The 122059-nt window shown below is 41.7% G+C and overlaps 1 protein-coding gene and 1 non-coding gene across 2 annotated transcripts; both read right to left on the bottom strand.

Moving 5' to 3' along the window:
* Window positions 1-3509: 3509 nt before the first annotated feature.
* Window positions 3510-120468, bottom strand: Fsip1 (fibrous sheath interacting protein 1). The gene is made up of 12 exons (XM_051183711.1): window positions 120305-120468; window positions 116654-116786; window positions 115149-115329; window positions 113145-113299; window positions 111908-112001; window positions 103978-104079; window positions 102715-102839; window positions 100661-100771; window positions 96584-96742; window positions 89625-89759; window positions 5504-6014; window positions 3510-3626 (listed from the first exon to the last, which is right to left on the bottom strand). The coding sequence occupies exons 2-12, from the start codon at window positions 116783-116785 to the stop codon at window positions 3571-3573; spliced, it is 1761 nt and encodes a 586-aa protein (XP_051039668.1). The 5' UTR covers window position 116786; window positions 120305-120468; the 3' UTR covers window positions 3510-3570.
* Window positions 53172-53244, bottom strand: Trnaa-agc (transfer RNA alanine (anticodon AGC)). Its single transcript has one exon. It is a non-coding gene; the product is annotated as a tRNA-Ala (tRNA).
* Window positions 120469-122059: the final 1591 nt, after the last annotated feature.

Below are 122059 nucleotides of genomic sequence, written 5' to 3'. Positions count from 1 at the left end.
ACCCTTGAGTCACAAGTTCCCAAAGAAAACATTTCATATTTTACTAATATTAGGTGTTTTGTGTTGAATCCCCAAAGTTCAGTTGTTTCTAAAAGGAACAGTAGTGACAAAGGAAAGGACAGCTGTGAGAACATGTGATTCTCCCTGACCCTGAGTGATGCAGCAGGATCACAGGATAGCAGCTCTCAGAGAAGTGAGAGGGAGGAACTGTCCTAGGCCTTAGCCTAGTGCTCAAGACAATAGTTTGCAGAATACATACTTTGGGTCAGAAACAGGAAAGTAAAGAAATGCAAAACTGGAGCTAAAGAGATGGCTCAGGAATTGAAAAGATTAAAGTGTCTGCTGCTCTTGCAGAGGACCCTAATCACAGCATCCCATGTGGGCAGCTCACCATCACCTGTAACACTGCTTCCAGAGGATCTGATGCCCTGGCCTCTATAGGCACCTGCACTCAACATTCACAAACCTACACATACACACACACACACACACACACACACACACACACACACACACCATTTTGATCATTTTCTTACAGCAATGCAAATTTTGGAAGGTATGTACATGAGGGTGAAATTATTTAGTGAAGAGAAAACACTATTCAGTTCAAATTCTAAGCAGACTTTGAATCTTGGATGGATTAACCATGGATGTGGAGACCCAGCTAATTCCTAGTAAACAGATCAATGAAGAAATCCTAGTAGGTGAAGGATGGCTTTGAGGTCTGGGAAACACTGGAATCTGCCTCCCTGGCTGATGGTCTCTATTGCTGTAAACCACTGACCTGGGTGGCACAATGACAGATACAAAGTGTCCCATCACCCTACAGACCCAGTGAAGCAGCGAGAGAAAATGATCTGACACTAATGACAATCTGAGATGTGGCGTCAGTCCCTCCCAGGTCGCTCCATATGTGGATCCCTGGAGGAGAATTCTACTTCATTTTTAGCAAAATGCTGCAGCAGCAAAGCTGGTGGAGAATGCCAAGGTGGGGCAGAAAAGGCAGCCAGGCCAGAGCTTTTAGGCCAGGCTCATTCCATTTCACTGTAAGAACGGCCTTCAGATTAGAGATTTGTTAAACTCTAGAATTACATCATCAAGAGGGCAGAATTTTGACTCATATGGGAGTTTATTGCCATGTGCTCTGGGACTGTTTGGCTGAAAGGCCATAAACTAGGTCCTGGAGAATTTACAACCAAGGTGGTGTTGGTGGCTTACTAAAGAGTCCTGTCTAGAAAAACTATACTACAGCCCCTGAATTCTTTCATAACGCACTCTCTCTGTCTCTCTCTCCCTCTCTCCCTCTATCTCTCTCTCTGTTTCTCTCTCTTTTTCTCTCTCTCTCCCTCTGTCTCTCTCCCTCTGTCTCTCTGTCTCTGTTTCTCTCTGTCTCCTCTCTCTCTCTCTCTCTCCTATAATTTTTATTCTTGTTCTGGAGAAAACACCCCAGCTTGCCAGAAAGCAGAGAGTGGCGCGGTGCGGTACAGTGTGGTGCGGTGTGGCTTGTTTGGTTTGGTTTTGAATCAGAAGACTGCCTGTTAAATTATACTGTATTTCTTGCTTTTCCACCCTTTCAGCTGGCACACTGTGGAATGATGTTATTCCCTTTAATTAAAAAGTTCATCATCAAATGGCATTATCTCCTTCCCCCTACCTAACTCTGGCAGAAGCCGGGCTTCTTGTGCCTCAAACACCATCTGCCGAAGCCTCTGTAAATCATAAGCCTGTGACATTCCCACAGAAATGGTCTCTTTCCTGTTTCTCTCTTAGCTCACATTTTCTCTCTCTTCTCTTTCTGTGTCTCTGTCTCTCCATTCCTCCCTGTCAGAAACATAGCTCAAATGCAAGAAATGCATGAATTCTTCTGAAAGGCTGGCAGGCAATAATGGCTTCTGTATATCTACCCCAAGTGCCCACCATGCCACCCCTGTCCTCTGATTGTTCCCACCAAACTCTTCAGTACCTGGGAGTGCTGGAAATCATTCTGAGAGAACCTAAAATCGTGATTTGTTCAACTTTGGTAGACATCACAGCAAAGCTCAGGAATTAAGATAAATCCCACTGTAGAACATGGACATCAGTGTGTGCCATTGCTATTTTAAATGGATAAATAGTAGGCTGAGGGTGTGGTTTGGTGGTAGAGGGCTTGACTGGCATGTACAAGGTCCTGGGTTCAATCCTCTACTTCAGAAACAAAATCAACAGAAATGAACAAACAGCAAACTGAAACAGGAAGACAGGACAAAGACATCCATGGGATATGACTGCCCTTGAAAACAATAGCTATAGAATTATTCATTTCAACAAATCAGGAAAATATGTAAGCAATCATTAATGTCAAGCAGGGTCAGCAAGCAAAGGTGTGTTGACAAAAATGAACAATGCTGTACATGTAGTGATCCCAACTGTATTAAAGTCAGGACCACAGGCAGCTTATTATGAATTAGGAATGAACTATTCTCCCAACTAGGAGGCCAACTCAATGTACATGTGTGGCTGTAAAAGCTTCTCATGAGATCAGATCCCTGATTCAGAACCGGACAAACATTCTCTCTTGAAAAAGTGCTACAGACTTTCTTTTAATAAGGTTCACCTTTATTCCCTGAATGTTAAAAGACCCACACTCCAGAAGAACACAACAGACTGGGAATAATAAATAACTTATCACACTGCAACTTCAGAAAGGTGTCATCTGGCTCAGCGGTTCCAAGCACTGGTCACTCTACCAGAGGACCCGGGTCCAATTCCCAGCACCCACATGGCAGCTCACACCTGTCTGTAACCCACCCCAGTTCCAAGGGGATCCAACTCCCATGCAGGCAAAATAACAATGTGTATCAAATAAAAATAAGTAAGTTATTTTTAAAATGTACTTATTTAAAAAGGAAAGGAAGGGCATCACCACTAACAAGAGACTGGGCCCTGCTGACTTTCCTTTGCTGTGGGAACTCATTTCTTCCCAAGGTGAGCTGGACTTATTGGCAAGCATAAAATGGGCACAGAGAAGGGAGAAATGGGGCAGAACAGCAACCCATGGTGGCCACAACCCACCTGAATAACAGAAAGTTGAAACATGTAAAGCCCAATACAGTGAGCTAGAGATACAACTTAGTGACAGAGTATTTGCTTCTGATACATGAAACCCTAAATTCAATCCCCAGCACTGCCCCCAAAAGGATCAAATTGAAAGCAATAAGCTCCTGTCCACTAGACTCACAGTGTGTGTGTGTGTGTGTGTGTGTATGTGTGTGTGTGTATGTGTGTGTATATGTGTGTGTATATGTGTGTGTGTGTTACAATATTGACTTTTATAAAGTATCCTTGAGATTGAAACATTATCGACACATTTCTGAACAATTTTCCCAGGAATTTCAATGAATAAAAACAGCAAACATTCACACCCAAATTTCAAAAATATCAAAGGAATGTAATCAGCAAAGAAGGAATTCAAATGTTGAAATCTTTGAGGAATAGTCTATGATGCATTCATTGAACACAAAGAATTCAGGGGAAAAAAAAGTATATAATGCAACTTGATTTTCAACTTTCTTAAGCTTAAACCCCAAAGAGTCATGCTTCACATTCCTCTGGTTCATCCACAGCATCTCCAGTCTCCTGTTCATCTGCTAATAAAATAACCACAGTGATTATACAATCAAAAACACATGCATAATTAAGAAAAATCATTCTCTCTCTTAAACATTTGGTCATTTATTCTGATGTACAATATAATGACCAGAGTCCATTTGCTATTATAGAATAGAGTCACTACAAACTGCAGACGAAGCCCACGGGAAAATAAGGTGTCTGTCTTCACTGGGGTTGTAGTTCAGAAAACAAATGAGGGTTGGAAGATTGATGATTTAGGGGAGGATATCAAAATCACTTTTTTTTGTTTGTTTGTTTGTTTTTGTTTTCTACTAAGTTTCTGAGGAGTAGGCTGGAGCCAAAAGTAAATGCTATATGTAGGGTAGATGAGGGCCAATTGCCTTTTTTCTCTTAAAAGAGAGGAGGAAAGTTAGCACAGAAAAAGGTAGGACCACAATGAAATCAAATAAAAGAAGACAATAAAAGAGGAATTGGGAGAAAGATGTAAAAAAAAATAAAACTTTCTGCCAATTCCTCAAAAGATTACCATTGGCCGGGTAATTCCACTCCTAGGTTTATGCCCAAGCTGGGGGGAAAAAAACATTAAAAATGTCCAATAAAAACTCATATGTGAATATTTATAGCAGCATTATATGTAATAGCTGAAAAGTGGCTAGGGCCCAAGGGCTCATCAACTAATGAACAGATAAATAAAATGGGCTATATCCATACAAGGGAATATTAATCAGAGTAAACAGAGCAGAGCAGGGACACATGCTGTCAGATGGGTAAATCTGGAAAACACTGCTGAATAAGAAGCAATCATAGAAAGTGTGTGTTATAACTCCACCTACAGGAAATACTCAGAGTATGCAAATTTACAGGGGCTCAAAATAGAGAAATGTAATGACATTATAGTGACAAAGAAGTATTAAACAAAATGTAGAGTTGGGACAAATAAGGAAGGGACTATATATAACATCACATGCATGCCCTGTGCTTTGTGAGTTTGAGTTCTTCTCTGTGAGTAGTCAAATCCCACCCAGTGAAGAGCTATTCATCCTAGGGGACTGACCTTTAACTCTACCTCCCATCTCCCCAGCATTCATTGTTCCTTCTGTAATGTCAACCAACTCAATACTTAACTTCAATTTTGAGTCTATGTGACTAAAGAAACAGGAATCGGGAGAGAAATGTGAAGTAAAAGGGAAAGATGAAAATGAATGTGGGGTTGTCAAGTTGCCAGGCAGGCAGTTAGGAACATGTGATTGGGGTGATAACTCAAAATCAACCAATCATAGACCTCAAAGAGAATAGACTGACAAAAAGACAGACATACGATAGATAGATGATAGATAGATAGATAGATAATGTGTTTTAGAGTAGATTGAATTAGAGATTAAAGTTTAAGATGTTTAAATAGGCCCATAAATTATGACATCAATTTCTGACATGGATAAGTAATTGATTATTTATTTATGTTAAAAACTACCCATAGTGATTGATTCATGCTATTTGTACTGTTATAAAATGCAAGAGTGAACCATGGCATCATGTCTGGAAATATAAGAGTGGTTTCTGGGCAGATATTTTACATCTGAGCCTAATATTTTACAAACCCATTCCCTGAAAGAAAATTTTATCACTAAAGTTTAGAAGTTGAAATCTTTTAAAATTACTTATCACCATTCAAAATACTTTTTTTCCCTCTAAAATCAACAGTTTTCTGGATGCCAGAATTATAATGAAGGATAATACATTCATAAGAGTGTTAGCCTCTCCTTGGCCTCTTAAGGACATTGACAAATCCACGCCTATGTTTGCAGGCTCCTAACAGCAGCATCTGGGGCTCACAATATCCTTATGTTAAGATGATTATGAGAAATGTTCACAAAACACATGCCCTCCAGCCTACCTACTGCTGGTTCCTCCGGATGGTTGAGTTTCAGCTGTTGGTCATCTGAGGAGGCGTTCACAATGATGTCATCCAGGGGATCATCCAAGAAAGGGGGCTTTTTCAGTCTCCCAATACCAACAGTCTTTGACATAAAATAGTCTGCTGCATCGTTGAAAGTCTCCTCCTTGGAGAACTGGAGGCCTTTCATGGCCTCCACTTCAACGACGAGAGCTTCTGCTTTGTAATGCCCAGCCAAGGCTTTGGTGAGATACGAGCCTATGGCAGGTCCACATCCCTCGTTCTCAGGCCTGTTTGCATCATCTAGCTGGGTTTTCTGGACCTGGGCTTCTGACTCATCTAGTAACCCACAGACAGTGGATGGGCAAAGCTGTGGGGGCCCAAGTGATGCATCAATACCTTCGTCTTCTCTGTCAGAAGGAAGGCCAAGAGGGATGCATTTCTGTTGGGATACACACTCCTCCAGAAGACACTTCAGCTGTTCCTCAGAGAGATGTAATGTGGAGTTTAACTGATGAAGCAAAACAAAAGTTTCCATAGTCAGTTGGCTGAATAACATGTTTATTCTGGGTAACCATCCAGGAAATACAGTAGAACTTCAAGTGTCAGGAAAGCCCACACCCAACACATGAAAACAGAAAACTAAGTTGTTTTGAAGTGTCCAAAGTTGTGGGATGCTAAATAGTAACCTACAGAATAAATTCAGAATTGATTGACACAGGAGTCTGGAGGATGGAACCCTACAGCACTGATACAAATGAAGCACTGCACCAAACACTGGCACTCTCCTCACACAGAAACAACTGGGACTGAAGATGAAGTAGCTTTCATTGGGTCACAGGAAAGGGATCTCACCATAACCCCCAGTCTGAATCCCTCTGTCTCCACCCAGTCCTCCATGGGTGGCTACATGGCACTCAGTTCTGAAACCGGGGGAAACCAGGACCAATGGCACTATTCATGTGTCTGTCTACAGTTTTCAGGAGACAATACTGCCGAGGACAGAAAAGGAAGGCTTAAGGTGTGGCCCATCCTGAGATGTGGGGTTGTTTCAAAGGCACAGGCTGAGGAAGGTACCAGGGGCATTTCCAGAGCAGTGCATTCAGGTAGAAAGGTTTGATCACACATACTCAACCTCTGCTTGCAAAGATCATCCAGGGCTGAGTATTTTAAACAAGACATGAATTTAAAAACACACATTTCCTTACAGTCATGTGTCACCACACCTGGTTTATACAACACAGACTTGAACCCAGGACACTGTATGTGCTAGGCAAGCATCCTACCCTCAGAGTGATTGGTGTGCACTGACTGTATGTGTGAAACTATCTAAAAACAAAAGTAATTAACTTTAAAAACCCACAGTTTTCTTCCAGGGATGTTGTGAGGAAACACAAAAATGAAATGGTTCAGAAAGGAATAGTTTTCCTTCAATAAAACACACTGAAAAAATGCCCTCCTCCAATAAGTCAGCATTTAAAAACATGGAGGAAAACACTAGCTAATTCTCATATCTGACAACAAGAAGGCCCCATAGGAAAGCTTTCAGTTGCAAAGGCTATAACTTCTGCCTCAGCAATGTTCTCTGCCTACTGTGAAAATGCACAAAGGGATGAGAGATGTAGCTCAGTGGGAAATTACCTGACCAGCATGTACACACACGCATACACACACACACACACACACACACACACACACACACACACACACACACCAAACCAAACCAAAAGAAGCAGCTGTATATGTGTATGTTGTATATATAAATGTACAGTACTGGTTGTTCTATGTATTATTAGAACAAGCATAATTAACTCCCTACTCTTTCACACTCCTCAGGCAGCTAACAAACAGTATATAGTAAGGTAAGTTTTACATCGTGCTTTTAAAATGATCATATATTTCAAATGATATTGAGCTAATCTGTAAAACTCAGTGATTTCAGGCATGGTTATGTATGTCTTTAATCCCAGCACTAAGGAGGATAGAGCAAGTGGATCTCTGTGAGTCCAAGGCCAGCTTAGTCTACATAGTGAGCTCCAGGCTAGCCAGAGTTATATGGTACAACTCTGTCTCGAACAAAAATAAAAAGTTTTAATAAAATAAAAACTCAGTAGCAATCACCACTGTAAGTTTGACAATAATCAAAAATTGTCTAGAAATTTTTTCTAGTGATAATCTGGGATACAATTCAGATAGCTTAAACTGAAGTTAAAATACATGTGAAGAAGTGGGAGTTGAATTGTATAACAGCAAGTCCTATTTTTAATATATAACTTCCAGAATCCAGATGTGGTGCTGTTGCCATTTTCAGGGCACCTACCTTCACCCTCGATATAAATCTAATCAACTGGACAGCGAAGGCAGCCCTAGTGCAGCAGTGGGTGCATAAATCTACCTTCCAACATCACCGATATAAAACGGTTTACAATAAGGGGATGCCCGGCTGAATTCAGAAAGAAGACACTACATAAACATCCTCACCAAACACTTGCCATTGTGAAATTTTCAGACAACAGGACAATTGGCTCCCATTGGAGCAAGAGAAGAAAGGACTGTGGAAGTCGGATCTCTGGGTAACAGGTGGGAGGGGGAATTAGTAAGTCATCTGCTCTGTTTGGCCGCTTCCAAGAGTAACACTGATAGGCTAGAAGCTTGGAAATTCTGACAATGAACTTGGCTAGATACCCAGCAGAGCAAAGCAATTATGAACTCTGAGGGGAAAGTAAAACATTTTATAAGCAAATGAAAACAAACATGGAGGAGGGGGAATAGTGAGAACTAAGCAAAGGGAAAATAATTTCCATCTGTAGGACAAAGAAAGACCTTGGAAATGGGGAACTGAAGATGTGCTCTCAACTAACTTCTCTAAAGTGTTGTTTTGTAAACAGCTAGTGTTTAAAAAAAAAAAAGAGAGAGAGAGAGAGATACAGGGCAGAGGTGTTGCTCAGAGGCAGGGAGGATACTTCATGTGCAAGGCTCTGGGTTCAAGCCTCGGTGCCACCAAAATATAAAGAAAAACATACAAAGGCAAATGAAGAAACACTTCCCTGTTGACACAGGAGAGCAGCCTAGCTATGAGTAGAAAAACAGTTTTAAAACTAGAGTTAGCATTATTTAGCCTTTCCACATGTTACAATACTTCCTCTCAAAACATTACTAGCAAAACTTAAGTTAGAAAATACCATGTGATCTCCTTTTCTCATCTTCTGGTTCCCAGCAGAGCCTTGCCCGTGGAAAAATAAAATAAAAACTCAGTAGCAATCACCAGTGTAAGTTTGACAATTATCAAAAATTGTCTAGAAATTTTTTCTAGTGATAATCTGGGATACAATTCAGATAGCTTAAACTGAAGTTAATATACATGTGAAGAAGTAGGAGTTGAATTGTATAACAGCAAGTCCTATTTTTAATATATAACTTCCAGAATCCAGATGTGGTGCTGTTGCCATTTTCAGGGCTATGGTGGGAATCATACAAGTGAGGGAGGCCCAGAATGTTTGGAATGTGCTTTATTGCGTAAGTTACTTAAAATCTACCTTCCAATCACACATGTTAGCCTGGACCACACTCGGGCTCTGTACAGCCATCCCTGATCATGATGGTCAAGGTTTGGTCCAAATTGTTCATGACACTCCTGAGCTAGTGAGCTCCATGACTGAGCCACTTGGTATGAGCAGTCAAGGAACCTGCTCAGGCATTCACCTCCAAGAATCCACCATCCATGTCAACTGATCTCCACACTTTCATAAACTGGCCACGCTTGCCATTCCTGCCCATCCAGTGCACCCAGGCTGAGAACAAAATCCCCTCTTCCCATCTTCATTTCAGTTGGCCTTTCATGAATCTTCATTCATATATATATATATATACATATATATATATATATATATATATATATACCCATGCAAGTCCTCTGTCCTTCCTATTAGTCCCCTTGTTCCCCTAAGCTGTTAGATTTCTGCTTTCATATCATAGCTCTCTGTATGTGTGCCTGCACCTGTGCATGCATGCATGCATGTGTGCATGCGTGTGGGCATGCCTGTGTGTGAGAGCCACAAAGAAGTCAACCAATATTTGTGTGTCTGAGTCTGGTTAAACTCACCCCACATGGTTATCTCCAGTTGCATCCATTTTCCTGCAAACAACACAACTTTGTTCTTTACAGGTTAAAAAAAAAAAAAAAAAAAAAAAAAAAAAAAAGCCCCACTGAACATGCATACATTTTCTTTACCCACTCCCCTGTTTTTGGACACCTAGTTTGGCTCCATAAATTAGCTACTCTGAACACTACTATAATAAACACTGCTGTATGAGTATCTCTGTAGTACATTAAATTGGATGCCTGTGAATTCCTCAGCCACCCAGGAATGATGCAGCTGTGTCATATGGGGTATCTATTTCGAGAAACCTCCATGCTGACCCAGTGGCCACACCAATTCAGATCTCCACTGGCAGTGCACAAGGCTCTCTTATGTCCATATCCATCAGCATTTGCTGCTGCTTATTTTCTTAATGCCTGCCACTCAGGTGGGGTGAGATGGAATCTCAGTGTAGTTTTGATTTGTATTCCTCGGAAATTGCACTGCTAGTGAGGTAGAGCATGGGTTCATGTTTATTGTATTTTATCTTCTGAGAACTGTCTGTCCATTTCCTTAGCCCATCTATTGCCTGGGTTGTTTGATTGTCTTGTTGTTCAGCTTCTGGAGTTCCTTTTGTATACTAGTTGTTAATGCTCTGTCAAGTGTGTAGCTGCTGAAGAATCCTTCCCATTCTATGGGCTGCCTCTTTACTCAACATTTTCCTTTGTTATACACCTTTTCATTTCACGGGGTCCCACTTTTGAATGTTGAGCACCAGAGTCTTGGTGAGAAAGCACTTGCCTGTGCCAATATCCTGAACTATTTTCTCTAACCCTTTCAGAGTTTGGGGACTTAAATTAAGGCATTAGATTCTTTTAGAGTTGAATTTTGTGCAGGGCAGGAGATAGGAATGTAGTTTTATTCTTCTGCACGGGCTATCCAGTCTTGTATTGTTCTCCAGTTAGAATATAAAGTTGGCTACAGATTTGTCACGGGCAGCCTTTATTTTGAGATGCATCTCAATGGTCATGTGATTTACTTCAGATTGTTTCTATGACATATTACATTTATTGATTCACATACATTGACCTACCCTTGCATCTCTGGGATGAATTACTGTGGTGAAAGGCATTTTCAATATGTTCTTGAATTCCATCTGCTGGCATTTTACTGGTGAATTTTGCATCTGTGTGCTCCGTGAAATAATGAGAGATGAAGTGCCATCAAACTCTGCTTGCAAAGTCAGATTCATCCTGATACCATTAGTCTACACTTTTGCTTATTGTTGTGTCTGACTGCTCTTGGTATCAGGATGATGCTGACTTTGTAAGCAGAATTTGGCAGCACTCCATCTTTCATTATTTCATAGAATAGTTTGAGAATGGTTGGTGCAAGTTCATCTTTAACATTCTGGTGAAATGCAGCAGCAGGTCTCTCTGACCTTTGTCTAGGTAGGAAATTTTACATCTCACTGCTTGTTATAGGGCTGAAACTATTTATCCCAATTTTTAGATTTAACAACTTAGTACATTATAAGTTTTTAAGTTATAGCCTGATAGTTTTCTGAATTTTACTGATATGTGTTATACTGTCTGCCCTTTTATTGGTTTGGCTCTCTCTTTAATTGTTTTTTGATGGTCTTGGTCATCTTTCCAAGAAACAATTATTCATCTCATTGATTCAGGAAATCTCTTTTTCCATTCCTAGTCCATTAACTTCTGCCCTGATCTTATTTCTCTCACTGCCTGGGGTTTGCCTTGTTCTTCTTTTCCCAGGCCCATAATGTGCAATGCTATTTCCTTTAGACCTGATTTCTTTATGTGTCACTTGGAAATATAAAATACTCTGGAAGGACTGCTTTCATGGTATCTCACATGTTTTTGGTGTGTGTGCTTTCATTTTCATTCAGCTCTAGGAATAATTTTGTTGCCTTCTTGATTCATTCAAGAACCCATTTATCACCCAGTAGTACAATGTTTAATTTCCATGAGTTTCTGCATGTTCTGTAACTTCCTTGCTATTGAGTTCCAGATTTGTTCCACTGCAGTCAGAGAGAAGACAAGGAGCTATCAGAGTTTCCCTGTGCTTCCCAACCTGTTTGTATGATATGTGTGTCCTGTTGTATGACTTATTTTCGATAAGTTTTATGGACTGCTAGAAGAATGTGCATTCTCTAGCTGTCTCATTTAACTGAGAGATGTTCTTTTCTTTTGAATATTCCTTATTAGTCAATGTGCACACAGAAAATAATCAATAAATGTATTGGATTTTGTTTCATCAGAAAAATCAAACATGACATGTTAGTTTCCAGGCATATTACCAACACCATCTGATGTCTTGGGAGAATAGTAAATAATTAGCATTTACTAAGTACTTACTCTAGGCCAGATATTGTTCTATGCATGCTATATGCATCGATTCCATTGATCTTTGCAGTGAACCTAAGAGATAGATATCATTCTTATTATTATTCTCACTTTATATATGTACAGAAAATGAGGTACCAATACATTAAATAATGTCCAATGTCTACAAATGCCCAGTAGTAGAATTAGTTTGTTGAACACAGGTGACTTGGGTCCAGAGTCTGATTGGGAGTCACTGTAAATAATGTCCGTCTCTTTCATTCTCCAACTGTCTTCTTCCATGCTGATACTCCTTTTCTATCCAACTTCACAAGGAAAAACAAAAGCTCTTCCAGAGTATGTCACTTGATCACTTGACTTTTAATCTTTGGCTCAGACTAGATTTATGTTTCAGATAAACAATGTCCTTTCTTTGAACTCATTAAAAGAAGAAAACGCCACCACATTCAAACCTTCATTCTCAGGGTGCCCACTGTTTACACTTTTCCACCCAGGCAGTGCCAGTTTGGGTGGAGGAATTAAATCTGGTTCAGGGGAAACTTTGGATTGCTATGTTTGAAGCAGATGTGATTGCCTCAATCCTGTCCCTACCTCTCCTCATGTGCTCAACATCTAGTTTCCCCAACCCAAAAAAATCTCTTTTGGACATTGGATTTGTTGACTGAGCCCATTGAGATTTGGTGTGTAGTGCAAACAACCATAAAATCCACATTTCAAGTTTGCAGAAGCAACCCAGGGCTTTGATGTGAGCTTAAATTGTCAGGCGTCTTTTCCCCAACAGTTTCTAGAAAACATCATCTAAAAGCCAATTCCATATCACAGGGGAGGATGGGTGGGCAGACAGAATGTCCTAAATATCAACCACAAGAGCAAAGATAAAAAGATTTTCATTGAAAACTACTTCTACTTCAAAACAAGCAACTAGAAAACACTCCACCCTTGGCTCAGTTACCAAGATCTAAGTTTACAACTCTCTGAAATCACGCCTGGCAACACATGGGTAGCAGTTTATTTTAGCCAAGGTTTGAGGAGTATGATCAATAGAAATATTTTTTTAAAAAAGTCTTGGGGTGGCTAGAGAGATGGCTCAGCAGATAAAGAGAAGGTACTAACCTAGAGAACTTGAGTTTGATCCTAGTACCAACATTGATCGGCTCACAACCACCTGTAACTCCAGCTCCAAGGTCTCCAAAGCCTTCTTCTGGCCTCTGTACCTATGAGCGCATACACACACACACCAAGCATCCAGACACACACAGAGAGAGAGAGAGAAGGAGGGAGGGAGGGAGAGAGTGAGTTCACTCATACACACCTACACATAAAAAATAAAATTGAAAACTAAGGGTGATAGCAAGAGCCGGAAATAAAGTTCAACAGGCTTTCTGAAGTCTAGAGCTGAGCTGCTGGGAGCTCCATCAAGGGTTCATCCCTCTCTTTCTGGTCTATGTCTCTTAATGTACTCCTTCCAGATGCATCCTCCTCTCCTCTCTACACTTACTCTGATTTTTCCTCTCTCCAATTCCGCTTGCCTGAGCAACTAGCACCCACCAGTGACTATGGACACTTTGACCTTTTAGATCAAATTTTCAACCAGGTATCTTCATGATCATTGTCTAGTTGATGGACCTGCTGTACCAGGTTCAAGCGTCCACCACTAGTCTAATCTCCTATAGCGAGGCTCACATAGTATAAACATGGCCATCCACGTCAACACCTCTGGCAGAACTGTGGGTAGGAATGATTTCCTGGGAGTAGGCATAAGAAGGGCAGGAGATACAGCCCAAATCTATCATATTGACAACTATAAAACATATAGTTATGAAACATATAAACCATGAGAAAAGACTTGCTACTTAGTGAAGTTTCTCTAGTCAATTAAAGGGTTATCTGTCAAGGTGTTTCCCAACATCACCAACCACATTAAATTTGAGTGCACAGTGAACTTATATATAAAAATCTAGATCTAGTTATGGTTGAGTGTGGTGATGCCTACCTGTAATCCTAGCACTCAGAAAGCTGATACGAAGAGACTCAAAGTTGAAGGACCACATAGCAAGACAGAGAAATAGAAGAAAGAAAAGCATGCCCTTTTTGCCAAAATTATAAAGGCATTTCAGGTGGGACAGAGAGCAGAAATCTGAAGCCAAATGGGATCACACACTTAACAAGCTTGCATCACATCTTTTAACCTTGTTAGTTAAGTTAAACAGATCTTAAGAGCATGTATACAAAATAATTAGCGTTCATTTTAACATATGCACCAGTCAAACTTAGGATTCAAGAAGGGATGGGCTGTTCTTCCCCTGGGTCCTTCCCTCCATATCTCCATATTGTATTCACTCTTCTCTCCTACCTTCCTCTTACACTAGGGCTTTCCCAGTCACTTAAAGATGGATCTGACAAATACACTGATGCTAGGAGTTGTTATCTGGAACAGAGATCTGTGTGTTTTTAATCAAAAATAGAAGCTGTCTGGACAGAAGAGAACCTGAAATGTAGTCAAAAGGAAAGCAAGGGTCACTGTCAGAGAAACTGAAGAGCATGATGTGTAAGGGATGAGGAGGATAAACAGCAAAGTGAGTCCTGGGTTCGAAACTGGGAGGATTGGAGGAAGAAAGCCACTGGGTGTGACAAAGGGCAAGGCAGAGGGCCCTGAAAAGAGGCATTGCCAGGTTGCAGTGTTCACATAGTTAGAAAGGTGTGGATATGCATGGGGAGAGAGAGCCTTCACTGCTCTGATTTCTAGTAGGGTGACTGGTAAATAGGGGTCCTGAGTTCTCCATTTTGTGGGACAATTACCATCAAAGGATTTCAGGGAATTGCTGCTTCCAAATAATAGAGACAGTAGCTTAGCTTGGATCAGGTCCCCTTTGTTCTGGGTAAGTCACTGGAATAGTTTTTATCACACATCTATCACTTCCCCTTCCTGAAACCAGGCAGGGCTCTAGTTCTACAGAAAAGGGCATCTCGCCCCACCCCATTTTCCCAGAAAAATAAGATTGGCTGGGACATAAGGTATGCAAATTTTCAAAAAGAAGCTAAAAGGGGTTCCAGGTTGAGTAGATGTTCTGATCATAAAGGACTGGATAACTTCTCCCTATCTTACCCCAGGATGCCACTCCCACAATTCACTGGGATTGTTGACTCCCTGCCTATGAGAATCATTTGCATGATTGAAGGCCTTCGATGCTGAGAGTGTATGCTTAGTTTTACTGCCTAAAGATGAGTTGGGTTAAGAGAAGCCATGATGGGAGCAGAAGTCAAGAAGCCCATTAGCCAACTGTCTTAACCTTGGGCAGAGCCAAATCTTGCCTCACGCCATCTAGAAGTCAGCTGGGTAGTAAGTCAAATTGGAAATATTATGTGTCACTGACCCCTCAGCTACTTCTTTAGCTCACAGAGGCTGGCTCTCTACAGTCTGTTACCTTGTCCTTATCACTCAAGCTTTGAGCCAAAGCCATAGTACCATTAAAATACTGTCCCTAAGATCTTCAACAATGTTTTCTTGGTCGAAGTGAGATGGCTGCTAAGCACAGTTCACCTTGCAGAAGAACTCATCTAAGACCAACTCAGGTCAACAAGGGTTAAGTGATAATATATAATAATAAATGATGTCCATTCACATCTAGCCAAGAATGGCACTGAGGAGGCTGTTTATTGGTACAAAGTCAAGGTAAAGAAAAAGTAGTGGTACCTGGTCTCACACAACCTGTCAAGAGCTTGGATGAGGATCTGACTCAGGACCATAAGTATTTCTGCTTTCCGGAGAAGGAGCAACAGTATGTGATCGAATCACATTCATTGCTACCCCAAGGATGATTCCTCTAGCTTGTGAGAATATTTATAGTTGTCCCTTCCCCATGAGAGAGAACACTCACCTGGACACCACCCACACAATGTTCAGCCTTAGGAACTAGAAAGAGGAGCTGAGCATTCCTTTGAATGGATAAGAAATTTCCTCACAACACTCACAAAAACATGCCCAGGTATAGTGAGATATCCACTTTGTCCACACCTATTGCACTGATCATGCCCATTGGGGGTGGGGACAGGTGTAGACATGACCTGGGGGAATTAGGCTGAGGTAGGGACCTCGGAGGAGCACTCTCTTGCTTGCGGACAGAGACAGAAGCATCCAGAGGCATCCTTGGGACAGGAACCTGCTGGCGTTCGTCTGTCTCTGTTGTAAGTTATTTCTCCCTGAATAAACATCTATTCAGCCTATCTGTTTTTCCCAATCCCAATCCTGCGATACCCAGGAGTTAAACTGTCCTGCCACTGAAACACTCCAGCGTGAGGAGATTCAGTTTATCCATCACCTAGATCTGCACGTGTGTGATAGCTAATGGCAGGGGAATATATACTAGGCAGTGATTCTCAACCTTCCTAATGCCTCACAATGTGGTGACCCCAGACCATAAAATTATTTCATTGCTACTTCATAATTGTAATTTTGTTACTGTCACGAATAGTGTTGTAAACATTTTTTGGAGACAGATGTTTGCCAAAGGGGTCACAACCCACAAGTTGAGAACCACTGCACTCGAAACCAAGCTCAACCAGCAGAGGGGAAGCAAGTGAGTCAAGTCCTCCCCTCAGGAGGTAGTCACTCCTATGACACATCTAGAGATGTCTCACAACATCAAACCCTCAGTCACACTTGCCTGATAGCACTGACCAGATCAGTAATACCTGCTTCTATTTCTTAGCTGTTTCCTTGAATAATTAAGTGGTAACAGCCCAAGCATTTCCCTAAGTTCTGCTATTCTCAACTGAGACAAGAAGCAACAGCTTCCTAGTCCTGGCAAGACTCTGAGGGCAACAGCTTGATCCTTTTGGCAGGACTGGAGACACAGCACCAGTGTACTCCACCCAGACTCTGAAAAATCGGTCCACAAGGCTCACAAAGCTGTGCTCATTACATACAGGGACCACAGGGCTATGGCCAGCAGCATCAACACTGTTGAAAGCAAAGTGGTACTTGAGGGCCCCTGGGGTTTGGCTCTTAACAGCTGATTCCTTCTTTCATTGCTAAGACCTGTGCAGCAGAGCTTGATCCAAAGGGCAGGATGGAGGGAGAAATTTCTCTGGAAACTTGGGAGGACATTTACCCAGAGCAGCCAGAAGAAGCACAGAAGGAGGATATGAACTGAGCCGGAGGGAGAAAGCCAAAATCATAGCTAGACAGAGACTGGCATGAGGTGGAGGAAAGACCACACAGTGCTGCTCAGCTGCTAAGACAGGAGGGCTGCTTGGCTTCTGCAGGCAGAGCAAGACTGCGTCTGACAGGAGTTAAGCAGAAGCAGACCCTGACAGTGAAAACGAGAGCAGGCGAGCCATGGGAATGTGTGACATTCCTCTGCATCTCAGACATGTCCCCAGCACCTTTTCTCCATGGGGTCTTCTGTGCTATGTGCATTCCCACGGCCTGTGTGGGGAAAGACCTAGGGTGAAATGTTCCTCGGGCTTGCATATTATCTTTCTATTGTTTTCTCCCCAGGGGGACAGGAAATGCATTGAGCAGCAGCATAGAGTAGCAGGGGGAGGCTGGTATTTCTAAGTTGAAATCTGGCCTCTTTTTCCTCTGCTATTTTACAACCGGACAAAGCACAGAACCTCCCACTCAGACTTCCAACTGGTAAAAATGCTAACATCTAGCTGGCTCCAAAGTAGCGGTTGAAGAAACACTAACAAGTAAGCATTTGTACTGAGCACGGCAGGCATGAGTGAAGCTGCTCCTGGTTTAAACCGGGCGCTGAAGAGGTGCAATGTCAGCCACCACCAGGACTTGAGCATGCAGCCTCCTCTGCAGCTGGCAGCAGCAACTACTAGATGGGAAGCTATGGGCTGAAGTGTGTACTATCCAAGTTTGACTGGCCCTTAGCTTTGAGGGTCTCTCTGTGGTACTAAGAATGAAGCTTTATAGATGATCTCACAACACTTTGCAATGAGTAGATTGCCTTGTATCCTGGTGGATTTGACAGGCCAGGGGCGACAGAGACCACCGGATGCTGGGAGAGAGCTAACACAGAACAAATGTAGAAAGGGACTCTACTAGCTTACTAAGACGCCAACTATATCTCCAGTACCAGAAAGTGCCAAAGTAAGTGCCCAGAAAGCGACTAGTTTCAAGACACTTTTACATTCTTTCAAAATGAAGAGATTTCTGAATGAGTATGTGAGGCATTGGGTGTAGGTAATGGGATGTCTTTTACTTCACCCATACAGGCATCCACTGTCCCTTTCCCCCCGCCCAGATCTAAGGCAGTGGTTCTCAACCTGCAGATTGCAATCCTTTTGGGGGTTGAATATCAGATACCCTGCACATCAGATATTTACATTATGATTCATAGCAGTAGCAAAATTACAGTTATGAGGCAGCAGTGAAATAAATTTATGGTTGGGGGTCACAACATGAGGGACTGTTTTAAGAGGTCGCAGCATTAGGGAGGTTGAGAACCACTGCACTAAGGCATCAGAAGACCTCCCATTGCACACTGTGCCCTCTCAACCTAAGCACGCCCTCCCCATGAGATATGCTCTGTTCAAAACCTCAAAACATTTCCTACCGCCTCACCTCAGAGCCTACCTGTCCTAAAATGTGCTTCCCCGCTACTCTCCTGAGACCATGCTTTGTAACTCTTTCAAGGAATAACTCACATTCAGAGGAGCCCTTTTGAATCAGAATGACGTAACCAAAAGCCCTGATTCTAGGAAGTTGGGAATCCAGGCCCTCAGCCAGATGGCAGAAAACTATTTGGAAGGCATCCATCCCTTTCAGCACTTCAAATCAGGCCACATCAGGCAGTTAGTCCTAGCCCAGTTGGACAAACCTTCAGTCCTGTCAAACTGCATCAGCTTTGATTTTCCTGCTGGTTATAAACCTTGCACCATAGGTCTAACCTCACACTGAATTTGTTGATGAAGGAGAACCATTCCTGGTCACAAACAAGTGACCTGTAGCATTTCCCAGGGCTGAAGTGCTCCCGCGGCCCTGCCCTGTCTAGACATGTATCTGAAGCATCTAATTACCCCATGCCTTCCGTACAGCACACAAAGCCCGACATAAACACAGCACTCCCATTAATAGCGCTGCTCAGTGAACTGTCCTTTTACATTTCCAGTCTCAAAGTGAGATCGCGCTGCCACCAGGAATGATATACTGTGGGTAGCACGCTCCAAGCTATGCTCTCATCCAAATCCTGGAAGCTAGACTCTCTAGCCAGCAAACCAGAAGTGCCACCTCGTGAACCGGGCACAAATGCAGAAGGATCTGCATACCGTGCTTTGTTGTTTCATAAATGATTTGATGTTCCCTTTCACATAGCAGAGTCTGCTTCCCTTCATATTGTCAGCGCCTTTATTAGGCAAGTGTCCAGACAAGCCCATGTCATCGGCCAGTTGTACTGGAGTCAGGTAAAGTAAGGCTGAGGTAAACAGGGTTGGTAGCACCACACTGAAGTGATAAGAAAATCAAGGTGTGGAGAAATTAAATATCTTCATCCAAGACCCAGAACTAATAAACAATACAGCCAGGGGGGAAAAAAAAAAAAAAAACACCAATACAGCCAGGGCCTTTTCCTCTTCACAACTGCCTTCACATGGATGCTCAAAAGTTTAAATTCTATTCCCAGGTGAGCACCTTCACAACAGCATGGCACCTCGGCAAACGTCTCCTCTTTTACTTGACATCTAACAGTGGCCTGTAGCAAAAGCCCCTGTCATCTCACAAGCTAGAGGCCAGTGTGTGAACAAGAGGAGAGGTCCAGGGAATGGCGGCCACCCTGTGTCCCCCAGACATGGAACTCCAGGTTTCACCATGGCAGTAAACTCTGTGTCCACCTCCCTGGTACATGCTAAGTTCTTCAAGAAGGGAACCAGGTCCTCTTCAGTCCTATGTCCCCATATCTTCCCAGGGCATGGCCAGCAATGGACACTTGATGAAGATTTGTAGATTTCATGACGTCTCCTTTTCATACGTGTGGGGGGGGGGTGTGCTATTATTTGGGGGTATCCTCTTCTTTCTCCATGTGGGTCCCAGGACTTGAACTCAGGTCAGCAGGTTTGACAGTAAGCACCTTTATCTGCTGATCCACCTTTACCTTCGTTGGGAGATCTTCCACCTGCTACAATGACTCCTCCCATACTCATAGGTCTTGTCTGTTTATTGATCAATGGTCTCTGGCCATGGCCCAGCTTAACCCCAGCGCCCTTCCTCCTTCCTGACACCTCTTCCCTCTGGAGCCTGCTTTGGGAGCTAACAATTCAATTAAAACTTTGCTAAAAATTTGGTCAGATCAGACAATAATGCTTTAACTTCCGAAGAATTCCCCAACATGGGGAATTTCAGGTTCCACTGAGGACCAACAGACAGACAATATTGTTGAAGGCACAGGTATGTCTCGTTTCCCCATGTCACAGGTGTTCCACAAGCAGTGGCTCACCCCACCAAGGTACAGGTGATAATAACTGAGGGAAAATGCATTCCTCAAACTGTGGTTGGTGCTCAGTCCCCATCATCCACCCCTGGCCTTGCAGCAGTGTGTGATGTAACTGATCCCTCTTCCCTTGGCCTCCAGACCATTGCTACCTCTGACTTCCCACCCTTCCTCCTTTGTGGCTCCTCCTCCATCCCCTTGGCCAGTGTATCCCAACCTCTTTACCTTAAGAAAAGCCCCAGGGCTCGGTCTTTGGATCTCTCCCTTTTTTCTCTTCATCCTCACTCTCTTAGTGACTCCTGGCCTTCACACGGAGATGACTCCCATATGCAAAGTCTTGCTTACAGTTCTCCCTTACTTCAGACACATCTCCAACCACCTAATTAGTATCTCTTCTCAGGCTTACAAGGTACACCTGAAACTTACCAATGTTCTACTGTTACCCTTAATCTTTGCAGCCTCCCCCAACTCAGTGAATAACAACTTCTGCCTTCCATTGCTCCACTAAGAAACTGTAGCAATCCCTGGGATGGTCCTTTCTCTCATAGCACGGGTACAACCCATACAGATATCTTTTTGTTTCTGTTCTGAACCTATTCCCAGACTCTACCTCACTGTCACTTCCTCTACACTGCACTCCATCATCTCCATCATCCCTTCTTGTCATGTCTCTACATTAGCCTGTAATTTTTTTTTTTTTTTTTTTTTTTTTTTTTTTTTTTTTTTCTTGCTGTCCTACTAGCCAAGTCTCAATCCAAAGGGATTATAGTGAAACATAAGTAGAACACTTATGTGTGCTCCTGTTCGGAATCATCAAATCCAACCCCAGCTCCCTCAGAAACGAAGTCCTTGAGAATTAGGTTCTTCATCACTCCCAGCCCTTTTCTCCTTTATCTCCCTGTCTTCCTCACTCCATCCAGCTTCGCTCACTGGCTTGCTAGTCCTTGAATACAGCATCCATGTTCCTGCTTAGTACCTTTGTCCTTACTGTCTATCTTTTGAAAATGCTTCCTGTCAAGAATCAGTGCATGTTCCCTCATCCCTACCAGCCGTCCATCCAAATGTCATCTCCCTGAGCCCTTCCCTGAATATCCCCTTAAAACACCCAAGCTTCTACTGCCCTGTCTCTTCTTGTGCCCTTTCTCCACTTCCTGCTTCTCCACAGGTAGCACACACCCCTTTGGGAAACTACAGTAGTTCCCTCTTATCCTTGGTTTCATATGGGTGGCTTTGTCTACCTATAGTAAAACTCGGTCTGAAAATATGAAGAAGAAAATTCCAGAAATGAGCAATTGATAAGTCTTGAACTGTGCACTGTTCATCCCTGCAGTCTGTGATCCCCACCCCAACCCCCATCAAGCAGCCACCTTGGTAATGATCAACTCTATGGTAACCATAATCCCTCCAAGTAAGCGGGCTTTAGCCTTGTGCTGTGGGAAATGACTTGTCACACAAGCACTGGGTCCTCTCGCCTCATCACATGGAGAAGGGTGAGCACAATACAGTAAGACACTCTGAGCAATAGCAATATGACACACATAACTTTCAGGGGAGAAACTGTTGTGTTTACCCTATTTTATTATTGGCCCTTGCTATCAACTCTCATTGTAGCTAATTTATCGGTTAAACTTTATCATAAGTCTGTATATATAGAAAAGAACATGGGACATGTTGTGTTTAGTACTGGCCATTAATCCAGGCAGCCACTGGGATCATGGAAAGGTTGTCTCACAGATAACGACAACCATATATGACTCACATATTCATTTACACTCCCGGCTCCTGGCACATAAGTCCCAAGTGTGGAGAGGCTTGGATCGATTCAGTGCTCTATTCTCAGAGCCTAGAAAACTATTTTGATATTTTAAGAATATGGTAAATATTTAATTTAAAAAAGATGCTGCTTCTAGAAGAGGTATATGTAGCATACAGATACATTATTATAATTAATCCATATTTTGACTAGTCTCTAATGGCTGAGCCATTTCTTCAACCCCACCCCACCCCTTACTTTTACATTATGTTTGCACTTCTTAAATCTGTGTTTCAAATAATACATACATTAATTTCTTTACAACTTTTTCATACTAGTATCACAACCCAATTCCTTTGGGACATTATAGAGTTCTTAATTTAAATGTCCTTGAGAAGTCCATCCTCCAGTCAGAGAGCAATTCTCTTCCCTGTCTCTACACCATCCATTTTATCTCCCTGTCATATTATGGAAAACTTTCAGTGGTGATGACAACTGGCTATAGCGTTGAATGAGCAGTGTAACTCAGTTTCCCAGCAATTCCACTTTCTAAGAGTTTCTTTGTTGTATTTATCACCAGTGGGGGTGAGTGTGGAGCAGTACACGTGTGGAATTCAGAGGACAGTGCTGTGCAGTCTGCTCTCTCCTTCCACTTCCTGTAGGTTGCCAGGCTTGGGAAAGAAGCACCTTTCCCTGCCAATCCACATCACCAGCCTTCTACCTTTTGACCCATACTTTCTTAAATCACTTTTCCCTTTCTTCATCATCACCAAGACACCAGCATATGGCCTTTTCTTGTAGACCAGGCTGGTCTCGAACTTACAGAGATCCACCAGCCTCTGCCTCCCAAAGTGCTGGGATCAAGGCATGTGCCACCACTGCTCAGCAACACACATGTATCTTATATCAAGGCATCATCAGCACCTGCTATACCTTACTCTCAAAGTCCTATTAGCATGTTGTCCTATCAAATGAACAAGGTAAGGTGTCCTGTGATGGCCAACAGCCTTGAAGACAGGATAGTGATAGTCATAAAGGAGATGTGACCTTATTAGGCAAGGCTATAAAGTTACTGTGTTGCTTATATCTGGTAAAGGGGGACTGTTTGAAATATGTACTCATTTGCCTTTAAGAAAGAAGTCTTTCCTAGTTAAGCAAATACACTGCAAGGATCAAAGCATGGGCTGAGTTGCTGCAGCCAAGAGACTATATCTTGAATGAAGCACGCATCCAGGACTCTCTGAAGGGCCTCGGAGTTTTCTTTTCTCATTGTTGTAAGAAATGTATTCAAGGCTCTTTTATAATTCCCTGCTTACGGATGAGGAACTTAGGAACTGAACTCTGTCTGGGAACTGAGCAAAGGGAACAATTTCTTGTTGTGATAGCTTAAATCAATCCCAGAGGTTTCTGTTATTAAAACCAGATGACATAGTTAATTCCATGACTATTTCAGTCACTGTGTTCCTGGTATCGATGGCCATTTCCAAGGACCCTTATTAGTTAGTCCTGTTTAGGTGTTCGTCTTGATGCACATTATAGCAGCCGTTATGCCTATCTTGTCTTCTGATGTTAAAGTGCTGGAATTTCTGACTCATTACTACATGTGCCTAATATCCCTAGCAACAGCTGTAGCCTTATCCATCAGTTTGGCTGGCTAGTGCAGAATGGTCCTCTTGTTCCTAGAGATGCTAGTGGTCCCTCATCATCTAATCTTTCAGGCTCTTGTCCAAGAGTCTCCATCAAGACCCTCTTAAGGAATCCAATTGGCACACAGGTCTTCCTACTCATGGAACACCCCCACCTCTGCAGCAATCTTAGTCTTGGAGGTGGGTATTTGTGTTTCCCTAACATGTAAAAAAAAATTATCATCTCATTTGGGGTTAAGGTTCAAGTTTTGGACAACAGATCAAAGGAACTATTAGAATCAATGCCATCTATTCATGTTAGCATATTGAATCCAGAGTCCCTGGCTCAGTGCTTCTCTGGCAACAAATTCAATCCATCTAAAACTGTATTTTTCTTTACTTGACCTAGAACCTTCAAATGTGATTGTCATGCATGTTTTGTCAATGATAGTTGGCAAGGTCTGACAATTTTTTACCTCCATAAACTGTCTCCTCCTAGCTTTGCCTTTGCCAATGGTGTTTTAAGGTATGCTGGGATCTAAGCGTGATTACAGCTCCACAAAATGAGTAAGAAGAACTGATCTGCCTTAATAACACAGTTGGAGTCAGGAGACAGACATTTCCATCAGGACAGGAAGAGCCCTAGCGAAGTTGGGTACAGGGCTTCTTCATTTGGAAGACTGATGGCACTCTGAATTCACCAAATTCTACTATGTCTCTGCCTATTCTTTGGTCCAACTCTTTGAATGTGCCAAAACTTTACTCTAAGAGACCTGGCTGTGGATTTAACCAACGCTATAATTTGCCATCCCACATTTGACTTTTCACCTTTACAAAACAAATTACAAAACAGAATTCTTTACAAGTGTTGATAGGAATGTTTTACATTTTGATCCATAGTAAAAGAGGGAATTTAGGGATTTTACCTTGTGTTCTCTCTTTCTTTAAAGCACCTGTCCTGGTAAGAAGCAATAGCCACATCACCTCACTGCTCCTGGTCCACATCCCTTTAGAGCTGTCTGATGGGAGTCCCATGTGTACCTACGAGCCTTTCCTCCCTGTGCACTTCAGTCTAGTAGCTCGTGGAGTCTCCCCTTGTGGAATTTCCTGTGTGTGTGATAGTGTGCCTACATCCCACCCCTGTTACAGCTGCAGTCTTTACTACCATCAGCTCCAACTAACCCAGACAGCAACCCCAGTTGTCACCTGTGTCCCGGCAGCTCTGCTTCCTGTAGCCATTCCCTATGTCAAATTCCACATCCATCAGGGTTCATAGACGCAAATAATGAAAACAGCCAAACTGATATTATTGGCTTTTGTAAGCAGAAATAGATTCAAAATAATGTCAGATATTCTCACATCATTGTTGAGAAGGGTGTTGAAAAAAAACAAAAACAAAAACAAACAAACCAGAAGCAAGGAGGAGTCTGCCTGAACAAAATCATGCACAGGAATCTGTGGGCTGTTCTTCTACTGAATCGAATACTCCAACTCTGGAGCCACAATGCCACTGCCTAGACCACTATCCTCACTGGATGGATTGCCCATCCTTCAGTTCTGGGTATAGATACCAGATAGCCTACATCCAGAGAGTGCCCTTAGCAGAGTCAGCTAGGAACAGCAAAAGGGGGTCCCATTGAGAGGCAAGCTGGGTGTTCTGCTAAGAGTGGGGGATGTCCAATTCCATGTTCTGTAAACAGGGGGTTCAAAGACAACACTTACAAGCATCTCCTTGTATCATTAGGTGCAGCAGGCTTTCTTGGTCCACCAGCCCCAGATCATGACACTGAGACCTATTTATTAATTATGAATGCTCAGCTTTAGCTTAGGCTTATTTCTGGTTCGCTCTTTTTAACTTAAATTAACCATTTCTATTCATCTATGTGCTGCTCTGAGGCTCGTTTACCTCATCTACATAGTGTCCATGCTGCTTTCCTGCTTCCTGCATGTCTGGCTGGCTGCCATCCTCCTGCTCCGCCCCCCACACTGGCTGGCTCCCCTTTTATCTCTGCCTAGCAACCATACCCATTCCTCCTCTGTCTAGCTATTAGCCATTCAGCTTTTTATCAGGTGCCTTAGGCATGCAAGGTGGAAAAGCAACACAACTTCACATAGTTAGACAAATGTAGCATGAACAAAAGCAACACACCTTTACATAGTTAAAGAAATACTCTATTCTACAACAATTAGGAAGTATCATTACATCAAACTCTATTCCACAACAATTAGGAGGTATCATTACATCAAACTCTATTCCACAACAATTAGGAAGTATCATTACATCAAACTCTATTCCACAACAATTAGGAAGTATCATTACATCAAAAAATGATAGTGTTGTATGAGAACCAAAGTTGGAAAAATTTCATACTAAGTTGAAAATTATTACAAAACTTCCCTTCATTTGCAGGCATTTTGCACCGATGGTGCAGAAGAATGTTTTATAGCAAATAGAAAACCTGTGAACTTCTCCCTTGACCATGCAAACTACAGAACCTGGAAATAATATTCTCAAGCCTTCATTTATTCCCCTTAGTCCTCAATAAGGCTGATTCATGAGAATTATTTTAAAATATCTGCTAATATTTTCCCAAGGAAATTTTAAAATTCCACAATTTGGGAGCATTTGCTACCAATTTGGACAGATACGTGCATCAAAAAAGAGAAATTTCTCAGAATAGCTTGACCCCAGATTTCCCTGTAATCAGGTTAAGCACAATGCAATGCAGAGCATTTGAAAGGGCTAAGAGGAGGGATGATGGAAGAACAATGGCATCAGAAATCTACCGGGAGGAAGATAAAAGGAACCATGTGGCTAGGCAGGGAAAGTGGTAAGTCCTTGGTGATTTCAGACATTTCATCATTGCAGAACACTTTTGGTTTTTGTTTTTTCACAACATTAAAAAGGGGGGGGATTTTTATCCCCCTTCCTCCCTTCTTTCAAGGCAAGCATCACCCCACTCTGTTATCCCCACCCTGCATTTCCCATCATCCTTGTCTGACTTTCCCAGGCCCTTTCGCCATCCCCCATGGTTCCTTTCTACTTTCCTGGTATCTGCTGGTACTTCAGGTGATTGACATACATCTGAAGATCTGAAGCCAGGAGCCACAAATAGGACAGAACCAAGCCACATTTGTCTTCCTGGGTCGCGGTTACAGTCTTAGGGTTTCTATTGTGAGAAAACACCATGACCAAAAGCAACCTGGGGGAGGAAATGGCTTGTTTTAGATTACAACTCTCAGATTACACCGAAGGAAGCCAGTGCAGGAGCCGCTGCAGAGGAACACTGCTTACCGGCTTGCACTTCATGGCTTGCTTGGATACCATCCAGGCCACCTGCTCAGGAGTGGTACCCACCACAATGGGCTGGACCCTCCCATTAAATACTGAGGAAAAAGCCCCATCAGCTTGCCTACAGGCTAATGTTATGGAGGCATTCTCTCAACTGTGGATCCCTCTTCTCTGACAACTCTAGACTGTACCAAGTTCACCCTCTCCTCAACAGACACACAAAAATGACAGTTACCTTATTTGATAGAATACTTCCTACTTCTGCAGATTTTATGATTTCATTTTTACTTTACAAATGTGTAATATTCCACATGGACCACATTTTTACTATCCATTCATCTGTTAAGGAGCATTTGTTTCCATTTCCTAGCTATTGTGAGTAATTCAGCAATGAACATGGCTGAGCAAGTGTGTGTGGAGTGAGTAGGATGTCAAATCGTTGGCATAGGACAAACAGTGGTATAGCTGGGTCATCATGCATAGTACATACAGTCCTTATATATTAAATTGAGGAAAAAAGCAAACAGAGGGTACAGTTACTGCAGGAAGAAACAATAATTCCCTATGTTGGACAGATTTTACTCTTTCCTCTTACTGTAAGCAACCAGAAAACTGTGAGTACTATGATCAGTCCACACACTGGTGTTGAGCACTTACATCCATTTCACTCTGTGTGTTTTGGTCACATGTAAACATCTCAGCGAGAAAGCACTGGAGACCACTGTAACTTAATGGTCTACAAGGAGGACTGAGAGGGGAAGGGAGGGGAGTTAGCGAGAAATAACAACCTGCAGAAACGAAAAGATTGTACTATTTATTCTGCATGCATGCATGTGGCTTTGACTAACAAATTTACTCCATTTTGACAGAAGTCTTAAACCCCAGCAGTCTTTTTTCTTCCTTTCTAAATTATAAGAAACTAATGCCCAATGCCTGGTTACTTAAGATTCAGCGTTACCCATTGAAAATGGGTAACCAGTGAAATTGTAGGAGTATTGTGAAATGTGATGGCTCTTCTAATAGAAAAGGAAAGAGAGATGACTTCAAGACAGAGGCTGAACGTTTACCGACTCTCTTGGCAAAGACCAATGCACATTATTCTGCTTTTTGCTGAGGCTGCACCCAGAAGGCCTGCGGGAGGAATTCAGGGGGCATGCGCTGGAGGTGATGAACCAGGACAGGCACTTTTCTTATTCTTCTGACTCACTTTTCTTAAATATAGCTCTGCCAAGTCTGAGAAAAGGGAAAACTCATAAACCGCAAGCCTGGTCTGTCATCGAGCAAACAATTTCAGCTATATATAATTTAGGATTTAAAAGGGAGGGGATTAGAAGCTGGCGTGCAGAACTCTACAGTTGCAGCTTCTCAAAGCTGTACTTGGGGAAGAGAGATGCTGTGTTTTCTATTGGGCATCTGTAATAGGTGTGACTATGCCAGGGTTCACACCAGTCCTATCATTTGCAGGGCTTTGCCCTTTGGGTTCTTCCCTATAGTACACAGTGAATTATGAAGAAGTCACAGATATAAAGAAGGAATGATGTAAAATGCTGGATATTCAACAGAGGAGAGAGAGAGAGAGAGAGAGAGAGAGAGAGAGAGCAAGTGTTCATACCCGGTACTAAGAAGGTGGATAGAGGGGGAATCTCTGGAGACTAATTGGGAAGCCCCAGACCCCAGTTACTCTGTCTCATAAAGGCAAGATGGATGGCTCTTAAGAACAACATTCAAGGTTGACATCTAGCAGGCACATTGGATATAGTTTTTATATTGTTTGGTTTTGGTTACTGGCTTTTTGAAACAAGGTCTCACTATACAACCTAGCTGTCCTGGAATTCACTCTGTAGATCAAGCTGCCCTCAAACTCACAGAGATCCTCCTGCCTCTGCCTCCTCTTGGTGCTGAAATTAAAGGCATGTCCACTACACATGGTTTTGCAATAATTTTAATAACTCATTAAGAATACAATATTTCTCAAACCACTCCTTATTTGGACTGCCCTCTGCTTCTGCTCTAACAGTAGCACTATCCAACCATTCACCAAATGTTCACCAACAAAGATCCACTGTGCCAATAGTTCACCTGTGGGATGGGTGGAATGGATTTTGGCAAGTGCACAGGACTCATGAGTTGGTCCTTGCCCTCCCACATTTCATTCTTTCTACCAATGATAGGTAAAATTTAACAGTGAAATTTTTAAACTACATTAGTGCTACATCAGGTCCCTAACTCTCCAGCTGGTGTCTTGTACTGGCATTTTGCAACAAAAAATAACAAAAACTAAATGCTAAGGGAAAGGATAGCATCCACAGCTGCTCAATGCTCACAAGGGAAGCCTCAAAACTGGTAACAATGAAGGGAACCCCTTCCACCAGGACACCAGGAAGAACACTAACTTATATTTGCTCACAGTAGAGCACCATCTGGAAATGGTTAGAGACAAGTGTGCTTCAAACAACCACAAAAGGGAATGTGGAAGGATTATAACTCATTGCACGTACAAAATTGACCTCTTCCTAAGTCAAACAAAGAATTTTTAAATTCCCATCATTCTCCAGAATGCAAGAAGCAGGACTGGCTCCCCACAGCACAACAGGCTGAGCTGTGGTGTCCACTCCTCACCCACCACCAGAACAAAAGGCAAGGGTCGGGTCTTCTTACAAGGTACCATGCATAGCTGGTGATTGTTGGGTCATCAGTGGTGAGGAGATGCAATTTCCCTGGATGTCTGCTATGTCCCTCTCATCATACCTGGTACCCAGCTGTATTAAACTGACAGAGATTAAATAAAAAAGGAATCATGAAAACTGGCCATAATTAACAAAACTTTTAATAAAGCAATCAGTCAGTATGACAGATAAAGTATGATATATAAAATGATAAGAAAGGGTGAGGCAAGAGGATCATGATGAGGCCAGCCTGAGCCTCATAGAGATGAAACCCTGCCTCAAACAGCAACTAGATTTTCTTCTTGGCTTTCCAGTTAAAGTGCTTTCCTTGGTGTTTACCTGATGAGATGCTGTTCCAGGTGTTGAGTGGATAAACTGAGTCATGGCATCAAGTCTGTCACCATTAACATGAGTTATGGCCAAAATCTGCCCTCTTTACTATGGTATAACAAAATTACACCCACCAGATCAAAATGCCAGTTTGAGGCTGAAGAGATGGATGCTCTTGCAAAGGACCAGAGTTCGGTTTTCAGTACCCAGATCAGGCAGCTCAAACTGGCCTTGACTGCAGCTCCAGGAGATCTGATGCTGCTTTCTTCCCTTTGCACACACACACACACACACACACACACACACACACACACACACACACACACAAATAAAATTAAAATCTCTTTTTAAAAAAATGCATGCTCTACTACTCACATCCTAGGGGCTTTATAATCAACAAATAACACAATAGGAAAATTCTGGAACTCAGAACCCATCACCAGCTGCTCCTGCAGCTGTAAGTCTTCTGATATTGAGAATAGTCACAAAATGTAAGAATTCAAACTGCAATCACAGAACAAAATGTGGGCTGGAAGCCCTGCAATTACTCATTTTTTTTTTTATTTCATTTTTGAGTTTGCTACAAAGCCTCTAATTTTAATACTATACTTCTCACAGTTGCTAAGACTTATATGGGTCATAGACACTATGGATGACTCAGTGTCATCATCTCACTCTGTATTCATGGTGCAAAGATGGCCCCTTAATGACCATCTCTTCATTGTGAACGTAGCACTAAGGATACTTGCAGAATTTCCTGGACACAGATTAATGCACACTTTGCCTCCCCCACGTTATAATTAATTTATTTTTTAAACTTGCTGAGAAAACACTTCTCAACCTGAATGATAGTTAGGCAGGGTTAACTCCTGTGAGTGTCCTGGCTCCAGCTCACTTACAGACTGCAGGTGGCTCTTAAAAGTCTTTTTGTACCTTTGTACCTCAGGGTCTTTGTATTTAGCCAAATTCTTTTGTGACAGGGATCTGGAGGGAGAAAGAATGGGTAGGAATGCACACATGCTTTCTTCTGCTTTATATTCAGCCCTGCTGGGACTCAGTCCTGCAAGTTCAGAGTTACAAAGCCTTTTTGCCTTTCTTGTGGGAAACCATCTCTCTAAAAGAAAGACAATCCAAACCGGTTTTTTTGTTTTTGTTTTGTTTTGTTTTTTTTTTTTTTTTAGTCTATTTTTACATGAATGAGTGCTTTGCCTGCATATAAGTATACCACATGCAAGCAGTGCCTGCAGAAGCTGAAAGAGCATGTTGGATCCCCTGCAACTGGAATTAGAAATGATTGTGATGTGGATGCTAGAAACTAAACCCAAGTCCTCAGCAAAATCGGCAACTGCTGAGACTGATGAACCATCTCTAGGCCCAACCAAACCTGTTTCTCAAGGAGACATGGAACTAGTTTTCAAAAGGATTTGAACTTTTACTAAATATTGAGGAGAGTCACAAAACATCAAAATCCATTACATGAACCGAGGATAAAAACATATCCAAAGCCAGGTGGTGGTGGTGGTTCACACTTTAATCCCAGCACCTGGGAGGCAGAGCCAGGTAGATCTCTGGGAGTTTGAGACCAGCCTGTCTACAAGATCTAGTTCCAGGGCAGGCTCCAAAGCTACACAGAGAAACCCTGTCTTGGAAAAAAAAAAAAGAAAGAAAGAAAGAAAAAAACCTCACATCCAACTTTATTCCTTTGATAAAGTATTAAATTGGTTGTTTGTTGCCACTGAACCTGTCGACTTTCTTTAAGACAATCTCCAATAGAATTTCCTACTGTATTTTTTTTTCCAGGAGTTTTAAACAGAAAATGAAAATTCTTTAAAGGAAAGTGTCGTTATGCAACTGATTTAGTCTTCAAAGAAATTCCTTTTGGGACCAGCAAGATGGCTCAGCAGGTAGAGAGAGACATTTTCTAACAACCTGAGTTCAGGAGTTCAGTCCCTAGAACCCACGTGGTAAAAGGAAAAAGTCAACTCCAGTTTTCCCTCTGACTTCTATAGATATTATCTCTCTCTGTCTCTCTCTCTCTAAAGCAAGCAAGCAATCCACTTTTGTATGGTAACCACAAATTTGAATCGGTAAGTTCATATTTAGACTCTGCCTCCAGAGGAAATCCTACAGCAGTATAATAATAAATCATTTACACCTGAGGTTAAACTGTGGCTGAACCAGCTTAGGCACTAACAGAACAGAACTGCATTCAACATAGAGCGGGAAAGAGAGAGCAATAGAGTGAAGAGTGAGCAACAGATGATGTGACCAACTGCTTCATTTCGGGAGTTAATACCAAAGTTCATATAGATTAAGATATTTAAATATTGAACAATGGCATGATGTGGTTCAAGAACTTTGTTTTCTTCTTACTGGTTTCAAAACCAAAGTCATTAGAGAAATAAAAACTGAGCAGTTCTGGAAAAAATATGTGCATACATAAATCCTGACAAGGCACACTCCAGATGATGCTCCGATGTGAGCGGCCTCTCTAGGTGAACTTGGGTGTTAACAAACCCCCAGGTACTCAAAAGGGAAGACCATGAGCAAACTTTTTGCCAATTTTATGATCATTAAAAAGCCTGGTAGGTCAGGAGTGGTGGTGCCTGCCTTTAATCCCAGCACTCAGGAGGGAGAAGCAGGCGGATCTCTGAGTTTGAGGCCAGCCTGGTCTACAGAGCGAGTTGCAGGACCGCCAGAGCTACACGGGGAACCCCTGTCTCGAAAAATAAAAAAAGTAAAAAATAAAAATGACGATCCTGCCTGTCGACCACCAGAGAGAGGGAGGGGTACATGTTTGATCTTTATTTACCTCAATTTGTTCTGGAGCTCCTTAACACATCCTATGAGAAACAACAGGCATCAGTCAAATCAAGGCGGAACATCAGGACCAGCCCTGCGGGGGTGTATTCCTGTAACCTGCCATACATTTAACAAGGATGCTTTCGCAGTTTGAGCTCCAGCATAAGCGCTCTTTCATGAGCAAGTTACTTAATTGAACCCTGGCTTGGGAACCCAGCATCACATTTTTAAACCGTCCAGCTTACTTTGGTATGGCTGGAAAATTCTGCAAAGCTAAGGATGTGTGCCAACCATAAATTAAAATAACATCTGAAGGACCAAAATGTAGCTGCATGGTTTGTAAGTCTAACGAGGGGCCCGATGCCAGGAGGCCTCTGAGTGGCACACCTTGCCAACAGGAATTTCCCTTAGCTGAAGCTACCAACTAAGAGAGCCTGGGAGACACCTTGTTACACCTTTGGATTTGGGGCTGTGGTACTGAGCTCTTAGGACATATTTCAGAAATATTCCCTGTGCCCTGGCCCCTCCGCACATTCCTCCTTTTAGAATGTCATGCTCATCACAACCCCAAACTACCCTGCCTTGACTGCTTCCTCCCACCACAGGAAAACACATTAACCTCCAGCTGCCCAGATGAGTAAGTCATGTCCATATCATATCAGTTAGACTTCTGGACTTAAAACAGCTGTTCCAGAGATGATGGATGACTGGAAACATCTGGCCATTTTGTTTCCCAGGGACAGGTCACTTCGAAACCTCTGTTACTGCCACCAGTCAAGGCGTCCTGTTGAACTGGCATGCCATGCATCTCCCTCCCAACCCATTTATCAGTCAAATCTGCCTAGATAGGTTTTTCCAGGTGTACATCTAAGACACATGAGAAGGAAGACCTTTGTTTTAATTGCCCAAGGCTTGTTTTATGGCAGTTAGGAATTCTTGAGAATTTTTGCCCCTTGCCTTCAAATTTAGAAGCTGAGAGATAGCATTTTTATGAGGGCTAAAGAGCAGTATCCAAACACACACTAACATTCAAAGTTCTACAAGACACTGATTTCTAGCCAAGCACTGAACTTAACAGAGTCTTTCTGAGTCTGTAACTAAAGGATAAAATGCCCCACAGTTAGTTTCATTTTGTTTAGGGAAACTTGTTTGCAAGGCCTGCTGCCCACTGGAGTTGAAAACACTCTAGCTATTTACTTCTTGTTTTCATATTGTTCTTGTAAAATGCTGTCACTCCATTTCTCACTCAGATGCCAGGGAGCCAAGTCATTACCAGGCAGTTCTAGTCCAAAGAAGCTTCCAGAACAAAGCTGCTGCTAAGAAACTGGAGAGCCAGGATGCCATGACACATGACAGGGGACAGGAAGGGGGGGGGGGTCCCATAAAGAGCATATGGCTTTGTTCTCTGGATGGGAGCATCACGTGTCCATGTCTGGCCCTTCCAGCTCCAGGTACACCAACACTCCCCTGAACTGGGAACATGTGTCAGTGGCAGAATGCTTGCCCAACATGTGCAAAGCCCTAGGTTCAATCCCCAGTACTGACTGCCCCTCCCAAAAGGACTGAAAACACCAGGATGGGGAAAGGCATATAGAAAGACTTCTTCAGGCAAGTTTTCCAGAAGATACAAGAATGCTCTACCAATATCCCCTAAATTGGGACACAGAAATATGGAATTGGCATACTGGATTTTAAAATGTTGAATGACATACAACTTTGGAATCTAACAGTGAGCTTCTTGTGACCACCTTTTACTTTCTGAGTTAATCAAGTCAGTCAAAGAGGGACAAGGACATAACTGGATTTTAGCACGCTCAAGTTCCTAGATCCAGTCCCCAGCACTTGCTGCAGGGAAAGGGAACGCCCCCCCTCCTGGCAGGAGATTATAACATTAAATACTACAAAAATCTGTTACTAAACTGTTACAAAAAAAAAAAAAAAAAAAAAAAAGCAGGGCAATGTTGGCGCTCACCTTTAATCCCAGCACTCGAGAGGCAGAGGCCGGCGAATCTCTGTGAGTTCGAAAACAGCCTGGTCTACAAAGCCACACAGAGAAACCCTGTCTCACAAAAAAACAAAACAAACAAACAAACAAAAAAAAAAACCAATTTGAGAGTGTACTGGCAATTGAAATAATTGAAATATCCCAGACAATTTTCATGTTAGTCCCTAACTTACTAAAACATTTATCATATTGTCATAGAGCTCACGGCTTTGTATGACTCATTATGTACTACATTCAATACTTGAATTTGATATAGGCATCACTCCCACAGAGTGGATCACAGAGCCAAGCATTTCAAGGCAAGCCCTCCAGGAAATCTAAGCACACAAGCTGCCAAGCAATAATGGCTCTAATTACAATGTGTCATCTTTACATCACCATTTTAAACTAAATGTCACATAGGACAGCTGAAATGTATGGTTGTGGAATTTTTCCCCTTTTGATCATATGTGTAGCTGGTCTGGAAAACACTTTGCCCTACAGGAAACAGAAAGCAGAATAAAGAGGAAAACCACCAAACCCTCAACAGCAAAGCAAAGACCAGATCTATGCATTTGATCAAACACTGTTTGATGTCCCCAAACCCATGCCCTATAAAAATAGTAACAAACATATTTTATATAAAGGTAACAATATTTTTTCTACCTATCCTGATAATACTTCACTGTCCCTCTGTTTGTCAAGATGGCACAGACAGCTGAGGTGACACAGTCTAGTTTATTTCTTAATTCTTATATTCAGAAAGGCCCTGTGTTTATGCTTGTCTGAAAATCAGTATGTGACCTACTTTCTAGCCACAGAGGTTAAAGTTGCTTTCCAAGGCTCTTGCTTTTCATCATAATTTTGGTCTTTTCCATCCCACCTGGCCTCACACCACTCTCAGGTTATTTTTCCCAAACACTGTTTCTACTATGTCTCCCTCTGTGCAGAAACCAACAAGAGTTCCTTGTTGGATCAGGTCTTCAACGCCTGCTTGCCCCTCCTCAACCTGACCGCGTCTGCCTCTTCAACTTTATTTTCACCTCTCCCAACATCTTCATTCCAATCAAACCAATAGGCCTACTCCCTTCCACTGAAATAGTTTTTTTGCTCATGTGTCCACTCAGCAAGCATTTACTGAGTGCCAGCTGACTGTCAGGCCTAGCAATAATGCTAGTTCCACACTTCTGCCCATTTTTACTCCTAGGTGCCTGGCTCAGATATTACATCCCCGGCAGAGCTGCCTCGGCCATGCTGTGCTTGTCACTCAACTTTCTTATCCTCACGAACCCTTACCAGCCTTCTCCGTTCTGGTTTCATGTAGCCCTGTTCCAGCAGAGTTAACATTTCAAATAAATCTGGAACTGGTTTGAACTAAGTCAAGTGTGTTTATGAACTCTTAGAGCCTTTAATAGCCTAACATCAATTGTTAAGAATCAGCATTCCACGAACTCACTGTGCATCCCAGTTTCTTTTCTGTTCCAGTGGTAAAACATTCTAACCAAAAGCATTTTAGAGAAGGGAATGGCTTATTTCAACTTATAATGCCAGTTATAGTTTGTCATTGAGGGAAGTTAAGGCAGGCCTGCCTGCTATTTCAATACAGCTTTACTTCCAGCCAAGGAACTTACTTCCCAGCCAAAGAAATACAGCAGGAGCCATGGAGGATGCTGCTCACTAACTAGCTCACACCTGCTCAGGAACAGTACAACCCACAGTGGATTGGGACCACAGAGAGGGACCAGTCTGACCAGGGCGATTCCTCTGTTGAGGTTCTCAGGTGACTCTAGGCTGTGTCTTGTGACTATTAATGCTAACTAGGACATTTAAGCATGAAAATTCCATAGGAACTGAGATCCCAAGGAAATCTTGTTTGGTAAATGCTGTCTTTGATTATTTAAAGTTGGTACTACCTGTTTTATTGCCTAATTATATGGTTCTTGGGTATTATTAAGAGATATTATTTTATTCTTCTTTCCTTCTTTGCATATATTCTAGGTTCCTCTTTTAATTATTTTGTCCCTTAGTCTCCTTTAAATATCCAAAGAGTTACATCCTGCCATCCTTATAACTGAAAACAAAGACTAAAGCAATATGTACTTGTCTTAATCTTTGACGGAATGTTCAAAATGCTTGACCCACTATATTTTACTTTAGGAAGTGGAACTGTCAGTAAGATTTGATGATTGAAGCTGGGTAAAAATCACACAGAAAGAATGGCACCACTTCTAAAAAATGACTTCAAGCAGACTACCTCCCTGTGTCTGTGTCTTTATCCAAGCAGTGAGGGGAGACAGTCAGATATTAAGAGTTACAGTCCTGCACCTCAGTGCTTAATGAGAATAAGAGCATGGAAGACAGTACTGAGGGAAATCTGAACTGTGGGAGCTCAGCTCAAGAAGTTTCAGAGGGGAGGGCTAAGAATATTACTAAGTGGCCTAGCACCTACTCTTGTGGTATTTTGGCAAATAAAGTAGCTGCTGCTTTTTACCTTTGTCCTAAAGTATGCCTGAGGCTAAATTGAAGAGTTTTGGATTAATGGCTTTGGCAGATGAGCTTTTAAGACAGCCTGGTATTGACTGGTTATTGGTGGTCACTCTTATGTAGATCTACAATGAAAAGGAGCAAGCTGGACAAGGAGAAATACAAAACTAGATGAAAAGGAACACCAGGAAATGTTTTGTTGAAGTTAAGTCCTGTGCACAAGAAGATAAAAAGTTTAAAGAATAGTGACCTTAGGGCAAGGCTACACCTAGCAAAGCCTCCTACTTGTGAAAAGGGATTCAAGAAAAGCATAAGCAGTAAAGGCAAGGATCAACAACAGAAAGCTGATGCAAACATAATCAAAGGATGGTACCAAAACCCTGCCCCATCAAGCGATAGAACTTAGTGGCTTCAACCATGTGGTTTTAGCTCTGAAGCCAAATACAAGAAAGGGGTTGTGGAATCGCCCTCTGTGGCCAAGGAAAGCTGCTGGGCCCAGCTGTGTACCTGGGTGTCCCTCCATGGAAGCCATTGTGTCAAGCTGTGGAAGTGAAGCCTGGATTGTGTTGGAGACCCTAAGATGCTGGAGATGTCAGAATCACGGGATACCTACCAAGGAGCACCTTAGACCAGATGTGGAACCAGCCCAAGAGAGAGAAGTGTGTTGCAGGCAACAAAGTTGAAGGGAGTTGAAGATCTGAAGAGCGCTTTGACAACAGACATGGGGAAGCAGAAGCTGGAGTTTGTCCTGCTGATCTTGGTCTTGTTTTCTTCCAGTACTCCCTCATTATGCCACCTTTCCCTCCATTTAGAATAGTTAGTGATATTCTGTGCCATTGTATGCTGGAAGTACATGATCTGCTTTTTTAAAACTTTGATTTCACAGGGGTTTACAATTGAGAGATTGCCTTAAGTCTCAGAAGAGTCTTCGGACTTTAGACTTTTAAATATACTATGGGGACTTTGAAGTTTGACCAAGTGCATTTTTGCCTTATGATGCATATGGCCAGGGAATGAAATGTGGCAGTTTGAATAAGAATGCCTCCATAGGTGCATGTATTAGAATATGTAGTGGCCAAGGAGTGGAACTGTTTGAAAGGGTTAAGAGGATTAGGAGGTGTGGCCTTATTAGAGGAAGCATGTCTCTCTGGGTGGATATTGAGGTTTTAAAAGCTCATTCCAGCCACCCCAGCTTACTGACTGTGAATTGGGTTATATAGAACTCTCAGCTACTTCTCCCGCACCGTGTCTGCCTACATGCTCCATCCCATAATGATAACGGATTAAGCCTCTGGAACCATAAGCAAGGCCACAGTTAAAAGTTTTCTTTTATAAAAGTTGCCTTGGTCATGGTGTCTCTTCACAGCAGTAGAACAGTGGCTAAGTCTCACCTCCTGAAGTTTTCTAAGAAGTCTACAACATCCCCTCCTCCCAAGGTTCAGGGACCACTGCAGAAAATGAAGGAAAAGAATAAAGAGTTGAGGAGATGGATGAATACAAGGAGCTGGACATATGAATTTACATTGACTGTGAAAGCACGCAGAAGCCCTGCGCAAGCTCAAGCCAGACCAAACACCTTCATGGAAAGGGGAGTTAGGCACAAAGTCCCACCCCTAACCAAGGAGCTGCCCGGAGAGGGGAGTCAACTTTCTTTAAGAGTGTAATCCCCAGTAAATTAATCTTGCTCCAAAGGAAGGCTACATATCCAAGAATATATGGGCAGCACAAATTGGCCTTTACAGCTTAGAAGGGGGTCAGACCTGGGAAGAATGGTGCGGGGTGAATAAGAGCAGAATGCAATGTATAAAATTCTCAAAGAATAAATGATTAAAAATGTCTTTGCACTGGCTCTAACTTATTTTGTTATTATTTTCCTTCCTCAAATAAAACAACTATTCATTTAGGCTTCTTGTCATTTGTATTTAAATTAATAGAAGTTTTATGAAATCTGAGGAGATAGCAAGCATGAGGACCTGAGTTTGGACACCCAAGACCCATCTAAAGAGCTTGCAATGGCAGTAAGTCTGAAACCACAGCATTAAGTGGATAGAGACAGGCAGTCACAGGAGCTCACTGGCCAGGAAATATAGCTGAAACAGCAGGTTCTAGGTTCAGTGAAAAACCTCATCTCAAAACAGAAGAAAATGATCGAAGACAACACCTAATATTGAATCTGGTCTCCACATGCACCCATATGCCCCCTCATGTATGCATACACCGTAGACACACATGCACTTACACACATTCTTTCTCTCTCTCTCACACACACACACATTACACTCGCATATTCTCTCTCTCTCTCTCTCTCTCTCTCTCTCTCTCTCTCTCACACACACACACACACACACACACACAAAACCTTAAAACTCACTGCTATTCAAGGGTAAAGAATAACTCATTAACGTCAATGAGTACTTTCCAATGCAGGTTGTAATCACATGTGGTGATGTTTTAATTAAAAGTTAACTCTAAAAATCTGCTACATTTGGAGTTAGGACTTGGTCAGTTAAGTATTTTCAACTTTAATCTGTATCTATAAAAGCAAATTCTATTTATTCAGGGGTGAAGGTGTACAAAACTAAGTGTTGTGGATTTTGTACATGCAGAGTAGATAACCAAAACACTTCGCTTATCTAATCTTTTTCTTTTAAAAACAAATCTTAGATATACTTATCTAAGCAGGATTCCTTTCTACAGGATTTAATTTAAATAACTTCAGAAGCCAAAGGGAAAGAAAGATTATCTGTGAAACTGCTCAAAAATTCAATCCAAAAACACTTCCATTGTAATAGTATTTAATAACTATTAACTAAATGAAGTTCCTTAAGCAAACACAATCCTCTTTTAGACTGGGCCGGACATAACTTATTAGCCATGAAAGCTTACTAAGCATTGCCTTAGGTAGGGTTTGTATTGTTGTGATAAAATACCATGACAAAAATCTACTTGGATTCATCACACAGCTTGTAGTGTATCATCCAGGGAAATTGGGGCAGGAACTCAAGGCATGGACCTGAAGACAAGAACTGAAACAGAGGCATTAGAGGAATGCTGCTTAGTAGCTTGTCCCTTCCAGGCTTTTTTGGTGTGCTGTCTTATAGCACCCAGGTCCACTACCCAAGGGATGGCACCACCCACGGTAAGCTGGACCCTTCCACATCAATCAAAAAATGTCCCACAGGATTGCCCATAAGAGTACATTTTCTTCTTTGAGGTCAGCTCTTCCCAAATGACTCCAACTTATATCAAGCTAACATAATACTAGCCATCACAAGCATCAATTGTATATTGTGCTAAATGTGGGGTTAGAGATAAGCTCCCCCACTCTCAGTGATTTGTAGTAATTTGGATAATCTGAATAATGTAGACAGGAAATGGAATGGAAGTTGGAATACTCCATTCTCAGTAATCAGATCTGAAACAAGCCTCTCAGCTACTGCACAATCAATAGCATAGCTTCTGCCTTTCAGAAGCTTCTGGCCTCTGGTAGAGCATTGTAAATTGCAGACTGTAGCAGTGAGGGTTTGCACCTTTCAGTTCTGTGCTGTTACTCATTTCTCCTCATACAGTGTATGGCAAAGGTGTATGGTACTGGTATATGATATGGATACTGTGCTTTTTAAGATGCTGAGATTTCTACTTTCCTAATTTTCTCATTCCCACTCAAATTGAATTGCACATGTTAAATACTTCAAATTCCTCATAAGACATCCCAGAAAATGAGGTAAGTAGCCATGGCTGTCTTTTAGGCTCTAACCTTGCCTAGAAGACAAGGGCAAATGCAACTAATGCCAACACAAGCCAGACTTTGGCAAGTGTTACAAGACAGGCAGAAACCACATGCATAAAAATAACAGTGGACAACTCAATAGCAGAAAATTAAAAAAAGAAAGAAAGAAACATTTTCAAAATGGACTAGGAATATGAATAGACATTCCTCTAAAGAAGATTATACAAATGGTAACAAGCACATGAAACAATGTTCAATCTCAGTCATTAATCACTGGGGATGTGAAAATTAGGGGGAAAGTAGAAAACAATGACTGTTATTGTAGCTTTGGAGAAATTAGGACCCTTGTAGGTTGCTGGTAGGAATGTAAAATGGTGCAGCTGCTGTGAAAAACAGCACAGCAATTCTTTAAACATTCAAACACAGAGTTACCATAGGATTCAGCAATTCCACTCTGGGAATATGCCCAAAAGAACTTAAAGCAGAGATTCAAACAGAAATTTAGACACCCGTGTTAATAGCAGCATTATTTACAACAGCTAAAACGTGGAAGCTAACCCAAGCACCCACTGACAGATGATGAATGGTAAACAAAATGTAGCAGACCCACAAATTGAAGTGATGAACTCTGGCTCTTCAGCAATGTAAATGAAACTTGAGGACATATATTAAGTGAAGTAAGCAAACAGAATCCAGTAAGCTTCATGAACTTACATGAGATGCTTAGGATGGTCAGATTCACAGGGACAGACAGCAGAGTGGTGGCTGCCAGGGACTGGCAGGAGGGGAGAATGGGGAGTTGGTGTTCGATGACTACAGTTCCATCTGGAAGAGGAAACATACTGTGGATGAATTGTGGGGCTGGCTGCACTGGATTCCATGTCAGCTTAACATCAGGGAGCTGCACATGTGAAAGAACTTACAAAGGCTGTAGGTGCTTTCCCATGATGACTCTTTACAGTTACTTTGAATATTTCCTATCCTCCACCTCTGTCTTCCTTTGTAAGGAGTTTGGATGGAGAAGGGTCTTGGGCAGACTGTAAAGGTGGGCCACAAGGGATACACAGAATTTGGGAGTTGGTGCTGGGGAAGGGCTCCTGGGTTGAGGAGGGTGGGCCTGAGGCTGAACTCTCAGGATGGAATGGGAATTAGAGAGCAGATGGGGCTCACAGGGTAGCTGTGCACACTTCGAACAGCTTTGAATGCCACATGAGAACATCTGAATACATCTGAATGCTAAAAAGATGTCTTTTTAGTAGTAGACCTGTCTGGGGCAGGGATTCACAGTTCACATGAGAACATGATGAAGGGCAAAGCTTTGGGGAAGTGCGCGTGCGCACGCACACATTAATTAAGTATCCTTTGTAGAGTGAGGTTTTCTGGCCCAGCAGGTCCCGTGCCCTTCTCTGCCCCAAAGAAACACACAGACACGAATGCTATATTAATTATGAAACTGTTGGCCAGTTAGGCGTGTTTCTTATTGGCTAGCTTTGTCTTAAATATTAATTGAAGTGTTTCCAAGTGGTCTTATCTTACCAGAGAGAGGGTCCAGACCTCCTCTTATTCCTCTTGCGTCCTACATCTTGACTCCTCTCTACTACGTCTCCCAGAATCCTCCTTGTCTCCTAGTCCTGCCTATCTTGCTTCCCTATAGGCCAACATTTACAGAATGACATCTCCCATCAGTCCTTCTTGGGATCTCTATTGAAGTTACCAAATAGTAACTTCAAACTATTGAGTTAAATGTCCCCTTCTCCCATTATCTTAACAAGCTCTTTCAACAGAGAACAGAGTAGCCCCCCTCCCCCCTTTATCCCTCTAAGTGATGAGCACTGTAGGCCTGGAGAACAGGAGCAGCTACTGAGACTGACTTGCCTAAGCCAAAATTAGCTCATGAAACTTAAGTCAATTGGATTCTTTGCACACATGTCATTTGATCATTTTTTATGCCAGTACTTAATAACACGATCACATTGAGAAAAAAAAAAAAATCTGAGTGAGGTGAAGTTTTAAAATATAATTTCAAAAGGACGTCGTTTGTTCACCTTAACATCAAGGATAGAGTGTTTCTTTCTTTTTTCCAGACAATGTTACTGAAAATTCATTTTTCTCAAACTGCTGAAAGTGTGACAACCTAGAGTCAGAGCACGATGGGTTTGGTTACAGTTGTCAAAACTAATTAACTTTATTACCCCATTCTTTGCCCAGTCACACTCTAGGAGATACGGCTTCCCAACCATATACATAAATTTTCAGGTTATAACTAATAGAGTTCAGCCCAGCTATGAAGCAGTCTTTATTTTACTCAGATTTCCTGGTTTTACCATTAGTGGAGAATATAGGGCTATTATTCAATCATCCACTCAGGGCCCGGCGCTCCTGCATTCCATTAACACCTGATACAGGGTAAGCACTGTAAAGGAATATTCTTACACAGGCTAGGATGTCTTTTAAAACTTATTAGATCACCCCCAAAGGACAATATCATGCAGATGAATGAGCCACTGACTAACCAGAAGCAGCTGCGTATCCAATACATAGCAGAAAAAGATGTCCCATTCAATATCGACTTCTTACCTCTCCTTCTGGCTGGAGTCAGGGAGGTGAGTGAGCTTCCAGGGGCAGTGAGCAAAGATCATTATTCAAATGTATTTGAGCAAAATTGTTTGAGGCAAGTTATTTTTAAATACTGATGATGTTATAGTGGTTAGACAGACTCTAGATAGTGCATGCCAAGAACAAAGCTAATCAAACCCCTCAAATTAAAAAAGATAGCTTATAATAAATAAGAAGCCTTAAAGTTCAGTTCTAATAAAAAATTCAGAAAGGTGAAAGCTGAACGCCTAAGGGGATCATTTAGGAGATCAGTTGCTATGAGGGTTTTAGTATCCACCCCCCAAAAAATGAGGACAATTTGGCAAGAAACGTGAGTACTGGCCATTCTGGATTTACATTCTGATCCAGACACTCTGCAATTCCTCCTCAAGCTATGTTGCACATGAAGAAGATCCAGGCAGACACGTTAGTGCACAGTAAGGTCACTGTAACCAGCCTGCCACATCTAACAGTGCTGGGCAATTCATTTACTTCCTTATGCCTTGGGGGACAGGTAGGATGATCTTCCTACCCAGCACTACGGGAGTGAGGATGAGAAAAAGCCATTATGTCACTGGGAAGAATACAATGAGTACTTATATTAATAGACTTGTAAAGTTTTTAAGATACTAGCCAAAATCTCCAAAGGATAGATAGCTGGTGCTGTGGAATAATCCTTCTGCACACTGTGAAGACATGTTGCTCTCGTTATTAATAAAAAGATGACTGGCTGATGGCTAGACAGGATTTTCAAGGCAGAGAGAATGCTAGGGAGAAGGGCAGAGTGAGGAGGAGATGCCACGAGATGCAGAGTAGCAGGACGGGAAGTATGTACCTGAGGTAAACAAGCCTCAGGGCAGCACATAGATTAATAGAAATGGGATAATTTAAGTTAAAAGAGCTGGCTAAAAACAAGCATAAGCTCTCGGTTAAGCATTTATAATTAATAGTATGCTTCCATGGCATTATTTGGAAACTGGCTGGAAGGACAGAAAAGTCTGCCTACAACCGGGGCTTTTAAAAGTCTTTCTGGAGGCCTTACTCAATGGTTTGATGGTTCCTTTTCTCTATTAGTCTAATAGTCTGTCACCAACTGTGGATCCATTTCTAATGGTGACTAAAAGCTGTTTGAAGCATTAGAGGGTTGTTAAAAGAAACACAGAGAGCAGAAGAGCAGAACACCTCCCAAAATAACAGGCAGGTGTGGGAGGTCTTCACACTAAACAGTACTGGCCAAAACCAAGACTTCCACGTTACCAAAATTACGTCTTCAAAATTCTGAAAGTTCAGCAACATCCATTTTAGCTGGAACAATTTAGTCCGTTGCTGGCTAATGGATCTGCACGCCAATTTAAAATGAGGGTGAGGTGTGTTTTTAATGCCAATGTGCAAAAAAGGCTGTGCTTTAAATAAATTGGAAGAAATTAGACTTAATTTTGGCTGATAAATAGGCACATTTTCAAGATTTTTTTAAACCCACATTGAAGTTCAATCAGGTTCCTAAAAATAGGCCAGGAATCCATTCATTCACCAAAGTTATTTGTTGTGACCAATCAAAACTTTCAGCCCTATAAAATTTCACTAAAACCAAGAAATTTATAGCCAGCTGAACACTAGTGGAGAAAAATCACCCAATGAAGTAAGTTAATTTGAGACTCAATTCTCCGTGCTTCCTCAGTATTTCTAAGTGGACACTCCTTCCCAGACAGTTATTTCAGGGATGCTCTTCTGCTCCTCCACTCCTAGAGACACAACCCAGTCTCAGCCAGTGGCCTCTGACTTCCCTAAGGTATGAACCTCTGGGGGGAGGGGAAGACCGGGGATCTCCTCCTCTTGGACTGCATCAATGCCCATTTGAAAGTGGCTGCTGCTTCTCCTCTGGAATATAAGCTCCATGGAAGCAGGGCCATCTCGTTCACACTTCCTCTCTAACACATGAAAGAGTGCCCATATATAACAGATGTGCTGTTAGATTCCTAGAGAACTACTCGCTGGAAGTCTTCTCTAGCCTTTGCCTTCATCATCACTTCCACTCTCCCACTTGGAGCATCGTTAGCCAAGCACGCAGCATGCAATTGTGTCACAGCATGTACATGGACAACAGGCAGAAGTTCTTACTCGCCTTCTACCATGTGGGCTCCAGGAATGGAACCCTGGTCTGCGACACCTGGTGGCAGGTACTTACACTCACTGGGCTATCTCACTGGACAGTGGGGAGAACACTTTTATGTATAATCTCCCCCACTCTCCCATCCCATATTATGAAACAATAAATAAAAAGACTGGCTTGTTTACTGCTTACTAAATACTAAGTCAACCCTGAGAGAAATCAGCAAGAGAGTCTTCAGCTGAGTTGAGGCAGAGTCCAAACTAATTTGTACATTCACTTCCAACTCAGCCTCTGCTTTTTTATGACAAAAATACCTATTAATAACAAAAATTAATTTTCTTTACCTGTAAAAGTCCACTAGACATTAAGTGGGCAAATGGAATGCCATTTAATCTGGTGAAGGGATACTCCATGTCTACAGAGAAGAAGCTGGAGCCAAACGCCTTTAGAGCTATTTACCCAAGGTCACCAATAGCAACATAGCTTCCTCTCCCCATTCTACATGCTGAGATTTCCAGGCTCTCTTTATGATGGAGATAGCTGATAATTTAGTTTTTTGAGTAATAAAGGCAGAATGAGAAGTCTTTTCTCCTTGAGGGGAGCTGGCGTGGGAGGGCAGTCTTGTTAGGTGCCTTAGTCACTGTTCTATTGCTGGGAAGAGACACTATGACCAAGGCAATTTTTATAAAGAAAGCATTTAATAGGGGTTGGAGCAATAACACTTCCTCCAACAAGGCTGCCCCTACTAATCCTGCAAATCCTTTCAAATAGTGCCACTCTCAAATGTATGAGCCTATAGGCCATCCATATTCAAATAAAAACATCAGGGTTGCCCAGGCCTGCTCCAAACCTCTGGGCTACAGACATCATCCTCAGCACAACCTAGAGGCATGTGTTTTCACTCTGATTTCACTCAGGGTTGACTTAGTATTTAGTAAGCAATAAACAAGCCAGTCTTTTTATTTATTGTTTCATAACATGGGATGGGAGAGTGGGGGAGATTATACATAAAAGCAGACTAGAGGCATGTGCCACCATGCCAGGCAACATTAAACCTATAATTAATTATTATACTAAATAAAATGTGGAACAGAGGCTCTATTAATAATAATTAAATGGCCAGGTTTCTCTTCTGGACAGATTGTACCATCCAGAACCAAACAAAAGTTGTCTAGAAAGTACTTTTCAGTCCATTGACTGTGGCATTTATTACAGAAACTCCTCGGATGGAACCAGTAAGTTCACTAAACTACTAACTGCTTTAGTTTGTTCAGAGTAAATACAAATATTCATGGGAAATATTTATAATATAAATGCTTGCGAATTAAAACACAAAGACGCAATACCCAATTAAATCACACATTCCAAGGGAATGGCACACAGGTTTCCGAGTTTTTTCAACCATTTTGTTTGTATACCACCCCTCCCAGTTTCAGATGCTGAGTATCTGTTCTGGTTTTTTTTTTTTTTTTTTTTTTTTTGCAGCATTTCTGAAGCTCAGAATCAGGCGCATGCAGTTCTGAGAATGCCTGCAGCTTAAAGCCTAAGAGCAGGGCTAAGGAAAAGCAAGTGCTTCGTGTTTCCTGCCTCACAGCAAGGGGCAGATTCCTTTCTCTAAGCAGAATTCCAGACATACCACAGGTTCCCTATGAAAATGGAAGATGTCCATTTTAAAGTAAGAACTCAGAGCAGCTCATTATGGGGCGATTTACATGTGATCCAGGGAGTCTGTCACAGACAGAGCCCTCCCCCCCACCAGCCCCCAATGCCTGCTGCAGCCTAGGGAGCTCTTTTCAGGGAAATCCATTCAGGTAAAGCTGGATCCTTGACTTCACTATCTGAAAGGAATTTCATGGCATGCCAGTAGGAAACAAAGTTAGAATTTATTAAGAGATTTTTTTTTTTTTTTAAATCAGGGGTTTTGAGCACAAGGGTTAACAACACACCCAAGAGCATATGGGTTTCTCCAAGGAAAGTCCTACTTACTGGTCTTTCCCACAGCCATATATATGATTTGCTGGGTGGTTTTGAAGTTACCATCTTTAAGGGGTTACTAAGGAATGTATATGGGATCACGTAGTGCTTCCTGAGATGCACTGAGCAGGATTACAGTAGATAAGGTAAAATCTTACATCACAAGAGCTGCATGACACATTAAGATGTTTTCCATGTAAACAAAACCAATAATGTTGTTTGTGAGGTTGCCAGGAAATGGAAGGAGAAGAAGGGTATATAACAGGGTAAAAAGCAGCACCTGAGGCGCCTTCTGCATGCCCTGCGCCCTACCAAGGTACGCCATGAAGAAAACACTGGCGGGTGCAGCGGAGTTAGTGCAAGGGGGAGAGAGAGGGGATGGAGTCAAAGAGCAAAAGGCTGTCTCCAAGTGGAAATATGAGACAGGTAGGCAGGCAGACAGACAGACAGACCAGGCAAGAGAGGGACAAGAAAAGCAAGAGAGAGGACAGTGGCAGGCACTTTTAAGGGGTGTATGTGTTGCATAGCTGACTGTGGAAAGACACCAGGTGGACGGTAATGATGTGACCACCTTGGTGGCTGGCCACCACAGCAGTAACTAACACTATCTACTTGGGCTTTTAATGTGATTCGTCACTATTTTAATATTCATATTAGAAAATATCTCTGTATAGAGAGAACATTGTCTCTGTGGGCCTTCGCAGCAAGGTTAATTGTATTGGGAGTGTTGGTTTCAGGTGCTGAGAAGCCTCACCCAGGCTCCATCCCCTCCACATCATCTCCAGTTTCCTGCTTGCTGTTCTGCGTCAGGTACCAATCTTTGGTTTCATACTTAAGCCTTTCCTGGCTCTTCCTTCTCTCACAAGACCCTCAAAACTAAAGAGATGAGTTTATGGGCCCAAACGAAAACAAAACAACAAACACACAAGAGATTTGATGAGAAAACATGATAAAGACTAGTGCTTCCTCATCTCAGTCCTATCCCCCAAAACATCGCTCTGAAAAAAAAATGATTTAAGAATACTTAAATGTTATCATTTCTTGTAATAAAATGACTTAAGGAAAAGTTTGTTAACTAAATCAAAATTGCTACTTTATTTTAATATAACATGACAGGATACACAAATTTATAATAAAAAACCATGGAGAGTTAGCTGAGATGGGAATCCCTCCTGAATACAGAAAGATGGCACTGTTCCATGGGCTGGGATCTTGGGATCTTAAAACTACATAAAAAAGAGAGCGCTATGCTGTGGAATATTAGTTTAGCTATGTAAAAATGTGTTGCATTTGTTTACTTTGCCTGCCTAAGGCACCTGATTGGTCTAATAAAAAGCTAATGGCTAATAACTAGCAGGACTTCCAGGCAGAGAGACTAAGTAGGATGAGGAATCTAGGCTCAGGAGAAACAGAGAAACACAGGGAAATGCCAGGGGCCAGACAGATGGTCACAAAGGAAGCAGGAAAGCAAGACATACAAAATAAAAGGGGAAAAGCCCCTAGGCAAAATGTACCAAATGGGATAAGTTAAAGTTAAAAGGTCTGGTGGGACCAGACTAAGCTGAAGCAGAGCATTCATAATTAATAGTAAGTCTCTGTGACTTTGTTTGGGAGCTTGTTGGTGGCCCAAAGAAAATGCCAACTGCAGAGCTAGCTGAGCGAGTCTGAAGCTGGGAAACCAGCATAGGATTGAACCAGGCCCCCTGGCCATTCGTGTCAGTTGGGAGGCCTGGGCAGTCTATGGGGCCTCTGGCAATGGAACCAGTATTTATCCTTAGTGCACAAATGGGCTTTGGGAGCCCATTCCCCATGGAGGGATCCTCTCTCAGCCTAGACACAAGGGGGAGGGCCTAGGTCCTACCCCCCCAAATGATGTGACAGACTTTGATGATTCCCCCATGGGAGGCCTCACCCTCCCTGAGGAGTGGATAGGGGTAGAGGGGTGGGGAGTTAGTGAGGGAAATGAGAGGATGAGAGGGAAAGGGAACTGGGATTGGTATGTAAAATAATTGTTTTTAATTTAAATAAAAAATAATTTTAAAAAACAACTGGGCTAGAGACCATTGGTGTGCTACTTTGGCTGCATTTTATCCATTCCTTGAGAACTTGAGTGAGGCTTAAGTCAGGAATGATGGATTCCTGAATTCACACAGTACTCAAAAGTTGCCCTCATTCAGCTGGCGATTGCTCTCTGCAATATTATTGATTGGGGACTTTATGTTCAGTCTGTGTTTGAGTGAGATCTGTCCCAGTGGTGAGTACCAGGTGAAGGGAGATAGGAAGAGCTCAGAAAATAAACTCTGCCATAATGGAAACCAAAACTATTCTCCCATCTCCTAGGAATAAATGGAAAGAATCATGTGGCAGCCACAGATGGCTATTAATTTGTTAATACTGTCGAAGAAATCTGGGAAAGACAGATGTGGTGGCATACACCTGTGCTCTTGGCATTAGATGATGGAGCCTGGTAAATCTGAGGCCAACCTGAGCTATGCAGCAAGACCTGACTCAAAACAAAACGAAAAACAACAACAATACTGAAGTTAAATTAGCCTGGAATATGGAGCCCAATTTCTCTCCTGGGCAGAACCAGCTGTCAGCCTCTGGTCAACTGCTGTTTTACTGAAGTTGTTTAACTGGAAAGCCTAATCCAGCTGCTGGGAGAAACTTCTTGTAACTCAAACGAACACTACCATTTATTGAAAATTTCAACTCTCAGTAAATACTGTATGTTTGGGGATGGCCCAGAAACTGTAGGGAATAACTTTTGAAGGTGCATTTTCATAAGCCAGGTCTGAAAAATATGATGTTATTTTGTATTTTGGAACTTGATCATATTCTTTACTGAGTTCAAAAACAAACCAAATGTGCTTGCTCTACTCAAGCCAGAGGGAGGCTGAAAAAATAGTGCTTGAAAAACAGTTACCTCCCACAGAGAAAGGGTGTTGAAAAAAACCAGGTTGATGCTTGTTTATTGTTAATGTTTAATCATTTCTAAGACATACTTCATCTGTGATGAAAGTACTTGTTCCTTAGGCTGAAAGACAACTAGTAATTGCTTTCTGAGCATTTCCTCTCAATTGGATAAAGGAAACAAAACAACAAAAATAAAATTTTAAAATTTACTTTAAATTACATTTAAAATTTAAAAAATGAAAATTTTAATAATTTCTGTGTCATATTTGGATGTGCCTGAGAAGAAATTTTATACAGAAATTCTTTTATCCTTCAGTTAAGCATGATGGATTAAATACTAGGTAAAAACAGAAGAGTAACTTATCCTTTTAATTGAATTTGTCTTTCAAAAAAATTTTTTTAAAGACCTAACTGTCTGTGTGGGATGAAGGAATCAGGGGTTGGGTCTATAAAGACTATGTTCCTGTTGAATCTGGTTGAGTTTTAAAACTCCTAAAGGCTCTGTAGACTGTTTTCATTCCACACTGCTACCCCACTCCTGGGCACAACCGCCAAATTTTAGTGCCACCCCCCTAAAGCCAAGAGAGAGAGTTTGTTTTTCCCAAGGTTCAACAGAAGCCTCTTGTACTTACTAGCAGAGCTGTGGATTCCTGCATTAATGCACAGTTTTATTAAGCTCCAACTTTATTTCAACATGCTATGGATATTTTCCAAAGGTTTTCATAAACCTGGTTTTTGGACTTAAAAATCCAAAATGCAGTCACGAATGCCATACATCTAAACATTCTTTATCCAAAGCAAATAGGTGACTAATGCAAAAAAAAAAAAAAAAAAAAAAAAAAAAAAATTATTCAAACCACTGTTACCAGCAGCAAATCACTTAATTTTCAGTGGAAAGTGACTAGATTACTTCTCCAAGTTTCCAGGGCTTCTCTTGTCTCGGTGGGTAGGTTAGCATCCTGAGCAGCTCTAGGAACAGGACTAAGTCACCTTCCTGTTGGGGCCCTCACTGCAGGCACACACATTCTTATAAGGGAACGGGATCTGTGTAGATGATGAGTACCTGTATGAGTTTGAGACTGCACAGCAGCCAGGGTCTCCTGGCTCTACCCATCACTAACTGGATGGTACTGAACTAGCGGCTAGACCTCTCCAAGCCTCAGCTTCCTTCTTTCAAGATGAAGGTCTGCTTTAAGGAACTGGTGATAATCCAGGACCAGGCTGGATTCAAGAACAGTGACTGTCACAGAGAGACTGGTACCACTGTTATTCTCACCATCCTGATACACACTCCAGTCCCTCAGTTAGATACACACTCCAGTCCCTCAGCTAGATACGCACTCCAGTCCCTCAGCTAGATACGCACTCCAGTCCCTCAGCTAGATACACACTCCAGTCCCTCAGTTACATACACACTCCAGTCCCTCAGTTAGATACACACTCCAGTCCCTCAGCTACATACACACTCCAGTCCCTCAGTTAGATACACACTCCAGTCCCTCAGCTGTACTTATAAACAACTTGGCTGTGAGGGCTGCCTGTCTGCCGCCTCTTCCCTTTTCTCCAAGAAACAATCAGGCAGAAGAGAAAAGTTACTGAGATGCCTTGGTACTCATGACCAAGTGCTCATAACCACTGTAGTTCATCTCAGTGCCCTCCCCCTCCCCCATCCAACATCTGACCCGGCTCATACTACTGTATTCATCGTGAGAGGAGACGGTGGGGTGAGGTGGGGTAGAAATCTCTGGCATGTCGAGTATGGAATTGTGTGATCCAAGTAACCAAAAGAAGGTGTCAGACCCTCTGACAGCATGTTTTGTACAAAGTGTCAGCCTTATATGTGGGTCATCCATCAGCTGGTCACTTCAGAGCTGACCTTCTGACAGCATGGGAGGGATGCAGACTGCAGCAATGTGTACATTCTTAGTGTACAGGCAAAGCAAGCCTCAGGACCAAAGTCCGCCCCAGGGGAACTTAGCTGGTCACGATGAAGAAATTAGGGGCTTTCTGGAGGCTCTTTCTATAAACTTAAGAACAAACACAGCTCAGTATTATGACAGTAAATGTGAAATTTCTTTATGTAACCATAGAATTGGTTGATATTTTTAGCTTTTGGCACATCTGCTTATCTCCCCATGTATGCTAAATTCTGTATTTAATCACTTATGTTTTATACATGCCTGTATGTTTCAAATAATATAATAATCCCTCATGGCCTAGCACTTGACATAAGGCCTAGAACACAACCTCCTATCTTGGATCACATATTTATCTTTGTTCAAGGCATATTTTAATATATAGGTGTATATTTTTAATCATATATTTTATAATTATATAAATTTTAATCATTACTATTTTTGCTCTAATCCATTAGGAAGAAAAGAAAACTAAGATATGATGTCCACCACAGCCTGGCTAAGAGCTCCCTCTGAAGCCAGGGATGACCTTGAACTTTTCACCTTCCTGCCTCTACCTCCTAACCCTGAATGCTAGAATTACAGGCTTTTGCTACCATATCCAATTTATGCAACACTGGGGATCAAACCCAGAACCTCATGCATGCTAGGCAAGCACTCTACCAACTGAGCTATATCCCAGACACATTCCCACTAGAAATTTAAAGGAAAAAGAATACCACATCAGATTCAGGAAAGCACTTGATTTAAACTCTCAGTAAATTGGAGCGGAGAGAAACTATTCCCCACCTTACTTTAAGTTTCTGAAACTATATATAGTATGACACTTAGTAGACAAACATTAAAAACATGGAATGCAAAAATTAAAAAGAAACCATGAAAAGTCTTTTATCACCACTTCCCCTCTGTACTGTTCCTAACTAGTACCCCCAAAAAGTCAAAAGGAACTGGAAGAAAATTGACAGATACGTATGCATACGTTTTCCTTAAATCTATGTTAACACTTTATAAAGAAGAGCTCGACACAACAGCTAGATGAATTTGCACAGGCCACTCACCTGCACACCAGCAGTGGAGGATTAGATCACAAACGCACTAAGAGACATGATCTATTAAAGCACCAAAACTGTCAAATAACAGGAGATAAATGTGTTTAAAGATATGCATGAGAATTTTTCTCAAGCCATGAGAGATTGTCAATAGCTTGAGAGGGCTATCTGATCTATGATTAGGAAAGCCCAACCAGTTAGAGATGGCACATTCTCTAACATGGTGTAAAAGTCAACACAATTCTCAAGAAGGCTGATCTGAGAATATGAGAAGCTGATCTGAAAATTCACAAGGAAGCATGGCCAAGACTCTTCCAAGTGATAGAGCTTCCAAGTGAAAGGGGCTGTGAGCAAGTAGACAGGAAGATGAGATGAGCCAATCGGAACAAAGCACACCAGAGTAAGCTGCCACACATGTCACTTTAATCTTTGACAGGTGGGGTGGGCTTCTGCAAAAACACTAAAAACTGAGATTTGGTTCACACCACAGAAAAACTAATTTCAGATGGATCGAGGACTTAAAAGATAAATATGTCTTGAGAAATTATTTCTGGCCTTAATAGAGAAAACTTCAAAAAGGAACAAAAGTGCTTATTATAACATAAAATACTACAATCAACCAGACTTAAAGTCTATAGAACTCAATGAACTTCTATACAGTGAGAATAGGCACTTGGAACAGAAGCTGGGGCATTGCACTTTCAATTTTACATTTTCAGTATCAAGTATATTTAATGCATTTATCCACCACCAAAAACAAAAACAACAACAACAAAAAAAAAATGAATGACAGAATTAGAACTGGAAAAGGAGCTTCACATCCTCTTCCACAACTCAGTTCCACTTGCCTACACACCATGTTTTTATTTATTTGCAATTTTTTAAAATGAAAGTAAAATACCAATGAGCCTGACTTTTAAAGGGACATCTGATAATCCAAAGACATTCTAACAAAAGTAAAGATATAAGTTACAAAGTGAGGAGGATTCCTCTTCTCCACACCAACACCAAATGATCGGTACCAAAAGTATAAAAAGATAGGGCCATACTGCTCACTCTGAGGACCTGAGTTAGTTAGTACTCAGCACCCATGCTGGGCAGCTCACAGCTGGCTCTGATTCACTCCAGGGAATCCAATGCTCTCTTCTGCCCTCTGCAGATATCTTCTCACATGTTAACATATATGTAAGTAAAAATGAAACATACATGTAAAGAGTTCCTAAAGTAAGAAGGAAACGTAACCAAAGAAAACTGAGCATAAAATATGAGTGGGCATTTTCTTTTAATTAAAAATAGTTTTTACTTTTGGTTTTGCTTTTAATTTTTTTATTTAAATTAAAAACAATCTTATTTTACATACCAATCCCAGCTCCCTCTCCCTCCCTTCCTCCCATCAACCCCCATCCTATTCACCTATCCACTTCCCAGGGAGGATAAGGCCTCCCATGGGGGATCATCAAAGTCTGTCACAACATTTGAGGTTGTATTTGTTTTTCATACAGGCTCTTTTTCTTCTCTTTGTTGAGTGGTCATTTCGAAAGAGAAGATTTATATGTAAACAAATTAACTTCCTCAGTGACAAAAGAAATGCAAATTAAGTTCATTAAAAACCCACATATAGTTAGCAAAAATTTAAAATCTGGTAATGCCAGAACACAGGTGAGCAAGAACTCCTAAGCATTGTCAATAAGAATACAAACCAGTCCAAGTTCTTGGAAGGCTGTGTTACAAGAGTTAATAATATGAATTGTTACCCACCAAATCCATCAAAGGTAGAAACTAGGGACAGTTTTATAAATGTAGTACAGAAGATACATTCATATAGATCATAGCAACAATATTCAATAAATTAAAACAAATCCAGTTTCATGCCCACCATGGGTTATTGTACATCCCTTAATGATAATGCATTACTGCTATAAGCAAACACACAGGTACAGGGTTGGCACTGTAGCTTAGTAGTAAGAGTATTTGCCTGACATGCATGAAGCTCTAGGTTCAATCCCCAGGACTGCCAAAAACAGGTAGATAGATAGATAGATAGATAGATAGATAGATAGATAGATAGATAGATGAGAGGTAGGTAAGTAAATGAGAGGATAGATGATTAATAGACAAACAGACAGATGGTTTCAACATAATACAGACCATAAACCAAGTCTCAGGAGATTAATAACATAAAGGTATTCTTTAGCCAAATATAAACTTAAATAAAAAAATAAAGGATCACATTAGATCACCTATCAAAATTTGATTGTTATCAAACTAAAGCCCCTGCCCAACTAAAACTGAACAGCATAAACCTCTGTAGTTTCTGTGACATGATATATGATCCGCTTCTCTTACTTTACTTGATACTAAAACTACATGACTCATTATGATCAAAGGAAATAGAAATGGGTAAAACTAACAGTGACTAATAGTGGACCTTAGACCACCTCTCCTTGTGTATTCATTAGGACAGTTTGCCTGCTCATTGACTTCAAATTTACACACTCAGCCATAAACACAGCCTTGAGACACAGCTTAGGGGACAAGACAAATACTAGGACTAGTGTCCTGAGAAGGCACATTCTGGAAGATACCCACATAATCTATCTTGCCACAGCCAGTACAATGCCCATCTGTGACCATCTCTGAGTGGGGACAGTCACACATTTGCTCAAAGATCACTTTTAAACATAGCAAAGGAAGCGCTTTAGTTACTAAATTAGAAGCCTGGGGAGTTTGGCAGCCTTCACACTCTGGAAACCTACTGAGCAGTGAATAGAATAACTATTCCCAAGGAGTGTGTACCCTGGATGTGGGGATATAGTTCAATCTTCAGACAAAAATAAGAGTGTGGGCTTCACCTCCAAAACACTCCAGAGCTTCCTGTGATGAAGCACTGCTTTAGCCTGTCAGGTATTTAACACGCTGTAGTAGTTAGACACAGCCAATCAACGTGCTGTCCTATACCCTATAACAGCTGACACTTCTACCCTATTAAGGCAGTCAAGCTAGAGAATCCATAGGTTGATTAGAAAAGCATTACCATGCAAGTTCACTGCTTTAGGTGGTTAAGTCCCAGTCCTTCATGGCTGACACACATTTATAAAGAATGCACATCAAATAACTGCCTTCTAGCCTTTGAAAAAGAGAAGTGGGTGAGCTAGGGAGATAGATATTTGCCAAGGGAATAAGGCAAAGAGCCATAGAGAAAGACACCCAGCATCCTCCTCTAACTTGTGCATGCACAGGGAAAAGTGTACCAACTCACACTCTCACATCCATACACACACAGACACACACAGACACATACACACACACACACCACAAAGAAAAAGAAATAAAAATCAATAAGACTGCTTTACACAATAAAGGTCTGCATCCTTCTACCGACCCAAATGTCACAACTGTGCTCCATTTGTCAGTGACAGAAATTAAGACACATATGAACACAAGAAAAGTTTCAAACTATGGAAATGAGAAAGAAGCCAAGTGTGACTGAATGACATATAATGGGACACTAAAACCCATTGGTTCATGATATGCAATAACCAAAATGAAAATGTTTTTATTTCCTAAGATATGCTTGATGATGTACTCACTTCAAAAGAACGCATAGAGGGGCGGGAGTTCAGCTCAATGGTGGAATGTTTGCCTAGTATGTGTGAGGCTCTGGGTTTAATCCCAGTACCACAATCTATATCACTAGATATATTAAGTAATTAGAAATCTCCCATCCTGGGCTCAAGGGTGGGGATTAAAGAAAGAGTTTAAGGGCCTGATCCTTAGCACTTCAGAAACAGCAAATCACAGAAGAGCACACATGCACATTCCAAAGCCACATGCATATGCTGGCAATGTTATAAAGAAGACTGATCCTGTAGTGAGTGTCCTGAAACACACACACACTGCCTTAGTTAAGTTTAATATTGCTGTGACGAGACACCATAACCACAGCAACTCTTATAACTCTTTAATTGTAGTGGCTTGCTTACAGTTCAGGTTCAATCCATCACAGCAAAGAGCATGGCAGCATGCAGGCAGGCATGGTGTTAGAGAAAGAGCCAAGTGTCCTACATCTTGACTCAGAGGTAACAGGAAGTCAAATAACTGTCACACTGAGTGAAGCTTGGGCAAAAGGCCTCAAAGCCCGCCCTCACTGTGACATACTTCCAAAAGAAGGTGTAGCCCAGATTAAAGGTGTGCCCTCCAGCCTCAAGGTCTAGATTAAAGGCGTGTGTCATCCAGTGTCCTCCAACAAGACCACACCTGCTAACAATGCCACTCCCTGTGAGTTTATAGGAGCCAAACACATTCAATCTCTCTCTCTCTCTCTCTCTCTTTCTCTCTCTCTCTCTCTCTCTCTCTCTCTCTCTCTCTCTCTCTCTCACACACACACACACACACACACACACACACAGGCTCCCCTGCATCTGGAATTATAGGAAGTTGTGAGCTGCCTGATATGGGTGCTGGGAACCACACTCGGGTCCTCTGTAAGAGTAACATTTAATCACTGAGCCATCTCTCTAGCCCCTAAAATAATTTTTGACAGTATAAAACCTAAACATTCAATGACATAAAAATGGGAAATGTGAAACACCACACAGTGTGCCAAAGGGTTAGATGGACATTAAAAGCGTGTTCACAAAGAATAATTATTGGCTTATTATATATTGTGCACACATATGTACATGTAGATTGCTCTATCATGTAGATAATATGTGGGTAATGTTTGTATCCACAGATACACAGTACTTACATGAAAATGTAAAAGCAAGAGTTAACACATTTACTAATAAAGATAACCTAGCAGTCATCATATTTAAAAACTTACAAAAATTATACTCAATGAATAAAAACAGATGAATATGGCTGATAGATGTAAATGCTTTTGCTTGTGTGTTCTAACTGTAAACTATCCAACAACTACAAAAAAATAAAGCTTCTGATAGTCTTTTAAGTCTGAAATGAGACTCTCATGGGGGAGGAAAATATGCAAATGTGGTTTAAATCCACAAGAACAACTCCACCAAAATGAGCACAGTATTTAAAAATAGACACAAAATCCAAGTATCCCATCGGAAAGGTAAATACTGGGGGTTGGGGGGGAAGAGGGGTGGCCTGTTTGAAACAGTGCAGCACTCATTCATATTTATAATACTAAGGGACACATTGCAAAACTATTCTTAAGTCATTTTAAAGTAATACAAATCAGAAAATATAACCATTCCTAAGTTTTACTGTGTGAAAATGAAATTCTCCCATCCAATTCTCATCTGAGTTCAGCATTTTTCTTCTCTGGTGTTGATTTATCCCATCACTCTTTTATGTTAAAGTCAATAGCTTCATCAGAATTCCTGGGTCCTCCCTGGAAACAGTCCCTGGATGCAGGGGAGCATCTGAAATCACCTGGCCCAGTCTGCCTTCCTGCAGCCATGAAGCTGCTGAAATTAAATGGTTGAAAAATTATGTGGGATTTTAGCTGGTGTAATTCTGTATGTATCATTTTATAGTATTTTTAAATATAGTAAACATCCCAATCATTCTCAAAAGAGAATTCACAAGCAAGGCTGAGCTTGTCTGGATGTTCAACTGTCCACATTAACACGTCCATCCTTGGCCAAATTCACTAAGTTACCCAGGGTCAACTTTTCTTTTTGTGAATTAAAAGCAGCTAAATCTTCATTAATGTTTTCACGAAGAGAATAGTTCAAGGTCGCTATTGTAGTAGTCAACATGTTCCCAAAGACTACATGTTAGGCCACCAGGAACCCTGAATACCTCAACCCAGCTTTAAAAATCAGATATGGATTAATGAGGTCACTTAGAGGGTAAAGGCACTTGCCACCAAGCATGAGGACCCGAGTTGAGTCCCTAAGACCCACAAAGTATAGGAAGAGGACTGACTCTCACAAGCTGTCCGCTGTCCTCCAACAGTGGTACACATGTACACACACACACACACACACACACACACACACACACACACACACACACACTCACACACAATAAATGGGTAGACAAATAGAAAAAAATCTTGAAAGAAAGAAATTAGCCATATCTGGATAAACTCCAAACAACATTTCTGATCCTGGGAAATGACATGGGAAAGAGGCCAGGTCGCCACCACCACCCAGACTCTGGTCACAGTGGATTCTAACTTACGTTATAATCTAACTTGATTCTGCCAAATGTGAGAAGACCTGACCACTGATCAAGCAAGAGGCTGCCCCCGTGTGCCAGGATGATGCAGGTGCCTGTGGGAGCGCCCACATTCACTATTTCAATGACTATCTACTGCTAAGAAACACCAGCCTGAAGGAGAAGGTGTAAGGAGTACAGTTTTTTCCGCCTGCCGCCACCTGGTCTTGTCCTGCCACTGCGCCAGCCCCAAATAACACACAGAGACTCTGTATTTGATATTATACTGTTGGCCAGGTACTTGTTTCTTATCGGCTAGCTCTGCCTAAATTATTAACCCATTTCCGCTGATCTACATATTTCTCTTACCGGGGAGCCGGCGGCATACTGCTTTCTTCAGACTCTCCATCTTGACTCCTCCTTCCTACTTCCTATTTCCTCCTTGTCTCCTAGTCCCTCCTATCTTCCTTTCCTATTGGCCAACAGTGCTTTATTATTAACCAGTATGAGAAACATACAGAATGACCTCTCCCATCATCTCCTCTTTTCTGTCTAAATAAAAAGAAGGGTTTTAACCTTAACATAGCAAAATATATCACATAACAGTTATCAAATAAGAATCACAGTTAACACTATTTAGTCCATTAACATTTAGCAAGATTTGAAGAAAATATTTCATCATCTATTCTATCTTTGTGTGTCTAAAGTCTAAGTAACTTATCTTTAATCCTAACTAATGAAAACTATAACCATTACTATCTGTCTTCAACTCCTTCAAAGACCACAGAAGGATAGTATATAAACTCTAGAAATGACAGAGACAACTCACTGCCTGGTCACCCAAGGTTCTTTTGTAATCTTCCATCTTCAGCCCATAGGCCATAGTGTGTCTAGCAGACTCTTCAGCAACACAGGAAACTTTAAACTGTCTTCTTGTATTGGCAGTTTATCAGTCACTTTTCTCTGTGTCCTGCATACTGTCTCGCAGACTCTTCCATGAAGCAGGAACTCTGTAGCAATGTCCATCTTGAATCAGCAGTCACTTTTCTGTGGGTCCTGCATGTCCAGTTTATATAGCATAAAGTCAAACAGTCCAGACAAGAGCAGTATCTTGTCCAAATGGCTAGTCTTGCCATATTGGAAGCAAACTTCATAATGCATTTCTTCGATGTCCATCTTCCTTTCTGGTGCAGGTAGTATTGCCAAGAGCAATTATGTCTCACTGTCACGAAAACCCTAAACCACTTTAAATGCCATATTCTGTAGGTCTTTGAAAGGTTTGAAGAATGCCTATTTATCTCAAATACATCTCTGTGTATCTTGAAAACCTAACTAACTTAACTCTAAGCTTTGACTATCATAGGTAATTATCTATAATCTGTACTACATTATACAATATGTTTCTGAATGAACTCTATAAACACAATACCTAAACAAAAGGAGAAATATATACATCACAAAATTGACCTTAAATTGTATCAATAAATGAAAATCCATTCCAAAACAAAGTATTCATATCTATACCATAATCCCCTTTTTACCTTTAAAAAGAACTGGCTGTGATCATTAACCATTTATAACCAAGTCCATTTAAATGAAAACAAACATTTATAAACAATATTTGGGAATTTGGGCGTCGTTCTTTCCAAACTACTTCCTGCTGATAGGGGGCGCTGTTATGGGGGATCCTGAGAAGATGGCAGTAGTCTGCAAGGCTGCCTTGTTCAAGCTGTTTTGAACATTGTATCACCAGCAACTCTGTTTCAGGGGGTCTGGCTTGATCAAACCACATTAGTCTGGAAGGAATCCACAGCTTTTCATTTTCTGTGGAAACAAAAATAGAAATCCTTTTCCCCAGTAACTTGTCCTTGAACTTAAATGTTGGAGTCAAAGCATTTTTAAAATATATAAATTGAATTAATGCAGCAGCATTTCCTTTATCAGTTGTTATTTTCTCAGCAGTCAAACAATGTAGAGACAACACAATAGCATACAGTAACCAGATTCTCTCTGAGCTTTTCATCTTTACGTGGCTTTATTATTACTCCGTTTCTTTTATTTTTTATTTTTTGACATAGGGTTTCACTGTGTAACTCTTATCTGTCCTGGAATTTGCTCTGCATACCAGGTTTACTTTGCAAATCACAGAGATCTGCTTGCCTCTGTCTCCTGAGTGCTGGGATTAAAGGCGTGTGCTACAACACCCAGTTCCTCTTTGTCTATTTAAAACCATTTTATTTTTCTCTCCCAAGCCTATGTATTTTTTTTTTAAACACACTGTAAACTTTTAGCACCTTTTCTTAATGTGAATCTGTCTCTACTGTAAATCTTTATCTTTTTCTGGCCATGAGTCTTTATCTGTTAAACAACAACATTGTTAAGATGAAAGTCTTTGTTTCTGCCGCAGTTTACCAAAGATGGTGGCGGGTACTTTTACCGGCCAGCACGGAAAGCTGTGCTCACCGCCTTGGTCTGCGCTGCCACCCAGAAAGCATGCTGCCGGCTTGGAGATGTGGTCACTGCCATTGCCATCTCTCATACACAACAATAAATTGTTAGCAGAGTTATTTAAAAGCTGTGCGGTTTTTTTGCCGCTTAAGCTGAGTCAGGAATCTTCCCTTAAAGGAGCCGCACAATCTGCGTGTCTCTAGCAAGTCAGAGTCCAACTGAGAAAAATGCTGCTACCAAGAAACCTTGCTTATCTCTGTTCTTTTGTTTCTAAAACCCATCTTTAACCTTTTGTTAAATTTTAAGTGGAAGTTCTTACTGGCCACGTGGGCGCCATCTGTAAGGAGTACGGTTTTTCCGCCTGCCGCCGCTGGTCTTGTCCTGCTGCCGCACCAGCCCCAAATAATGCACAGAGACTCTGTATTTGATACAATGCTGTTGGCCCTGTTACTTGTTTCTTATCGGCTAGCTCTGCCTTAATTATTAACCCATTTCTGATGATCTATGTATTTCTCTTACCGGGGAGCCGGCAGCATACTGCTTTCTTCAGACTCTCCATCTTGACTCCTCCTTACTACTTCCTATTTCCTCCTTGTCTCCTAGTCCCTCCTATCTTCCTTTCCTATTGGCCAACAGTGCTTTATTATTAACCAGTATGAGAAACATACAGAATGACCTCTCCCATCAAGAAGGAGCCAGCTATGCCCGTCACAAGCAACGTTGGCAAATGCACTTCCAAGGCTACATGATTTCCCACTGGTTCCAAAGCTACTACCATCTAGAAGATACTATGCCTTCAGCCTTTTCAGGTCTGAATCTTCAGCAGTTCTATGGGCATTTACAGTCACTGCAATCCATACGGCAGTCACCTGAGGTGTTATAAATTGTGAACACATTTTCACAGTGCTCGACTCATTCCGTGAATAAAGCACACCTCTCCAGATGAGTGGTGAGAGGTCTGGGGGAACTGAAAGACTAGGGCCCCAAATTCCAGACCCCAGGGGGGTCTTAAAGAACTTCAAAGATTGATTTTAGGATAAAAGGTAGATCTTTGTGCAAAATTTCATAAACATCCATTGGTCAGTGTTCTGATGAATTAGCACAAGATGAAGCAGCAACAAGTTTGCCGAGTGCCTTGATGAGGGCGTTGTTAAGGAGAGCCCCATCAGAATACTTCCTGTGCCTGGGACATGGTGCAAGTTGGCCCCCAATGGTGCTCTCTTTTGACATCATATCAGGTTTTAGTTGCGTATACAGCCACTTAGCTAAAAGACACATTCCCCAGCATACCCTTCTTCTAGATAGGATATGAATACACATACTAATGCAACTTCTCAGTTACGACTTCATCCCTGGCTTGAAAAATGATTCACATACTCAGAGCTCCAGCAACCATCTTGTATCATATCGTGGTACACAGACTGACATCAGGGTACAAAGAGACCCAATCCTCGTTAATGTAACTCCAGACAGCCCTGGATCTCCTATATATCCTACACATGGGAGGGGGAGAGACTGTCCAGTTTGTCCCATAATTATTTAGGCTCAGTACCAGGACAAAAGTCTATCCAAACTGATACCACAAGGGCTGTGAGCCCCACTGTTATAGCCCTGGTGCTGGACTAATCTGTTGTATAAAGCCAGCAGACCCCTCCTTCCAAAGCTTTCCAAGAACACTGAGAACTGACCAGCCATCCTGCCCACAGCACAGAAAGCACAAAGCCACACTGTTGAGATTTCCAGGGGGAAATGAAACAATGGGGCCGGGGTAGTGGCTGAATAGGGCAAGTGCCAGCCATGTAGGCATGAGGACCTAAGCTTAGATCTCCAGCACCCAGAAAGCCAGGCAAGGTAGCATAATTCTGTAACATCAGAGGGAGAGGGACAGGGTGATCCCTGAGGGTAACTGACCAGCCAGTCTAGCCAGCTGGCAAGCTTCAGATTTAATGTGCAATATTGTCAGAAAAATGAATACCAACACTCAACACACACACAGGCACACACACACACGCACAGGCACAGATGTGCACTAGAAGTTCAGTGTGGTGAACTTGAAGTCATGCCACATAACACTAAACAGGTTTTTGGGTTTAGGGATTCATGGTAGTTTTTTTGGTTTTCAAAAAAAAAAAAAAAAAAAGAACTGGGGAAGACCTTCATTCCTGTGTTTTACATTTTTATGGTCTTTGCACTTTTTACCCATCCATTACCTTTATCATTTGAGAAGGTCATGAATGAAGATTTTTTTTTGTAAAATTATGTGCATAGAGGTGTGTCTGTGTGTATGTGCACGTGTGTGTGTGAGTGCCCTCAGAGGTTAGAAAAGATCTCCTGGTTGTGAATCAGCTGATACAGGTGCTGGAAATCAAACTGGTTCCCCCAGAAGAGCAGTGCATGCTGGTAACTGTGGAACTGTCTCTCCAGCCCCTACAGATTTAAAGTACATCATAATAGCAATCAGAAATTTCCAGGCTTACAATTTTGTCATTGAAGAGTACATGTACAATTGTGAATTATGAAAAGTGTGAACTTCTTGAAGAAATACAACAAATCTTATTTTTTAAAACTCCATTTCCAACATGGACTTAAAGTAGCTTGTAACAATAAGTATGACATGGAAGGCAGTCAAATGAAAAAAAAAAAAAAAACTAAGGTAACTAAAGAAGTAAAGAAAAGAAAATCCCAGGTGCACAGTCCTATACACACAGGCTAAAGGCCTTGTAGCTGTCTGTGTCAGCTAGAGGATCAATGTCTTTCTCCTGACTTGCTGACAGCTGGGGGTGGCAGTAGTGGGGGAGGGGGCTGCAGAAATGAGTGGTTGAGAAGAAAGCATCCTCTGGCTTGGGCATCAGCACCACACTCTGAGACAGTTCTCCAGGACAGTCCAGAAGGAAAGCACTTCTCACATCTCTAAACACAAATAGGTTGAAAGTTGGAGACCCGGTTCAAGTACCAAAATTAATAACTGTTAGGACAAAGTCTGAGTTTCTGAAAGTCAGAAAACATGCAAGTGATATAGAAACTGGAATAAAATGTTCTCAACATCATTGCCGGATGAGTTTTCAACCACCGTTTCCTGTACAGAGATGATTTATTGTCATTTACTTTCCATGATTTATTTTCTTTACAGATCCTAATATCTTAAATATTAGCATTTTTACACATGCACACTGAAATCATTATGACCTGACATGTATATATGCCTATAAAACATATTTTGTTCCAACTGTTTTCATTTAAAAAAAAAATGTGGCTTGCTGAACACTAACACCTACATATTTTACTTTGAAGGAAAAAAAAAAAGGCAACTAGAGATATAAAACCCATACATTTGTTCTTAACACCAACTGGGAATGAAAAGCTCCAATGTGTCTTGACTTCTACTAAGGCGTTGCTCAAGTAGTCTGTGGCTCTTTGCTGCAGAAAGCTGTGCTGGGAAACTTACTGCTCCTGCAGAAGACGTGAGTTTGGTTCCAGCACCCACACCAGCATCCCACAGTCTCATATTACCTCAGCTCCAAAAGATCCAAAGCTGTCTTCTTCCCTCCACAGGCACGTACACACACACACACACACACACACACACACACACACACACACACACACGCAGAGTTAAAAATAAAAATAAAGCCAGCCATGGTAGTATCCATCTTTAATCCCAGCACTCAGAGGGCAGAGGCAGGAAGATCTCTGTAAGTTTGAGATCAGCCTTATCTACATACAAAGTTCCAAGGTAGCCAGTGTTATAGACTGAGATCGCATCTCAAAATAAATTAAATAAAATTTTTAAAAACTGAAAGGTTAGAAAACAGAACCTTAACCTGTAAGGTTGTCACCTTATACTTGTGCACAGATACAAACCCCAAACAGTCCCTGACTGAAAGGTCAAGGAACGGTGCACACACTTACACATACCAGGAATCATCATGAACTATTTGTTCTCCTTCATGGAAAATCAAATGAGAAAAACTAGCTTAAAATCAACTTGCACTTTGGAATGCTAAAATCCAGATTTAGTTCCCATTTATTTTTTTCCAAATTGTCTCAGCCTACATGCTTTGCTCTTCTACAAGCTCCCTAGCCAGTCACCTTCATTTCTTAATAAAGTAGTGTTTCCCTGTCCTCCTCACTGTGTCCCTAGCTGTGGGTACCCTACCATAACAAGGGTGAAAACTGCTCACATATGAGGAAACCCAACATGCACAGTCCCAAGCATTTACCTTCAACCCCATGGCTTGATTTGGTTTGGTTTCTTAAGTTTGGTTTTTGAATTTTTTTTTTTGGTAGGTTTGGTGGTTTAGTTTGGTTTGGTTTGGGTGGTGGTAAGACTTGGTTGTTTGATTAGTTTGATTTGATTTGGTTTGGTTGGTTTGGTGGTTTGGTTTGTTATTTTTGGTGGTTTAATTTGGTTTGGCTCTTCTCAGCAGCCACTGTCCAGTAAGTTTGGGCAGCTATAAAATCGAATAACTGGGTGGCATCAGGGCTGTCTACAAATTCAGAGTCATCTACAGGAGAGACTTAATTCAAGTCAACATGTTCTGGAGAGACATCCTAAAGCCTCTATAATAGTTCAAGTCAATGTGTTCTGGAGAGACCTCCTAAGGTCTCTATAATAGTTCAACTCAACATGTTCTGGAGAGACCTCCTTAGGTCACTGTAATAGTTCATTTCACTCCTCCTTGGAGAATTTCCATGACAAAAAAAGTTATCATGTGTAATAAAATGTTAGTAATATATATCCCATGTTATGGTTTTTCATGGAAATATTTCCCAAGAGGATACCCACAAAATACCACAATACTAGTCATGAATAATCTTTCTGAAGAAATTATTATATATGTCAATATGGTGGTTTGGATGAAAATGTTCCCCATGGATGCATAGGGTGTGAAATTATTAGAGGTATGGCCTTGTTGGGTGGGCTTTGGTTTTAGATTTGGATGAAAATGTTCCCCATGGATGCATAGGGTGTGAAATTATTAGAGGTATGGCCTTGTTGGGTGGGCTTTGGTTTTAGAGGCTCAAGCCAGGCCCAATGACTCTCTCTCTCTCTCCTCCTTCTGCCTGAGGATCTGGATGTAGGCTGCTTCTCCATCACCATGTCCATCTACACACTGCTGAGCTTACCACCTTGGATGATGCACTAAGCCTCTGAATTGTAAGCCAGCTCCAATTAAACATTTTTCTTTATAAGGTCTACCATGATCATGGTGTCCCTCTACTGCAATAGAAACCCTAACTTAGACATTCAGCAAAAGTTCTTTTCTAAAAAATATTCAGGGGTGGGGGTGGGGGACTATGCCTTTGATGGAAAGGAACCTCCAAAGACTTCTTGTTACTAAGCAGACAATCTGCCATGCCCTGTGGGAATGTTCCTTGTATTCTAGATCTCTATCGCAAATAGTTTGCTTTGAAAAACTTCAATACCTGTTATAGTTTTAGATTACCAGTGCTTTAAGGATTTAAGAGAGAAAGAGAGAGAGAGAGAGAGAGATTAATATAGTGGGCTGCTGTGGCCTTCCTGATGTGCTGGGTGTTTGGGGAAGACAACTCAACTAAAAACACATTTTTTAAAAAACACAGATTTTCATTGATCTTTTCTTGTATGCTAGTCTACAAAAGAGAGATTGTTCCCGAAAGAACAGGCTTTGATGGGAGTTCACTGGAACTGGCCATCATCCAGGTTTGATTAGGATCTGGAATAGCCCACAGACACTCTGCATACTTCTGAATAGTACATGTGAGAACATGTTGATAAAATGGTAAAATATGACTCAGCTATGGTTTTCAAAATTTTGATTGACATAATTAGCTTAAAATATTAGGGGAGAAGGAATGTTTGAAACTAACTTCAAATAAGTTTGAAACAAGAGAATTTTGGTGACCAAACAGCAAGGACAAAAGCATGCTCATTATTGTCACCAGTTACTTCACAGGGGCATTCTTCAGGAAGTCCCCGCAGCACTGGCAATTCACCACGGCTACCGGTTTCAAATGACAATACTGTCTAGACATCCCAGGATGACCACTAGGTGGCACCACTATCCTGCTCCATCTCCCAAAGGTAAGTCATTGCCTGGAGGGGTCCCAAGGAATCAACAATACCTCAAAACATAGGTACCACATTTGGCATTTAACAAATGAACAAAGACAAAACTTAGAAAACACTTAGAATTTTACCCATAACTACATACAGTCATACAGTCAGCAAAGAATATCTTATGCAACTAATTGTTATTGTTTGTTTCTTTGTCTGTGACAGGGTCTCACCTATAGCCCATGCTGGCCTAGCATTCATTGTATAGCCTAAGTTGGCCTCAAACTCAACATTCTTCCTTCTTAGGCCTCCCAAGTGTGGGGACAGTACCCAGGTTCGCCCATACAATAGTTTGAATGAAAATGTTCCCATAGGCTTATGTATTTGAATATTTGGTCCCTAGGCAGTGGTATGTTTGGGTAATTTAGGGGGTGTGGCCTTGATAGAGGAAGTAGTCTCCGAAGGTGGATTTTGAAGTTTCCAAGCCATGTGCCATTCCCAGTTCACTCTCTCTGCTTCTTGCTTTGGGTTTGAGATGTGAGCTCTCAGCTGGTCCTGATGCTGTATCTGCCACCTGCTGTCACAATGCCCTGAGGTGATGGACTATTATTCCTCGGGAACCCATAAGCCCAAATAAATTCTTTCTTTTACAAGTTGCCTTGGTCATGGTGCTTCGTCACAGCTAGAAAAGTAACTAAGACAACTCAACATAGACTGGGTTGTTGACACAATGGGACTCAGCAATGATTCAAGGCTTTCCATGCTGTGGAGTTTGGGTGGTACAGGAGTTTTGGCTGCGTGTACAAGTGAAGTCAGGTCACTTCCCTTCAAAAGTCCTGTGAGCAAAAGCTCTAAATGAAAAATAAATAAACAAATAACAAAGCCCTATAATTTGTCAAAAAGCCCCAGGATGTTCAAAGCCAAAGGATCCTGCACACTAGACAGAATGTTCATCACTTACTGTGTAACCTAAGCAATGTGGAGGCTTTAAGAGATTTTTAAAAATCAGTCTGGCCTGTGACCGTGCAGCATCTCTCTAGTTAGCATATTCCCCGTGACTGGAGTGATGTCATTGGATCTAGTCTGGGCAGTGGGCATTTTATTTATTTGGAACCCTATTGTTGGTTCTGTTTGTGGCTGGCAGGGATGAGGAATAGGCAGTTCTGCCCATTCATTCACTCTCATTTCCAACATATTACAGGCTCAGGTGGGCCCCAAAGAGCATTTTAAATGTGTTTGCTTTGACTTGCACTCTGCCTTGGCAGCCTCTTGCTTCCTATCTCCTGCTTCAAAACTCACAGCCCTTTCCCTCTGTGAACTGTCAAAGGCAAGGGTTCACTCAAGTGTTTGGAGAGGGATGGGCTCCTGGGTTCATCTAAAGATCGATGTTCCAGAATATTCTTCCCAACTTGGAGAAAAGAGGAAAAGGAAAGGTGTGACATGCCTGGCTTTGGTGATTGGACAAAAGTTGTCATGTGCTCCGGCTCTGAGGGCCACACAGAGAATGTCCCAGGTAACCTGGAAATGGAGGCTACTAAGGCAGAAACACATCCATTAAAATGACAGGCAGCTAGAGTAATTTTGTGCGAGGAGAAGCAGTGTGCCAGGCATGTACAAGGAGCTCAGCAGGTCTCAGCCTCTCCTTGCTCTTTGCCAGTCACCTCTGGACAATGCATGGTCCCTGCGATGCTGCCTGGCACACCTACGGTTCCACCTGGCACCACCAAGGCTAAAACTTGTTGGAAATTCAGCTCCAGAATCAGTCTCCGACATTGGCCACATAAGGTCCTTTCCAAGGTGCCAGCCAATAATTGACAAGGTGACAATAATCCAGCAAAGGGATGGGGTGGGCACTCGGTTTCTTCATGGGGTCAGAGGAGAGAGCAGGACTGTACAACATCTGGACCTTCCCAGCTCTACTTTGAAGAGAAGCAATCTGTGATTTTTCTCCTTTTGGACCAGCTGGTTCTCGACGGATCTTCCTCAGCCCACTTTCTACCTTCTTTACAATTCTTTCAAGGGGCTTAAAGCCTTGTGAGCAAGGATCGAGGGCAGCAACAGAGAGATGGACCAAAGAGGGACAGAGGAGGGGAGGAGAGAGGAGAGGGAAGGAGGGAGGGAGGAAGGGAAGGAAGAAGGGAGGGAGGAAGGGAGGGGGCGCAGAGACATGGGTGAGGAGGACTGGGAAAGAAAGCCAGAGGGGGAGAGGGGGTGATGCCCTGCTTTATTCTGTCAGCCAAATGTAAACGTATACAGAATGTTCCCAAGTGATTCTTTTTAGGTGCTACACATTATGATCAATTTCCATAGAGTCTAATAAAAAGTAGAATATTAATGGGGGATAACAATTTGATCAGGAACTTGAGAAGTGTGTGAGCTGATGGGGCAGGGAGACCTTCAGTCAATAAATAGAATGAAATGAAAGAAAGGAACCCCACCCTGCTCACCCCATCCCCTACCCCCACCCCCTCCGCCCCAGCTGTGCTGCCAACCCGTGGCCTTAAGTAGTCACCTCACATTAACCCTACGTTACCCCCACTGAGGATTACTTAAACTCCAAAACGTAATAGCTTATGTGGGAGATGTTTAGCAACTATAAATCCCTATTCAATTACAAGTATCACAGTTATTTTCCTACAAGCTGGGCTCCTGGACTCGTATCCCCAAGCTACCAAGTGTTTAGCATCATTTTACCAATGTTAAGCAGGCATCACCGAGTTGTGAATTACACACCAGCTTGAATAAAATGCAGGGAAAAAAAAGTTCGTCATCCACATCTTTATCTTTGGCTTTTAAATGGAGGGCTTAATCCCCTACACAACACAGCAAAGCCTGTTACTCTATGAAAGGAAAGCACTAACCCTCGATTTCAGGACTCGTTACAAGTGATTAAAGTGAAGACACTTATAATTTCCTGTGTAAGAATGTGCACAGAAACACAATTACAGCCGCTGAATAAGAGCAGGTGGGTCAGGCTAATTCGCAGAATGCTGTAGAGACAACCCTGGGTAAGAAGTGGGGAGGAGAAAAGAGGAAGAATGGTCCCAGTGTGTGCACAGCAGCTTAGCACTTATGGTTCCTGCAGTGGATCCCAATGGGAAGGAACAGAGCTGAGCCCTGTCCTCCCAAAACCCTGGCCAGGCATTACACATTATGCCTGCTTGGCATTGTAGCCCTTGAAACCATGGTCCAAGCAGCTAGGGCCAGGCTGTGTGCCTCCCCTCAGTTCCCAGCTTAATTTATATGATAATTAGAGTCTGCTGCCAGAAGCAATAGCATCTGCCAAGAGTAAAGTCCTCTTAAAACCAGACCGAGGACATGTGCTGCGACGCCATCGGAGTGCTGACTAAGAGCTTTCTTTTATCTCTTTTTGAAGCCATAAAGTGCTATTCGTGTTATTACTAGCCGGGAATTTTTTAACAGTCCTCCGCTGACAGCAGTGATTTAACACATGCACAAAACAATAGCGCTTCACGCCACTTAATAAACCTTTGGGCTGTGTGACTTGCAGCTTTCTTGCTGGCTGGATTTTATGGTCTGGTAGCTCCTGAACAGTTTAGTATAGAAGCCAGAGAACCAGTATAAAGATGATGTGAAAGAGGCTGTGTTTGTGCCCTTGCAGATGCATTTGATGAATGAGGCACACTCCAGGACCACAGGCTCAATGAAAGATGCTTTGGCCCGCTTTACCCCTGAGCTTAAACACGACAATAAGCCTCTGGGGAAGGATCAAGCTTGAGTGCCTGGTGCTTGGCCTAGCCCTACACCTCATTTTCCCCAAACATCTGCCAGAGCAAGGGGTAAATATCCTAACTGCCTGTTTAAGCTGGAGTTCCTCTGGAAAAGATCAATTCACCTTTCAAACATGTGAATACCATGGGTAAGCAGCCTGAAACGAAATGGCATGTGCAACCAAGAGAGGCATTTTGCCTTGGATAGACTCAACTGATCATGTTAAAGGAGGCATGAAATAGCAGTATCAACAGTACTCTCCTGGAAGGCAGGAAATGCAGGGGATGGGCAAGTCCCTATGTCCCTCAGGGTCTTGGTATAGTCATCTTCAATAACCAAAGTAACGATGGCTGTGCCACCTACCTTCAAGGTTGGCATGAAGATCACATCACAACTGCGGGAAACAAAGAATAGATTTGAAACATTCTCACCACACGCAGGGAGACAATAAAGTGAGGTGGTGGCTGTGTTCATTGGCTGGATTTAATCTTCTTACAGTGTACACACACATCAGAACATCACGTTGTGTCAGTGAGGCATACAACTGTTATTTGCCACATCAATTAAAATTTAAATTTGCAGAGGGATGTACCGTCTGAGAACTATGATGTGATTATAAAAAATACTTAAAGAGAATAGTTATACTTTACAAATGACGTTTTGGTTTTTTTTTTGTTTGTTTGTTTGTTTGTTTGTTTTTTCACTCTGATTCAAGGATTTTAGCAAGTAGCCTTCTCCATGTAATCCGCACACTCCATTTACTGTGAGTTATCATTGGGAATTCCACAACCTGGGGTGGTTAAGAATACAGAAATCAAAATGTCAAACTTCAGGAACTATGGGGTTTGTCTTAAGACTTTAAATGAATGCCTAAAGCCTACCAAACATTATGAAACAAAGTGATCCAAATTCAGTCTGCAATGGCTAAACAAGTTCCTGCATTTGCTCACACAGCATGCCAAGCTCTGATTAGGCATAGACTCATTTTTAATGACTTAAGTCAACCGATGAAAAGTTGAAGACAAAGCTAATGTGAGGTAGGTAGAGACTCAATCACTTACACATCTCTATTGTTTGCTCCAAGTTTTATAATAAGATGCACTGTCAGTGTTTATATTTTCCCATCAGAGTCCTAGAAGAGCTTTGGGTCTCTCAGATCGCCATCTTGCTTTCCTGTAGGCACCATTTCTCTAGCCATCCTGTGTCTGTGTTTTAACCTGTTCTTCTGAGGTGCATGTGGAACTCACTGGCTCTATGGGGTGAGACCTGGAGCACTGCTAATCACTGCCCCAGTACCTTCTGCCAGCTGCCTACTGTGGCTGTCAAGCCCCAGACATCTGGTGCCCAACCGCTCCCCTTTTGCTAAGTACCTCTGCTCCTCTCAGAGTGGAGTCTCAACCTCTACCTGCAATGTTTTCTTTCTTGCCTATCACCTTCCATAATTCATCCTTCAAAACCTTAATTATTCTATATATCCACTAGTTACATACTTTGTCTTGTGTCCCCTACTTAATTTTAAATTCTTAAAGGCACAGATTTAGTTTTATCATCTTTTTAAAAATTATTTATTCTTATTATTATTGTGGAGTGTGTGTGTTTGTCTGTGTCTGTGTGTGACTGTATGTGTGTCTGTGTGTGTCTCTCTGTGAATGTCTGTGTGTGTGTTGTGTATGTGACTGTGTGTGTGTGTGTGTGTGTGTGTGTGTGTGTGTGTCTATGTGTGTCCAGGCATGCATATGCCAAAGGTCAAAGAACAACTTTTGAGAGTCAGTTCTCTCCCTCCACCGTGGGCTCCTGGGATTGAATTTAGTTCATCGAGCTTACAAAACAAATGCCTTACCAAGAGGCATCACTGGCCATTAATTTTATTTTCTTTTATAGTTAAAGTTAATATTACCATGCTATTTTCATGACAGTGGGTGGCTGTTTCACATATTATCTCAGTCTCCACAGACCATCAAGAGCACTATTGACCAGCCTTTGCTTGAGCAACTTGCTGAGGACATTTTCAGAAGCATGAGTTTAGGTCATGTTGGTTTTATACAATTTTATAAAATGTAAAAATTAAATGAACAAAAATACAAAGGGTGCAACTGCTACTTCTCAGTTATATTTAAATATTAAAAGCTGACTCAATCAATAAAAAATAGATTTTTTTTCTGTTTCTACTTGTCATTGCTTATCTGGACCTTAGAACCTAAGAAATGCATCAAAGAAGAGATTAGCCGCAATCCTCAAAGCCAATGCCAAGTACTTTAGTGAGAATGTAATTACTTGGGGATTCCTTAAAACACAGTCTAGAGGTGGCACAGGGCTCACGCACAAAAGAAAATAAACACTTTTGATGGATTATTTTAAGAAATGAAAAACAGGTTGCAACAGCTAAGTATGATTCTCACTAATGACCCCATTGAATAATAAGGTAGAAAACAACACCTCGCAAAACTTATTATCAGAGAACAATAATCAGAATTAGCGTTTTTGGAAAAGACTAAATGTGGAATGTGAACAACGGGAAATATATGTTCTACTTATAGAAAGACAAATTTTTGAAAGAAAGACACCTTGATAAATAAATGTTCCAAGACAGAAACTAAACTACTAATAAATATGTGAAAACACATTCAAATTCTCTACAATCCAAAAATGTAAATGAAGACATGACATCACCTTGAAACTGTCAAATTGCCAAAAATAAAAAGACTGTTACCACTACCGGCATAGCTATAACAGTAGACACTGTTAGTGAGAATACAGATTGCAAAGCTCTCTGGGAGCCAATTTGGTACCACATCACCAAACCCTTTACACATTTACTCCAAGCAATTCCACTTAAGAACACAGCCTGACAGCTAAAAGCTATAATTCCAGCACTTTGGAGGCTGAGGCAAGAAAAGCTGCCATCTGAGCTACAGAGTGAAACCCTGGGTCAAAAAACTAAAGGCTGGGATGTTGACTAGGTGATAGATATGAGGCTGATCTCTAGCACCAATAATTATAATCATATAATCCCAAGAAAATAATTACATAAAATATGTGCTCATGCTATCATGATTTATAACAAAAACATTGAACAAAACAAGATATGAACCAAGTGCACTCATTTAATAGTCATATAACAGCACAGTATTAAATTATCCATTGTCTGTTTTTAAAATATATTATTTTTATTTTAATTGTGTGTATGCTAGGGGATTGCACGTGAGTGCAGGTGCTCTAAAAGGCCAGAGGTGTGAGGTCGCCTGGAGCTGGAGTTACACATGGTTATAAGCTGCCTTACACGAGTGCTCGGAACCCAGCTTGGGTCCTCTGCAAGAACAGGACATACTCTTAACCACTAATGATATCTCTGCCCTGCATTGTGTATTATTAAATGAAAGAGAGAGGCTATAAAATACATACAAAAACCTAGGCTTTATAAAATAATAAGAAACAACGAAAAGGAGAAAGAAGTAAAAGAGGAACAGAGGAAAGGAAATAGTAAAGGGTGTGTGTGTTTGTGTGTGACTGTGTCTGTATACATGTCTTTGTGTGTATATGTGTTTGTGAGTGTACATATGTGTGTGCATCTGTATGTGTGTGTGTGTATAAGTCTGTGTGTATGTGTCTGTGTGTGTCTAGGTTTGTGTGCATGTATGTGTGTTTGTGTATGTGTCTGTGTATCTGTGTATGTGTCTGTGTGCATACATATGTGTGTGTGCCTGTGTGTATATGTATTGTGTGTGTGTCTGTGTACATATGTGTATATGTATGTCTGTATATGTCTCTGTGTATTGTGTGCATGTCCTGTATGTATGTGTCTCTGTGTTTGTGTCTGTGTTGTATGGTGGGGAACACATTTTTTTTCTAAGTTTCAGGGTTTCCTAAACCATCATTTTTACTATGCAGATAAAACTGAGTAGTGACTATATTTGCATAAGTATTTTACAAGTGGAGAGAAATCTCTCAGTAAATTTGCCTTCTTTACTTTCTGAAATCTGTTATTTCATGTTAGACACAAGGGGAATTTCTGTTTCTATTATAAAGAGAAAAGAGAAAATAGAAGAAACAGAAGAGTGTGAAGGAGAGGGGGGAGGGAGGGAGGGAGGGTGAGAGGGAGAGAGGGAGGGAGAGAGGAAGGAAAAGAAAGGATCAAAGAGGGAAACAGGGAAGGAGGAGGAAGGGAAGGGAAGACCAAGAGCCCGGACAGGCCAGGCAGGGAGAGAAAGAGTGGCAAAGCCTCTGCATACCCAGAAACCCTTTCAAAGGTTCAGTGCTTCTGTGGGAAGCATTTTAGTGGTATGGAGCCTAAAATAGCATCCCATGAAGCTGATGCTGGTTGATCAAGTGCTAACACCCTCCTGAATACTTGATGCATCCCATGATCTGGAATAAGTAACGGTCACATTATCAGACAGCTGTTGAGATGCTCTGGCCTCAGGAGGTGAACACAGATTCCACTGGCATGGAGCCAGCAGCTCTGATACAAGGGAGCACGACCTGCCCCGCACCCCTACATCCATCTTTTCTCCTAGCTTAAGGAAGGGAAAAGCCTGTAACAGCACAATGGTAAAAGTAAACAAAGAAAAGAAAAACAAGTAGATGGATCCCCATCCTGCTAGACAAATGTTTGTTGTGAATAACTCTAAAGGGGTTTGTTTGCCCTACCTCTTCACGTACTGAAAAGGTAAAATTAAGAACATCTTTTCTTCTCAAGACTACACCTGAGGTTCCAGTGATGCCAAATTTCAATTGTCATCCTTACCCACCAGTAACCAAAGATCTATATAAACATTGCTACAGAACCTCTTCCTTGTGTTACAGCCACCTAGGAATTTACTGAGCCCTATTTCTTCTATAGCATTAGAGAACTAGAATTTTGATAAAAATGCTTTTGAGAAGGATAACTTGGTATGCATGAACACTGCCTATGTCATTTTGTTCTCTGGAGCCACGGCAATCAATCAAGCCAGGCTAGTCCAGTCCGTGATTTTCTGTGTGGCTCTTAGGGTACATTTCAGAAACAATGCAATATAGACATTTACATATTTGGGGTATGTTGAGCTAAATATGATTTCAGTTTCTTTTTACCTTCTTAACTATTGTAAGATTTCAAATGATGCAGTTTTGTTGCATTTGCTGGGGGATGGTAGTGGTCTAGGAAATTACTTTGCCATGTCAGGATTCTTAGTAGTGTCTCTCACACTCTACAGTCTCATTATAGTCCCTAGATAACAAGTCTTCACCAGTGGTATCGGGGGAGGGGGGTCTATAAAACCGTCATCATTTACCTATTTTTCACCAAGGGACTCTGGTTTCCCTAAAGTTCCAGGTCTACTGTAATCAGTCATCAGTGTCCCACACTCCATGGTCCTTTATCCCTCATGCTTTTTATGCATGGTCTTTTTTGCCACATATGCTTGAGTGATGGAGAAGAATTCCAACCTGATACTGATGATCGAATGTGTAACTTTCCATTTGTGGAAAGGGTAAACACACACAAGTGCCTTAACTGTCCCTTGTGAAACTCTGGAACTCCCTCTGTCCCCAGCAGGAAATGCTCATCATCTTGCATCTGCCCAGAGGTGAACTCTAGATCCATTACCATGGTTTCCAGAAAAGAAACCCAGCAGACCAAAGTTGTTTGTTTTCTATTTGAAGAAATAAGCTCAAAGTACAGAGAAAAGGTGAGACAGTAGCTTCATGACAACCCCACTGCCCCAACCTTCTCCACATCTGCATTGTCTTTGTGGTTTCAGGACACCTCCAAAGGGTCCAGGCAATACCCTCAAATGCCAACCATGAAGAAAAGGGAAGGACAGAGACACAGGTCAGCCAAGTCCTTTTCTTATGAGGAAACTTCTACTTTCGTCTTATTACACAGAACTGCCTCTCATGCCACCCCCATTACAAGAAATAGTGAGTTGCTTTCCCTAGGAATGTGGTTGCCTCAGACTTTTGGCAAGAGGAGGGTACAGTAAATGGATTAGGTTGCAGGTATCTACTGTAACCGTATCTTTACCAATAAGCTTACACATCTTTAAGAGAGAGTAAGTGTCAAGAGACAAAGAAATAATGGAAGAATCCAGCAGTATTAGTGTAGGACACTGAATAAGGAGAACAAAAGCTTTGACAACATAATATATATGAACTCTTCCATTTTACTGAACAACTATGTGTTTAAATAGTCCTTCGAGTAACTTTGCACATGTATCTTTGTTGATAGTAAAAACATAGTCAACCAGCCAACAATAATTTGCTGAAAATTCAGCTCAGATCTTATCAAACAACTGCTCTGGAAATTCCACTGGCCATTTATAGGCTGCTGTGCAACATGGCTCCCTTGTACCGATACAATTTTATTTCCCTTTACTTACTTCCATCCAAGAGGACAAGCACATATCCTAAACACTACAGTTTTATCCTGAGGCATTTGCAAAATTCTAAACTCATGTCACTGTAATGTCAAATCTACTCGAGCTGACCCGAGGGGATACTGCAACAAGAACCACGGTGTTTGCCATCCTTCTGGGCACTACTCCAAAGGTCTTTTACTTTAAAGGATGCTGAAATGTGGTTTCTCGGATCTCACAGGCATGGAGACCCAGCCAAGGTAGGCAGGGAAAGAGCATGGTGCCCGGGTGCCAGTGACACGCCCTCAACTTGGGAAACGTTCTAAGTGACTCATGCCCAAAACAAGCCGATTCACAGTTCCACTTCAGCAAGACTCCAGTTTCTAAAATATCTTGAATCTCTGTGTCACTGGGCAGAAGGTCCAAACTCCATACGATTAGTCCACAAGTGTTACTGATTTTCCGTTCTCTGACACGGCCCAAATTCTCCACAGCTGGCCCTTCCCAACAGTATAGTCTTTCTTACCCCCACTCTCACTCGAGCCAAATGAAACCCCACTTCAAGGTTCAATGTGTGCTTTAGTCTCCACAAAGCCTTTCCAGACCTCGCTGCTGCAATTATTCTCCATTTTGATATTCCCTGTTTGGGACAAATTAAACACTCTCTTTGCTGTGTCTCTCATTGCTTTCTTTTATCCTTTACATTGCCATACTTGGTGGTGAGTCCCATCCTTTTCTCCCCAAGATCAAAAGTTGAGCCTGTATCTCACTTTCCATTTTGAGGTTCACACATAGAAAATAACAGAAATCTGAACTTTTTCTATTGTTCAACAAATAAAGGTAATATAAAACCAGGCATGAGTTATGACTCCAAAATAGTAAGGCTCAATGTTTCACTTCTGAAGCCCTGACAAATATCTGAAGGGTACCCTTTGCATTGGGAAAGGAAGGCTGGCCCCCAGGGTATACAAAGCAGCCCAAACATTCCTGCAAAAACTCAGGAACAGAATTCAAGAAGATGGGAATGCTTATGCATCTGGAAAGGGTAAAGAGATATTCTAAACCTTTAAAAGTGGGAGTCAGGATATCTGTGCCATTACCAGGCAAGTTCACATTTTAAATGCAGCTTTAAGCAGGAAGGATAACAGCCATTTCTGTGGTTTGTGAGCAAAGTAACTGACACCAGAGTTCTCTTGGGAAACTGGGGCTGTGCTGTGAGATCTGCATCTGCTTATGATTCCAATATGAGTGTAGCTTTTGCCCAGAATCATCTTATAGCTGGCAGGTATAACATGCAGAAAACTACAGACAGGAGTTCTGGTTTCTGCTGGGTTAAATTACATACAATTGCCAATACCCATCACTTTTGACCTATGAAAAGAGCAATTGCATATTAATCAAAACAATTCTTTAAACTCTAGTATTTCCGAAGTATTTTAAAATATATCATAGAATTTTTTTATTTGTAACAAGAAATTATAACCAGTCCTTGGAAGCAATGAGGAGTGTGTTGTGAACTTAAAATATAAAAGATAAAATGGGGAGATATTTCTAAAACTCATATTTTATGACAAACTTATACCTGAAATAAGCAATGAAAGTCACCAATAAGCAAATGAACATCCTAACTTAGAAACGCGAAGGATATCTGAACAGACAAGTCAACAGAGAACATGTGCATGCGCTAAATACACAGATAAATAGGGACTCCGCCCCACTTGTCATTAGGAACTGCAAATTAAAACAGCGATACTTTATACCTACTAGAGTGGCCACAGTTCTAAACAAGGACAACACCAGAGACTGACAAAGATGGAAATACAAACTCTTCTTCTTGATTGGTGGGGATGATAGAGCCACTGTAGAAGTCAGCTTGGCAAATTTACACAAAGGTGATGTATGCTTACTATAAAATGTATCTTTCCCTAGATATGTAGCCAAGTAAACTGAAAACATGTTAACACGGAAACCTGCACAGACATCTTTACAGCATGTTTAAAGCTGCCAAAATGTGGATGTCATCAAGATATACTTCAGCAGGTAAACAAAGAACATTAGACTGTATCTTATTGATAATGCATGAAAGAACAAGGGAGGATCTTCAATAGATAGGAGTAAGTGACAAATCTGTAGATATTACACACTATATTGTTTCTGGGAGCCATACTGGAAAGGGCAAAATGAGCCAATGCAAAGATCAGAATTGCCTAGAGCACATGGGAGGGAAAGGAAGGATGAGCAAATGGAAAACTGAGATATTAAGCAGTCCAAGCATTATCCTGAGTAAGTTATAATAGCCTCTGTGTCATGTGGACACCTGTTATCTACCATTTCTGGAAAGCTCCTGAATAATGGTTCTCTGGTTGGTTTGAAAATACTGATGGTGTTCTCTACCATTTCTGGAAAGCTCCTGAATAATGGTTCTCTGGTTGGTTTGAAAATACTGATGGTGTTCTCGAAAGAACAAAATAAAACTTTAGAAAAGCCACAGAAACAGATGGCTGTAAAAGATCAAGGCCCAACCCCAAGCATGTCCTTCTCTTTATACTTGTGTTTGTGTAAGCACTACTGGACACCGTGTCAAGAGCCCTTTTTACTTCCTTAAACACATTCAGGGGAGTGGTGTTACTTTGCTCTCTGTGTGGAAGTGTTAACTCCCTTGGCAGGGAAGGAAGCAGGTAGTTCTTTATTGCGGATTCATGCTACTTCAGCTTCACTTGTGGGAATCGTTACTGTCTGGATTTAAACTTCATTCTCCCTTTTCTTCAGCCAGAAGTGAAGCTCCCCTCACCTAAGACCTGGAATTATGAGTAGTGTGGATGAAAACTCGAAACCAAGGTTCTACTTAGAAATTCTCAGAAGATTTTTCTTTACCCCAACCCACCCACAACCTAAGCAGAGATATATGTGCCCCACCCCACCCCCACCCTTCAGTTCCCTCTCCAGACCCAGGTTTTCCCTGGTTCCTCCACTGGCCATTTCCTGTGTGGTGTACCAACTCAGCAAGAGAGCTCTGGCTCACCTGCACCCTGCCTTGGGCTTCACTTCCTGAAACCTTATACATAGACATCCTGTTAAAACTCACTCCTCAGGCCTTTGGAAGTCAATGCTAATACAGGGACAATGCTGTTCCAGTGGTCTCTTACCTCAACCTCAGTTCAGAGCAAGCTCAGCCATGCTCTGAAAACCACATGGGCCTGGAGAGATGGCTTCGTGGTTAAGAGCACTGGCTGCTCCTCAGGAAGACCCAGGTTTGATTTCCAGCACCTGTATGTGGACTTAACCATTTGTATCTCCACTCCCAGGGGATCTGACATTCTCTGGCCTCTGCAGGCACCAAGCACACACACACACACACACACACACACACACACACACACGCAGACAAAACACCTATATACAATAAACAAACACATAAATAATTCTGAGAAGCCATTAGAATTGATGGACAAATTCGGTATGTTTGAAGGATACAAACACTATTGTACAAACAGAAGAACTTTCATGTGCTAACAGCAAACTTGTTGGAAAAAAGAAATTAAAAGTTACAATGTCTCCCAAAAGCAATGTTTAGAAATAAATTTAATCGAGGAAGTCAAAGTTTGTATGATTACAATTACAGTTGAGGAAAGAAATTACACAAGTTATAAAAAATAGATACATGTCCAATGTTCATGGATCAGAAGTACTACTATGCTATGCTGACCAAAGGGATCTAAAATTCAATAAACTTCCCATTAAGACACCAATGGTATCCTGCACAGAAAAAAAAAAAAAAAAAAAAGCCCTAAAATTCACATGAAACTATAAAGGCTTGGAACAGCCAAGGCAACCCTGCTCCCACCCTGCCAAATGCTGAAGGCATCACCTTGCTTGGCATCAAAACATACTACAAAGCTACAGTAACCAAAACAGCATGTTACTGGCAAAGAAATCAACATACAAATCAATGGAACAGAATATAAAACCCCAAAACTATTCCTCATACATTTAGCCAGGTGATTCTTCTTTTTTATTGTATCAAGAACTTACTTACACTGGAGAGGAGTCTTTTAAATGAATTCAGTAGGTAATACTGAATACACATATGCAAAACAGTGACATTATCTTTCCTATCTCTCACCATACAAAAAATACCAACTCAAAATTTACCGAAGACCTGACTGCTAAACTCTGAAATCGCTACAAGAAAACACAGGAGAAAGCCTATGCCAATGCCTTCACAAAGAATTTGGGGGATAGCCCCCTGAAAGTAGTCAACAAAAGTGGAAATGAGATTTCACCAAATAAGTTTCTGTACAAGAAAGGTAACACAGGTAAATGTTTACCAAAACCACAGTATCATTCATCCCAGTGGAATGGCTATTACTAAAACCTCTAAAAATAGTAAAGGCTGGTGCAGATGCAAAGAGAAAGGAACTCTTTTTACTAACTATTGATTGAAGCAAAACTAGTAAAAATATAGTCAGTACTTTCAAAATACAACTACCCTGTGATCCAGACATTACACCAACAAGTATGTGCCCCAAAGCAACGAAGCCATTGCACCAAAGAGATGCCTGCAGCCCTGCACACCATCCTGCTGCACCAGTCACGACAGCCAAGTCCAGAGTCTGCCAAGCTGTCCACCAGTGAATAAATAGACCAGGAAAATATACTGTGTATGCACAGTGGAATGTTATTCAGTCTTAGAAAAATAAATGAAGTTCTGCCGTTTGCAGCCCCACAGACGGGACTGGAGGCCACGGTGTTAAGGGAAATATGCCAGGCCCGGGAAGAAAAATATGGTTCTCAGTCACTTACGGAAACTAACATGTTGATCTGGAAAAGTGAAGTGAAATGGTGGCCACTAGAGACTGGGAAGGGTGTGGAGGAAAGGGAACAGAAGGGAGTTAGATACAAGAGTATCAAGACACAGGAGGAGAAACCCACTGTGCTTTCCTAGAGCATGTAGGATAATTATTGGTTACTTAGGATGTACTTCAAATAATTAGGAGAGACCAAAGTCCCCAGTATGTAGACATGATTGACGTCCAAGAGGCCGAGGGTGTCCATTATCATGATTTGATGAAGCTATGTATCAAATTATCATACCTACCCTATAAAAATTTATGGTTATGTCTTGATAAAAATAGTCAATTTTAAAATTACCTTAAAAATATAGCTTATGCAGCTTTGAGTCTTTTTGAGTTTCTCTGGATGTCTAATCTGCCCCTCAAGTAAGACTAGACCTGTCTTATCCAGAGGTTGGCACGGAATCTGTCTGCATGGCCATATTTGTCTGTAAATGTGAAACCTTATCTGATTCATAATTCCAGCGATATTTTCAGTTTACTTCTTCTTTTTCCAACCTTCTACCATACCCATGAAAACCTGACATCTGCACCCTATACCTCCTCAGGAGCATGGTCCACCCAGCTCCCATGGGCTGCTCTAATCTCACCTTAATGAACTGCCAGATTAAGTAACACTGACATTTGCATTTCTATTACATCTCTGCCCTACACACACACACACCTTGCTTTATTGTTTTATAAGCTGTCTTATTTTTAAAGCCAAGGCAAATATGCATTTATGTCGATACACAATGTCAATAAAAATCAAAACTGAACCTCCCTTTCTCACTTTTACTTGTGTGTGTGTGTGTGTGTGTGTGTGTGTGTGTGTATGCGTTCATATTCATGGCTAACATGTGGAGGAGGTCAGGGAACAACCTCCCAAAGTAGGTTCTCTCCTTCCATGTGTATCCCAAGAATTGATACACCAGACCTGGCAACAGACCACCCTGACCACTGGACCATCTTGCCAGCCCTGAAAAACTTTTAAACAAAATTTTCAGGTGGAATTTTAAGGATGGTATTTTTCACATACCACATCTTCTCTCAAAATAATAGTATTAAAAAGACAATATAGGAGGTCAATGGTATTGCGTCATGTAAACACAAGATACTAGCATCAAGAATTTAATACACACAGATCATCTCCAGTATGTCAGGGAGTGACCCTCCATATAATCCCCTGCCATGTGGAGCCAGTGATTCAGCTAAACACAAGGCAGACCCTAGTCATATCAAGAGTATCTGTAGGAGAGTCTAGGTCCAGAAGACACAAGGCCACATAGAAAATGGAAAGAGGGGAGCTGGAAGGACCGAGACCCAGAAGTCTGGGTGCTCAAAGCCACAGCCTTGGTATCAACACAAAGAAAGAAAGGAATGAACAGTCTATTGGCCAGTGCTGCCCTCAAACTGCCAGCTACTAGCTGTCACAAAAGAGCTGTGTCAGAATTAAATCAACTCTGCCAGTCGGCAAACCTTCCTTAATAAAGCAGAGAGTACCTGGACTTACACTCCAAGGAAGTTTCTTAGCTACCAGTAGAAAGTGAACCCCTGATGACTGTCACTGTGTGTCACTGCCTCAGCCAATCCTTTCTCTGGGACAGAAGTAGCTTTAAATGGCAACCATAAGAAAGGCAGTAGCCAGTCGTGGTGGTGGTGCATACCTTTAATCCCAGCACACAGGAGTCAAAGCCAAGTACATCTCTATGAGTTCCAGGACAGTTAGGAATGTTGCACATAGAAACCCTGGACAGAGAGAGAGAAAGGGAGAGAGAGAGAGAGAGAGAGAGAGAGAGAGAGAGAGAGAGAGAGAGAGGAGGGAGGGAGAAGCAGTACCTCCCCCAAAGGACATATTCCAAGAGCCCCATTGGATCACTAAACCCCAGTTAGTACCAAACCCTATCTCTTCTATGCTTTCTCCTATACATACATGTATGCATTTAATTCATAAATTAGGCATGGTAACAGCTGGAAATATGTGGACCAGGGAGAGAGCTGAGTTGGTGAAGTACTTGCCAAGCAGACATGAGGACCTAAGTTGAATTCCCAGAACCAATACGAAAAAGCCAGGCATGGTGGCACAGATCACATGAGGTGGTCACAAATCCCACACAGAAAATGGCTGACCCACAGAGAAGTAATTAGTAGTTGTCTTTATTGAGAAGTTTACAGAACTGAGGGTTGGCCTAAGCCTACTGTTAACTACTTGTGAGCTTTTGAAAACTCATTCATCTGTTCAGCTTCCATGCTCTACAATTGATTTTCTAGTGTTCAACAACTGGAGGAATGTCCTCCAAGCTGTCCTCTGGGCAAACAAAATCCCCTGGTCTTTGGACCAAGCTCGATACATTCTTATAGCAGACCAAATGATAAGCGCGTATCAAAATAAGAATAAGAACACAAGGATTGACAACCCTTTGTGAACCGCATTCTTACCCTCAACGCTCAGCAACAGGGCTTAGAGAGCTAACCACCCTGATGCAATAATAACTCAGTTCACCAAACAAGGCCAAACTGTGGTTTCCAGGAAACAGAAACAGGAAGGAATGCGCAAAGATGTAGGAGCAACGTCAAAAGATGAAAAAAAAAAAAAAAAAAAAAAAAACCCAAATGAGACACAATAGAGATCTGAAAAGTGCGGTTGATGCTTTTTAAATGATTGGGACCGTGAAGAGCTTTCCCCAATGCTAACAAACTGCTGTCCATTGTATCATTAATGGGCTCACCGAGGTAAAGGCGGACTGCTGATTCTTTTGAAAATCCAAAATCTAAAATTGAAAGCTGTGAAAGGTAGGTTTACCACACTACTTCTTTAAAGGCATTTTACCTCAGCCAAGAACTTAAATTATCAATCAGTTCATCATTACACTGATGGATTAAAGTATCTCTAAATGATACAATGGGATTGTAGGATGCCCTCAATTATGACTCCTCTTCCTTTAGAAGAAAAGGGGAAATCAGTGGGAAGCAGAAAATTAATAAAGATAAGCTATTCCCATTCATGTATTTCACACTGATGTGCATATATGTGTAACATACATTACATATAGATGGTAAGATCGACCCTCAACTTTGATTTTCATGTTTTCTACTAAACATTTCCATGATGCCCTATATTGCCGAGGCCCATGCATTCATTGTTTTTATTGTCCTGCCATGGTCTTAGCTGGGCTCATAGTGTATAAGTTGCTTTAGCATGCATTAACTTGAGAGCACTTTTGTTATGTCCTGTTCTATTTGCCTTGGTTTTCCTTGGATATTATTTCTTTGGAAATATTTTTAAAAGTGAGATTATATGGGCAAAAATGTAAATAATGTTATAGTCACTGTTGTATTTATTAGTCAATTGTTTCCTGAGGAAAAAGGAACAAATTAAAAAGCTACCAATATGTTCAAACATTACTGCTCCCCAGCTTATAATATCCCCACTCACACACAATCATGTAACATCACTGATATTCTCAGTGGTCTAGCAGGGGTAGACAGTGCCTAACAGGTGTGAGAATGTGAATCTGAGTTACCAGTAAGACTAAATCTCTTTCGTTGTAGTGACTCTGTTTCTAAATGGTGAAAGATCACTGAGCAGGCAAGAGATAGTAACAGCCACAAATCCTCATATTCATAAACATTAATGTTCTTTAGAAATATATTTTTGAAGTTGGGAAGATATAGAAAAATGCAAACAACATAAAAATCACCTGAGACCCCATTATTATTTCCCTTTAGCATGTCGTATACGTGTATTTCCTTTCTTTACCTGTCCTGCATCCCTCTCCTCACTAAAAGCCATCCCTGCTAAAAGCCATGGACCCAGGATTTCCCCCTTGACATCTCAACACGAATGGAGTCACAACAATCGCTGATTCATGCAGTGACATCTTTCTCCATATATATCTATTCATCTTCTTTTCAATTTGCAGAGATCCACCTCAAACATTTGACAGCTGCACGGTACTCTGCACTGTTATATGGAATAAGTTCTGAAACTGGGAAAAGAAGGGCAATGGGATCCCAAGCTGACATCTGGAGCACACATGCTCCATTCATTTTCCCTCTGGTTATGAAATCAGAGGCACCATCAACTCCCTTGCCTCTTTGACCCTCCACTGCAATTATCCAAGCTTGCCTCACCCTGTTTCACCCATTCTCTTTACTTTTTGGAAGGCAGTTGGGGAGACCTCCAATCCTTGCTGATGGGCTTCAGGTGGGCCATTGTTTATCAGCAGACTCTTCTAGTCCCCACAGACCCAATCTTGCCCTATCTCCTCCTCTCTCTGATCGCCAGTGTGCACAGTAACCTTTCTCCGTCTTCATTTCCAAGCCTGCTTTCCTAGGTCCACCATTCCTTTCATCCTGAGTCAGGAGAATGATATCATGGGTCCTCTGAAAGACTACCCACTCCCCCACCTCCAGCTTCCATTTCTCTGTCTGTACTCCATCCTCCTCATTCTAGAAACAAGCTCACACAAATACTGTATTGCACAGTCCTATCCCCAGAGCAGAGCAACTGCCATCTTCCTAAGGCTGACATGTCTGCTGGCAAAAGATCACAACTGAGCTTGCTGACTCGGCATTCCCTCAGAGGACAGGATGAAGCTGGTCATCTGAGTATCCACTTTCCCCGGACAGTTGTACAAGAATCTCATGTGACCTTGGGGCCTGGGAAAGAGCTAAAGTATCTAGGCTGGGGTAGGCCTGCATCCACGCAGCCACGTGAAGCCATCATTCACAGTGGGTGTAGTCTTTTTAGCAGAGCTGCTCAAGATCACCCATACTCCTGCTCATAACCCCTCACTCACGATCTGTAAAAAAATGCCTAATAGACTCAAACTTTAGGTTGTCATTAAGACTTAAGGTATGAGGGGTGGACACTGTTTACATCTCCCCCTGGAAAAAATTCTCACAATATGTTAACATCACAAAGTTGAGATTCCAGCCCAATCAATATGGATCATAACCATGGTACCCACAACAGACACTTGCATTACAGGACTATAACTCTGGTACCTTAAAAGCATGGGGCAGGGGTTGGTTAGAAGACTGGGTGGGACAAGAACCCCCAAAATGACAGAAATCAACTCTCTGAGGAAGGAAAAAACAAGAGTGAGTGTCCCAGAGACTGTCTGTCCTTTGTATGGCAAATAATGGAGAGACCGCCCAGGGAGGCTGTTCCGTGTAGCTGCTTTATGGGCCCTATGTGAATATTCAGTTCAGTATGAAGTGTGCAAAGTTCAGCTTCACTGTATTGTCTTCTTCCCACAGATCCTAACAGCCATCCCCACTGGCACCAGCAGGACCACGTGCAGCCACCTACAGGATAGTTGAACCCCACTCTCTCAGCTAACCTTGACCAAGACAGATGAGCATCAGCAGTCATCAGCATCACAGAACGGACACAGCTTTTCCAGCCTCTGCTCACAGGCATCTCCAGGAGTAGCTATCAGGGCCCCCCATATTGTGTTCAGCTCTTTCTTTCCCATCCCTGAGACCTCAACTCACCAATACTGCGGCCATATACTATGCCTCTTTTTCCCCAATCAGTGATTTTAAGTTATTTTAATACTATAATGTGTGCATGTAGTGAACGTGTGTGAATGTGTGTGAGTGAAGGTGGGTGGGTGCCGTAGCACAAGTGTGGAGGTCAGAAGGGAACTTTCGAGAGTTGGCTCTCTCCTTCCACCATGACTGCCAGCATTTGAACTCAAGTCATGAGACTTAAGCAGCAGGGATCTCGGAAGGATACTCCATTACAGGGTCAAGAATAAGGAAACAAAGCAGAATAAGCAGCTCCCAGAAGCCTCCTTCAGAGGCTCTCTCGGCTTCCTGGCTTCAGACAGATGTGACCAGCTGCCTGGAGCTCCTGCTACCACAGTTAGGGGCTGAAGCCACATTCACCATCACACCTTCCCTGCCATCATGTACTGTGCTCTCAAACTGTCAACCAAAAGAACCAACCCTCCCAGCCTTAAAAGCCACCCCCCCAAGCCCAGCCTGGGACTCTAGCTCAAAACATGCATTTAAAAGATCTGTCATCAATAATAATATAGCTTTAAATAAAAGGCAACAAAAATATGTAGTAGGCTTCAAATTTATACTGTATTAAAAATAAAAATGTACTTATTGTAAACAAAAGGAAGGAATATTTAAGCATTAAAGCTAATACGTAAGGATGGGAGTTTGTTTGTTTGCTTATTTATTTATTTATTTATTTTTGAAAACTAAATATTGTCCACGATAAAGGAATGTGTGTGTTCCTGTGAGGCACAGACCATGCAACATGATTCTGAGTTCAGATAGTATTTTACAGATTGTAGTAAGTAAATTACATAAATTACTGTATCATACTATCATCTTAAATCCTATGAATCGTATTTTTTGCTTTTATTCAGACTGGCAAGTTCTCATGCCAAACTCACCATATTAAGAACAATCTAACTGAATGGGTTTTTAGTACAATGAATGGCTACAATCGGACTTAAAGGGAGAAAGACTGTACCTGTTCATTGATCTCTCTCAGCTTCCCGTCGATGGCTCTCAGCCGAGACTGCTGGTCCCTTTGCTCTTTGCTGTCCCGGAGTATCTTTTCCCCTGGAGTTGGTTCCATATTTCTTTCTTCATTGGGGTCAGGTTCCTAATTTAAAAGTAAAAAAGAATTCACTCCCAGGCCAGTTAAGGCACAGCCACAGACCCTCCAGTGTGACTAGGACTTGAGGGTCAACTGTGTTGCTCAGTGTCTCTTACCTTCAACCCGTGTTTAGAATCCTTTTCAGTTCTCCTATTTGAGGAATTAAAAGTCCAAATGCACATAAACAAATGGGGAGATAAACTCGGTCTGGCATCAGCTGAAAAGCATGAAGGTACAGCTGGGTAGGAGCCTGCGTCCCAGTTTCTCTGGGCTTCAAGTGTATCACACACATTTCTCTTCATATCTTCCTTTAATCCCTCCAATTCTTTGGATATACATTTGTACAACAAAACATGAGCATATCCATTCCCCATTCACCCCCCCAACTCCCCGTGTACCTTTGTACTACTGATTCCCCACCACCCCAGGCATCCACCCTCCAAATCCCCTCAGAGACGACTAGTCATTTAATCTAGCTTGAGCATACATCCACCTTAAAGTCCTCTGGCATATCTAGAAGGGAAAGCTTACTCAATATATCCATCTTACTGTTCATATGGTTACTTGTTCCTTCCTTGCACAGACCACTCATCACTGCCTATATGGTGGCATGACTGATCTTCCTATGTCCCCATACAAACTAGACCCCTCTAAACCTGCAATACACTCTAACTTCAGTTCTCACAACTTTGATCACAATTAATGTTTGATCATGCTTATAGTGAATGTCAGCACAACGCACCTTTGGTAAGATTCTCCTGAGAGTGGAGAGTTTGCTCGGTGTGTGAAAATGCTTGCCACCCAAGCCTAAGGACCTGAGTTCGGATCCCCAGGACCTGTGGAAAAGCTGGACACAGTGGCACAAGCATCTGAAATCCAAGCTGGCTGTGCTCTGTTTCTTGTCCCAACTCGATATACTGCCTGGGAAGGGGGTCAGTAGCCAAATTTGCACAGAAATAAATTGGAAGAAAGTTTAACAGTAACTAACTTGCTGATTTGAAAAAAAAAACTTGATTTAATATTGGGATAGAACACTTCATTAGCATGCATGAAGCACTACATTGTGTGTGTGTGTGTGTGTGTGTTTTCCAATGCTCTTAGTATTGTGGTTCTTGAATTTTCTACAGTAAATATATTAATTTCATAAGCTGGAAGATCATATTTTTTATTTTTAAGCAAGCATGGCATTCTACCAACCCTATTTCTGTTCTACTCTGAAAGAGAGTGTATTCCTCACAATCAAAAAGTTCAGGTCTCTGGTCCAGCTCTTCTAGAACAATCAGGTATGCAACTAGGATGCCACATCCTCTTCCCAGGTCTTAACTTCTACTGCCTCGTCTACAATTCTCTGCATTAGGACTTGGAAGGTATGTGAGACCTTCCCTTCATTCCTTAGTCACGCTCTCTGACAGCATAACCACCTAGTTCAAGTATCCAAAGAATGCCATGTCCTGAAAACAGGCCAAGAAGGAACAATTAAAAAAGAAAGTCACTGGTCCTGTCCAGTGACCCACTGCAGAATGAGCCAGCGCCTAGTGCCGGGAGTTCTTTTCTGATGGCAAACACCAGCCAAAACGGTCTTCATGGTCTTAGAATTAATTAGCAGATTCTTCACTCAGTAGACTGTTTCCATGGGTCTGGGTCAGTCAGGAAGGATTCTACAGAGAATTCAGCAAAGGCTCTCCGTGATGTACTCAGAGTGTCTAATGGCACCATAAGGAGAGGACTAACCCTGAGGTAAATTGGTATTTGTTAGTCTGACTAACCGATTGCCAAGAGATTCTGAGTTTACCCTTTAAAAAGTATCTGTGATGTTGACTGAGCTAACAGAGCCCTTTGAAGCTAAATAAACTCGTTTTTCATAAGTCACATACAAAGGAAATTACTCAGAGCTCACTAAGTTATTTGATATTCAAAGAAGCCATGCGTTAAGGACACAGACCTGCGTGGGTAACGCCTGCATGTCCAGGCTCACTCTCAGCATGTCTACAAGCCAGTCCTATTTCTTGTCTCATATAGGTCAGCTGCCCAAACGTAGCAGGGAAATCTTTCAAACAGACTGTTTTTAACATCTTGGAATGTTGCCATTGAAATGAAAGAAACCTTGCCGGAATTGGCGGTATCACAAGAAAACAAATTATAAAATTTGAAACTATCTACAAAAATGGGGGGGGGGAAGCAAGAGCTATTTCCCAGATCTAAATGAGAATTCTGACAGCCTGGCTCCAGAGGCAAGGCATGCTGAGTTAAGTTCTTGTTTATTCTTCAGTGCTAACACGGATGCTCTGAAGTCACGCTGCCTTGGTGTGTTTCTGCAGGGAGGTAAAAGCAGGCCTTGTAACTAGAGTAGACTGAGTGGTAGCTGGATTCCTGCCCTGAACCCACACTCTAAATCTGGGGGAAATGAAGTTGGCAATATACATTTTTTTTTCAGGATTACATACAATTGCTCCTAAACTTCAGCTAGTGTTGAGAAAGAAACAAACAAACCAAACTCATTTTCTTGCTGTCAGCAGTTATGTGATTTTTGGCAAGAAAAAAAGATGAATGTAAATACAATGTTCTTCCTTCAAATAGTTAAGGGTCTGGGGTTTGGGTGTGTTTGTTTGTTTGTTTGTTTGTTTTTGTATCACCAAATTGTGTGTGTGTGATGGAATTACTATTCTAAACACAGGGCAGTCAATCAGGTTAAGGAGAGCCATCCATTTGATTAAGTTAGTTGGTCTGAGAACAAAGAAATACCTCTTGTCAGTAAGAGACATTTCTGAAGACTCTCCTTTGACCAGAAAAAAAAAAAAATCCTCTAACCATGAAGTGGAATTCTAGATTTAGTAAGACTGATTGCATGAGAGATGAATAAACTCTATGTCTTTACAGGAGCCAAGAAGAATAGCCTTTATTATTGAATCCAGTTGCTGAGGATTTAAGAAACTGAATGTCACACCACTCCCATAGCATAGATATTTCTGGAGAAAGCTGGAATCTAGTCTATGTGCAAAGGAGAAAAACAAAATTATACGGTATCACTCAACTTTACAGGGCGATTTCCAATATGGAGAAATAAATGTCTGGCTTATTGGCAAGTCAAGAAACTGGTCAGTACAGGTATGCACACTTAATGTACAGATCTTATGAATACATACCACGTTCGTTCGCGCTCTCTCTGGCTCCCATAAGATGAGAATTAAAAACACATGAGAAAACCACAACCACAATATTATTAATATTATAGCAGTCATGGTAAAATATGCTTTATTTTAAATGTGGCCACATGCTTTGTTTTCACAGAGGAAAAGGCAAATGCTATTTTTAAAAAAAAAATTTTTTTTTTTTTCATAATTGGGGCTGGAGAGATGTCTCGGTGGTTAGCAGCACTGGCTGCTCTTCCAGAGGACCTGAGTTCAATTCCCAGAAACCACATGGTGGCTCACAACCATCTATAATGAGATCTGATACCGTCTTCTGGTATAAAGGCATTCACGCAGATAGTGCACTCATACATAAAATAAATAAGTAAATAAATCTTTAAAAGCACTTTTTCCCCATAGTTAAGAGCACCAGGCATGTGATTAATATAAGGAGAGTCACAACCAGCAAACTTCTAAGGGCAAGGAGAGGTGATGTCCCCTGCCCTTTTGCACTGACCAGAGGTTTGATTATCTCTGCAATCATTTCTAGAGCCCCTCAAAGTGTGATCATAGTTTTCCATGCCTACTAACTTAGCATCACATAGTTAACTACAAGCAGCTATGTCGGGGAGCCTGTGAGTTTCAGCTTGTCCAGAAAACCATTTTCTTAACAACATGATGCAAAATGGAAAGTGAGAGCCAAAGGAAACAACAGCTGCTAGCCAGCTCAGTCCAGGACACCAGCCGACACGACACCAAGGAGTCAGGTAGAGAGTTGCCATACTTTCTAATTCTCAAAGACACTAGACATTAGCATTTCCACTTGAATTCACCTGAAAATGTTGACTAAAAACATCTGTAAACCCTTGTGGGCCTGAGGAAACCCATCTGTGAATTTATCTGGCCCACAGCCACCAGTTCCACCCTTGTGCTATGTGGTGGCAGTCTTCTGCGGTCTGGGGTTTTTTATGGTTTGTTTGTTGTCTTGTTTTTGAGGTGGGTGCTGGGATTCAAACTCAAGTCCTCATGCTTTGAAGGCAGACACTTGAAAGGCCTCTTATTCTTTATTGTAGTTACATGTATATACGTACAAACATATATTCCTAAATACGACCTGCTCAGGCTTTTCTACTCCAAGGTCATCCGTGTTCCTGACTTATCTTTAAGCCCCTATAGTTCCTAATGTACAGTAAGCCCTAAGTTAATGTTTGTTGCATCGTTTTGAAAGAAAAAATTTAGAGACAGGAGAGATGGTTCCTCAGTTAAAAGCCTTTGCTGTTCTTGCAAAGCACTCAGCTCACAACTGCCTGCAACTCCAGCTTTAAGGCTCTGACAGCCCCTACTGACCTCTGCTAGCACCCACATGAATATGCACACACACACACACACACACACAGAGAGAGAGAGAGAGAGAGAGAGAGAGAGAGAGAGAGAGAGAGAGAGAGAGGCACAAAAGCACAAACAAGTCTTTAAGTGGGAATTTACATTTAAATGTCTTTTAAGTATGACATTCTTCTAAAGGCTCATGAAGAAAAAAATTACTGATGAGCCTGATGGTCTGCAGAAGAATGAAAATAAGATGAATTCAAATGTTAAGTGCTTATGTTCAACACCAGATTGGAGCCCATTCACCAACTACACAGAGATAAAATGCTTGCGCATTCTTTTCAGTGAATTTATTCACAAGACCTCACAATCCCAAAATAATTACCATGAGATAATTTGCCAGGTTTGCATTTCTACTTGAAAGTTCCATGTGCAGTTCTAGCTAGAACTGGTTTGGGCTAGAAGCTCCAAGAGGAAAGTGGATATACATCCAAATGACAGGCTGTTGTGCATGCAAGAAGCATCAATTACTTCTTCTCAGCAACTGTTAGGCTCCTGGTCTGTCCCTGCATTTGGTGGAAACCCCAGGTGAAGTTTTCTCTTTTCTTTGTTTAAAAAAAAAAAAAAAAGTGTTGTTTCGAATAAAATTACATGATCTCAGCCCACACCAGCACAGTTGTATATTGGTTTCCCCTTTTCATTATGTTTCAAATAATTTATCTGAACCATAATGTGGACTCTGGGGAGGGGGGTGATTTAGGTGATGATAACACACTCTAGCAAAGAATTCATGATATAGTTGAATTTCTAAATCCTGAACAAATCTCTAAATTCTCAGCCTCTTTGGAGAAGAACAGCTAACAGCTATGACAAGGACAGCTTCTGCCTCTAAGACACTGTTGAGACTTTAGATCATAGCCATCCTGGAACCCTATCAACAACAAAAACGTCAGATGAAACATGAAAAAAATGTAGGGGACCTCCAGGCAATTTATTACTCATCTTGACTAACTCTTATTGAGAAGCAGAACTGAGTAATACAAACAAAACACAACTCTAGTAACTTGTGTCCCAGGGTACATTCAATGACAGTGAGTATCCCAATCCTCTCTTTCTGTGAACTCTGACCCAATCCCGAAATTAGTGCCGGGAACAATGCCACCACCATTTCTGCTGCTAGGGGTCAGGAGTGACTCCCTCCTGGCCCTTAGAAACCTAACCTAGGAATGCTGAGACAGCTTCCAAGGTGCCGGCACCAATTACATTGTTTCTTCAGGACATCTTTACATGGTCTCTTTAGACAAGGTAACTGTGGTGATATATTCTTTATGATTTATTAAAGCTTGACTGAGGATTCAGAAAAGCAAAATCAGCCCAATATCTGTCTCTGGGTCATTTATTTATTTGTGTTACAAGTAACCTTCAATAAGCGATTAGTATCTTCTAGAATGGACTTACTCTAAGTTACTGATACTTAAAATTTTTGAGAGCTCCCCCCACCCACAAAAAAAAAAAAACACTGTGTGAAAAATGATTTGGTAAAGCTTTTTACAAAGCTAGAAGAGAGATAGCAAAATCAGACACACATACACACACACACACACACAAACTAGACTGTGGGAACTGGAATGCAGAGGAGCAGGTAGGAAACTTACTGTGTCAACACTGCTCATCTCTGTCCTCCACACTCTACACACTGTGTAGAAGAATTTTGGAGGGAGCCATTCACACCTATTTCAAAGCTGTCAGAGGACAGACAACATCACAGTAAAAGCTTTGTTCTTGCTATTAAAGGAGTTGGAAGGACATGACAGAGGAAGGGGCATGTGACTGGCTCTGCTCACATCTAGTGCCAAAAGAACAAAGGAAAGAAAGGCTGTAAGGGACTGATAATGAATACTGTTAACTTCTCTTCCTTGACCGAGAACTATCTTGAACCAAAAAGATAAGACAATATTAAAATAAGTGCCTCCACAATTGCCCCTTCCCAGACAATTCCCAGTTGAAGAAAAACGGGCAGAAAGTAGAAATAACCTAAAGAAAATGCACACTGCTGGGAAAACTGAAATGTTTGCGATTGGACTCAGAAGAGCAATTGGAACAAAATCCCTTTAGTTTAGCTTACAAAGGACGTGCAGTAGCTATGCATGCATTGACCTGAACAGTCTGCATGCTCCTGAGTTAAACATACCTTGTCATTCTGCCAGGTGTGGTGGCCCATGCCTTTAGTTCCAGCATTTGGGAGTCAGAAACAGGAAGGTCTCTGAGTTCGAGACCAGCCTGTTCTATAGAACAAGTTCCAGGACAGCCAGGACTATATATAGAGACCCTGTCTCAAGTCCCCCTCCCCCTCCAAAAAATTTTAAAAAAACATACCTTACTGCTCTGATTCTCACATCTTGGAGAGAGGCTGAAGACGGTTGGGGAGACCACAGAGAATTCCTGCAGTTTTGTGTCAATCTGAGCCAGCTGCTGAGACTCGGTGGCTGCAAGAGTATAGCCTTCTTCTGGGACCAGCCAACCACACTGATCACCCTAAAAGGAAACCAAGGGGATCAGGTCATTCCCAGCTACATTTGTTTCAAAACATACTTTTTAGACCTCTCCATCAAAGACCAGGGCTTACAAAACACACCACCACCCATACCAGGTAGTGAAATGTCAGGAAAGTTTATGGTTTTATTCTCTTCTCAGCCTGTGCAAAGTGTCTTCTAGCGGCCTCTTTGGGGTTCCTCAGCCTCATAAGCTGGTTCTCTTTCATATGATCACTCTTCTACTAAATAAGTAGTGTTTTCAGCTGGACAAAGCAGCCTTACAGACTACAGCCAGGATTTCTGAATCTTCTTCGAATCCCCCATGACAGCGCCCCTTACCAGCAGTAAGTAGTTTGGAAAGAACAACGCCCAAATTCCCAAATATTGTCTATAAATGTTTGTTTTCACTTAAATGGACTTGGTTATATAAAATAAAAAAACACAAACAAACAAAATAAATAGTGTTTTCATACTTTATCCCAACGAAGCAAAAATAATTTGGCCTAAGGCTGCATGCCCAAATAAGTTAGTCAAAAATCTTCATGTACAGTGAAAACTATACTTAAGATATAAACCAATTATAAACTAACAGTATGCTACCGTAACCAAGCAACTGCGTCTCAGCCAATCACAGAGCTGCTGAGATGGCTCAGTGGTTGGGAATTAGGGAATTAGGGATGTTTCTGCAAAGGAACCAATGCCAGTGCCAGCACTACCTGGGGTAGCTCAGGACTGCCTGTAGCTCTCCCTCCAGATCTGATGCCCTCTGTTGGTCTCTGTGGGCGCACACGCATGACAGCATGCACATAAATAAAAACTTTAAAAGACAAGATCCATTTATAGGATCTGTTCAAAAACACCACACTCACTATCCATGGTGACTGCCTATCAGGTACAGGCAAGTCAGTCTGAACAGGCACAAAGAGCTGCAACCAGGACTTGTCAGACCCATGGCTGCAAAAGTGGAACAAGGTGTAAAGAGTAGTATTCACCTGTGGTTTCTACACCCCAGAAAACTGACCTCAGGTTTATTATTATGTCATGTTTACAATTAAAAAAACTGTAAAAAGGCTAAAAATAAAGGAAAGTAGTATTACCCAATTAGTTACAAATAAGAAACTGGTTGACTAATTTCCCAAAGAAAATTGAAATGCATACTGAATTATCTAAGTGATAGTTATCGAAACTAAAATTATAGAATTGATGACTAAATAGCAATTAATGTAAAACTCTTCCCTGTGTGGATTTTTAATGAAGCTAGAGTTAAAGGAACCTATAGATGGATCCCAACAGGAACATTAATGTCCAGGCAGCATGCAATTGCAGCAAGAAATTTCATATATTAAGTTCAAGGTTGTAAAAGACCTAGAGACTGATACTTACTGGCTGGGGTTCAAGCTTCAAGCTGAAGATCAGAAAATCAACACAGCCAAGCCAGGAGGTCTTACCGCTACCAAGCTGAAATGGCAGTCCTATCCCCATGAATCCTTAAAGGCAAAAGGCTCTCAGATCCTATATCCTCCTCCTAATATTCCTTTCTCCACCCAGCCATATCACCTCTGTCTCCACCTCCCTAATGCTAGGATTAAAGGCTTGTGATCCCAGGTGTTGAGATCACCTTTATGTGAGCTGTTTATTTTAAGACTAGACCAATTTTGTGTAGCCTTTGCAGTGTGACCTTAATTAACAGAGATCTGTCTACCTCTTAATACTGAGTCCTGGGATTAAAGGTGTGTACCACCTAGCTTCTATAGCTAACTAGAATGGCTGTTTTGCTATTTTGATCTCCAATGGTTTTAATAAACCGTAAACAATATATCACCATAGAAGGTAATGCTGTCTGACTCTGCCTGTCCAGCACCACCTAGATAGACACTGTCAGTCTGTGTGGGAAGCTTAAACTTTCTGGCTTGCAGGTGCCTCACCTTCCTGAGATAGAAGCCAGATGATCTTCCTAACCTCCTTTCCAGTCAGGGATCAAGCAGGTAACTTAGTAACCACCAGCCAGGCTCATCCACTCACTAATATTAGACATAGGAGATCTGGGTCCCACTACAAAACCTGCTTTGCTACAAAGGAGGACAGTAGAGGCACCAGCCTGCAGCCTCCATGTTCATATGTAGGGATGTATACGTCCAACACTTGTACACAAGTATTTACTGCATACACACACACACACACACACACACACACACACACACACACAAAGAAAAAAATTCCTAAAATCTAGAAATATACCATTTCAAAGGTTTTTAAAAACTTTAATATTCTGCAACTAAACTTCAAATTATTCCAACATATCCAAGAAGAAAGGAAAAGGAAGGGGGGAGGAGAAAATCAATCCTACAATTCTAGGCTGGTCAAGATGTGCAACTTAGGAATGTCTTAGTTGGTGGTTTCTAATGCTGTGACAAAAAAAAAAAAAAAAAGACCAAAAATCAAGTTGGAGAGAAAAGGGTTTATTCACTATTCAGCTTACACTTCCTCATCATTGTTCATCACTGAAGGAAGTCGGGGCAAGAACTCAAGCAGGGCACGATCCTAGAGGCGGGAGCTGATGCAGAGGCATGGAGGGGAGCTGCTTACTGGCTTGCTTCCCCTGGCTTGCTCAGCCTTCTTTCTTATACCACCTAGGACCATCAGCCCAGAGATGGTACCACCCACAATGGCTGGGCCCTCCCACACTGATCACTAATTGAGAACATGCCTTATAGCTGGTCTCATGGAGGCATCTTTCAACTGAGGTTCCTTTCCTTCTAATGATTCTAGCTTGTGTCAAGTTGACACACAAAACCAGCCAGTACAAGGAACTACTTCTAAAATTGGGGAATAGTAACAATACCAGGTCAGAAATAAGACTGGATTCCCAAATAATTCGAGGGGAAAAGAGCTAGCAAATAAAACATCAAATACGATCATTAAGATACATAATTTGAAGTCAGGAAATGTTCTCAATATTATCATGGTCATTCCAAATAACAAAAAAATAGTTTAAAATATCAAAAATATGTTTAAATTGATATTATGCAATTTAAAATGTGAGGGATGAAACATAAATACTAAGCCAACAAGCCAAAGCAATATTAATAAAAAAAAATTCACTGTCAAAGCATTACAAGAATAGTTAGAGAGAGGTACCATGTACTGACTAACCCAACAGAAGTGGTTTGCCCAGCTTCATAGTTAATCCAACAACTAAAAATGAACCCTGGGTGGCCAATTCTACTACTTAAGTTTTGTTAATAAACTAAGACAATTACCACGATTAGCAACCTCAGAATGGAGGCCCACCCTTCACCTCCATTCCTGCACCCAGCACCCATGGGGACCTTAGAGGTTGTAATCTGTGAGGCTCCAAGGTTTGCTTTGGATTTGGAGTGGAAGAAGGGATGTTGTGTTTGTTCACACAGAATTTTTTCCAAAGAGTTAATTGTTGACATTTAAAACATGTTTTCCATTTAAAAATCTGATTCTCTAGCTTCTCTTAAAAATTTGTCAGATCCCTGCAGCCAGGATAGTCATGGAGCTGAGGCCAAGTGTTCATCTGGTATACACCCTCCCCTGTGGCCACAGCTATCACTGCACAGGAACTACTCTCCAATCTCCAGTAAACACTACCCTTTCTCTGAGCCTGTGTGTCCCAGTCTTCCACAGATAGCAGCTAAAGGGGCTGTGGCAGGGCCCAGAGCCCACCCACCCCCATCTTATCAAATCCTTATTCAGCTGGGGGGAAATAAAAGTCAGTCCAGAGTGCCAAGCGCTTGAGAAGAGCATGTTTCTTTGAGGAGATAACTTTGAAAACATTAGGATTGTAAACGCAGAGAACGTCTTCTAACTGGAAAATTGTGACCGTGCTAAGAGGCCAATGGCGTAATGAAGATTAAGGAAGGTGAAGTCATTGACAATTGAATTTTCATACCTCAGAACTGGACAGTCCTGTGTCTATGTCGTCCAGACCTTTCAGGAGTTCATCCAGCCTTTTCTTCTCTCTGTCGATCATAACCACTGGGCTTCTGGAATTCTTGGCCAACTACAGGGTGTATTTAAGAAATGTAAACATGCAGTGAAAAGTATAATCCAGTAAAAAAAAAATGAGAATTCTACGAAATAGATATGGTAAGTTTTAAAATTATAGAGATTAGGCATGGGAGAATGGGAGGGAGGGAACTTGTATTGAAATATAAAATAAGATTGTTTCTAACTTGGGGAAAGTACTCTTTACCCACTGAGCCATCTCACTGGCTCCAGGCAAGCCTTCTTATTAATGACTTCAACAGTCTTATATATATATATGTGTGTGTGTGTGTGTGTGTGTGTGTGTGTGTGTGTATTGTTTACTGTAAACTGCCTTCAAGCTTCTTTCTCCAGACATATAGATTAGATACAGGTGACAGACATATAGATACAGATGACAGACAAATAGGTGTATTTATGTAGAGGACATAGATACACAGATGTAGAAGCAGAAAAGCATTTGCCAAGACACCAAGAAGGACACCTGGATACTTTCTGGTACCACACAGCCACTTTGTGAAACTGCTTTAATTTTCTAGAATGTTAGGGCTGGACATACAAATCAGTTGGTAGGACTTGCCTCACATGCATGAAACCCTTGGTTCAATCTCTGGCACCTCATAAAACTGAACACCATGGCCACGCATTTATAGTCTCTATAATCTCAGCACTTGGGATGCTGAAGCAAAGGGATCAAGAAGTTCAAGGTCATCCTCGCCCACCCACCAAGTGTGAGGCCAGTGTGACCTACATGAAACCTTATCTCAAAAATTAATTAATTTATAGACTATCGTATACAGCATTTAAATAAAGACTCCATTGCCATTGTTAAAACGAGAGAAGGAAAATCTAAACTGGAGTTATTGTGTGTGATAGTGAGAACTCAGAAACAGAGAACTCCACCATTCCTGGATAACAAAACAAAGCATCAAGAGCCAATGGGCCAGTGGTGACAAGAACAGATGAAGTTGGAGACAGTTCCTGGAAGTCACACAAACATGGGGCTCAGGAGCCTGACAGTGCAAAGGCTGGCCTCACAGTGGCAGACTGACTCGGGGACCAAGCTGCCTGGAATGGCAGGCCAGTTGTGAGAAGAGCTCAGGCCTGAGCTGAGAAAACGTGGCTCTCATCTTCCTGATGCTTTACGCTTTCCAGTGTGGCTTCCTGGACTAGCTATCCAAGTCATCACTGTGAGCCTCTGTCCACCCCACAGACATTCCTTATGGATGAATTAAATAAAGGAGTCCCTGTGCCCTTAACTAACCTGCCTCTACCTTAGAGACAAACCAAAGCAGGTTGCCTGAACTGTGGCGCACCAAGGATGAGCCCCTGAATCAAGGATAGTGACCAAGTGCTGGGGGAACCAGAGGAGGGATAGGAGGGGAGATTAGAGAGGGGTACCAGAGAGGAACAAGAGGGAGGATCCGAGGGGAATGAGGGGTAATCAGAGGGGGACAAGCGCAGGTTCAGAGGGGAGCAAGAAGAGGGACCAGAGGGCGGTCAGAGGAGGGAAAACTACCAGGGGTTCTCTCTGAGCCAGCCTTGCTGCTCTGCCAGGAAGGTCTTTCACTCCAAGTTTTAAATACAAACCCGTAACAAAAATGAGTCAATAAATAAACACTCGAGTGCACGCTTTATTGACGTACAAGTTAAAATCTGGAGGGGATGCTCTGCTCAAAACACTTTTGCATTTCAGGAACTAGACTATTTATGAGTGATAAAACGTGTAGTTGTACCTAGCAGTTTTGAAAGAAATGGAATAGGATTGGAGACAGAGTAGGGCGGGGCAAGATGGGAGACATGATCTAACTAGACGGGAAAGCCTGCATAGGCATGTGTGCCCATGTATGCACACACGCAGATATGCTACCCTCACACAGGCGATGAATAACGTGCACGCTGTGACCCTCTCTGCCACTGGCTTACTCCCACATTGTCTTTGAATCGTGAGATACCCACCTCAATGTTTCGCTTAATAAAATCCTGGCTGGATTTACTCCTAAGCTCGATCCTTTCTGTGTTTGAAAAGGGTTCCTTTTCTGTTTTGATCAATGGCTCATTTTTTTCCACATCACAGGTAAAATCTAGTATTGAAAAAGTTCAACATGATCTCATAATTACAATTGTGAATCATACTAAAAATTCATTTCAATTATATGCTAAAATATATCTTAAAAACACACATAGAAGAAATAAGTTTTGAATTCTCGACCCAGAAGCATTATATGGATTTTTTCTTTGTTTTGTACTTATTTTCTCCCTATCCTCCTTAGGCCAGATTTCTATCAGCGGCAGTCTACTTTTTAACATACTTTTAAAATTAAAATACAATTTTAATTTCCCTCCCTCTCTTTCCTACCTCCAGCCCCTACCACCACCACCACCAGGTACCTGCCTTGCTCACTCTCTCTAATCGTGGCCTCTTTTCTTTTCATTGTTGAGACATGTATCATAAATATATACATACATACATACATACATACATACATACATATATATATATATATACTTTTAAATACAACCTGAATAAGGTTATTTGTATGGTATGGTTTCAGGGCTGACCACTGGGTATAGGATAACCAATTTGGAGGTTCTTTCCTGAAGAAAACTATTTCTCCCTCTCTCACAACCAATCAAAATGCAGAGAACAAGTGGTGGTGGGGTGTCCAGCCCAAGTGATACGAGACAACTAAGGATCAGGAAATGTCGTGGAAGGGGAATCCTTTCTGTGTTTGAAAAGGGTTGCTTTTCTGCTTTGATCAAAGGCTCATCTTTTTCACATCACAGGTAAAATCTAACATTGGAAAATTCAAAATGACCACATCATTACAATTGTAAAGAGACTATAAGCTGTAAGAGCTGCAGGAACAGGAAGTCTACAGGCTACTTCTTAAAAACTATCATGGAAAAATTTCAAACATCCAGTAACAGAATGCAATACGATGTTTCAACAAGTAACTTTACCATGGGTCAACTCATAAAGTAGTGTATGCTACATATGTTCGTAGTGCTCTGATTCAACCTAGTACCTCTCATGTCTTAGGCGACACTCTGCCACTGAGCTACAGCCTCGGCCCTTATGCTGCACCAAACTCTAGCTTCTTCTTCTTCTTATCTGTCCATTACTCTAAATTATATCAAGTCTCCTTCATCTGTGGGTATTTCCATATACAGCCAGCATCCTCCTGTGGCAATCTATATAATCACACAAATTAAACATACCCTTCTTGATATCCTGGATGCAATTTTCATAATTTTCTGGAGAAATCTGAGTATGAAACACTGAGAAAAACGTGTCTTCAAACTCACAGTGTGAAGGCTCTACTGATAAAAAAAAGAGAAAAAAGCATTTGTTCAATCTTCACAAAATAAAATAATGCACACAGTTGAAGAGAGACAGAGGACTGAATAGTCCTCTACTATTCCTCAATCCCCTCCACACACGTGAACTGTGTCTTGAGTCAGTGCCACACCCACATTGCAATGGCAGGCAGTCATCATCACTTGAGCCATGGAGATGACAGCCAGTCAGCACTTCCCAACACAAGACAGCCAGATAGCATTTCCTAGATGCACTAGAGCACTCTAGAGCATCACCATTCTCTACCAATGACCTTTGCAGATCCCAGGGCTTGTGATACAGACAATACGCACACTCAGTAACAGAATTACATTTTTCCTCTTTATTTTAGGCCTCCAAGTTGAAGATTTTAAAGGTATACTCAGCCATTAGTGTAGTGAGATAGTCACTTTGTCCACACCTGTGGCACAGACCACGCCCATTGAGGGTGGAGACATGGGCAGACATTACCTGGGGGAACTAAGTCTGAGGAGGGGGCTCGGATAGCTCTTGCTTGCAGCACGGGGACAGGAGTACATCCAGAGGCATCCCTGAGATCAGGAACCTGCTGGTGTTCATCTGTCTATGTTATAAGTTATTTCTCCCTGAATAAACATCTATTTGTTTCTCCTGATTCTTATTAAACATCAATACATTAGCAGAATGCCTCTGAGCTAGTCATGGTGGCAAATACCTGCAATTCCAGCAATAGGGAGAGGACGCAGGAAACCCAGGAGTACAGGGTCATTGTCTGAGATACAGCAAGTTCAAAGACAGTCTGGGCTACATAAGACTCTGTCTCAAAAACAAACAAACAAAAACAAAAACAAAAGACAAGGCCTGCAAGATAGCACCTAGGCAAGGCACTTGCGCAAGCCTTATGACCTGAGTTCCATCCTGAGTAAAGGCAGAGGGAGAGAACCAACTCCACCAAGTCCTCTGACCTCCACACATGCACTCCCGCCTACCTGCACACACACACACACACACACACACACACACACACACACACACTTTTTAATTTAAAAGAGAGAGAGAGCACATTTGGGAAACTAGTGGAAGTCAGTGTTCTCTTGGGCTAAGCTCCATGAAGAAAACAAGACATTACAATGTTTGAAGACTTTTTTATGTTCTCATATTAGCTAATTTAGTTATTATATATCTTTGTCCCAGCTAGTTTTACATCAACTTGACACAAGCTAGAGTCATTTTAGAAGACAGACTCTCAGTTGAGAAAATGCCTCCCTAAGGTTTGCTTATGGACAAGTACATGGGAAGGGCCAGCCCATTGTGAGTGGTTAACATCCCTGTGCTTGTGGTCCTGGGTTTTATAAGAAAGCAGCCTGAGAAAGCCACAAGGAACACGGTGATAAGCATCGCTCCTCCATGGCCTCTGCATCAGTTCCTGCCCCCAAGTAAAACATAGTATCAGCTAGAAGGTTGGGGAAGGAGAGTTGAATGAAGACTGACACAATGGGTCCTCTTAGGGCAGTAAGACTATTCTATATAACACAGTAATTGTGAATGCATGGCACTATGTCTTTTTAAAAAATATTTCCACCAGAATATAAAGAATGAAAATTGATGTTTGTAAATCTTCTGGGGGAAAAAACTCATGTAAAAGATTGAGGAATCTCAAATATGGAATGCAGAAATGTGGCAAGATAATCCAAATGAATGACAAATGTATAACACAATCCCATTAAATAGAAACATATGAAAAGGTGCCTGCTTAACTCCAAATCTCTAACTCTGGAAAATGGAACTTAAAAGACTAAAGTTAACAGAAACTAAATGTGAGAACTACATCCCAGGTGATCAAAGTGTCTTTCTGTGGGTTATCGATACTGTTTGTGTACCATGCAACTGAACAATTAAGTAAAGCGATGGCAGAGTGTACAAAAAGGTTTCTCACTGTTGGAATAGAATGTTACAGATAAGGCAGAGGTTTAGGACACAATGGTCCATGAGGGATGGTGGCGTATAGGCAAACACATGAGTATATGTGAACTCAATATTAGCTCCTTACAGAGATGGCTACATACAGGTATACTTATAGACATGTGCATAATGGATTAGTATACACATGCAAGTCTTTTCCTAGAGGAAATTGCACCTGGCATCCAGACACTGATGTCTAACACCACTCTCTAGTGACAGAAATCGGGACTCCTTGGAGACATGGCTGACTCCAAGACTCAGTTGGGAAATACAGAAGAGTCAGAAGCCAAAAAGAGAAGATAATGCCTGGCAAGAGGAACAAAACAAATCCCATAGTGACAGAAATGGGGCAAAGGGATGCAGAGACCATCTAATGGCCAAAATGGGGAAGTAGAGCCAATCCAACAAAGTGGTTTGAAATCCAACTCAAAATCTACTAACATCAGTCCAATACTGACACAAGTGAGTGAATAAGAGAGAAAACAGACAAATCTCCCCTGCAGAATAATGTAGGCCCGTATTCTGCTCCCACTGAGTCAAAGCTTGGCTCATCCCTCCTCAGACAAAGACTGTACATAGCCACTTCCTCATAGATGTTCCTCTTCAGTTGGAAGAGAGGGAGATGGAGTGGCTTTACAATGGGAAAATGGGACAAACACTTCCTCAGCCAGGGGAGGGATGTTAACATCGACAGGGTGGCACATAATGAAAATGGCACTTTAACTCTGTCATCTTCCTCCCGACAGTATGCAATTCGGTCTGACCATGGGAAAGCCATGAGATAATCCCAGCTGGTGGATATGCTACAAAAATGCCTGACCATGTTCCTCAAAACTGCCACGATTGTCTCCAACAAGGAAGCACAGAAAGTGGCCCATCCAAGAGAAGGCTAAGGAAACATGAGGACTGATGTACTATGATGTCCTGTGTGGGGTCCTGGGACAGGAAAAGAACATTAGGAAAACTTAATGAGATGTGATTGAAGTTGGCTTTTGCTTAATAAGGTGATACCAATACTGGCTCACCTGAAATATACCACACTCATGAACCCTGATGGGGTGGTGTAAACAGGAAAAAATAATCTGTACCCTACTTGTACCTTCTCTGTGAATTTGGAGTCATGCTAAAACTAAAGGCTTACTTTTTTCTTGATTTCCTTTTATTTTTTTTTTTTTCACGTAGGGAAAATCAAGAACAAAATTAGACATAGTAAGAAGACACACAATGTGGGGAATTACTATTAAGATACTGATTTGAAAAGCTGCATTCGTGGGGTTGTTCTTATTGTGTATGTGGAGACTTCAAATCTAGAGTGAGGGAGTCCTGCCCAAGCTGACTCCAGAAGGACCAGCAAATAGGAGGACAGCACACGTGAGAGACACCCGAAAGAGTCAGGGAACCGCCTCCAAGAGACGATCTGAGGCAGATGGTGTTTCCAGCGAAACCGTCCAGATTTTTAGGGAACAGATAATCCCCATGTAATGTAAATTGTCTCAAAGCATAGAAATAAATGTGGCCATGATCACTCAACTTCTGAAGTTAACAAAGCTAGCAAAGCACATACACCACTACTCCCCACACACACGCGCACAACATCCATGCTTGCACATACAAATGCTCACATATGTACACACATGTATATACACAAAACCTAATAATGCTGCATTCTGTTTACCTACTTATTTGTGTGCATAGATGTGCATATATGTGTGGGTGTGCTCACGCCACAGTGCACATGTGGAGGTCAGAGGACAACTTGAGGGAGCTGGTTCTCTCCTTCAACCATGCAGGCTCTAGGGATGGAACCCAGTTTATCAGGCTTGGCAGCCAGCACCTTAACCCATTGAGCCATCTCTTTGCCTCTAATCCTGTTTTATAGGAACAAACGTCTGAATAAATTCAGCCATTCAAATTGGTACCAATTAAAAGAACAATCTTCCATAAGCAAAGAAGGGCTGACCTAGGAATAAAAATAGATTCACTATTTAAATCTACTAATTTTAAAATGTTAATTTTGTTAAGAAAGAAATCTATAACTCAAATAGCTATTGAAAGGGACTGAATGAATCTCCAACACTAAGTCTATGATTAGTGTTGGGAATGGGAACAATTACTGAAGAAGACACAAAAATTAACAAGACCCAAGGCATACAACTAAACATAATCAGAATGAATAACATGATCTAATTAATTATAAAACATTACATAATAGAGTATAAATTATAATAGTTAATCATAAACTTATAAAAAGTCTCTTTTCTCCATATATCACTTAGAACTTGTGAAAATATGTTGAAGTGGTAATAATAGTAAAGGGCTACATAAAACCAATTGATAGCTAATAAATATGTGAAACCTGCCAAACTGCCTATTAATTCTTGTTAATACTGTTTAGTAATCATGGAAATGCTAAAAAATAACCCAGTCTATTGAGTACTTACATCCTGTGTTAAGGGATACAAGCTGCCAATTTGTAAGGACATGTAAGTATTCAACAGTGGAATTTTTGTGGAATTCATAAGAAACTTAAGAGGCACAGCCAAAGGTGTGCAGGGAACTAAGATCTTCCAGGTATTTCAAGTGATTTTAGAAGTAGCCTCAGGCCCCAGGAGCGCCTGCAGGAGTGCCTTCATATGACCATCAAATGTGTCATGAAGAAACCTAGTCAGAACCACCCAGCCACACTCCTCCTAAATGGATGAAATTCTAAGGGCAGAACTGCTTGTTCTCTTAATACAGCAGCTTCTGAGGTTAATTTGTTTTTCAGCAATAAATAACTAATACATCATTGGGAAATAAGGATAACAGGAAGACACAATAAAGAGACTAACACTGAACAGCCTAAGAAAGAAATATTGGAGACCAGACTCAAGACAGAAGGAAAGGGAGGCAGAATATAGTCTCCTCTGAGGAGCTGTGATCCGGGGAAGACCTCAGGAATCCATGAGGAACTACCTGTAGGTGTGAATTTTAAGTTCAAGACAAACTAAGTTCCATGCTGAGAGCTTTGCTCCTTTCAGCATGGGTTGTGACTAGATGCTGCCACCCAGTGGACAATGTGCAAAAATGTGAAATATAGAGTCCCTGTTTCCTAACGACACAGAAACACTCTATGGGTAGATATAAGTGTGCTAGGTAGCTTTTATGCCAACTTGACACAAGCTAAGGAGAAGGAAATCCTAATTGAAAATGCCTCCATAGGCTTGGCCTGCTTTCATATTCTGTGTTCTATTACCCTCCCCATCTGCCTCCCTCAACGCTGCTTTTCTCCTTCCCTTGGGCCCTTTTCTAGTTCCGTGATCTCTAAACACACTCACTCCCACATAAACACACACATATATAAATTAGAATCTAGAATCGGTATTTGAACGAGGACACACACTCACTGTCATTCTGAGGTTGGGTTGCCTCTCTGGAAATCAGTTCTTTTCCTGAAAACTTCATTTTTACTGTTGATAAACGCCATTGGGTGCACATACCACACTTTCATTATCCATTCACCTTTCGATGGACAGCTAGGCTGATTCCATTTTCTTGCTATTGTGAACAGAGCAAACCTAAGTGTGCATGTATTTTTTTTTTTTTTTTAAGATTTATTTATTGTGTTTACAATGCTCTGTTTACATGTCTACTTCAACACCAGAAGAGGGCACCAGACCCAATTACAGATGGCTGTGAGCCACCATGTGGTTGCTGGGAATTGAACTCAGGACCTTTGGAAGAGTAACCAGTGCTCTTAACCTCTGAGCCATCTCTGCAGCCCGCATGTATTTCTATGTATGACATGGAATCTTCTGGGTGGATGCCCAGGAGCGATGTCGCTGGGCGGTAGGGCAGTTCCGGTTGTCGTTTTGAGCCACTCTGATTCCCATGGCTTCACCAGTTTATACTCTGACCAACAGTGAGGACGAGTTCCTCTTTGCCCCTGTCCTCCCCAACATGCCTCATTTGTTTTCTTGATGACAGCCCCTCTGACTTGTGTATATTTCTTTGATGATTAAGGATGTTGAACACTTTTAAAAAATATTTCCTGGTCATCTGCATTTCACCTTTTCAGAACTATCTGTTCTGGTAAATGTGCCTTCTGTTCTGCAGGCTATCCGTTCAACTTGTAGTTACTTTCTTTGGTTGTGCTGGAGCTTTTGAATTTATATGTATATATACTTGCTCATTGCACATGTGCATGTATGTGTATAGCATGTGGGGGTGACAGGATGACTTCTCTCAGTCTCAGGAGACTGAACTCAGGTTTTCAGACTTGGATGCAAGTGCCTCTACCCACTGAGTCATCTCATTGGCTCATCAGGTATTTTTAGTTCCTCAGAATCTCATTTGTCAATTCTTGGAGCTATTGGGGTTCCATTCAAAACAGTCCCTCCTACACCTCTATCCTAAAGTGTTGTTTCAGTGTTCTGGGTTTTAAATTAAGGTCTTTGACCTGCTTCGAACTGATTTTTGTGTGGGATGAGAGATATGGATATAATCTCAATCTTCTGCAGATGGCTATCACGTTTTGCCAGGACCATTAATTTAACAGGCTGTCCTTTTCCCAGTGTATGCCTTATCACTTTCATTAATGGCAGTAAGTCCACTGACAAAGAAGTCCTTCAATACACAGGGGGCAATGCTGATGGAACTCCCAGGCTCTTAGGAAAAAAGTCTGGTGCACTGTAAACCCTGATTGCTCTAGCCAGTGTGAATTAATAATAAAATTTATATCTACAAATACATTAATAGTACAATTTACATTTATAAATACATTAAATATACAATACTGATAGTCAATATAATTTAGAATTTATATTTTACATCACATAATGGAATTTCCTTTTTATTTATTTATTCTCCTCTCATATATTGTCTGTAGTATCAGATGACATTTGCATTTTCATTTTACTTCAATAGTAATGCATATGCCTAAATCTTTAAGCAGAAACATTAAAGCGCCATAAACTTAAGTGTTATTCCATCACAGAAAAGACAAGGTGCAAGATGGGAGACACAAATATTCAGCAGAAACACTGAAAGCAATAAAATAAATTATTTACTGAAAAAAACAAAAACCTAATCACTCAAGGTTCTGAGCTTTCAGGGCTGGCCAGGAAAGGGACAAGTGTGAAGAGATGCTCTCCTGCAGACTATACCTCCACCACAACTCTCCAGTACCAGAATCAGGCATTTGGGGTTCTGAAATGCTAAACATTCCCTTTGAAAAAGACAAAAGGAACTCAGCCTTCTAAAAGAACTCAGAGGCCCAACTTAGAACATCCCTACCCATACAAAACTGGAATGCCACCTATTTGATATATGGAAGGGAATTCAAAAACTGTCTTACCATAAAGGAAGAGAGGGAGTGGAGCGAGGGAGGGGAGGGAGGGAGGGAGGAAGGGAGGGAGGTAGGGAGGGAGGTAGGGAGGGAGGAAGGGAGGAAGAGATGAAGGGGAAACAAAGAAAGAGAAAGAAAGGAAGGAAGAAAGATTGATTGACTAGCCTCTAAAAGTAGGGCTGTGAGAAAGCAAGAAATAGGCAAATCAGCAATTGATTCTTACAAAGGGTTGCACAGAAATAAGTGATCCCTAGTGAGTCCTTGGCAGAGGACTGAGATTGTAAAATGGCATCTAGAGGATATGAGAGGGCCAGGAAGTGACTACAAAGACACCCAGGCCTGCTTCAGGGTTTCCTCTGCTCTCTCCCTTCCTCCCCTGTAGATAGATACAGCCCTTAAAACACTAAAACAGACCTACCCTCAGACACTTTTCCTCAATCCTACCTAATGTGATCAATTATTTCCTCTGCCATGGGCCAACTCACAAAGAGGCAGCGCACATCAACCCTGGGATAGCCGCTTCAGCGGCCTCCCTCTCTACTTACCAGCTGTCTCCGCAGATTTTGAAGCCAAACACAAAAACTTCTTTGTGTTTTCCAACTCCTCGTCATTTTCCAAGTCTTCTGTATTTTTTGCAGACTGATGAAAGAACAGCTTAAGTTTGAATATGAAAAAGCAAATATGCCCACCAGTTCTTATTCCAACCCAGTTTTCAATTGTGTATATACACACACAGGAAGGTTCAGTTGTCTGCATTCCTTCACCTAGGAAATCTGTTAAAATTCCCTGTTTCTATAAAATTCCACCCGTGTGTTTTCCCAGAAAAAAACTTACATACATATTGTTTAGAGTATCTTCATGAATGTGTGTGTGTGTGTAGAGAGAGAGAGAGAGACGGAGAGTTATGCAAACAGTGCCAAAATAGCTCAGTTGGGAGAGTGTTAGATTGAAGAGAGTTATGCACAGGTACATACAAATATATGTACATATATATTGAATTACATATATATGTGTGTATATATTGAGTTATCCACAGGTACCCTCTGAAGTTAGCCAGTGACTAAGGAGGACATTGCCAGCATCAGCTGTGGGTTACTACATGATCCCTCTCACAGTCGCTCTCCTTTGAGGGGCAGATTACTATATGAGTCAGTGGCTCTAAGAGTCTGTGCCAACATTTGTCCAACTCCGACCTCTCGGTGCTATGGAGAACAGGAGGCCAACAGAGGACAAGGAAAAGCTGAAATCGGGCTCTGGAAATGTGGCAACACAGAGGCAAATGGACCATAGCCCAGGCTGAAGCCGTTTTGTGACTTTTCGGAAGGATCTGACCAGCACATGAAGCAGTGAGCCCCGCAATTTATTTGTCCCGAATGTTTAATCAACAATGCCAACCAGTTAGTGTTTTGTGTGTGCTTGTCTGTTTCTCTCCAAACTATGAGCTCAAGGGAGAAAAGGCAGGCATATATCTTTGGTAAAAATCGCCATCACATCCCTTCCTAGTCAGAAATGGAGGGGGGCCAATCTGACACTGGCAAGAGAGGTTTTCTGGGCTTGCCCACAGGTAATGAGCATGCCAGAACAGGGCCAGAAGGCTGGAATGTCACAGACCAATGCTCCCCACATGCACACATGCAAGCACGCACGCACGCACACACGCACACACACGCACCCACGCACACATGCACCCACGCATGGCCACCACTTTGCAGGACCACATTACCACTGCCTCAGGCCACACTTTTCTTAATATCAGAGGAACCTGACACTTACCATTCTTACCTTGAGTTCTTCCCACAGCTTAACTCTCATTTCTACACCTTTCTTTTTAACTTCTTTTTCTCTGCATTGTCTTTTGGCCAGTATTTTATCCAGTCTGTGCATCTTACGAATTGCATTTTGAAGCTGAGCATCTGACTCTTCTAATTTGGGATTACCTGCATTGTGTTAAAGGTAGAAATGGATTTGAAGTTTGATAAAACAGCAAGGCTTTGTTTTGATTTTACTCTTTGTTCATTCATTCAGCCAGTACTTACAGCCATTAGGGACACCTAATACAATCAGGGTTAAGTACTAACTTCATGGACAATAATTTCTTGAATGTCTTTTCACGTAACTGTCCACTCACACCAAGAGACAGACATTTAGCTCTTTTCTACAGTGGGGACACTGGGCCCTTCTAAGGGCTTATAAGTTACAGCAGTGGGCACAGATGTGGTTCTCTTGTGATTTTAAGTCCCACGTCTCCTTTATCCTGCTAGATTGTCTATATCCAAACCTACAAAATAAAAAGTAAAGACTGACACATGGACTCTATTTGAAACTGGTTTAGACTAACTGAAAGAGAAAGCGTGTACCAGAGACCTACAGTAGAGGGCAGTACATCCTGACCCACGCAGAGGGGTTAAAACACATGTATTCCGCATCCACAGGCATGCCTTTTCTCACCCCTCTTTTTTTGGTTTCCTGAGTCGCATAAAACTGTTTGTGAGAAGATGATAGCAGGTGCTATCTTATTTGAAATTAAGGACTTTAGACGTTTTGTCATTAGGGGCTTAACTGACAACATAACTAATGATAACAACAATAAGCAACTGTCATCTGTGGACTTGCCCAGTGGGTACAATGCAAAGTGCTTTACTTGTATGCACAAGTCAGTCCTCATCATTGGTTAGTTCTCCTCATAGCCCAATGCATCCTTTCTGCATTTTGAGTAGTAAGCTGAGGCAAATTTGTATTTGAGTTGTATGCATATCCAAAACAGTAAGTAAACAAAACAGTAAGCTGACTCCATAGTGAGAGCATTTAGCTACCAGGTAGCACTCCCCCCCACCCCCGGAAAAACTGATAAAATTGAAATGAGCATCAGTGCTCCTGTACTGTCTCAGACTTCCCAGGTAAGATCACTTAAAATCATAACTGAGAGCCCAAAGAATCAGTGACACTTGCCTATAATGTACATCTCTACCTCTTTAAGGAAAAAAAGAGGGAAAACATGGAGAAAGAGTATCAACCTAATAACGAGGTTTCTAAAATGATGCTACTTAATTCCCAGGCTCATTGCCCATAGGTAGTCCATATGCAAGGTATTTTGAACAAACTCACACAACATGAAAAAAATATAAATAAATACTGGGAATTGACAAGTTCCTTAGTGGTTTCTTAACAATTCCGTACAATTTGGTGTCATGGTCTGGACTGGCAGTTAGCCCCAAGCAGCTGACTCACCATTACTTCTGGGCCATCACTACAAATGCCAGTACAGTAGGCAAAAATGCAAATGGCACCTTAGTGTCATGATGAGAATGGCATTCACCCCACAGAGTCTTCAAGAGTCCCAGAGACACCCACAACCCTAGAGTCTGCACATCGCAACAGAGAACTGCTGTTCTAAATCAACCTACCAGAATTAATCTATGTCATGAGAAAAGTAGCTTTTAAGATATTAGTATTATTCATCATCATTGGGATTACCCTTAGAGGGTATTTATAAATGACCTGATACATCTTATCCTGCAACATTAGCCATCAAAACCAATGCATGGACCATGCCATACAATACAGAAATACTCCCCCTTAATGAATGTTTATGAGCATAATAATAATTTTATGAAGTAACGTGTTTTGTTATATTTCTCAATGTATTTAAAGACTCAACATTCTTATATGTAAAAATAATGTGATTAATTTCCCACCAAAAGCATGTCTCCTTTTTGCTATATACTCCTAATATTTTAAATACAGTATCTGCAATTATCATTAGCCAATCTCCAGTGATCATCCCACCTGGATGCTCAGGCATCATCTGTTGAAGCAAGTCTGGGTCTTCGTCTGAGCCATCTTTGGCTGCTTTTGTGCTCTCAAAGTAGTCTGCCCACTTGTCATCATAAGTATGTCTTCTTTCTTCCAGACTACTATTTGATGAGTGGTCCTCCTTACTAAAATTCAACTTGTTTACCATGTCAATCTAAAAGTAATTTTCAACAAAAGAATTTCCAAAACATAATACTCAAAGACACTAAAAAAAGATAATACATGTTCTTAAAACTTCACGCTTGGTAGCATTTATCGCCAATGGAAGAACATATGGAGATGTGTAAATACACACACTGATGTTCCTAAAAAGGTGGGACTTTTAACAAAGTGCAACTTAACTGTATGTTAAGTTTAATGCTTCACCAAATAAATACCATTGTTCCACAATCTTAAATAATAACAGGGAAGAGTTGAAACTGGCCCTGAAGAGCTATGCTCAGGATCCAGGAGCCCTGCTCTCTGTTGTCCACAACAGAAGCCCCTTCTCCTGTACGGCCACTGAAAGAGCTGAATGACTCAGAAGTGTTTTCAAATTTTGAATGAGATGTGTTTCTAATAAGAGTCTTCTAATGAGACTCACATGCTTTGGTTATTCTTAGTTTCCTATTTTGTTTCAGCTTCCCTTTATGCTTCAACAAACTTTATTTTGAAAACAGCAGTTTGGCCCAGCTGTGTTTTCCTGAGAGAGGGCAAAAAGGGACATTCATGAATGGGTCAAGAGAAATCACAGTTTGCAAAACTCCGAAATTGCCCCAGGACAGTGAGAGTCACAATGAGGTAAATACATCCCAGGGAGAGCTGGGTTCTCAGAGGAACTCTCTCTTTGGAGGACTGTCTACTCCAGCCTCCAACCTCAACCACTGGATGGTACCCACCCACATGCTCAACATTCCACTACGGCAATGGGCGCCCTAGCACCAATCTCAAGGGCAGAAGATGTGTGATGCTAAGAATAAACTGGCAAGTGTGCAACTCCCTTCACAACAAGAGACAGGGTCTCTGTTGTTAGATACCATGTACACCGGATTAGCTGGCCAAAAACATTGGGAGATTCTCCAGTCTCCAACCCCCCACCTCACCACAGAAGCATTGGATTATAGATGTACATTGACACATCCAGCTTTATGTGGTTCTGGGTGTTCAAACCTTGGTTCTTTCAGTACACAGCAAATACTCCTGAGCCATTGATTTTTAAATACTGAATCATTTTTATAGTAAATATCAGTGTGAATATTTTAGATATTGGAATACAAAGTTTCCTTCTGAAGCCAAACAACACATAAACTTTAACAAAGTCTAAAGTAGGCAAAAAAAAAAAAAAAAAAAAAAAAGCATACCCAAAAAGAAAAAGTCAGGGACCTGTGAATACTCCCTAAAGGCCTCCAAAGACGACATTTAAATGGGAGTTAAGGACAGCCTTGGGTTCCTCAACTGTTGTGGCTGAGAGCTCGGTTCCTTCCCAAGCAAACCATTACCTTGAAGGCCCCTGGTTCTGGTGAGAGCACCTCCAGAGAAGCATTTGAACTTCTGCTCCCAGGACGTGATCTTGAATTTGAGGCTGGTTTTGAAATTCCATCTAGGTTTCCCTTTATAATATCCATCGACATCCTGAACCAAGCCAAAAGAGTTAAGAAGCAAGTAATTTCCAGGACTAAATGTCGCCTTAATCAATCTAGGTTTACAGCCAGTTCACTCAGAACCTATTCACTACCAAGTGTATAAGTGCTCTTCAAAGGTCATCAAAGGAACCCTTTGTTTATGGATTATGTATCAGATCCTGACAACATCTGAAGTGGAATGCAGATGTGAATGCTTGTGGCACTGTGGCACTGTGCACTGTCGTGGTGCAGAAAAACAAGATGCCTCCTTGCTCTTCCCTGGGAGAACACCCCAAGGACACCTCTCTCAGCCTGGGTTCACTGCATCTTAATGATTTGCTAAGGCCTCCTGGCTCCCTCCTTCTGGGCTCACCCTCCTTCCAGCCTCTCCTGCTCCAGACAAGCCACTTTTTTGGAGCACTCTCCTCCACAGCTCAGTCCTTATTTAATCAGCTCTCCCTTCCTAAAATCTGCAGTTCTGCTTCTGACTGGCACAAGAGAATAAAACCTACATCCTTTATTAGAGGACAGATTTGCACTATCTGACTGTACTTTGTCAACAATCCTCCCCAACTACTGTACAGGAGACTCCAGCCACAAAATGTCTTCGTTATCGCCACTTTGTGTCTAGGGTGGATTTTAGAAGTGAAACTACTTAAACTAAGCAGAACAGCTTGAACTAGAAGGAGAAGATAAACACTGTGGATATACCCTTCTAAACCATGCCCTTGATAGAGACTCTTCTAGATCTGCCTGGTGATGGTAGAACAATATGCATACTGAGAACTAGAAGAAACTGAATCCAGCTTAATATGAATGGTATCTTCTGCCAGATCACTTCTAAAGGCTTATGATTATGTATAAACATTAAAATACAATATCCCTCCTTATTCTACAAAGCGGCCTGTCTTTCATGCCATTTGTGAACCAAAGACTCAGGAGTCCAAAGTGGCTTTTCACACAGAAGGAAGCATGAACAAGCTGAAGCTGCCCTCAACCCTCCCTCCCCCTCCCCAAGGCATAACATGGCTTAGTCTCCAGCTGTGCAGTGTGTCACCACTGCTAACTTCAGGGAACAGTTGGTTAGCTCTTCCCACTCAGCTACTGAAAAAGGCATTGATGTCAACATTATTCACGCTCTGTAATGGGGTTGGGCTCACTCAGGAAGGGCCTGACATTGTTACTGTGGGATGATGGATCACCCTGGCCCCCTCATATCACCACCGAAAAGCGTAAGTCACTAAAAGGCCAAACGTCTTTTTCACACCCTTAGCATCCTGTCAAGGAGGACTTATTGAAGCTTGAGAGGAGCAGGGAGATGGAAACATGTGGCACAGCCAATATAATGCATGTCAAAAAAAAAAAAAAAAAAAAAAGGCCAGGACACAGGGAGCCATCTGTGACATGGATCAGCTAAAAGACCCCAGAAATCTTTCCATTTGCATCAAAAACTGGTCTGTTACTATTACATTCCCTCCAAACACATCAAATTGAATAAATTATGGTCACAGAAAATGTAACTGACAGACTATCTGTGTATTTGACCATCTGGGAAACCAATCAGAGTAAAGATCATTGTAATGAGATCTTATAGATGTATTGTGTGTTTAAGAAATCACTTGTCACACAAAAATTCCAAATGAAAAATGAGGAGCTGTACAAGAAAGTAATCAAACAATGTGTACTTAGTTGTTTGAGCACTGAGTATGGACTTAACAAATATCATTCCTTCACTGAGTATATGGGCATGGGGAACAATATCCAAAAGGAGAGATATAGAAAAAAATCCGTTATAGGAAGTTGAAGAGGACATCCAAATATTGATAAAGCCAAACAATAGTTAATTAAGCATAATAGTTAAGAGTTCAAGGAGGCTGCCTCAAGAGGCAGTGACCAGGGGTCACTCTATTATTGCTTCCAACGTCAATATTTCACAGAAGTTTAACATTTGGACCATATTATTTCAATAAAAGTAAAAGCTAAGGTTAAGAGTAATGAGTAGATATAAAATATTCAATCTTCCAGGAACCAGAAGAAAACACAAGGACAGTTTGCAAAGAAATCAATGATGTACTAAGTGGGTGTGGTGGGAAGGATTAGGAGGTGTGACCTTTTTGGAGGAGTTGCTTCATGGGGGAGGGGCGACCTTTGAGGTTTCCACAAACTCTCATCATTTCATCTTAGCTCTCCCTGCCTTCTACTTTCAGATCCAGACTGGTGGTCAGCTGCTCCAGCTGCCATGCCTTCGCTCTGCCATCATGGACTCCAACCTCTAAAACTATAAGTCAATTTCAGGCTTTCTTTTCTAAGTCGCCTTGGTCATGGTGCTTTGTTACACAGTAGCAGAAAAGTAACTAAGTCAGAGGTTGGTACCAAGGAATTAGCTATCTCAGGGACAGGTCTGGCTATACTGTATTTTGGAGGTATTGGAAGACTTTGGGTTTTTGAACTAGGAAAGTCATTGAACTTTGTAGGCGGAGCTTAATGGGCCATCCTAGCAGGAGGTTAGAAGACAATGTGTCAGAGCTGTGTGGACTGTGGCAGCCCACAAATCTCTAGAGGTTTCAGCGGGAACAATATTAGCAGCTGTGCCACAGCACATTCGTATTATTTGGCAAAGAATATGGCTCCCTTCTACCCTTGTCTTAAAAATTTGCCTAAGGCAAAACTGAAAAAACAAACAAAAAAAAAAAAAAAAAAAAAAAAAAAAGATGGATTCCTTTCCTTGGCAGAGGAGCAGAGGAGATTTCAAAACAACCTAATATTGACTCTGTTGTGTGGTTATTAGTAATCACTCTTATGCGGGTCTACAACGAGAAGAACAACTAGTACAAACAGGTTTTTTGTTTGTTTGTTTCATACATTTCCTCATGAATAATACATAATGCACATTTTCTTTGGGTATTAAAAGAATCAAAATTAAAATATCAGTCACCTTATGATAGTCCGTGAAATAAATGCTCACGCGCCAACGTTTTATACTTTTTTTTTTTTTTTTTTTTTTTTTTTTGATGAGCTCATGGTACATGATCTGCTCTGATGAGGCAAAACTGCCTGTGTCCCTAGATTGGTTTGCTGCAAGTCTGCTTGTCTAGTCATATTCCCCAGCCTGATGATGTCCAAAGGTACCCACCTATATATTTGGTTTACATTTCTTCCACCATAAGCAGAGTTCCAGGCCAATGTTTATCAGCCCTCTTCTTGTTTTCCTTTTTTTTTTTTTTTCCTATCATGACTATGTGCGGTTTACAGTCTAAGCTACTGACTAGTTCTCTAGACCTCAGTAGTAGCAGGAAGGTTCAGAAAGATGGACTAATGCAGAAAGTTTCCAGCAGGGACCATGATTTCCCTGATACGCCACAGTCCCTCCCAGGCGTGGCCACGCCCCTGTAGTTACACCCCACTGTGGCCTGGGAGGACAGGCCACACCCACCGAGATGGCCCAGCCCCTGGAGACCGAGTCCGCCCTCTCCTTCTAATCAGCCTCACAGCTACTGACCTCTGCCTGTGGTGCGTGCGGTCCCTCACCTTCCCGGTGGGGACGAAGACTGAACGTCTAGGCACTAACTGGCGTCTCTGACATCCAAGCGTCATCCAGTCCCCCTCGAAGGGGACGGGTCTTTCCCGCCACCACCGCCTCTGTGGAGACGAAAGATGCAGCGGTCCCAAGCCCGCTGCCTCAAAGAACGCTGTTGCCCTGGCAACTGGAAGCACGCACCTTGGTCTCGCGATAGACGGAAAGGGCTGTACCATCAGAGATGGGCACTGGGGACTGCTGACGCGGCCGGGATGGGAGGTTGTGGGACCGGGGCCGTCCTATAACCTTTGCAGTAAACGTTCTAGGTAAGGAATGGTCTGTTTATATTTAGCCTGGACTGCAGAACGAGGATCCCGGTGTTTACATGGCTCTGACCAGCTCTACGGACATCTGCCCTCTCCTGTCCCAGTTATCTCTCACATCACATCAGACCGATGTGCAGCTCAGAAATGGCATATGTGAAAGTCTTGACAAATCCGGAGGTGTGTGTGTGTGTGTGTGTGTGTGTGTGTGTGTGTGTGTGTGTGTGTACACGCGCGTGTGTGTAAAGACTGGACTGCAGTAAAAATTTAAAAAGGATTATGATGGCTTTACACCACATTTCTCTATGCGCAGTGTGAAAGGACTCGCTGCCAGGATCACCAAACTGATACCTGATACTTTCAAACACCTGCTGCGTTCCAGTCTGAACGGCTCTTGATTGTTTACAAAGTGTTTTCACACCCAGAGCTCCTTTACCCCCATGCCTTTGAGCAGGTACAGTATTTCTTAGGTCTTTTTCATCAGAACAAGTGAGTATAAACTGAGTTGCCTGGAGAGCACAGCTATAATCTAAGGTAGGACAGGGTGTAAAAACCTGGCTGTAAATGACACCTGTGTCCTACTATTCCTGTTTTTATCTGCAGGTCAGATGCCTGTCTTGAACCCCATTCCTTTATCGGACCTTCTCAGCTGTGTGGGAACCCTCTCAAACTCAGCAGATCAGAAATCAAACCACTGTCCATGGTCTCCTCTCCCCACTGCAGCCCCGCCTCCCAGTCTCAAGCTCAGCAACTTTGGCATCGTCTTCACGCCCGCCCTCTTTCCCTCTTCGAGGCACATGTGTTATAAATGCTAGCAGACCGCACTCAAATGCATCAGCATCCAAACGCTTCTCACACCTGCAGTGTTCCCACTCCCAGCTAGATGTTTGCAATAATCTACAAGTAGTTTCTTTGGCTAACACCCCACCGCGCACGCCCCTTGCACCTCCTGTATACTTGAAGCACTGTATCCTATAGCATGTTCAGAACTTCCGTCAAATCCTGCCAGTCCTCTGCTTCATGTTCCCCATGATTCTCCATTTCTCTTAGAACCCATGCAATGCCCTCAGGCCCTAATGATCAAACTGTTAACCTCACTGTTCTCCAGCTTCTGCCTTCACTGCTAATGTTTCCACAGGAAAATTCCCTGTACTTCTTGGGAAGTTTATAATTTTCCAAATCCCTCCTTTTCTTAAAGTTTGGAAATCCAAAACTTGGAAGAAAATATTGGGCTTCTGGATGAGAATTAACCCTTAGCAGCCTGCGTAGAGATGTAGCTGAAGGAATCTGGGGGTACCACTGCCAAAGAAAGAGCATAAATTATGACGCTAAGTCAGAAGTTGAGGTCACCATTTCCTGGAGCCCAGGCAGAAATACCAGGGAAGGACATGGCAATGTCATCTGCCCATCTTCTGTAGAGCTGTGTATTTGGGCCCTGCCTGT

Source organism: Phodopus roborovskii, unplaced genomic scaffold (assembly GCF_943737965.1).
Source record: "Phodopus roborovskii unplaced genomic scaffold, PHOROB, whole genome shotgun sequence".
Classification (NCBI taxonomy): Eukaryota; Metazoa; Chordata; class Mammalia; order Rodentia; family Cricetidae; genus Phodopus; species Phodopus roborovskii.
This window is presented reverse-complemented; position numbering and strand designations above follow the sequence as displayed.

Coding starts and splice junctions, on each gene's coding strand:
- Fsip1 (XM_051183711.1), bottom strand. CDS start 116,785: ATGTCGATGGATATTATAAAGGGAAACCTAGATGGAATTTCAAAACCA. Junction 113,300..115,148: donor GATGATGCCTGAGCATCCAG/GTGGGATGATCA, acceptor AACACAATGCAG/GTAATCCCAAATTAGAAGAG. Junction 89,760..96,583: donor GTGAGAATCAGAGCAGTAAG/GTATGTTTTTTT, acceptor CTTTTAAATTAG/GAACCTGACCCCAATGAAGA.